At 42.7% G+C, this 144,179-nt stretch overlaps 4 protein-coding genes, 1 long non-coding RNA gene and 3 pseudogenes across 9 annotated transcripts; 3 read left to right on the forward strand and 5 right to left on the reverse strand.

The window, feature by feature from the left end:
• Positions 1–2,545: 2,545 nt before the first annotated feature.
• Positions 2,546–6,680, reverse strand: LOC307064139 (protein FAM170A-like; annotated as a pseudogene). Its single transcript has 2 exons — positions 6,611–6,680; positions 2,546–3,344 (listed from the first exon to the last, which is right to left on the reverse strand). The product of its transcript is annotated as a protein FAM170A-like (transcript).
• A 7,555-nt stretch (positions 6,681–14,235) lies between these two features.
• LOC307063997 lies at positions 14,236–75,997 on the forward strand. The gene is made up of 6 exons (XR_013811267.1): positions 14,236–14,281; positions 14,416–14,553; positions 51,576–51,692; positions 71,843–71,968; positions 74,069–74,138; positions 75,481–75,997. It is a non-coding gene; the product is annotated as an uncharacterized lncRNA (long non-coding RNA).
• LOC307064753 (protein FAM170A-like) lies at positions 52,242–57,067 on the reverse strand (the record flags this gene model as incomplete). The annotated part of the gene is made up of 5 exons (XM_079721457.1): positions 52,242–52,301; positions 52,901–52,953; positions 53,106–53,732; positions 54,512–54,652; positions 56,998–57,067. 5 exons carry the CDS (start codon positions 57,065–57,067, stop codon positions 52,242–52,244), a joined length of 951 nt encoding a protein of 316 aa, XP_079577583.1.
• On the forward strand, positions 66,564–67,943 carry LOC307063992 (lipoyl amidotransferase LIPT1, mitochondrial-like; the record flags this gene model as incomplete). Its single annotated transcript, XM_079720406.1, has 1 exon — positions 66,564–67,943. The coding sequence occupies exon 1, from the start codon at positions 66,822–66,824 to the stop codon at positions 67,941–67,943; it is 1,122 nt and encodes a 373-aa protein (XP_079576532.1). The 5' UTR covers positions 66,564–66,821.
• Positions 74,283–84,842, reverse strand: LOC307063993 (MIT domain-containing protein 1-like; the record flags this gene model as incomplete). Its single annotated transcript, XM_079720407.1, has 7 exons — positions 74,283–74,485; positions 74,586–74,646; positions 75,395–75,510; positions 76,348–76,434; positions 76,518–76,654; positions 78,275–78,376; positions 84,692–84,842. 7 exons carry the CDS (start codon positions 84,840–84,842, stop codon positions 74,390–74,392), a joined length of 750 nt encoding a protein of 249 aa, XP_079576533.1. The 3' UTR covers positions 74,283–74,389.
• A 135-nt stretch (positions 84,843–84,977) lies between these two features.
• Positions 84,978–102,490, forward strand: LOC307064293 (large ribosomal subunit protein uL30m). Of its 2 annotated transcripts, XR_013811287.1 has the most exons (7): positions 84,978–85,098; positions 90,095–90,172; positions 91,606–91,686; positions 99,516–99,662; positions 99,870–99,943; positions 100,022–100,205; positions 102,370–102,490. XR_013811287.1 is itself a non-coding variant. In XM_079720776.1 (6 exons), the coding sequence occupies exons 2-6, from the start codon at positions 90,122–90,124 to the stop codon at positions 100,152–100,154; spliced, it is 486 nt and encodes a 161-aa protein (XP_079576902.1). In that variant the 5' UTR covers positions 84,978–85,098; positions 90,095–90,121; the 3' UTR covers positions 100,155–100,244. The 2 variants fall into 2 exon arrangements, 1 of the variants encoding a protein (XP_079576902.1); XM_079720776.1 differs by lacking the exon at positions 102,370–102,490 and having other exon boundaries at positions 100,022–100,244.
• A 13,590-nt stretch (positions 102,491–116,080) lies between these two features.
• Positions 116,081–124,460, reverse strand: LOC307064140 (lysozyme g-like protein 2; annotated as a pseudogene). Its single transcript has 5 exons — positions 124,412–124,460; positions 119,792–119,932; positions 118,594–118,790; positions 117,571–117,710; positions 116,081–116,199 (listed from the first exon to the last, which is right to left on the reverse strand). The product of its transcript is annotated as a lysozyme g-like protein 2 (transcript).
• A 91-nt stretch (positions 124,461–124,551) lies between these two features.
• LOC307064141 (lysozyme g-like protein 1) lies at positions 124,552–133,125 on the reverse strand (annotated as a pseudogene). Its single transcript has 6 exons — positions 133,083–133,125; positions 127,938–128,102; positions 127,228–127,327; positions 126,629–126,820; positions 124,766–124,914; positions 124,552–124,590 (listed from the first exon to the last, which is right to left on the reverse strand). The product of its transcript is annotated as a lysozyme g-like protein 1 (transcript).
• Positions 133,126–144,179: the final 11,054 nt, after the last annotated feature.

Below are 144,179 nucleotides of genomic sequence, written 5' to 3' on the forward strand. Positions count from 1 at the left end.
CATTGGCCTTTGTAGGGCCTTCAGTTTCAACTCCCAGTTGATAGCTTGAGCTCGAAATCTATTTTTACCGTTGGGGATTTTCTGTCTTAGCTTTGAGCTTGGCTACATAGCAACACTTTGGGGGACTTGTTATAATCAGCATTTCTATCTTTCTTTCCTTCCTTTTTATTTCTTTATTTTTTTAAGGGGATCCAAAGTCAAATTCAGTCAGTGGCTGAATGACAACACATTGATTCACAACCTTGTAGATTCTCTTATGTCATAGGGCATCAGTGGGAAGGAGTAGAATCCTGGAAATTTGAGGTGGAAATATATGGGCAGATTGCAACAAAGCTGAGGCCTGTGACCTCTGACCTGTGACCTCTTAGTTGAGCCTGCTGTGCTATTAGAAGGAAGTCTGCCTCTACTCTGAGATAGTTTCCTTGCAGGGGACTGTGGATCCTCAAGACTTGCCTCCACTACCTCTCGTTATTCCAGACCTAGTAATCAGACTAGAGTCCTTGAAATGGGGACGGGAGCAGGGAAGGGGTGGGTACCCACCGGGTATAAAGGATGACCATGAGGAGACACTATCTGCTAAAATAAGGAATTTTATAATTTATGTCAATAGAAACCTGAGAAATAATGTGTGTGGCTTTTGTAGGTATTGAAGCAGGTGGGAGTAATGTAATATTGGGTTAGGCTGGATTTGTTGATACGAGTGCATTCAACACCCATTCCAGACTCAGCGTGTTAGCTTGGCTACCTGGGAATGCCTTCAACAGTTTGCTCAAATGACTGAAACCTGTACCCAAAGTTAGCGTCTGCTAAAGTCAAAATGCCAGAACTTTCTAAGTATGTTGTAGCAAAATTTCTTGACGTTGGCATGACTGACATTTTGAACTGGATAGCTCTTTGTTGTTGGGAGCTGTCCTGTGCAATGTAAGATGGGCCAGTGGCACATACTCTTCCCTGCCACCCTAGTTGTAACAATAAAAAGTGCCTTGAGGGCTTCCCTGGTGGCGCAGTGATTGAGAGTCCGCCTGCCGATGCAGGGGACACGGGTTTGTGCCCCGGTCCGGGAAGATCCCACATGCCGCGGGGCAGCTGGGCCCGTGAGCCACGGCTGCTGAGCCTGCGCGTCCGGAGCCTGTGCTCCGCAACGGGAGAGGCCACAACAGTGAGAGGCCCGCGTACCGCAACAACAAAAAAAAAAAAAGTGCCTTGATACATACACATGAATGTGCACCAGCCACGTGGGGCTCATTCATAACACAGCTCCTTAAAGAAAAAAGTCTCAAGACACTGCCACATATTTCCTGGGAGGGGGGACCAAAAGTGTCCCCAGCTGAGAACCACCGCTGTAGAAGGTTTACAAAGGCATAGGAATGCCAGACCACTGGAGTGGATTTATCACATAAGATCTGCTCACCCAAACCCCCTATGTGCCCTGGGAGGGCTCAGAGGACACGTATTGTTGAGGGGAGCGTTAGCAGTCTTGGAATGCTCTGTAGCTGCTCTTCTCTGCAGGCCAGGAATGAGAGGGAAATTATGTCATAATGGGCTCCGTAAATTCAGTGAGGCTAATGGGATCGTGGGGCATCATTGGTCAAGTGGAAACACTTCATTGGCAGAGATAAAGTGAGCGTGTTTTTCACAATGAACAGGAAAATGAAAGGGCTCATTAGAATGCTTTGATACACAGAGATTTTTTATATTTGCTCATGTGCTATCTCTAGGGCTGAAATAAATGGGAAGTCTACTAATACCCTACTTGATTTGAATCAGGAGAAAAGCTCTAGGTCTGATGAACATGTCTGACCGGAATCAACATGGGAGTTGTGCTCCCTCAGCCAATTCGATACCATGAGTCAGTTCCCATTTCCAGAGCATCTTGAATGAAGGGCAGGCCGGGTCCCCTTGAGGGAGGATATACCCTGGTTTACTACCAACTATCCCGAGGGTCGTTTCTTCTCCCTGGAAGGGATAAAACAACTAAGGTAGAACAGGAAGAGACAAGAAGCACTCCAAGCTCTGCTGGTCAGGATTACCCTCCAGCGTTGCCTTAATGCTCAGAGCCACACACACCACAGTGAGCTTGGCTCCAGATGAACTACCACGCAACGAAGGTTCTGGAACATTTCCATATCTCGGGGGACCTCATTTCCACGTGACTCTCTTTCATATTCCCCTTTGTCACAGAAGGCTAGGTCCAGTGGTCAGGGTGAGATCTCAGCTCAGGCCCAAGGCTCTCAGACCTCAAAGTTCTGGTCCTGCAAGGGCCCCTGTCCTCTCTTCAGACCACTCCTGGCTCTCTCTGCCGAGAAGGAGCTGCTGGCAGTACGTCCTCTAAGAGTTGAGGTCCATCGTGCAGACCCTGAGAAAACTCCTAGGAAAAGGCTCCACCTTCTTGTTGAAGTCAACAGAGCTCAATTCCTTTGGAAGTGCTGGGTGTGTCCCAAGTTGATGCAACTGCAGAGCCATTAGGTCAACCAGCACATGTGTGCGGCCCCTTCCCTTAGACTCCTCTGGGCCCTCGTGACATAGGCTCAGAAAACTGCCAGCCTCAAGCCTTACCTCTTCCAAGGACGGCCACACCGTCTTCCAGGATCTTCTGTCCCATGAATCTCAGTTGCTGTGTGGAACTCAAAAGAGAGGAAGGACCCTGCCTGCGGGGTCTCTTTGGGCTGGGGCCTTCTTGCTTCTCTTCCTCCTCCTCCTCCTCCTCCTCGTCCTCCTCGTCCTCCTCCTCGGGGTGATCTCGGATTCCACATTGCCCATCAGCTGGGCCATGGTGAGATGAAAGACACGGCAGCTGAAGCCCTCCAGGACGCCGCCCTTCACGTGCTGCTGGAGGATCTCCAAGGTGGGGAAGACCCGGCAGCAGGCCATGCACCTGAAGCCGGTCTCCATGGTCACCATCCAGTCCGGTGTCCTGGCGCTAGGTCTCTCCTCGACGGCAGGTGACCCTGATGGGCTGCCTGGCTCTGCCCTTTCCTCATCCTCTTTCTCCTCCCCAGTGGGCTCACTGTCAGACAGGAGGTTTTCGGTGGACACATCAGAGGGGTAAGTGCCTACTGTGCACGCATCCTCAGGAAGGGTCACTTCTTCTATCCTCAGCTGCTTTTCAGGCAACTCCAAGGGTTTCTTTGTCTTCCAGGAGACAGCGACACCCTTGTTCACTTGTACCTGCATGTAGTATATTTTCATGCCCCTTTCCTCTTTGTCTGGGTGCAGATCGTTCTTACAGGGTGAAGAGGGTGAGGAGGAGACACAGTGTGATGGGGGAGCGGTCTCTCCTTCTTCCTGAACCTGGGCTAGGGGTGCTGTAGGCTGGGCAGTGTCTCGATGTGATCTCCGGATTCCTGAAAAAGGAAATTAAAAACATAATAACATGCATGGGCCATGCCGGAACCTGAGGGAGCAGGTGTGGTAGACAAGAGAGGGACATTTGCATGACGTAGCTATGTCGTGAGCTTGGTGTCTGTTGGCCGTAGGACGCAGGGGTGTATCTGTTGTCATGTGTGGGCTTTTCATCTGCGTGTTGGGGGATACTGGAGCGGTGTCTGTATACACGAGTGTGGATGGAGTACAGTGGTGAGGGCTGTGGTATGTGAGGGATGCGGATGGATGCGTGTACGACGAGGAGTGTGAGTTTGGGAATATCGGTGGTGCATTCCTTGTGGAATGGGGCTGTGGTGCAGGAGGAGAGCACTGTGGATCTCGTGCTTGGGGTTCATGTGCACTGAGAAGGGCTGTGCCTGGAGGGCGCATGTGTGTGTGAGCTGTGTGGACCTGTGCTGGATGGTGCTGCTCTCAGGCTGGAGGTCTATGATGCAGAACTCTGTCCTTCTCTGCAAGCAAAGGCAAAGGGAAACCCTACATTTTCCTCTGAAGATGCTTAATCTGGTCCCTCTTCCCTCCACCTCAAGCCCAGACCTTTCCGGCCCCTGCTCCTTGACTTCCCCACCATGGTAGTACCAGGATTCTCACCTGCCCCCCACCCCCGACTCAGCTGGGATCCACGCCCTCGTAACAGCTCAGCCATCCTGCCCAGGCTCCTCCACAGAGCCCTCATCACGTCTGATGACCCTGGATTTCCTCTCAGCCTCCCTGGGATCTGTGTGCCTCCTGCCTCACAGCCAAGCACCCCCTCTCCTGAGGAGCCCCACGCGCTTACCAGCGTAGATGAGCTTGCGCTGAGAAGAAGCACACGAGAAGTGTTTAGGGGCAGAGGAGACCTCCCCTGCCCCTGGGCTGCAGCCTTGGGCCACCACAGTGGATCCAAGGTGAGGGGGATCCTCTTGTGACTTCGAGATTCCTGAGGGAGGAATGAAAGGCTCAGGCTGGGTTCATCAGTCCTCTGTCCAGAAGTATTTACCGAGTGTCTGGCATGTGTCAGGTGCAGTGAATACACACAGTTGAGAGTGTGGTTCCCAGTGGATACTCCAGGATTTAATTCCAATCAGTACTTACTCTGTCACTGTCTAGTTGGTAATGTAGGCCTCGGTGGTGACTGTGAGTGTGTGGGAAGAGTGAGTGATGTGTATCAGTTAAGTCTGTGGTAAGTGTGGGGTTGGCGTGGGGAGCACAGTGCAGATGTGTCTTATCTGTGTCTGTGGCCTTTGTGTGCATGGTTTCTGTTCACAAGGCAGGAATTCTGGGACATGTAACTTTTCCTCATTACATGGTGTGGCTTGTATTTATGGTGTGTGTTCATTCATTCATTCACCAAGATTCATTAAGCAGCTACTCCTGTGTATCTGGCACTCTTCCATTGTTCTAGTCTCTGGTAATGCTGCACATTCTAGTAGGGGAAGACACAGACTAAACAAAAATACAATAAATATATAATACCTGAGCTGGTGGTAAGTATATAAGGGTTGCCAGACTAAGCGAAGAAAAATACAGGGCACCCAGTTAAATTTCAGTTTCAGATAAACCCAGAATAATTTTTTAGTGTAAGTATTGCCATGCAGTATTTGGTCTTACTTACTTTTAGTGTATGTATGGCCCATACAATATTTGGGACATACTGATACTGAAAAATTACTTGTTGTTTATCTGGAATTCAAATTGAACTGGAGAGCCCATATTTTCTCTGGCAACCCTGACATGGGTTAGTGAGACTGTGGTTTACTGTGGTTTGTACAAAGCGGGTCTGGCATTACTCAAGAATGTGTTATAAGTGTGGTGTGTATGACACGTGACTGGTTCTTATAGAGGTATTTAGCGATGGCTAAGGTTAGCTGTGTTTGTGCGAGAGTTGAGGAGATACATATATATATATAGTGTGTGTGTATCCTATATATATAGTGTGTGTGTCTATATACATATCTCATCTCCAGCGTTTGGTGTTGGAGGACAGGATTGTGATACAGGTGGGTTGTATGAGAACGTAGTATAGGAGGGATGCGTGTATATACCTCCATGTGCTGTGTGTGGTTTAATACGGAAGTTATATGTGGGGTGTGTGATATTTTTGCTATATCAGAGTGTACATGGGTGTATGAGTTACTGTCTCATAAAACACCCCTAACAAGAATTCTGCATACACTCTTACATACGCTGAGTGTCACCCAGGTCCAGGCAGGGTGACAAGAACTTTACCACGCAGACTTTATATCTGATAAGCACTCTACCCCCATTCATCCTGCTCTTCTCAGCACTACCACACACACACACTCACACACACACACACAGGAACATAGAGAAAAATATTCTGAATGGTCAGGGGCAGTCATTGCCTTCCCCAACCTGTCCCAGCCACTGCCTGAAAATCTGCCTGCTGTCTAGACCTCCATTCCCAGGGCCCATCCTACAGTCTCCAGGGTCCTGGGCCTGGTAGGAGCTACTGGGCTCTAATCTGGGGCAGAGACGTCTAGCTGGAATTCTGGGGTGACCACCCCCGCAGAGGGCAAGCTACTCGCGTACATTTAATGCACGCAGGCACCACGTGGGCCGTAGCTCTCAGAGCTCCCCGCAGGACCCTGAGGCCATTTCTCACCCCTGCCCACGCAGTCTCAGTCTCTGGAAAACCCTTCCCTTGATCTCCTTTGGGAAATTCTTCTTGTTGAAGGAATAAAACCTCCTTGCTTTCAATATGACACCATCCCTAGACAAACAATCTTCTTTCGAAGTGCATTCCACTTGTCCAGATACTTTTCAACAGGGCCTTCAACTCATGGGGCTTCTCTTTCCACTTTGGTAAAAGAGGCCAAGCAACTCATGGGTCTCTCTCAGCATCCTTGCATCCTTCACATCCCCCACCTCATGACCCCAGGGAAAGATCCAAGAGAATAAGAGAGAAATCGGGGACTGAGAAAAGCTGCACCTCTAGGTCTGTGCAAGCAGGATGCAGCCTGCTGTGAGTCCGACAAAGCTCCAGGCCCGGCTGCCCCAGGAGAGAGTCCTCAGACCAGCGGAGCTGACCTCCCATCTCGCAGGGGGCATCTGGCCGTTCTGTGCCGTCTCACACCACAGGGACGCTCCAGATGGATACGGCAGCATCAGTGAGACAAGGTCTCTCGCTCCCTGCTTCACAGGTGACACGTTCTCAGTCCCCCGCTTCCTAGAGAAGGTTCAGTTTGGCAGAAACCCATGTGCCCCAGACAAGTTGCCCCCCACATACCTCCTCCGTTCTCGGCAGTTTCCTGGGACTCTTCATTTTCCAGATGTTTCCTCTTTTGTCGCCGTTTCATGGTACCAACTAGAAGTCTCACGTAGAAGATGCCTCAAGAGATGTCCAACTCCTCCTCTTCCCAACAGGTTGGCCCTTTTTGGCTCTTGGGCAATCCGTTGAAATGATTCAATACAAATAAAAATAGTCAAGTCTCCTAAATGGCTGAAAAACTTGTACCACTTAGTGAACCAGCAGTACTGCCTAGTGCTCACCAGGGCTGTTAAGTTTCCAAGGTTGCCAGGCTCACAGCAGGATTCTGTGACCTCAATGATGACATCAGAGCATTCTGTGGACCTAGGTTCAGCACAGTCTGTGCAATAGCACAGGCCCTTTTTTCAAGAACAATTCCTGTTTCCCAGCCGAAGCTTTCCCGTGAAAGGGAAAGGTTCATACCATATCTATTATAAATTGTATCATACCGTATCTATTATAAAAGGAACATTTTGATTGGAGATCTTTTAATGTCTTTTATATAGAGATTTAATATGAATATTTTAAATGGTCTCCAGTTTCCCTGTGGATTATTGACATTTTAAACTCTGCACTTCAATTTTCCCTCAATACGTGTAATTTTGTCACGGTTATTTCTGTACTTAAAGATGAGGAACTATATAATTGATTTCTTCATTTTTTTCCCATCTCTTTCCAAGGTACTGCATTTGATTGTGTCTTAGGGATGAGTGAAAAATGCTAGTCCTTGAGTCAGGACATTGGGCCCTTTACCAAGTAACTCAACCTATCTGGGCTTCAGCTTGTGTATGTGCGATCAAGAGGCTTGGACTAGCTGACTTTTCAAATGCTGTGTTTCTTTGATTCACTCTCACTTACTGATCTGCTACTTAAGAAGAGGGTCTGTTCTCATAAAGTAACAACAGTCTTTTCCTAACCTTGGGTTGGGCGGAGTTTAACTGTTCGTACTCAGTTTGTTCGTTATATTTCCTTCTACGTATGCTTAGGTCTAAATAATTTATATGGCTCTTGTGACAATTTTTAGATCTTATTTTTTTCTTATTTTCTTTTACAGTTTCTAATTTGTTATCGCCTGTGTAGAGGAGCCTGATTGATTTTTTAAATTTATTGATCTTGTATGTGTGTGCCTTGTTGAACCGTCTTATTAGTTCCTGCTAGTTTATCTGTGGGTTCTTTTGGGTCTCCTAGATAAATGAGCATATTAAATGTAAATAATGTGTTCTTTGGATAAAGTTTATTTTCTTGCATCTATATATATAGAAGCAATATGTTGAATTGATTTAAACATTTAAATACTTACATACCTGTTATCACAATCTAACGTTCTTGATCTTATTTTCTTTCAATCAATATTATGTTTTCAAGATTTATCCACGTGAATCCATATAGATCTAGGTCTTTGATTTTTGACTGTTTGCTATTATTTCAACACATGCGTATAGCATCATTTATTTTCCATTCAAGCATTATTGGACAATTGGATTGTTTCCCTCCCTTCTCTAGAATAAGCAATGTTTCCTAGATTATCCCTGAAGATGTGTGACAGTCGAGAAGGGCCAGTCTGCCCGAAGATTCCTACTTGCTTTTAGCCACCTTCCAACAGGCCATCTCCAGCCAGCAATTTGAAGCACAGATGAAATGTAAACTCCCCAAGTGTGGAGATCTTAGGAGCTTCCTAGAAGGTGGGAGGTTAATGATAGGCATCCTGCTGGGATCCCAGGGGAGTCTGAGCTGGCCTGAAGCTCATCTTCCTCCTCCACCTCTCAAGAGAAATGTGGAGGAAAGAACACTTCCAAAACTGTGAGTAGGCAGAGGGAGAGAGATTGGGGGCCGAAGCTGCAACTGAGGTCTTCGAGTGGGCTGTGAGGACGCAAATCCTCTAGAGAGCCAGGCTCTGCCTTCTGAGCACTTCTCTCCTAAGGCTGCTCATCATTCAGGTGATGGCAGGCATATACAGCCGACTTGGCCCACACTGTCACAGAAAGCCTTATCAGAATCTCTTCTTCTTCATACACTCGTGTGTCTGTTACTTGGTTATTGCCTTCGGTACTCCACTGATGTGAACCACAGTCGCCAGGGGATGGAGGACACTAGTGACCCATCTTGCTCTGTGGCATCAGTCCACAGCTTGAGGGTAAGGGACGAGGCCAAATGAAGGTCAAGAAGGAAGGATGGAGTTTGAAGAGAAGACCTGAGTTAAGGGTTTCTTCTCAAGTCTTGATGAATGAAATGTAGCTCCAGTACCTGAAGTCCTGCTTGTTCTCAAGGGTGACCACGGGGCTGGGTGCACTCAGTGAAGGAACCGTATACACTTAGTATTGCCTTGCTTGCTCACACTTGCCCTCCTCTGATGCACACTCTGCAAGACTGATCTTCCCATGAAACAACTTTCCTCCTGCCACTGTCATCTCATGAACATTTGCTTCCCCTTCCTAGTGTCCCCCTAGAATGCCATTGCAGCCAATTCATAATTTGATAATCATGCTTCTTACCATAGTCTCAGCAACTTCTGATAAATTTTATTCACTTTATTCCATAGTCTTCACACATCAATAATCTTCCTTAACTTCCTAGCTGTAGGTTAACCCATTCGGAATCATTTCCTTTTCTTTCTCTTCTTTGGCAAATCTTTTCTATCTTTTAAGGTCTTTTTTTTGTCTCTCTACCATCCTGCCTTCCTGAACTTCTTTTTTTTCCGTTTAAGTCACCTTTCAATCTCCTTCCCCAACTTCCTCATAAACATTTAGAGTTTATTCCTCACACGTTAGACAGCCGTTTATGAATGGCCAGGCATAATGGACTCAGAATGAGTTGGCACCCCCGAGGTACCTGTCTTGCTGGGGAGCCACAGGTGAAGGGCTGGCTGCTGGACACATGTTTGCATGGAGTCAGGCTGAGTGGCCCCGGGGTGTTTGCTCTGCACTTGTGTGTGTTCTCCCTAGCTGGTTTCCTTGTCCAGCCACCTGTGACCTCCCTCCATCCAGCCCAGGGAATCCTTCTCATCACAGGGGTAGGATGTTTGTCTCATTTTCCATCACATGCTTTCCGCAAAGTTTGGTTGTACGTTGTTCCCATTCCAAAGACCTTTCCTCTTTGAAGAGAAAAGAGAAAATCTTTTCTCTCCTTTTCTCTCACTGCATTTCTGCTCTATTATCTCCTCCGTCCAGAATGGCCCCCTGACTCAAATGGGTGTAGATCCGAAGATGGCAAGAAATGCCAGCAATTCTGAAATAATAATACGGATGTATCAGGAAAACTTGAAAACCTTTATCCCGCCACATGAAAAAAAATTGCACTTCCAGTGTATTCAGAGTCTCAGTGTAGAAACACAAATATTGTAGAAATTGAATTATACTCAAGTTTTCCTTTCCTCCTTTCCTGATTTATTCTAATCCTCAAAGTTAACATGATAAACTCTTTGTTGTGTAAAGTTTCAGACATTTTCTACCCATGCACACTTTTCTTTTTTTCACATAAGAGTGTGAACTAGGTCACTTTCAACATGCTGTGATTCTGTGATTCACTGTCTCCCACCGAGTCATCCACTGATAAAGTCATCTGTTTCATGGAGAAATATTTCCAATAGCTAATAGCCAATGTCTGTGGAGTGCTTACTCTGTGTCGGTTTCTTCTAACTACTTTACAGTTAATTTGTACAACATACCCATGGACTAGGTACAGTTATAAACCCCAAGGGACAGATAAGTGCAGATAAGTACAAATAAATACAGAGGCCAAGTGACTTGCCCAAGACACTGGAGCAAATCAAAATCCATGCCTCTGTAATCATTTTGCTCTATTGCCTCTGTCTGGGAAGCTTGATGATTTTGCAACTAAAACCTTAAATATCCTGTTCCATTTTTATATCTGTGACACAAGCGTGGGGCTGTGATACGGGGTAACTAACCTGACTACTTTTGAAAACCCTTATGCACCTGGATGAAAGCAAGCCAGGGACTGCAAGCTATAGATTTAAGGTTTCCTACCAACTTTTAAAAATAGCTTCTTGAATGCAATTTATGTAATGTCAAGTCTAGGATGTAGTCCAAATAGTAACAGAAAAATGGAGATATGTAGAAAAATACTTAAAGTTGACAAGTATTGGGAGTGTAGTATTTTTGGGGCCAGCGTGTATACCACAGGAAAACTTGCTGTTTCCATCCCAAAGGGAAGAGCCCTACGTTGCAACTGCCAAGGTCCCTGGGGCAGCAAGTGGGCTCACTGCTTAGTAAAGAAGCATCCTCAGTTTGATAGAATCATATGGGAGCCTTGCATTTGGTTAGCAGTTCTACATTCTTGAGGTACTAATATTTTCAGGGTGTGGGAGGGTATCAAGCTCTGAAAATACCCTTGGAGAGATTTGCTTATTAAGTTTGGCTTTTTCAATCTCCCTAATACTTCTTTACTAAACACCAGGTGGTTTCCTTCGCTTGTCAGAATCATGTTGTTTTTCCCTTGTCGAATGAACTTCCAAATACTTTTGGATGAGCTATTAAGTTTGGAAAAAAATATACATCTCTTTATAATAAGGAAGATAATTACAATGAGAAGTAGAAAAGACTCTAAAATGGAGAATATACGCCATTACAGGCAATTAATGGGAGTGCGAAGCTCGGGCTCACTGTCCAGGCCATAGAAATAAAAGCTGAGCATCCTCTGAGGCATCTCTTGGATCTCTATAAGCCTCCATCATTTCTGATGAGTAGGGTTGACAGATAAAATATAGGCTCTTCAGTTAAATGTGAAAGTCAGAAAAACAACGAGTACATTTTTAAGATAAGTATGCCCCAAATAGTACATAGGATCTACTTATACTAAAAGTGATGACTTACTATTCATGTGAAGTTCAAGTTTAACTGGGTATCCTGTATTTTTATTTATTAAACGTGACAGCCCTACTGATGATCCACAATGGAGGCAGTTCAGGAACGGTACGTGCTGGCTCTCGGACAGTCAGAAATGGCTCCAGCAGATCCAGGTACAGTATGAAATTCTTTTTGGATGTAGGTCAGATGCCATGGCTAGCCCTTGACTGCAAGTACTGCCTCGGGTTTCCCTGAGGTGGGGTAAACCGTCCTCTTAATGGCCTTTTGGTAAGTCTGGAAGACCATATCCAAGGGGAGCCCCAAAGTCAGTTTCATCCTCACAACCATGTCTCCAATTCCTGGAATTGGCTGCATGTGACTCACAAGAGCTGAGGAGGTTTGTGGAAATTGGGAGTGTCATAGCTTGAACCCTTTGTAGGTAAAGTTTTGCTGTTGTGAGAGTTTTAACAGGAGCAATGTGAAAGACTCCAGGTCCCCAGGTAGATAGAAATAATCCTGTTCTACTTCTGTGTATGTGACAAGTCTCGAATAGTTCAGAGAGCAAGTATCTGGTCTTAGAAAGACTGATCCAAGCTTGGATGTTTCTGGTGACAAGGCAAGGTCGTGAGTTTGAAGTTGACCTTTTATGGTTGAGGAGGCAATAAGGTGGTCAGAAGGGCAATCATGGAGGAGACGTTGGCTTCATCCATTGTGCAGGCTTGTATATTTGGTTCTATCTAGGTTGTGTTTCAAAGGTGGAGGTTGTTTACAATTATGAACATTCTCTGACATGCTTTTTGGACCTTCATACCCAGAGCGAGAGCAGTGCCGAGGCTCTAGAAATGCCATGGATATTCTGAGCTGTCAATGGCCTTTCCCAGGTACTGTTCCCTTGGTGCTTCTCCTTGAAATGTGCAAAGGGATTGTCATCTGTTTTGTGGCGGGTCCTAACATTGTGAAAGGAAGCTGCAACACCTGGCTCAGAGGATTTAGGATGTGGTTGGAGTAGATGGGCCAAATTTAGGTAACTGGTGTTACTATAGCCAAGGAGAACAAATTATTGGAAGTGGAGTTGTCTGGGATGGGAATGATGGTGCAATTTCACAAATGCTCCAGGACCAAGGAAGACAACCAGAAGTACTGGGATTATTTTAGGTTGCAGGTAAGAGACAGAGGGATGGAGTATAGATTGAGCTCATACAGCTGGTCAGTGTGTTGTTCATTCTTTCATTCATTCATTCATTCATCCAACACGTATTTACTGAGTTACTATCATGTGTCAGTTAGTCTGTTAGGTTTTGTGATACGATAGTGAAGGAAACAACTTCTCAGTCTTTAAGGAGTGTATAGTTCAGTCAGAGAGACTGATAAAGAAATAGGTAATTACAACATAGGAAATAAGTCATTTGATAGAGGAAGTAGGTGTTTGTGGGTGTAAACAGGAGGGTAAATGTAACTAAGTCCAGTTGTGGCGGTAGGGAATGGGAGACCCAGAGGGACTTCTTGAACGAAGTGATAGTGGAGATCAGCAGGGTGAGTAGCAATTTTCCAGGACCTTCCCAGGCAAAGATGGAAGGAAGGAAGAAAGTTTCAGGCAGAGGGACCACTCTGTACAAAATCCTTAAGATAAAGAGAATATTTTATGTTCTTCAGCATGGCTGGGGCATGAACTCTGAGAAAGGGGGTTGATAGGAGATATGGCTGTAAAGAGAGCCATGGCTCTGTCATTTAGACTTTGTTCTGTAAGCAATGGGGATTCATTGAAGGTGAAGGCAGAGGAGTGACTCCATCAGACTGTGTCCTAGATCACTTAGGTGACTGTGTATAGGGTGGGTTTAACTGAACATCAGTGTGGACAGTAAGCTCAAATTTTTCTGTGTGGGACCAGTGTCACACATGGGACTATGTAGGGCACCAGATTCAGTGGGGCAATGAATGTTTTTTGGTTTTTTCCTCCTTTTTTATATGAGGCTAGGCAGATGATGCCATGCCTTCGTTCCATTAAGAGCAATGTGAAATCAGTGAAATCTCCTAAGATTCTGCAAGGCAGATTTTTCTTTGTATTATTTTAAATTCCCTCAAGACCTGAAAGGGCCATTGCTGTAGGAAAGGGGTCTGGTACATGTAACACCTGGATGGAAATAACAGCTTATGGGAAAACATGGAATTTGAGGAATTCTGGGGCAGGATGCTGGAAGTAGATGACCGCAAAAGGCCTTTCCAAGTCACAACCTTATAGCTCCTGGTCCTCTTTACCTTCTCCTCTTCCTGACCCCAACCTCATGAGGATGAAAGTGTACTCTAGAGACCTTTGATCAAATCCTGCCCACAACAGTCTGTGGTTTGAAAGTTACAAAATTCCCTGAGAATTGGTAAGCTGTCTATCTTCCTCATTAGTCATTTAGTACCATTTATAATTTCCAAACAGCTACTGTTTATAGAGCCCTTGCTTTCCATTTCTGAGTGTGTTTTATCATTATTCTTTTTGATGTTGGAAATGTAATCTTTAACAAACCACCAATTAACCATGAAATGTCACTGCAGCAAAACATCAGTATTCTCCATGGGGTTTGTTGTACTTGGATTTGAGCTTCATTGTTCATTCTTGGACTGTCTTCCTAGTTTGTGGCTTATTTGGATTCGCATTTCTTCTTTTTGTTGATTACTTGAAAGCTTTTGTGTAGAAATTAAGCTGGTAAAATAACATAGAAGGCTTTTCCCTTATGATAGTCCCTTTCTTTTGATACCAGTAATTAAAAGTGTGCTGTGATAGCATTAGAGGACTTAAAGTTTGAAGGTTTTAAGAATGGCTTGGAGACTCAGGAGTGAAAAGGGACTAATACAAGTGAGTATGAATTATTATTTTGCTGAAAATACTATTTAAAAGAGATTAGAATTCAGGTTTATTGAAGAAAATGGTTATATTTGAGCTATTTGAAGTTCTAACAGTCAGATATTCTTTGAAAATCTATTTTAAAGTTCTAACTGGTGATCGTAGAATAAAATTGCCACTTGATGGAATGTGGAATGTGAAGAGGTGAAAGAAAAGTCAGACTGGAATGATGCTACAAAAAAAGAAACTTCCCATCATGACCAGGCGGAGCGAATGGAAATCAGGTGGGAAAGGACATAGAAGCAGAGATGGCTTTGTGATTCCTGGAGCCCGCAGCTCTTTGAAAGTGCTACCCACCATGGGGCAGGTGCAGGGCACCAAATGAGAGCCTCTCGTAAAAGTCCACGCGGCAGAGGTGGCCGGGGCACCAGGTGGGAAGTCTCTCCACGTGTGGTACACAGGCTGGAATTTCAAAGATATGACGACACAGGTCTTTCTCTGAAAGGGGCGGACTGTGACGTTTTTTAGATAGAATTTCCAGAGCTAATGATATACTCAAGCTAAAGAAAATACATCTGTCCATCTAGGGACACTGAAAACAGTGGGAGGCAGAAAGAGAAACTATTTTGGCAACTGAGAGACCTGGGCTGGTGTCTGTTACTTCAGTAAATTACTTAATGCCTCTGAGTCCAGCTTCCTCACCTATAAACTGGTGATGTACTAATAAGATTGTTGTGGGCATTAAATGAGATCATGGACGTTGGGCCATTGGTACAGTACCTGGCACATAAGAACTGTTTAATAAATGGAAACCAGCACTCATTATTCAAATGATAAGAATAGTGCATCTCAGGCTCTTGTTGAGAGAGGTTTCTTATTATCTATTCTAATTGCTAAGATGCCTTGTGAAGCCCTCTGAATTTGCATTTGCCAGTTGCCTGCTATTGGCAATTTGTTCAATGTCCCTCCTATATTTCTTAGCCCCTACCATTTTGTGCATGTGGCAAACTTTCAATTGCCATTATTTGGCATTTTCCAGCCCAGGAACTTCTGAAGCTGTTGAAGTCTGCGCTGCCTGTGTAGATGGCAGGAAGGAAGTGAGGGGAATTAATAGCTTCCCAGCAGCAGTCCTCAACCAAGGACTGATGGGAGTGGGTATCTAAATGCCCCAGCTCCCTGGCCCTTCAAGTTGGAAGCTTGTGTTTCCCAGAGTTTCTCTGTGGATTACCTCCACTTTTCCACACTATTACCTGGCTATAACACAGTATTTAATGCTTGCCTTCTCTTCCCTATCTCACTTTCCTATTGGAGTTTCTTCCATTTCTCATATTAACTATTTGAACTGGAATGTTTATGACTGGGTTTGATTCTGGGAGAACCCATAGGAAGTCATTTTCTTGAGAGAAAACAGTTGTCAAGTTGCCTTCTATGAAAAGATATTAAATAATAGAAAAACTTAAGCTTTCTTTATGCTTGATTCATTTTTCCCTATGCACATTAATTGGCTACAGTATTGTTTAAATAATGATATAATATAGAAGTGATACAAAAAGCAAAAGGACACTGCTGATTTTAGAATATTTGTTTTCATGTTAAGCATCTAAGACACATCAGTTATGTGAAATGAAAACATGATGACCCAAAACCTATGGGATGCAGCAACTGCAGTTCTAAGAGGGAAGTTTAGAGCAATACAGTCCTACCTCAAGAAACAGGAAAAATCTCAAATAAACAACCTAACCTTACACCTAAAGCAATTAGAGAAAGAAAAACAAAGAAGACCCAAAGTTAGCAAAAGGAAAGAAATCATTAAGATCACATCAGAAATAAACAAAAAAGAAATGACGGAAACAGTAGCAAAGATCAGTAAAACTAAAAGCTGGTTCTTTGAGAAGAGAAGCAAAATTGATAAACCATTAGTCAGACTCATCAGGAAAAAAAGGGAGAAGATGCAAATCAACAGTTAGAAATGAAGAAGGAGAAGTAACAACTGACACTGCAGAAATACAAAGGATCATGAGAGATGACTACAAGCAACTCTATGCCAATAAAATGGACAACCTGGAAGAAATGGACAAATTATTAGAAAAGCATAACCTTCCGAGACCGAACCAGGAAGGAATAGAAAATATAAACAGACCAATCACAAGTGCTGAAATTGAGACTGTGATTAAAAATCTTGCAAGAAACAAAAGCCCAGGACCAGATGGCTTCACAGGCAAATTCTATCCAACATTTAGAGAAGAGCTAACACGTCTCCTTCTCAAGCTCTTCCAAAATGTAGCAGAAGGAGCAACACTCCCAAACTCATTCTACAAGGCCACCATCACCCTGATACCAAAACCAGACAAATATGTCACATTGATAGAAAACTACAGGCCAATATCATTGATGAACAGAGATGAAAAAATCCTCAACAAAATACTAGCAAACAGAATCCAGCAGCACATTAAAAGGATCATACACCACGATCAAGTGGGGCTTATCCCAGGATGCAAGGATTCTTCAATATACGCAAATCAATCAATGTGATAAACCATATTAACAAATTGAAGGAGTAAAACAATATGATCATCTCAATAGATGCAGAAAAAGCTTTTGACAAAATTCAACACCCATTTATGATAAAAAGCATCCAGAAACTAGGCATAGAGGGAACTTACCTCAATATAATAAAGGCCATGTATGACAAACCCATAGCTAACATCGTTCTCAATGGTGAGAAACTGAAACCCTTTCCTCTAAGATCAGGAACAAGACAAGGTTGTCCACTCTCACCACTATTATTCAACATAGTTTTGGAAGTTTTAGCCGCAGCAATCAGAGGAGAAAAAGAAATAAAAGGAATCCAAATTGGAAAAGAAGAAGTAAAGCTGTCACTGTTTGCAGATGACATGCTACTTTACATAGAGAATCCTAAAGATGCTACCAGAAAACTACTAGAGCTAATCAATGAATTTGGTAAAGTAGCAGGATACAAAATGCGCAGAAACCTCTTGCATTCCTGGACACCAATGATGAAAAATCTGAAAGAGAAATGAAGGAAACACTCCCATTTACCATTGCAACAAAAAGAATAAAATACCTAGGAATAAACCTACCTAAGGAGACAAAAGACCTGTATGCAGAAAAGTGTAAGACACTGATGAAAGAAATGAAAGATGATTCAAATAGATGGAGAGGACTACCATGTTCTTGGATTGGAAGAATCAACATTGTGAAAATGACTATACGACCCAAAGCAATCTACAGATTCAGTGCAATTCCCATCAAACTAGCAATGGCATTTTTCACAGAACTAGAACAAAAATTTTCACAATTTGTACGGAAACACAAAAGACCCTGAATAGCCAAAGCAATGTTGAGAAAGAAAAACGAGCTGGAGGAATCAGGCTCCCAGACTTCATACTATACTACAAAGCTACAGTAATCAAGACAGTATGGTACTGGCACAAAAACAGAAATATAGATCAGTGGAACAGGACAGAAAGCGCGGAGATAAAGCCACGCACATATGGTCACCTTATTTTTGATAAAGGAGGCAAGAATACACAATGGAAAAAAGAGAGCCTCTTCTATAAGTGGTGCTGAGAAAACTGGACAGCTACATGTTAAAGAATGAAATGAGAACACTCCCTAACACCATACGAAAAATAAAGTCAAAATGGATTAATGACCTAAATATACAGCCAGACACTATAAAACTCTTCAAGGACAACATAGGCAGAACAGTCTATGACATAAATCACAGCAAGATCCTTTTTGACCCACCTCCTAGAGAAATGGAAATAAAAATAAACAAATGGGACCTAATGAAATGTAAAAGCTTTTGCACATCAAAAGAAAACCTAAACAAGATGAAAAGACCACCCTCAGAATGGGAGAAAATATTTGCAAACAAAGCAGCTGACAAAGGATCAATCTCCAAAATTCACAAACATCTCTTGCAACTCAATATCAAAAAAACAAAGAACCCAATCCACAAATGGGCAGAAGGCCTAAATAGACATTTCTCCAAAGAAGATATAGAGATTGCCAACAAACACATGAAAGAATGCTCAACATCACTAATCATTCGAGAAATGCAAATCAAAGCTACAATGAGGTATCACCTCATACCAGTCAGAATGGCCATCATCAAAAAATCTACAAACCGTAAATGCTGCAGAGGCTGTGGAGAAAAGGGAAGCCTCTTGCACTGTTGTTGGGAATGTAAATTGATACAGCCACTATGGAGGTCAGTATGGAGGTTCCTTAAAAAACTAAAAATAGAGCTACCATATGACTCAGCAATCCCACTACTGGGCATATACCCTGAGAAAACCATACTTCAAAAAGAGTCATGTGCCACAATGTTCATTGCAGCTCTATTTACAACAGCCAGGGTATGGAAGCAACCTATGTGTCCATCGATAGATGAATGGATAAAGAAGATGTGGCACATATATATAATGGAATATTACTCAGCCATAAAAAGAAACAAAATTGAGTTATTTGTAGTGAGGTGAATGGAGCTAGAGACTGCTATAGAGAGTGAAGTAAGTCTGAAAGAGAAAAATAAATACCCTATGCTAACACGTATATATGGTATCTAAAAAAAAAAAAATGTTCTGAAGAACCTAGGGGCAGGATAGGAATAAAGACACAGATGTAGAAAATGGACTTGAGGACACGGGGAGTGGGAAGGGTAAGCTGGGATGAAGTGAGAGAGTGGCATGGACGTATATACACTACGAAATGTGAAATAGATAGCTAGTGGGAAGCAGCCGCATAGCACAGGGAGATCAGCTCAGTGCTTTGTTACCACCTAGAGGGGTGGGATAGGGAGGGTGGGAGGGAGACACAAGAGGGAGGAGATATGGTGATATATGTATATATATAGCTGATTCACTTTTTAATAAAGCATGAACTAACACACCATTTTAAAGTAAGTATAACCGAATAAAGATGTTAAAAAAGAAAAGAAAAGAAAAGAAAAGATTGAATCTGACCAGAACCCATGTGTAATCACAGCTCGGCATTTAACAACTGGTTTAATTCCTTATCATAAATATACAACCAGGCCAGAGGCATCCAGTATTTATAATAAATATCAGTGACATGATAGTATCATCATGAGACCTCTGTGTATTCTTTCTGATTCAGATGAAACCCAAATTTTCTGTCTCCCCACAAAACTTACTTTTTCTATTTTCATGCATTGACTGCATAATTGATTTTGGAGAGCTGTTCCATCTGTGTTTTGAGTTGGGCTGAAGTAAGCAGTCTCCCTCTCAGTGGGTATGCCTACTCATAACTCGGACAAAATACAGCATGGAATACACATTGGATGTTTTGGTTTTATCTATCAGGTTGATTTACAAATGATGCCAGCGGTTGTATCGTCACAATAGCAGCTTTCAAACTTTTTTTCCCCCCAGTGATTGATTCCTTTTACAAATATAATTTTCTCTAGAACTCCAAAGTATAAAGTATATTATGAAAATACTGATTTGACAGGCAGGTAGCTGAAAATGGTAATGGACTGCTGTGTGCTCTCAGGACACTCTGCAGTTATTATTTACCCAGAAACCCATGGGAGGTATAGTAAGAAATCCCATTTCAAAATTGCATCACCAACAATGCCTAACTACTGCTTGTATTTTTTTTTTTTTTTTTTTTTTTTTTTTTTTTTTTTTTTTTGTGGTACGCGGGCCTCTCACTGTTGTGGCCTCTCCCGTTGCGGAGCACAGGCTCCGGATGCACAGGCTCAGCAGCCATGGCTCACGGGCCCAGCCGCTCCGCGGCATATGGGATCCTCCCAGACCGGGGCACGAACCCGTATCCCCTGCATCGGCAGGCGGACTCTCAACCACTGCGCCACCAGGGAGGCCCTGTATTTTTTTTTTAATTTTTATATTTTGCGGTACGCGGGCCTCTCACTGCTGTGGCCTCTCCCTTTGCGGAGCACAGGCTCCGGACGCGCAGGCTCAGCGGCCATGGCTCACGGGCCTAGCCGCTCTGCGGCATGTGGGATCTTCCCAGACCGGGGCACAAACGCGCATCCCCTGCATCGGCAGGCGGACTCTCAACCACTGCGCCACCAGGGAAGCCCTTGTATTTCTTATCATAAGCATCAAAGTCAGGGAAGAAGCACACAAAACTTCTAATAAGTACTAAAAGATGTATAACTAAGTAATATTAAAACATTATCTGTTAGAAATTAGTTATTGAGTAATTGACTATTATGTGATAAGACTGGGTTCCAGGTAGATGAGTCTGAATTTTACATGGTATAGAAATTGGAGGGGCATGTTATTGTAGAAGTGGGTTACTGATATGGGAAAACGGAATTCTCTTATTATATAAATCTTAGAGAAGGGACAGTTTACCGTGATAAACTTAAATGATATGTACTTAGCCAATTGTACCAATAGGCCAGTCTGTGCGATGTTCAAGGAACATGGATTTTCCATTCTCTGAGGTCCTATCCAGTTGCATGAAACCCAGAATGGTGTCTCATCTAACCCTTTATGATCCTGAAAACTGTTTGTCACCCTGAAAATCCAGCATGATTCCCCAACATGATTGCAAAATCTGCCATTAATCAAGCAGCCCTTGTAACCTGGCTCTAGCAGTTTCTCACTATACCACTAGCACCATCTTGCCTCATTGCCCAAAGGTTGCATGATAAGACTAGGTACTGCACATGCCCAATATGGACTGGTTTAGCATATAGGCTTTGACAAAGGCTTTCACAGACATGAGGACTTGATTACACATCTTTAGAAATGAGAGCAAACCAGGTACTGCTGTTTTTAAAAAAATGACCAGGGCCAATCTACACACTTACTAATAAATAACATATTTAAAGTAAGGTCATTTATATACACAAATTTGGTAGGAGTCTTAACACTGAGATTTGCAGACAAGAATGAGTTAACCAGACATGCCTTGCAAGGGGGTTCACCAAAATGTGTTAAAACCTAATATATATCACTTGTGAGTCAGTGACTCCTAGAATATTCCCACAGTGTTAAAATATACATTAAAAATAAAAAATTTGGACTAAATTATTTGTGACACCTGAAACAACTATGCAGAATTTTAGGGCTTCTAGAAACATAGCTTAAAAATAAATCCTAAAATGAGGTCCCTGGCTTGGAGAATTTGGATTATTGCCGTTTTACCAATGGAGAAAAAGCAAACAAATCAAAAAATGACTTAGGCATGATTACATAGTAACTCAATGGCAGGCCTGAAGAGTGGAACTCAGGGTTTCTGTGCTGAAATCCAGGAATCCAATGAGCTAAACTTCCAGTAAGTAGAGTATAGCACTGAAGTTCCAGACGACAGCTATATCATTGAGTTTGGTATAAAATAAAATTCATTTCATTCAAGTGAGAACTGTTAGTTGCTCAAAAATAATATTGGGATATAACTTCCTGTTACTTTGACTTTGCTCCTAATCCATGCCTGATGGCTTGGTAATGATAAAAAATCAAAGTGTAAAGTTATGTGCAGGAATACTCATTAGACTTGGAGGACAGAACCAGTAATGGGAAGGAATTGTAGGCTACTGTCTTAGGCTGTGAAGTCATTCATAATAAGTTTCTTACTAGCTTTTGGGCCACCATGTTGTCCTGAATATCAAGCGTTAATCAACTCAGCTTGTAGACTGTAAAGTGTCTATAGGAAACAGAGTGTCATTTGATTTTCCCTAAAGTGATGCTGAAGCACATTGGCAATAGATTAACATTTTAAAGGACCATCATTTAAAGAAATGCTTTTCCTCAAAGAGTGAAATTCAGAACAACCTATTCTAGCCTTAAAGTTCGGATGGCTCTTTGTTTGCATCCAACTTCATTCTGATGGGAAATTTTGGACAGTCCCCTTCCCTCATTGTGGAGAGTCAGGGGGAGCTCAGATAAGGTGCTTGCCTTGAAAATGCATGATGAAGTTTGAGTAGTGAAGGAAGATGTAGGGGTGAGTATTCACTAAAGGCATTTAGTTTTCTCATTCAGAAGATAAGTTCAGATTTTCCCAAAAGGTAGGAAAAGATCTAGAAATGGAAGACAAAGCTGAGAGTAGAAGTAGGACAATGTGAGATCAGGTGGGCATGGAGCATGGAAGGATCTCTTTTTCTCTTTGTTGATTTTCAACTGGTTTATTGGCTTTATTGGTGTATTAGTTTTGGAGAGAAGGTGTGAACGTAGGCTTTGTGTATGTACAATCTTCTCGTTTCCTTTTACTGAGAATCTCTGGTACAGGGTGGGATTAGGCTCAGTGATAGTGGGTATGAGTCAGCAAAGGAACAGATCTCAAGAAATAGTTCAATTGAAGAATTTTAATAACGAACTAATAATTTCATAAGAAGATAGGGCATGTTTCAGCCCACAAAGGGAATATTTTATTGAAAAATACACTCTCTCCATAGTATGTGCTTGTACCCACTGGGGTAATTCTGGGAGTTAGATAATGCTTTGAAGTTAGTTGGGTGGTTTGAAGGTTTCTACCACTCTGTTCCTGAAAAGGTGTTTTTCATCTTTCTTGTTGATAATAATGCTTACAGGCTTTGTAGAGTAGATACAGTGATGCAGAATAAACTCAATAGATAGAACAAATAGGTAGCTAAAATACCTCTCAATGGAAGGGGACCAAATGCATTGTGAATAACCAAGTGTTCATTTTATTCCAAGGAGGGGGTTGGGTAAATGACCCTGGTTCTGTGCCAGATGTTGTTTAACAACTGGAGCTAGTGGCGATGGAGTCTTGCTGTGTCACTTCAGAAAGGACGTGTTGACTACCATTGTCAGTCTATCTGGTGGCAGTCTTTGTCGTCATTCGCCACAGCCGAGAAGGCAGGCGTCTCACACAAAGTTGTTTAGTTGACAGATGTTTCTTGCGTGGAAGCTCCGAGTTAGCTACCTTTGTAGAGTTTCCTATCCAGCTCAAGCTGGGACTACAGGAACCATTCAGCAAATGAACACTGACTCTACCAGCTGTTGCATCTACAGCACACGGAGGCTTTTCAGCTTGTCTGAAGCCTGGTGCAATTTGTCTGCACAGGTGCTGCAGGTGGAAAGGTATTAGACTTTCATTAACGCTGGCATTTCACTAGAGGCATTCAAGCCTCCCAGAGCTGGAAAGGGTTGCACTCTTAAATGTTAGGATTCAAAGGACATTCAGATCTTAAGGAGAGAAGCAGGGACATGTAGGCAATGGCCCTCTTTGTTTATAATGTCTCCTTGGTTTCTGAAATCATTCAGTGTTTTGTCCTCCCCTGCCGCTCTGGATGCTGCCGTGCCAGATTCATTAACTGATTAACCCCCCTTTTCATTTTCATGTGAAATGATTCTAACGTTTAAGTAATGAACCCTGGTCTCACTGTTGTGCTGCTGACCTTGGGCTTGTTTTGAATTTGCTAGCTGGCTGCAGCTTACTCTTCAAGCCTTGCCTAAAGTTATCATTCTGTGATGAGATATGAAGAAAATTGGTTAGAAATGGTCCAAAAGACTGAACCAATACAGGAATGGATGATTTTTTTCACCCAAACAGAGATGGAAGAGAGGGAAGTAGGATAACTGCATCTTGGTGGGACATGGCATGTCTGAAGTGAGTGGGAAAGGGAGATGAATATGGAAATTCTTTAGCCCTTGCAGTAGAGAGTGGGGGTAGAGGGATAGCTTTAAGTTCCCTTTAGTTTATTTAAGAAATGATTTTATCCTCACATCTGAATGGTCTGAGTACAAATCCAAGTTAATTACAGTGGAACCCGTTGGACTCCTGATGTTATGGTGGGAGTCCTATACCTGCTTTATGAGTTGGCTGCATAAGATGGGTCTTTGATTCTAGTCTGTGTTTCTGTTAGAAAGGATGTTAGGATAGTGACGTATCTTAGGGGTATCAGTGCATTGTGCTGTGATACTCCTTCTTTTCTTTCCTTCTCTCCCCACCTTCTTCCTTCTCCTCAGAACATATAGAAGCCAGAAATTTCCTAACCTCTTTTTACCTTCAATTTTTAAAACATTGACCATGTCCCTGGCTCTGTGCCAGGTAATGTTGAGTCATTAGCCCATTTAATATCCTCAGCAAGCAGCAGAAGTAAGCATTATCAGCACCATGTTACAGACAGAAAATTGAGGCTCAGAGAGGTAACGACACTAATGTCAGGTCATGTAACTAATAAGTGATAAGGCTGAGATTCAGATCCATATCTCACTACAAAAGCCGCCTTTCCCCCACATGACTGATGTGCATTGACTTTCAATCCGTGTTTTCTTTAAAAAACTTTGGAGAGAGACCAAGTCCTTGACTTGGGTTAGAAAGGTGTTTCATAGACCTGAATCTCAAAATGCTTAAATTACTGAAATAACAAACAGTAAGAAGTCCAGACCTTCTCCACATTTGGAATCGTTGTTCTTCCCATAGTCTTGTGTCTGTTTCGTCAAATATGAGTTGATTATGTTTCAATAAAAAAGGCCACTGAAACATAAAGCTGGGTGATTTAAAGTCATCTTTCGAGGCTTGACAGTCGGTGAATGTTTTATTCTCCTCTGTTGCTATGTCACAAGGACAAACGTAGATCTGATTATAAAATGCAATTGTGTTCCTCTCCGTATTCTACACAGAAAGTGTTATTAAGCCGTGGTGACCTTTACTCACAAGAAACGTGGTTGGCGAGTCACAGAAAGTGTGAGCAATTGCTCTCCCATGAAGCCCTGCTCCTGTGAATGGAGAGATGTCTTTTGGTAAAATGTAGCCATCTGGGAGGATGTAGGAAGGTTGAATACTGAGAAGTAAAGTGATGTGGGTCTTATGGATGGTTGTTGTGAAGTAGATCATTTGTCTAAATCCCAAACCCTGAAATGGCTATCTCTATGAAATGGAACATAGCTTTTATGATATGAATATTCAGTGACCTGACATCAATAAAAAGAGGAATAAAAAGAAGAAAAGCACATAGGTCAATTACATTTTTCCCACCTGGAGAGGTCTTTGCCGCTGAAGCTTGGCATGTCTCTGGACGCAGAGCATCCTTCTGGTGTGTGCTTCAGGCATTGTGCGCAGGTGTCTGGTTGCCATTGTGCTGCCAGTGGGCTGGGGGGCCACTTGCTGATGGAGCTCATTGGCAGCTCTTTGTGTATCTTCCTGCTCCCACGAAGCATCATGTCTTTATCTTCTTCCTTCACTGCCTACCTCAGGCACAGCAGGGGGATTGGATCCTCTAGCACCACCATGAACTTGAGAGCTTTGCCTCTGCTCTTAAATCTTGCCAAAAGCTTAATTGACACGTTTTCTTGAAAATTCTTTTTTACGTTATAACTAAATCTTTTGGAGCTTTTTCCAGGTTACTTTGTTGGAGTTTTCTCTTACTTGCTGTGAATTTGCTCTTAGTTCTCAATTCGTGGAAGTATCAAATTTGGTCTGTCTTTTATTCATGGTTAATTTTACGTTATTCATTATCCATTGATATTTTAACTCCTTTAAGCATATTTAATGGTGGTACACGTCATGCCAAACACGTCTGAGTTTCTCAGATCCATCTGAAGCAGAGAGGATGAAAAAAAAATCAGAATCTTCACTTTTCCAGAGGAAGGGGGGCCAGACCTTCTAATATTGTAAAATGTGTGAAATCATTGCTGTCTCCAACCGCAAGATTGTTTCAGCATCCATGAGGCAATTTTATGTGTTTTTGGAATGAGATCCTTTAGTTTCTCTCTGTATTACATTTAGTGTCTGATAAACAATCCCTACTGCCTACACTTTTGTCCTGTTAGTAGTCTAAAGACTTCATTCTCACAAACTGTACCAGTTGACTTTTATCTCCCCTGTTATAATAAGTAGTTTGATGTCTGTTATAAGTAGCCTTGCCAGTAATGTTCGAGAATCATCAGGTTCACTAAAATCCCTTTGGGCTGAAATGTTTTCAGTATTCCTGCTCACCTCATTGTGTTCAACCAGCCCTTCTAAGCTTTCCTTAATGTTTCCATTGATTTCCTTCCTAAGTCACAGTCCCTATGACCAGTCCTGCCATTGCAGGTGCACTCAGAGTTCACCCTGGTGGATCACAGGTTCTCATGTCTATCAAATGAAGTGGGATGATATTGTAAAGAAGAAATACGTTAAGTCCGTATGGCTGGCATCTCATGAAACTCACTTGGCATGTGGGCTAACATGCTTTCATGATTTTATAGTCTTTGTTTTTAAAAAATGTTTGAAAACATTGTGGTAAAATATATATAACATGTAATTTACCATTTTAACCATTTTATAAAAAGGTATACACTTCAGTGGCATTCACACTGTTGTGCAACCATCACTACTATCCACTTCGAGGACTTTTTTCATCTCGTAAGATGGGAACCCGGTGCTCATTAAACAATAACTCCTCTTTCCTCTCTTCCCCCAGCCCCTGGCAACTATCATTCTACTTTCTGTCTCTATGAATTTGACTATTGTAGGTATCGTATATAGGTGAGGTAATATACAGTATTTGTCCTTTTGTGACTGGCTTATTTCACTTCACATACTATCTTCAAGGTTCATCCATGTTGTAGCGTGTGTCAGAATTTCTTTCCTTTTTAAGGTTGCATAATATTTCACTCTAGGTGTATACCACATTTTCTTTATCCATGCATGCGTTGATGCACAATTGGGTTGTTTCCTCCTTTTGGCTATTGTGAATACTACTGCTATGAATGTGGGTGGGCAAATATCTTTTCACATCCTTGCTTTCAATTCTTTTGGGTATATATCCAAAAGTGGAATTGTTGGATCAGATAGTAATCCTATTTTTAATTTTTTGAGGAACTGCCGTACTACTTTCCACAGTGTTGCACTGTTTTATATTCCCACCAGCAGCGCACAAGAGTTCCGATTTCTCCGCATCTTCACCAATAGTTATTTTCTGTTTTTTTGATAATAACCATTCTGACGAATGGGAAGTGGTGTCTCACTGTGGTTTTGATTTGTATTTCCCTAAATTAGAGATGTAAAGCCATCTCTTCATGCGCTTATTAGATATTTGTATATTTTCTTTGAAGAAATTCCTATTCAAGTCCTTTGCCCATTTTTAAATTGAGTTGTTTGTTTGTTTTGTTGTTGAGTTGTAGGAGTTCTGTTTATATACTTGATATTAACCCTTTGTCAGACATATAATTTGCAAATATTTTGTTTCATTCCAAGAGCTGCCTTTTCACTTTGTTGATAGTACAAAAGTTGGATGCATAAAAGTTTTAAATTTTGATATAGTCCAATTTACCTATTTTTTTCTTTTGCTGCTTCTGCAGCCTTTGTCTTTTTATATTCAATCTTTTATAGTGTTTTTATCTTGAAAGAATCATCTTGGTTATTTTACTCTTTCCTCAAGATTCATGTTCTAGACCTTTACTTAACCTCACTGCTAAGCATGCTTTTCACTCTCACAGACACTAAAATCTAGCCTGGAGTGTTGCTCCACGCGGAAGGTGAGTGGGCAGGCTGCAAGGGACCTTACATCCCCATGCTTTTACTTAGGCTTTCTCTAGGTTGAAGTTGTGTTATAAACAATAACGTATGATTTGGTTTGTTGGATAGCCTCAGAATTCCACTTTCTTTTCCATCCATGTATTCACTGTTCATTGGTGCTTGTATTTTCTATTTGTGCAGTTACTTTTCTATTAGTGTTATCTGAAAAATGAATGAGTATTCTAGATACCCTCATCTAGGTCAGGGTTTTTGTAACTTCTTTCTTTAAAGCACTTGAACCCCTTTTCTAACAAAAGCTTAAGTAGAAGCTCAGTACAGTGGGTAAGAGCAGTGGTTACTCAGGAGCAGGGAATGAAGATGTTCAGCTCACTGCTTTCCCTCCTCCAGCCCTTGAACCTTTCCCTTTGAACCTGGATGGAGGCTCTGTGGAGCCGAGTTTGCTCAGGACAGAAAAGCCTGTTGATAAGGCAGGAGATGAATTACAGTCATTCACTTCCCACTTCTCCAGTCCTACTTACATCAAAGCAATTCAACTTTTGTATGGTAAATGTATTTAGGAATCCATGTACTATTCAGCTTAAACTACAGGGTTCTCTCAAACTGGAAATCAAATAAACAAACATTCCCCCACCCCCTCAAAAAAACCAGGTTTCTCTGCCTGAAATTGTTGTTCAGAAACCTCCAATCGACTTTACTGACCAAAACGATAACCCACACATGCCAAGGACTTGTAACCATGATACATGATACACTTCTTGGGACACCCCATTGTGCATAGTGACCCATTTTATTGATGAGTATTTCACATAGGAAGATTCAAAAGCCAGAGGAGAGTCCCCTGGTAAGGAGGCCACCTACTGAGACACAGGAAACTTAATTTTGATCCACAGACATTTTTTTTTTTTTTTTGCGGTACACGGGCCTCTCACTGCTGTGGCCCCTCCCGCTGCGGAGCACAGGCTCCGGACGCACAAGCTCAGCAGCCATGGCCCACGGGCCCAGCCGCTCCACAGCATGTGGGACCCTCCCAGACCAGGGCACGAACCCATGTCCCCTGCATCGGCAGGCGGACTCTCAACCACTGCGCCACCAGGGAAGCCCCAGATCCACAGACATTTTAAACTAGAAAGGAACTTGGAGATCGGTAGCCCAAGAGGCAGCAAGAGTGGTGTGTTTGGTTTGCACAGAATTTAAAAAATTAGTTGCCAGCATTAAAAAAAAACCCAGCAGTGTTTATATAAACATTACAAATAAAGATAAAAATCTTGATTTTAGCCTCTCTTGGAAAAATCATAACATGTGACACTAGGCCCATGGTCCTGTATGGCACTGATGAATTACAGGAGGCCTTTAAAAACTCTCAGTGTTGGGCTTCCTTGGTGGCGCAGTGGTTGAGAGTCCGCCTGCCGATGCGGGGGACACGGGTTCGTGCCCCGGTCCGGGAAGATCCCACATGCCGCGGAGCGGCTGGGCCCGTGAGCCATGGCCGCTGAGCCTGCGCCTCTGGAGCCTGTGCTCTGCAACGGAAGAGGCCACGACAGCGAGAGGCCCGCGTACCGCAAAAAAAAATTAAAAAAAATAAAATAAAATCCCAGTGTCCAGTCTGCATCCCAGACAAATTAAATGATATTCTCTGTGGTTAGCACTCAGACGTCAGTATATATTTAAAAAATTGTACTAAAAACACATGACAGTGATTATCATCTAAGTCATTTTAAGCGTACAGTTTAGTGTTTTAAGTGTATTCACATTGTTGTGCAACAGACTTCTAGAACTTTTTCATCTTGCAGAACTGAAACTCGATACCCATTAAACACTAATTCCCCCACCCTCCTTCTTCCAGCCCTTCCTTGGCAACCACTTTTCTACTTTCTGTTTCTATGATTTTGAGTACTCTACATACTTCATATGAGAGGAATCGTACAGTATTTGTCCTTTTGTGACTGTCTTATTTTGCTTAGCATCATGTCCTCAGGTTTCATCCTTCTTTTTTTTTAAGGCTGTATAATATTTCATTGTTTGTATGTCCATTCATCTGTGAAGGAATATTTTGTTTGCTTCCACCTCCTGACTATTGTGAATAATGTTGCAGAGTGTGCAGATTTATTTCTGAGATCCTGCTTTGAATTATTTTGCATATAAACCCAGAAGTGGGATTGCTGGATCATATGGTAATTTTATTTTTAATTTTTTGAGGAACTTCTGTATTATTTTCTATAGTGGCCGCACCATTTCTCATTCCCAGCAAGAGGGCACAGGGTTCTAACCTCTCCATGTCCTCTCCAACACTTGTTATTTCTGTTCTTTTGACAGTGGCCATCCCAATGGGTGTGAGATAATGTCTCATTGTGGCCTTGATTTGCATTTCTCTTAAGTTTAGTGATGTTGAGCATCTTTTCATGTGCTTGTTGGCCATTTGTATATCTTCACTGGAGACTTGTCTATTCAAGTTCTTTGCACTTAAAAAATCAGTTATTTGTGGTTTTTTTTGTTGAGTTGTGGAAGTTCCTCAGATATTTTGGATATTAATCCCACATTAGATATAAGATTTTCAAATATTTTTCCCATTCCAATAGGTTGCCTTGTCATTCTGTTGATTGTTTCCTTACCTGCATGGAAGTTTGAAAATTTGATGTAGGCCTATTTGTCTACTTTTGCATTGTTGTATGTGCTTTTAGTATCATATCCCAGAAATTATTGCCAAATGTAATGTCCTAAAATTTTTACCCTATGCTTGCTTCTAGGAGTTTTATAGTTTTGGTCCTGTACTTCTTTCTTTCTTTTTTTTTTTTTTTTTTTTTTTTTTGCGGTACGCGGGCCTCTCATTGTTGTGGCCTGTCCTGTTGTGGAGCACAGACTCCGCACGCGCAAGCTCAGCGGCCATGGCTTACGGGCCTAGCCGCTCCGCGGCATGGGGGATCGTCCCGGACCAGGGGAACGAACCCATGTCCCCTGCATCGGCAGGCGGACTCTCAACCACTGCGCCACAGGGAACCCCTGTACTTCGTTCTTTAATTTATTCTTTTGCAAGTAGATATCCAGTTTTCCAATATCATTTGTTTAAGAGATTGTGTTTTCCCCATTGTGTATTTTTGGCACCTTTGTCAAAAATCGTTTGGCCATATAAGCAAGGGTTAATTTCTAGGCTCTCTACTCTGTTAAGTTGGTCTAAATGTTTTTCTACAAGTACCATACCACTTTGATTGCTGTTGCTTTGTACTGTGTTTTGAAATCAGGAAGTGTGAGGCTTCTAACTTTGTTCTTTTACAAGATTGTTATGGCTACTTGACGCTCCATAAGAATCATAAGATATTTTTCTGCTAGTGGGATTTTGATCGGAATTGCATTCAATTTGTAGATTTCTTTGGGTAGCGTGGCCATTTTAACGATATTCCAGTCCTTGAGCATGGGATGTCTTTCCATTTATATACAAATACAATCTTCCTTGATATCTTTAAGCAGTGTTTTGTAGTTTTCAATGTACAAGTTTTTCACCTTCTTGGCTAAGTTTATACCTAAGCATTTTCTCCTTCTTGATGCTGCTGTGAGATTATTTTCTTAATTCTCTTTCAGATTGATCATTGTTAATGTATAAAAATGCAACTGCATTGTGTTTGTTAATTTTGTATTCTGCAACTTTGCTAAAATTATTTCTTGGGTTCAGCAGGTTTGTTTGTGTGTGTGTGTGTGTGTGTAATCTTTAGGAATTTTTGTGCCTAATATGTCATCTGTAAACAGAGATCATTTTACTTCTTCCTTTCAAATTTGGATGCCTTTTATTTTATTTTTGTGTGTGTCTGATTTCTCTGGCTAGGACATTTAGTACTATGTCGAATAGTAGTGATGAGAGTGGGTATCTTTTCCGTCTTCCTGGTCTTAGAGGAAAAGCTTTAAGTCTTTCACTGCAGAGTATGATGTTAGCTGTCGGTTTTTCATATATGGCTTTTATTATGTTGAAGTACTTTCCTTCTATTAATAGTTTGCTGTGTTTTTATCAGGAAAGGGTATTAAACTTTTGTCAAATGTTTTTTCTACATCAGTTGATATAATCACGTGGTTTTGTCTTTCCTTCTGTTAATTTGCTGTATTACAATGATTGATTTTCATATGTTTAATCATCACTGCATTTCATTTGGGCATGGTGTATAGTACTTTTTTGTTGTTGTTGTTGTTGTGGCCTCTCCCGTTGTGGAGCACAGGCTCCGGACGCACAGGCCCAGCGTCCATGGCTCACGGGCCCAGCCGCTCCGCAGCACGTGGGATCCTCCCAGACCGGGGCACGAACCCGCCTCCCCTGCATCGGCAGGCGGACGCTCAACCACCGCGCCACCAGGGAAGCCCGTATAGTACTTTTAATGTGCTGTTAAATTCAGTTCTCAAACTTTTGGGGGTTGTGAATCCCATTGAGAATCTGTGAAAGACATAGACTCTCTCTCGGGTAAATGAATTTCAGCACATAGAATATTTTAGAAATAACTTTGAAGGCTTCGTAGAGTGCCCGGAAGTTCTTCTTGGGGTCCTCTAAGGACAACTAACCTTTGTTGTCTGATTACCATGCTAAGAACTATGTGATGCATGTTACCTGAGTCATCTCAATTAATTCCAGCAATGACCTGATGAGACAGGTTCTATGTTATACTCATTCTATAAGATGAGGAAATGGAGGAAGTAAGCAGAGGAGCTGAGATGAAAACCTAGACAGTCTGGTGCCAGAGCTGGAGACCCATGGAGTTCAGTTTGAGACCCCTTGGCTTGGAGAATTTGATTTGATTCTAGGCTGAATTCTAATCTGAAGGAGCATCAAGAGTATTGGACAATGACGGGGGTTCTGAGTCCCCAAGGGACTCAACGGTGTGATCCATAGATGAGCAGCTTTTGACATCACCTGAGTGCTTGTTACAAATGCAAGCACTCAGTTAACACCCCAGAACTCTAGAATTTTAACAAGATCCTTCAGGAGATTTGTGTGCACATTAAAGTTTGAGAAGCATTGGCTTAGGCCCTGTGGCATTAACAATTTTGACACCCTCTGAGACCATTTCGAACTTAAAATGAAATTTTTGGTAGCTTTGGGTGATATTGCTTATTGGTTCCTGGTGAACTGACTGATAGTGATGGTTGTGGGGAAGGTGATATTAGGAGAGGTGGAGTCAGCCCTAAATGAGTGTGTGTGACAGCAACATATTTGCACCCAGTATGTCCCCCTTCTCCGAGGTCACTGTAAGATGTCTTTCGAATATTCTTTTAAAATGATAGCATTCTAGAATTGAGAAACAAATGGATGAAAGTGCCATTCTCACTTGTTAGCTGCATGCCTTCCAGCAGCACAGGCTGATTCTGGGTAGTACTAGGCTATGGAGAGCCATGAAAGCTTCAAAAGGAAAAGCTTTCATCTCTCGTGAATATTTCCTGCCAGGCACCATTGCTGTGGTAGGTCTTTAAGGACCAGTGGGGGTGTGTCACTCCTGGGGAGCAGGTGTCCTCTGAGCTGATTGCCTGCGGCCCCCTCCTGATACCCTTACTCTATGACCCGATTTCTGACCTCCAATGTTGGCTATTGTCTTAGAGCCCTGCTCAGCTTTGGCGTCAGTGCCTCCCTTGGAATCAGTTGCCTCTTGGATTGTTACCATCTTCAGTTGGATTCTGCAAGTAATCCCTTTCTTGTTTTTGAACTATAATAAGTTGAACTTCCTATGGCTAAGTGATGGCATATCCCTAAGCCAGAGCTTTTACCAAGCAGTAGTTCTTACACTCAGATCTCTCCTCATGTGGGACCTTCTTTGTCATCGAGAGCAGTCATTATGATTAATTCAGAGGATCACAGGAAAGGACTTTTTTTTTAACCCTTTCAGGTACATTCTGGAATGTAGGAACATCCTGTAGAATAGTGAGGTTAAATGAGTACAATGTCCTCACAGACAGGTTTTTTTGATGAGAACTCGAGTCCAGCAAAGAGTTTGTAGTTAATTTAATAGGTTCTGGGATAGAGATTGGACTTTTGTGATGATGAGTGAAGAGATTATCATTTGGATACTAGGAGAGCTGTGTGTGCTTTTCTTTCTCTGAGCATGGAGCGTGAAATCTATTTAGAGGTGTAACCATGAGCCCCAAATGAGAAGTCTCTTAGAACAAGAAACAAAAAAGGCACTGCTAATAATTGTGATTCCTGTACCAAGAGTGCTCTGTGAAAGTGGTGCTAAGAATTCCCCTTTAAAAGCATCATATGTCATTAGATTTTAAAGTTCAGTACAACTTCCTCAACTGATAAAGCTGGAGGATGCACTGTTTCAGAATGTTTAATATGGGGTTCTATATTTGAGTTAACTAGACGGGGAACACAGAGAGAAAATGGAAATTATAGACATTTATATGATTACCACTGAAGTATATTGATATTTGGCATGGAAATATTATCCCCTAAAATGCAAGGAAATGCACATCCTGGACATTAGACAAACACAGATACCATTGAATATGTGGGTCCTGAGAATTTTGCTTTTCCTTTAATTACTCATTTGAAACAAGTGATGACTGAAAGAGTAAGCAATATGTAGTCAGCTCTTCAGCTGGGGGAATATTTCAGTGTGAGATGTGGATCCATTAAGGTCTTTTGATGTGTAGATTAATTTTTTTTATTAATTAACCATTGTGCAGAAGTCAGAGCAAATGGCTGTTTTCCACAGGAATAGAGGAACCAGTGCAAACCTTGGAAATGTCAATGTGCCGACCACCTTGAAAAGGTTGTTCAATGGAAGGTCTTTTTTAAAAGAAATTTCGGTATAGTTGATGTACAATAGTATATAAGTTATGATGTAGTGTTTCACGATTTTTAAAGGTTATACTCATTTACACTTATCATAAAATATTGGCTATATCAATGGGAGATCCTAAATTGCCAGTTTACTTACAGTGCCTGGGAATGTTTCTTCATTGGGAAACACCTAATATAATTAAACTAAATTAAATTAATTCATACTCGGCTTAGTTCCAAAGAAGAGTCAAGCTATTACAGATGTTGCTTTCCTAAAACATAGGATAATTCAAGGTTGCCTAAGGAGACAAAGTGCATCAGTTGTGGAATCATCTATGTGTCATCTGCTGATGTTTCACTAGTGATCATTGAATCATTCAGAATTCTATAAACAATATTCTTCCACCAGGGTAAAGAAGTCCGCACTGCAGTTCACTGTTTCTTGGCAGTTGTGAAAAATGCAATCGGAGAAGTTGTCAGGGACCTTAATTAAAGCTCCCGGAGTGACTCTTTTGCATATGCAAATTATCCTCACTGGAGAAGCCTCTGTTTACATACTGAAGGGTCTGACAAATACTGATTGCAACTGTCCGTGTATTTTGGGGTGTTTGTCTCAAGTACCACAAACACGTTTATTCTGGTGATATTCTGAAGGGAATGGTATGAAAATAAACTCTCTAATGTTTCACAAGCTGATGTGTCAGCAGCCTTGAAATTGAGAAAAATGAGCTTTGAAAGGAAGAAATGGGTGAAGTTGGAGCAGGTGATTGGGGACCAGGAACAAGGGAAAGATAAAACATCAGTGAGTCACAGTGGTGGAAGGGCACTGACATTTGAATGGAAGAGAGTCCAAGAAAAAAGGAAATTAGAGAAACAAAGATAAATGAACAGAGAAGAAGTATTTGTCAATTTTTTCATCAGGATTTAAACTTTTTAAAAAGTATTTTTCTTTCCTTTTTGCGTTAATGTTTATAAGCACTTGTTGATGCAACTGGCACTGTACTAGATGCTTTATTTTAAATTTTATTATTACAACCCTGTGAGGAGGCTAATAGTGTTTAAATGTGTTTAATAATGATTAAATGTGTGAGCCCTAGAGTTTGATCGTCTGGAGTTGGAATACCTGAGGTGTCACCTATTGGCTGTATGATCTTGGGCATAGTAAGCTTTTTGTACCCCAGTTTCTTCATCTGCAGAATAGTGGCAATAATAATAATATATAATAATAATTATTATTAATAATAGAATACCAACATTATCATATTATTATGATATACTATATAACTATATATTATTATTAACCTAATCTCTTAATATTATTATATTAGTAATACTATTATTATTATTAATATTATTATTACTATATCTCGCTTTCCGGGCGGCTGGGACGCAGGTGGGCCTGGCGGGTCCGCGCGGCCTCGGGGCCGGAACCCGGTGTCCCCGCCCACCCCAGCGTCCGCCGCGCGCCCGCCGCGCGCCGAGCCCCACGCCCCGCGCTTCCGTCCTGGGTCTCGGTGGCCGGAGGCGCATCCGGCTCCGCGGGACAGGCGGGCGCCGAGGTCGCTTGTGTTGGGGGTAGTGGTGCGGCGAGGATCCGGCGCCTCCGCGGAGCATGGCGGGTCAGGGGCTGGGGGCGCCGCGCCTTGCTATGCCCTCCGCACTTTCCCGGCTCTGAAGCCTTGAGAACACGGCCAGGCAGCGGTAGTTTAATGGGGAGTTTGCCTGCTGGGAACTAGGGGCCTGCTGGGGTCTCAGTTCTTGGCTGGCCCCGAACACGAGGTTGCCAAGCGTGTGACGGCAGCAGGTAGGAGTGAGCCGCTGGTGCAGTGATGAGCAGGGAAGGAAGGACACTGGCTGTTGGCCTGTGAACCTAGGCAAGAATGACCAGCCAACACAATCCAGACCAAGGTCCGTGGGCCCAGCTCGGTCCTGTGCGGCTGGTCAGTGGAATCGACCTGCAGGTGTGGCTCTTGTCACTCTAGGGCTGGCTTCAGGACAGATGAGGCCAGGGAACCGTCCTGGATTCTCCAGGAGGGTGCTCCGGAGTGGAGCCGGGGGGCTGTGCCCGGCTCAGCACGGTGGCCACGCACGTCCAGTCTGCCGGCCAGGGCAGTGGGGAGCCGGGGGAAGTCATGGCCTTGGGAGTCTCCTCCTGCTGTAAAAGAACCCGCAGGCTTATAAAATAACTTTTGTGTGGAATGTTGGTGGGTTGAAAAGCAGTTCTGTGTGCTTTTCCCCCTCAGTGTGGATCAGCAGTGCTGAGGCAGCAGGCGTCATACAGAAGTGTGAGCAGAGACCATCTGGAATCCCCGAACTCCAGGGAAACTAGAGGTGACAGCCAGCCTAGTGAAGAGGACAGGAGCTGGGGGCGGTGGCGCTGGCAGCAGCCCAGCAGGCACCCCTCGTCTCAGGGCCCTAGTCCTGGATCCAGCCGGGTGGTCAGGGGAGCTGCAAGGTCTTCTGGGTGAGCAGAGCCCACAGTCCTGAGCTGTTCTTCGCTGTGTTTGCGTCGTCTCCCCCCATCCAAGGGGAGAAATCTAGATGAGGTTTAAGAATCAGTGCTTTAAGAATGTGGATCTCATAGGTGAAACCTCGGAACACATGTTTTCAGCACAAGGTGTTAAAGTGAATGGAAGGATTCAATGCCTTTTCCAGGAGAGTGTCTCCATGTGGGCAGAATTAGAGAATAAATGGGTCTTGAATTTAAAAAAAAAAATATATATATATATATATATATATATATATATCATAAGGTTACGGTGAGAATTAGAAGGTTAATATATGCAAAGAGTGTACACATGGAAGCACTCAATAATGACTGGCCATTGTTATTACCATTTATATTAATATTCCAGTTAAGTGGTTGAGCATCAGAAAAATCAAGTCACATTCTTCAGGTACACCAGTTAGTTTCAGACCCAGTTGAATGTGACTTTAGTGCCTGTGCTTTTAATCACATCCCATAAGGAGACAGCAGAGCTATTTTCTAACTGCAACATTAACTGACTCTTTTTTAAGTTACTTAAACTCTCTGATTTTGTTTGGGTTCCCCCCTAAAGCAGATTCTATGACAAGGGCTTGATGAATGGTCCCTAGGGAATGTGATTTTTCTTGAAGTGTATATTAACGATTTATTAAATAACGACTGTAGCCAAATCTGATAAAGCAGGATAAGCACAGCAGATTGGGAAGAGTGCAACAGGGAAGAAAGGAAGCCAATCCAAGGATGCAGTTTTAAGAGGGTGGCCGGGTGCAGCTGGGGCTCAATGCTAGCAGGGCCGCACTGGAGTTATACAGAATATGCCTCAGAATGGTCCACCAGGGATGGGGAAAGGTGAGTGTTTATTTCCCAGTTCCTATCCTATGTTAATCAAGCGTTGCTCCAGGGGTGTTAATTTCCTTGTACTTACAGTTTTGCACATGACCCATCACAGCCCAGAATCTCAGTGGACAGAGAAGCTTGGGCCAGAAAGCAAGTGACGGGCAGTGCAGCAGAGGTGTGTCATTTTGTCAAAGGTTATATCTGCGGCACAGCTGGTTGCCACAGCCATTTGAGCAAAGCCGTGCGCCAAGGGGTTATAAAGGTGTTTAGCACCTTCTGCCTACTGGAATACACATATTGATTCCATGAGATATTTGCTTCACGTTTGCATAGGTAAATTTTCTGTCATTCACACTCAGTTATTGAGGTGATTCAATGAGATGTGTGTACAAGTGCTCTGAAAGCTATGTCATGTAGACTATTACACTACACATGTGATATTGAGATCTCCAAAGCTGAAGGTCAAGCAGTGGTTGAACAATTTTTTTAACCCATTAGTCTGTAGGTACTTTTGAACTCAACACCTCTCTCATTTCATGTAAGTAATAAACCTTTCATACCTTCTTGTTGTGTGTCATCAGTCTTGACTTTCCAACCAGATTTTGGGTGGGGGGTTTATTCTGTTTCTTCAGAGTGGTTACAACACAAAGAAATCTGGATTTCAGCCGAAAAAAATCACCTCAAGACCGCAACAGGGCATACTTCACTGAATTCCAAACTGATTGCTGATGTGATCCTTTGGATTGGAAAAGTCCAAACAGTTCATCTGCCCCATCCCTGGTCATTTGGCTAGTGGCTGTCTTGGATGCTGGACCCTAATATTCTAAGGTAAAAATAGAAGAGCAGAGAATAAAAGTTTATGCTGACTAGGTTAAAATCTGAGCCAGTCTGGCACTTTCTGTCTTGAGTGGAAATCAATCTGTGTTCTACTTTCAGAGCTAAAATACAGTTATGAAATGTTGAATTTTCTTTTTTAAAAAAATATCTATCTATCTATCTATCTGTCTATTTATTTGGCTGTGCCAGGTCTTAGTTGTGACCTGCAGGGTCTTTGTTGCAGCGTGTGGGATGTTTTAATTGCGGCATGCGGGATCTAGTTCCCTGACCAGGGATTGAACCTGGGGCCCCCGCACTGGGAGCATAGAATCTCAACCGCTGGACCACCAGGGAAGTCCCGAAATGTTGAATTTTCAATGTTATTTTTCTGCTTTGTGTTTGAATTCTCACTTCTTCACTTACCTGCTGTGGGATGTTGGTCACATTACTTCACCTCTTTGGGCTTCAATTTCCTCATTGCAAACTTGAGATAATATTAATAGTAAATCCAAAGAACTGTTACGAGGATGACTGTAATGTGTTTGGAACATAAAGACATTCAATTCATGTTAGCTGCTAATATTATTGTTATTATCATTATATGTTTTGACAAAGATCTGTAGGTTTATTTTTTGAGTGTTTAAATGTAATGGTTATTTCTATTAATTGAATTTAGTGATGAGCTGCTCTAATCTGACATTTATATGAAATATAGAGGCTCTTAGAATTATCTTGATGTCTTGACTGAGAGAGAAGTTTAAATGCTTTTGACCCTCTGGGGAGCCCTCTGACATCATGAAATCACATATCCTTTCTAAAGTTGATTTTCTAAACAGAAAATTGATAGCCCGGTCCATAACTGATTTAGAAACAATTGGAAAATGTCAGGTAACTTGCAAAGGAATAATGATTTTGCTGCTGCTACTGTGTATTAATAGAGGTTGTTTCCCACTTCAAGAGCTGCAAGTGCCTTGTGTTCTTATTCCAGGTACTTGACATGTACCCTGTGAAGGTGATTTGGGCACACATGGTACCTATGTAACAGATCTCTATCTCATAGACTTATGTAAAAGAATATAAGTGTAGCCCAGTGTAATAGTCTGACCGCATTTTTAAAGCATTTTAATTAATTTATTTTTATTTTTTAAAATTAAAAAAAACTTTTAAAAATTTAAAAATTTTTGTATCTTTAACGTTTTTTAAATTAAACAAATTTTAAAAATATTTTAGATTTTATTTACTTTAAATTTTGTCTGACCCCATTTATTTGATGTTTGCTGACATCTTAAACCTCATCCTTCCCTCCTCCCCTTGTGCCCCACTTCCGGGAAATCTGATAAGAAAGTCTGAGTGAGGGCTTCCCTGGTGGCGCCAGTGGTTGAGAGTCCGCCTGCCTATGCAGGGGACGCGGGCTCATGCCCCGGTCCGGGAAGATGCCACATGCCGCGGAGCGGCTGGGCCCATGAGCCATGGCCGCTGAGCCTGCGCGTCCGGAGCCTGTGCTCCGCGACGGGAGAGGCCACAACAGTCAGAGGCCCGCATACCACCAAAAAAAAAAAAAAAAAACAGAAAAAAAAAGAAAGTCTGAGTACTTCCACCTTTGGTGTTGATGGGAAGTTCAAGCCACACAAGCCCCTGCCTGTGCACAGAGGCCCTCATACCAGCCTCACCCTCTAACCACCATAAAAGCCCCCGCAGGTCTTCTTCCAGCTCTCACAAACCATTTTCAGTCCAGCTTATGAAGGCTACCCTGCTCTCCCCAGAAAGCCTCATTAAGTAAGTAATAAACCTTTCATACCCTCTTCCTGTGTGTCATCAGTCTTGACATTCCAACCAAATTTGGGGTGGGAGATCCATTCTGTTTCATCAGAGTGGTTACAACGCAGAGATATTGGCGTGTACTGAAAGGAACCAGGGTTTCTTGGAGAACTAAGTCCAGGTTTGGGGCAAGGACAATACAAGGTAAGTCTGGGATATCTTGTCATACTGTAAAGCAGGGAAGTGCTCCAAGACTAATGGGATCATGTCAAAAGAATAACAGAAGCCAGGATGAAGGGGCTTCCACTTGTCAAAATGGGACAATTTGAGCATTGAAAAGAAGAATGATGGTACGAGATTATATCACATTGAACATAAATCTAGAGTGATAGAAAGAAGAGGGGAAAGAGAGGGAGAGAGAAGAAATAAGTAGGAAAGCTCTTCTTTACAGAAGATTATAGTAAATGTAGAAAAAGGAGAGAATTTTTTTTAAAAATCACCATTTTGCACCTGAATGCAATTCAAGCAAAGATCATCAAAGAATACTAAAACTTTTGAGTAAAATGTTGTTGGAGGTGGCGAGAGGTATTATCCCATGGATTATGTGTTTCCATTGCCAAGGAAAATTAACCTTTAGAATAGATACCTGACACAATGGGAGGCATACAGTGTCCCCTGTATGCTATGTAGTACTTATGCCAAAATATTTAACCTGATTCTCGTAGTGAAGAACAATTACATATAGAATGTGGGGCATAATATAGGACAACTGTCCTGAATTTTTCAATGTTGTGAAAATAGAAACAGAAACAAAAAGAATGCTCTTCAGGAAAAGATGTAAGATACTAAAAGACAGGGCTTCCCTGGTGGCGCAGTGGTTGAGAGTCCGCCTGCCCATGCAGGGGACACGGGTTTGTGCCCCGGTCTGGGAAGATCCCACATGCCGCGGAGCGGCTGGGCCCGTGAGCCATGGCCGCTGAGCCTGCGCGTCCGGAGCCTGTGCTCCGCAACAGGAGAGGCCACAACAGTGAGAGGCCCGCGTAGAGCAAAAAAAAAAAAAAGATAAGATACTAAAAGACATAATCAAAGGCAATGTGTGAACCTTGATTTGACCCTAGATTGAAAAAGTAAAACAATTAAAAAAAACAATTTTGGTCAACTGGGGAAATTTGAATGTGGATATATGAAAGTGATACTCTGATTATATAGGAGAACACTCATTCTTAGCAAATGTGTGATATTTAGGGATGAACTGTCATGGTGTCTGGAACTTATTTTCAAATGGTAGAGCAAGAAAGTATATATATATATATACACATATATATATATGTATATATATATATATTTTTTTTTTTTTTTTTTTTTTGCGGTACACGGGCCTCTCACTGTTGTGGCCTCTCCCGTTGCGGAGCACAGTCTCCGCACGTGCAGGCTCAGCGGCCACGGCCCACGGGCCCAGCCCCTCTGCGGCATGTGGGATCTTCCCGGACCAGGGCATGAACCCGCATCTCCTGCATCGGCAGGCGGACTCTCAACCACTGCGCCACCAGGGAAGCCCTGAGTGTATAATTTTGAAAAGCTCCTCCCACCCAAGGAGTTTCTTCAGACCCCGAGGAAAAGTCTCTAGTTGGGAGGGGAGATGTTTTCCCGTACATGTATTGAGCACCTCATATGTAACAGGTGCAAGTCACCATTCAAAGCGTCCTTTATGTGTGTCATTTAATCCTTAATGATGATAACACACACTTGTATAGAACTTCCTCTGTGCCAGACTCTGTTCTAATTAGTTTACATACATTCACCCATTTAAATCCTCATCACGAAGTGTATGAAGTTGGTAATATAATGATCTTCCTTTTGCAGGTGACCACTGAACCTTAAAGGAGGAACAAACATAGTGCCCTAGGGCCTAGGGCTGATCTCAATATTCATAAACCAGGACAGGACAATCATCTTCTCTTGACAGATGAGGAAGATGGGGTTCTAACAGGCTAAGGAAAACTGCCCACAGTCACAGAACAAGTAAGTAGCACACTTGGAAATCAAACTCACGTCTGATTTGTTCCAGAGCCCCCATTCTTTCCATTTTGCTGCTTTGCCTCCCAGAGACGTTTTTGCTTTGTCATAAACCGCAGAGCAGAGCGTGGCACTTTTAACGAAGGAAGAGTTTGCCAAATGAAAAGCAGATTAATGAGATATTTGGGATGCTTTGCAGTAAATAAATCTCAGAATTCTCATGTTCTCCCACTCACATCGTTAAAGCCATAACAGTAACAATTACCTCAGCCTGGTTGAGGCCGTGTGGGAGTGTCTGTCGCCCTGGGAAGACACTGGGGACCCACAAAACTTTCCTTGAGCTGACTGAGCCATAGGTCAGAAATTGGATATATCAGAGGTTGGCTTTCCCCGTCAGAGCCTCGTCTTGCCCCTCCTGTTTCTGGCTGTGTCTTGAAACGCGGTTACCTGAGGAGAGGAATAGAGCTTAAAATTGGGTCAACATTAAGAATATTAGAAATGTCAATGTCAACCTGTTCTCCGAGACTTAGAGCACCATTTGAACACGATTGCCCGAGACTTGAGTAGAGTCTATCTTTTTTCTTTTTAATAATAGGTAATCTTAGCTATTCCCTGGGAATTAAAAAATACCCCTTTGAAACTGAGAGGCCAGAGCAGAAATGTAATTATTTCTATATGATACACAACTGAATTTAAAGCCAGATGCTCACATTTATATTCAAGAGGAATGTGTGTCTACTTAACGCTGGTGTTGAGGGTCTGGGGGATGTGAAGACAAGCAAGTCCCGGGCCCTTTGTCTAAGAGCTAGGAATCTACTAAGGGAAATGGGGTGTAAGCTGTAATAATCTGTGCTGCGAGGGGAAACATAGCATTTACTGCCCATCCGCCACAGGCCAGGCATTGTGTCCAGTACTTTATACAAGGCCATGGCAAGATGGATGTATTAGCCCCATTTCTAGGGGAGGAAAGCAAGACTCAGAATAAGTTGTCCTGGGCCAACAGCACTTTATGAATATGGCTGAGATTCAGACTCAGGTGACTCTAATGACAGACCTGCACTCTTTCCCCTAGGATTACTGTTAATTAGGCAGGATCCACTTAATGGTCTAACGTATTAGGTATCCTTCATGGGATTTAAAGATTCACGAAATTAGCTCACCGAGTTGCATAACGTTTTGAGATGACAATTTTTGACCTGGGGTATTTTTTTTTCTTTTTTTTTTTTTTTTTTTGTGGTATGCGGGCCTCTCACTGCTGTGGCCTCTCCCGTTGCGGAGCACAGGCTCCGGACGTGCAAGCTCAGTGGCCATGGCTCACGGGCCCAGCCGCTCCGCGGCATGTGGGATCTTCCCGGACCGGGGCACGAACCCGTGTCCCCTGCATCGGCAGGCGTACTCTCAACCACTGCGCCACCGGGGAAGCCCCTGACCTGGGGTATTTTGAGGAGTCTTGGGCGAATCAAATAATTTTCAGCTTTTTCCAAGGAATGTACAAAACAGAAAACTTTACCCATTTCTTGTGCTTTTATGTTGGTGGGGTGAGGCTTATGGATGGTCTTTGGGTGAGGGATAGAAGAGGTCTGGATAACCCAGATAGCTCCATTACTTGGTGAGAAATAATGGTTTTGAAGTCTGACTTGGCTACTTTAAAGTGGCTGTATCAGCTCAGTAGGAGTTAGCAGTTTGATGTGGCTACCAAAAAGCCAGTCTTAAGAGAAGTATCTCTGGTGGGGGAGGTAAGAACCCCACTCTGCTTTGCCTTGGTCAGACCTTAGTTGGAATACTGTGTTAAGTTCTGGGGACTGTAGACTAAGATAAATATAAAGCAACTAGGACACACATTCAGGAGAAAGTTTGGATCACAATGTGGAAATGAAATCTGGACGTTTAGGGAAATAGGGCTGTGCAGCTGAAGAAAAGACTTGAAGGGCTGAGATAACAGTCTTCAAATATTAGAAGGATTGTCTTGTGGAAGAGGAATGTTGATTTTTTTTTCTCTGTGGCCCTAAAAGATGCAACCAGAAGCCACAGGCTCTGGGGAAGTGGATTTGTCCTTACAAGGAAGAATTTTTTGTTCTATCTGCCTAAATCTGTTTTATCTGCCTAAATATGTTGAGTTTTTTTTGTTGTTGTTTTAGAAAGTGGTGGATTCCCAGTCCCTGAAGGTCCTAGGACAGGTGCCAAGTAATTACTTGGTGGAGCCATGGCAGAGGAAATTCAAAGGTACCGTGGATTGGATTTCACAAACATCAAAGTCCTTCCCAACCCTGAGCATCTCAGTACCTGTGGACTGTCCTTCCAGGCTTTGCCTCCACCTTTGTCACTAGGGTTGGGGTATGTTTTGGGGGGATGGATAGATGGATGGGTGACGGGGAATAGGACGAATGTACAATGGCAAAGCAGTTACTTGGTCCATTCAAATTTGGTCTGCCATTTTTAAATTTTGCCTTTCCTATATACTCATTTGCTTGCCCTAAACTCTGGGCACCTGGAGGCCTTTGCTGTAACTGCTTGTGATCCTCAACATCGTACCCCATCTCATGCAATTGGGTTCTTATAAATGTTATTTGACAGTGATTTTTATCAGGTATCAAGTATTGTCAGGCTCCAATAGTAAGCGAATCTAACTTCGCTGTATGTACAAACGCTAGGTTTGTAAAGCTTGTGGCTGCCTCCCCTCTCTGGGGAAAGACAGAAGCTGAATTCTTTTCCAAATTTCAGTGAGATGGAAATTTTGGGACACCCATGAGACAGAGAACCAGTCAAAGGGCTTCACACTTAAAAGTAGCCTTAAAAATTACCCATGTGCCAGTTGCACTACTCCCAGCTCCCTGTCAGGTAGCAATCTTCAACTGTTTTGAAAGATCTCTAGCTCTTTTTATCCAATTAAGGACTGCAAGTGATTGACAGAAGGTTTTTGCTCATAGTCTACAGCTGAACTCTTGTGTCAGCAGTAAATATTCCAGCAGAAGGAGTGGGGGTTTGATCATTTTACTGCTTTCTGCAGGGCAGACTCTGTGGGCTTATGGCAACATCTAATCTTCAGTGACCCCAGTTGTCACACCCAGGAGTAGGTTTCTCTCTAATCCTTTTCAGAGCTATGAACAGCAGGGAAACATGACTTATAGACCAAGAGGCATTTTCATCATGGGATTTGTGAGCATTTCATATCCCTTTCCTCATTATGGATACACTGCCCATCCTTTGGAAGAGACACTAAGGTGTTGGTCAGATCCTGTTAACCTCATTTACTTCCATGAATTCATGTCAAGTGTATTATGTTCATGGAGGAGATTTTCAAAACCCTACCAAATGGGTTTAGAGGAAGATGGGGCTAACTTCAGATGACTTCTTTAGGCCAGAGGTTTTCCTAGGCACCAGTAATCATCTGATTCTGCTTTCTAGGGCTGCTTCCCTTACTTACAATTCATACATAGAAGCTAAGTCCTTGATGCAAAGGTGTTCTTTACAGCTGTGGGTTTTACCTCAATCTCTGGGCTCCTTTAAAAATAAACTTTGAATATTCTTCTCAACCCTAGTTATTTGAACTCTCTGAGTCTCAGCTCAGTTTATTAACCTGATTAATTTGCAGTGGATCTCTATGTCTTATGTCCTTAATACATTGCTTCACACAGGGGCACCAGCTCAGGAAGATTTTGTCTGTTGCAAATTTATGAGGAAGTTGAATATTTATTTTTGGTACTTTTTCACCACCTCCCCAACATCTACCTCCTGATCAGATACCATTTCTTCTTCTTCTTCCTGTCTCTACATTTCCAATGCCATTAAAAAATGGCCCAATTCTCAGCCTGTTTTCCCCTAGTCCTTGCTAAAACAGTGGCTGATGATGGTTTAAGTTAAGGCACCACTTCTCATGAGGTTACTTGTATTTTAATAAAAATCTTTGAAGGGTAAACATTCAAAGTCCTGATTCTCTATGGTTAAATTTTAGGCAGTGTAAAAAATAGTTTTAGATGGAGACGAAGGGAGTTGGGTGGATTACACAGGACATGGGATGAACAGGGCTGTCACTTTTTTTGTTTTTTGCGGTACGCGGGCCTCTCACTGTTGTGGCCTCTCCCGTTGCGGAGCACAGGCTCCGGACGTGCAGGCCCAGCGGCCATGGCTCACGGGCCCAGCGGCTCCGCGGCATGTGGGATGCTCCCGGACCGGGGCACGAACCTGTGTCCCCTGCATCGGCAGGCGGACTCCCAACCACTGCGCCACCAGGGAAGCCCGAGGGCTGTCACTTTTGTTCAGTTACATGAACATGGTGACAGGCAAGCATAAATGCAGAGATGGCATTCCTGTGCTGGTATGGGGAAAAGGAAGAGAGGCCACTGGTCAGGACATTGTTTTGCCTAGGGAGGAAGAAGATCCAGTACTTTGGTAATTTATTTAAGCTTTTGGGTTTTTTTTTGTGGGATAGAGGAGCAAGTAGGGGAGCTCATACTTGAAGCCGAATCCGGCCTCCGTACCCTGACACTGAATTAAATCTCAAGACAGAGTTGTGGGTGAAGTAGAAAAGAATAGCTTTATTGCTTTGCCAGGCAAAGGGGGCTAGAGCAGGCGATTGCCCTCAAAACTCTGTGTCCCTGACCTGGAGAGGGTAGTGAGGAGTTTTATAGTAATCGTTCAAAGAGGAAGTCATGATCAGCTCATGGACATTTCTCTGATTGGTTGGTGGTGAGGTAAGTGGGTGTCAGCATCATCAACCTTAGGGTTCCAAGTGGTTCTGGGGTCTGTGTGTTTGTGGGTAGCACACCATTAACTTCTCCCACCTAGTGGGGGTTTCAGTATCTGCAAAACAGCTCAAAGATATTGTTACGTGTATCCCTTAAGGGGGAACCAAGACTCTGCCCCAAGGCTGCACTAGTGTTTCTTTTGACTATTCCTCCCTTGTCTCGCATCCCCTCCCTTCTCTAATTAGCAACTGTTTGAACCTGCTCCTTGGAACTCAGGGAAGGTCATGGAGGCTGAATGAAGCCTATTTCCTGTTATCACGAAATGGGGGACACCGATACAGGCTTTGTGCCCAGGAGCCCACAGGGTCCTGCTAGGGATCATACTCAGTGCAAGGAGATGTGGAAAATGCAGAGATAAGGAATCACGGCCTCTACTTTCCAAGGGCTCCTACTCTATGTTGTGGGGGAAATCAGACACATTCATTAAGAGTCTGCCCGATTGAAGGATGTGAAAAGAGTTATCACAGAGGTACAACTAACATGCTGGGAAAATGTGTGGTCCATTCTCACTGGGATATCTGGAAGGGCTTCCTGTAGAAAGTGGGATTTTAATTGAACTTAAAAACAATTTGTACTTTGAAAAATTATACTCTTGAAAGAAATGAGTTGAGCAAGCGCCTGTCCTCTGATGGAGGGAGGGAAGTCTGGCCTAGTTGAGGCGGGAAGGTGAGTGTTAGGCTTAGTCTGGAAAACTCGGCAGGGTCTTCAGCCCTACGGGGCTTTGAACGTTCGGTTGACTATTTTTGGTTTTATTCTTCTCGCATTGGGAAGCCATTTAAGATTTAAGCAGGGGAATAATATTCTTCAAGAAAATAACTATGACCAGGATGAATTGAAGGGAGGGAGAAACGACATACTCATTTATCTACAATTTGGGGAAGAGAGGAAGATTATCTCTAATTCATTAGATGTGCATTGTATCAGCAGGAGGGAAATAAGCAGCATATCTTGATACATAAATCCTCCTCCCATATATGCATTCTTTTTCACCAGGGAGCAAGTATTTGGCAGCCAAGTTATCTTTAAAGTAATAATAAGAAAGCTATTTGGAATAAATGTTTCAGAACCATTTGTTACTTTGCACAGACCTATGAGCAAATAGGATTGAGCTAAAGCATTTACAGTGGTATGTGGTTCTGCAGGGGCCGCCACCCTATTATATATACTTTTATCTTGGCTAAACTCCAGCTGTTGCCACTGCTATTAGTCAAAGAACTGAAGTGTCAATGAGCTAATCAAAATAGCAAAGTGGGAGTCGAGTTTTTCCGCCTGTTTCCTAAAGTCTTAGGAAGATTGTTTCCTTTTTATTCCTTATATTCAGAACATAAAAGCCTCCCAGACATCTAATCTTTACTAGGTCAAACATTTCAAAAGGCAGTGGGATTATTTTCCAGTTGCTTTTCAGTTTAAGGCAAGTGTTTTAGGGGCTTCCAAAGCCTCCCTCCTGAATCAATTTATGAAAAAAAAACCAAAAACAAAAAATGAAGGAAAGGCATTATTAACCCAACTACATTGTCTTGGTGTAAAAATCCTAACATATAGCATAGTGGGAAAAGGTTCTGAATCATGACCTAAGAGATGTGAGTTCTAGACCCAGTTTTGTGAGTGCATAGCTTGGTGGTTTTGTCAAGTCTCCTATTTGACAGGGAGGGATTAGAATTTTTCTGTATGGTTTCTGTACTATTCAGTAGTATTGTTCACAATTACTTTTGCCTAAGGAGTTTAGAAAATGGAGAGACACATGATAATGTTGCAGGAAGAGGGACCTCTTCCAGGGCCCAAGAGTGGGCTCTTGTCAGAATTTTCTGAGGAGACACACGTGCTGACAAAGCAACAGACTTTATTGGGAAGGGGTGTCCGGGTGCAGAGCAGCAGGGGAAGGGAACCCAGGAGAACTGCTCTGCCATGTGGCTCGCAGTCTCAGGTTTTATGGTAATGGGGTTAGTTTCTGGGTTGTCTCCGGCCAGTCATTCTGACTCAGGATCCTTTCTGGTGGTGCACACATTGCTCAGCTAAGATAGGTTCCAGCGAGAAGGATTCTGGGAGGTTGGTAGGACATATGGACAGGAGTCTCCTCTCTCCTTTTGACCTTTCCCTAATTCTTGCGGTTGGTGGTAGTTGGTTAGTTCCGCGTTCCTTACCAGGACCTCCTGTTTTAAGATAACTCGTGCAAGTGGTTACTATCGGGCCTGGTCAGGGCAGGCAGTTTTGGGCAGTGGTTTCCCTAAAAATAAGATTGTGGTCAACAATTTTGGGTGGAAGTGATGTGTGTTACTTTTGGGCCAGAACTCACACTGCCAGTGTGAGGCTCCAGAATTCTTTCTCTCTACAAAGATGACTGAGAGAGGTGGCTTTGTCAAGCTGGGGGCAGGAATAAGGAAAAGGAAGAGCAGAACTCCTAGGCAGCCCATGATGGGCATGTACAAGGAGCGGGAAATGAACCTTTGTTGTTTTAAACCACTGAGATTTGGAGGAATTATTCAAGCTTATTCCTTTTTCTTTGTTTGTTTGTTTCTTTTGCAATATGCGGGCCTCTCACTGATGTGAGAGGAAGATAATAACAATGACAAGTAGCAAAAGCTCTGAAATGGAGACTATACTCCATTATAGCCAATTAATGGGAGTGGGAAGCTCGGGCTCACTGTCCAGGACATAGAAATAAAAGGTGAGGATGTTCTGAGGGATCTCTTGGATCTCTATAAGCCTTCATCATTTCTGCTGAGTAGGGTTGACAGATAAAATATAGGCTGTTCAGTTAAATATGAATGTCAGAAAAACAACGAGTACATTTTTAAGATAAGTATGCCCCAAATAGTACATAGGATCTACTTATACTAAAAGTGATGACTTACTATTCATGTGAAGTTCAAGTTTAACTGGGTATCCTGTATTTTTATTTAGTAAAGGTGACAGCCCTACTGATGATCCACAATGGAGGCAGTTCAGGAACAGTACATGCTGGCTCTCGGACAGTCAGAAATGGCTTCAGCAGATCCAGGTACAGTATGAAATTCTTTTTGGATGTAGCTCAGAAGCCATGGCCAGCCCTTGACTGCAAGTACTGCCTCGGGTTTCCCTGAGGTGGGGTAAACCTTCCTCTTAATGGCCTTTGGGTAAGTCTAGAAGACCATATCCAAGGGGAGCCCCAAAGTCAGTTTCATCCTCACAACCATGTTTCCAATTCCTGGAATTGGCTGCATGTGACTCACAAGAGCTGAGGAGGTTTGTGAAAATTGGGAGTGTCATAGCTTGAACCCTTTGTAGGTAAAGTTTTGGTGTTCTGAGAGTTTTAACAGGAGCAATGTGAAAGACTCCAGGTCCCCAGGTAGATAGAAATAATCCTGTTCTACTTCTGTGTATGTGACAAGTCTCGAATAGTTCAGAGAGCAAGTATCTGGTCTTAGAAAGACTGATCCAAGCTTGGATGTTTCTGGTGACAAGGCAAGGTCGTGAGTTTGAAGTTGACCTTTTATGGTTGAGGAGACAATAAGGTGGTCAGAAGGGAAATCATGGAGGAGACCTTGGCTTCATCCATTGTGCAGGCTTGTATATGTGGTTCTATGTAGATTGTGTTTCAAAGGTGGAGCTTGTTTACAACTATGAACATTCTCCGATGTGCTTTTTGGACCTTCATACCCAGAGCGAGAGCAGTGCCGAGGCTCTAGAAATGCCCTGGATATTCTGAGCTGTCAGTGGCATTTCCCAGGTACTGTTCCCTTGGTGCCGCTCCTTGAAATGTCCAAAAGGATTATCATGTGTCTTGTGGCGGGTCCTAGCATTGTGAAAGGAAGCTGCTGCACCTGGCTCAGAGGATTTCGGATGTGGTGGGAGGAGTAGTAGTACTACGACTATAGATTGTATCACAGCATATCTATTCCATCTTGAGAGTGGGGTTGGGGGGTTATGAAGGGGGACTTTTATTGTACTTTTATACATTGTACCCTTGAAACTAATTCAATTTTTTAAAATTAATTTATTTATTTTGGGCTGCATTGGGTCTTTGTTGCTGCTAGCGGGCGTTCTCTAGTTGCAGGGAGTGGGGGCTACTCTTGGCTGTGGTGCACGGGCTTCTCATTGCAGTGGCTTCTCTTGTTGCGGAGCACGGGCTCTAGGCACGCAGGCTTCCGTAGTTGTGGCACGTGGGCTCGGTAGATGTGGCACACGGGCTCTAGAGCGCAGGCTCAGTAGTTGTGGCGCGCGGGCTTAGTTACTCCGTGGCACGTGGGATCTTCCCAGACCATGGCTCGAACCCATGTCCCCTGCATTCGCAGGCATATTCTTAACCACTGCTCCACCAGGGAAGCCCAATAATTCAGTTTTTTATAAAGAGAAGATTCCTAATATTATTCCAAAATTTTAAAAATATGTAGTTGGATAACACTATGAAAAATTAACTGATATATTCTTTTATTATTTCTCTTTGCTCCCTGGATTTTTCTCCCCATCCAGTCAGCTAGGCACTGTGAGTTCACTGCATTAGGAAGGTAAAGACTCAGCAGAAATGAGGGAGAAAAAAAGAAAATTCTCAGCTTTGGAATGTTCACAGCGGAGGCCACAGTAGAACAGGTGAGAATTCTGTGAACAAAAAATAAATGTCGTCTCAAATGTAAAAAAGTATTCTCTGCACTGGGAGGCAACAGAGGGAGGGAGGGAAGGACTGAAGGAGAGAGATCAGTGTGGCCAGGGACATGGAGACTGTGCTTGAGGACGATATGCCCAGGAAGAGAATCAGAATCTGGAGAAGATTCAGCCTGCACGTGATCATTGCCTCCAGCCAGCACCCTCATCTCAGACGTTGGGAAATTCAGAGAGAGAGTGGGAGTACGTCAGGAGGGCCACGCGCATAGTCTGTGTGGCAGGGGTTGTGGCCATTCCCTATTTGTGAGGAGTCCCCAGCAATTTGCAGGCCTCTTCTGGAAAATGCTGGCGGACGTCTCTCTAGTGCTTATGTGAAAGCTTGTTCACAAACCTTGAAAGATACAGATGTAGATGACAGATAGATGCATAGATAGAAAAATGTAATTAAATAAAAGCTCCAGGAAAGGTTTGGAAAATGCCCTTTATTGCATAAGACGTTTCTATTGTCATATGATGTTAGACTGAGTGCCGGTCCCTTCATCCTCCTTCAGACCACGGCATTCTGTCTGCTACTATCCCGAGGGTCCTTTCTTCTCCCTGGAAGGGATAAAACAAATGAGGTAGAACAGGAAGAGACAAGAAGCACTCCAAGCTCTGCTGGTCAGGGTTACCCTCCAGCGTTGCCTTAATGCTCAGAGCCACACACACCACAGTGAGCTTGGCTCCAGATCAACTACCACGCAACGAAGGTTCTGGAACATTTCCATATCTCGGGGGACCTCATTTCCACGTGACTCTCTTTTATATTCCCCTTTGTCACAGAAGGCTAGGTCCAGTGGTCAGGGTGAGATCTCGGCTCAGGCCCAAGGCTCTCAGACCTCAAAGTTCTGGTCCTGCAAGGGCCCCTGTCCTCTCTTCAGACCACTCCTGGCTCTCTCTGCCGAGAAGGAGCTGCTGGCAGTATGTCCTCTAAGAGTTGAGGTCCATCGTGCAGACCCTGAGAAAACTCCTAGGAAAAGGCTCCACCTTCTTGTTTAAGTCAACAGAGGTCAATGCCTTTATTAGTGCTGGGTGTGTCCCATTTGATGCAACTGCAGAGCCATTAGGTCAACCAGCACATGTGTGCGGCCCCTTCCCTTAGACTCCTCTGGGCCCTCGTGACATAGGCTCAGAAGACTGCCAGCCTCAAGCCTTACCTCTTCCAAGGCCACACCGTCTCCAGGATCTTCTGTCCCATGATACTTAGGTGCTGTGTGGAAATCAAAAGAGAGAAAAGACCCTGCCTGCGGGGTCTCTTTGGGCTGGGGCCTTCTAGCTTCTCTTCCTCGTCCTCCTCGTCCTCCTCGTCCTCCTCATCCTCCTCGTCCTCCTCGTCCTCAGAGGTGGTCTCGGGTTCCACACTGCCCTCCTCCTCAGGGGTGCTCTCGAATTCCACATTGCCCATCCACTGGGCCATGTTGAGATGAAAGACACGGCAGCTGAAGCCCTCCAGGACGCCGCCCTTCACGTGCTGCTGGAGGATCTCCAAGGTGGGGAAGACCCGGCAGCAGGCCATGCACCTGAAGCCGGTCTCCATGGTCACCATCCAGTCCGGTGTCTTGGCCCTGGGTGTCTCCTGGACTGCAGGTGACCCTGATGGGCTGCCTGGCTCTGCCCTTTCCTCATCCTCTTTCTCCTCCCCAGTGGGCTCACTGTCAGACAGGAGGCTTTCGGTGAACACATCAGAGGGGTAAGTGCCTACTGTGCACGCATCCTCAGGAAGGGTCACTTCTTCTATTGTCAGCTGCTTTTCAGGCAACTCCAAGGCTTTCTTTGTCTTCCAGGAGACAGCTACACCCTTGTTCACTTGGACCTGCATGTAGTATATTTTCATGCCCCTTTCCTCTTTGTCTGGGTGCAGATCGTTCTTACAGGGTGAAGAGGGTGAGGAGGAGACACAGTGTGATGGGGGAGCGGTCTCTCCTTCTTCCTGAACCTGGTCTAGGGGTGCTGTAGGCTGGGCAGTGTATCGATATGATCTCCGGATTCCTGAAAAAGGAAATTAAAAACATAATAACATGCATGGGCCATGCCGGAAGCTGAGGGAGTAGGTGTGGTAGACGAGAGAGGGACATTTGCATGATGTAGCTATGTCGTGAGCTTGGTGTCTGTTGGTCGTAGGACGGAGCGGTGTATCTGGTGTCATCTGTGGGCTTTTCATGTGCGTGGGGGGGAAACTGGAGCGGTGTCTGTATACAGGGGTGCGGAGTATGGTGTTGAGGGCTGTGGTATGTGAGCGATGCGGCTGGATGCGTGTACGACGAGGAGTGTGAGTTTGGGAATATCTGTGGTGCATTACTTGTGGAATGTGGCTGTGGTGCTTGGGGTTTCTGTGTGCACTGAGAAGGGCTGTGCCTGGAGGGCGGATGTATGTGTGAGCTGTGTGCACCTGAGCTGGATGGTCCTGCTCTCAGGCTGGAGGTCTATGATGCAGAACTCTGTCCTTCTCTGGAAGCCAAGGCAAAGACAAAGCCTGCATTTTCCTCTGAAGATGCTTAATCTGGTCCCTCTTCCCTCCACCTCAAGCCCAGACCTTTCCGGCCCCTGCTCCTTGACTTCCCCACCATGGTAGTACCAGGATTCACACACACCCCCAGACTCAGCTGGCATCCACGCCCTCGGAACAGCTCAGCCATCGTGCCCAGGCTCCTCCACAGAGCCCTCATCACGTCTGATGACCCTGGGTTTCCTCTCAGCCTCCCTGGGATCTGTGTGCCTCCTGCCTCACAGCCAAGCACCCCCTCACCTGAGGAGCCCCGCGCCCTTACCAGCGTAGATGAGCTTGCGCCGAGAAGAAGCCCAGGAGAAGTATGTAGAGGCAGAGGAGACCTCCCCTGCCCCTGGGCTGCAGCCTTGGGCGAGCACAGTGGATCCAAGGTGAGGGGGATCCTCTTGTGACTTCGAGATTCCTGAGGGAGGAATGAAAGGCTCAGGGTGGGTTCATCAGTCCTCTGTCCAGAGGTATTTACCGAGTGTCTGGCACGTGTCAGGTGCAGTGAATACACACAGTTGAGAGTGTGGTTCCCAGTGGATACTGCAGTATTTAATTCAAATCAGTACTTACTCTGTCACTGTCTTGTTGGTAATGTAGGCCTCGGTGGTGACTGTGAGTATGTGGGAAGAGTGAGTGATGTGTATCAGTTAAGTCTGTGGTAAGTGTAGGGTTGGCATGGGGAATACGGTGCAGATGTGTCTTATCTGTGTCTGTGGCCTTTGTGTGCATGGTTTCTGTTCACAAGTCAGGAATTCTGGGACATGTAACTTTTCCTCATTACATGGTGTGGCTTGTATTTATGGTGTGTGTTCATCCATTCATTCATTCACCAAGATTCATTAAGCAGCTACTCCTGTGTATCTGGCACTCTTCCATTGTTCTAGTCTCTGGTAATGCTGCACATTCTAGTAGGGGAAGACACAGACTAAACAAAAATACAATAAATATATAATACCGGAGCTGGTGGTAAGTATATAAGGGTTGCCAGACTAAGCAAAGAAAAATACAGGGCACCCAGTTAAATTTCAGTTTCAGATAAACCCAGAATAATTTTTTAGTGTAAGTATTCCCATGCAGTATTTGGTTTTACTTATTTTTAGTGTAAGTATGGCCCATACAATATTTGGGACATACTGATACTGAAAAATTACTTGTTGTTTATCTGGAATTCAAATTGAACTGGATAGCCCATATTTTATCTGGCAACCCTGACATGGGTTAGTGAGAATGTGGTTTACTGTGGTTTGTACAAAGCGGGTCTGGCATTACTCAAGAATGTGTTATAAGTGTGGTGTGTATGACACGTGACTGGTTCTTATAGAGGTTTTTAGAGATGGCTGAAGTTAGCTGTGTTTGTGCAAGAGTTGAGATACATATATATATAGTGTGTGTGTGTCATATATATATATAGTGTGTGTGTCTATATACATATCTCATCTCCAGCGTTTGGTGTTGGAGGAGAGGATTGTGATACAGGTGGGTTGTATGAGAACGTAGTACAGAAGGGATGCATGTATATACCTCCATGTGCTGTGTGTGGTTTAATAAGGAAGTTATATGTGGGGTGTGTGATATTTTTGCTGTATCAGAGTGTACATGGGTGTATGAGTTACTGTCTCATAAAACACCCCTAACAAGAATTCTGTATACACTCTTACATACACCGAGTGTCATCTAGGTCCAGGCAGGGTGACAAGAACTTTACCACGCAGACTTTATATCTGGTAAGCACTCTACCCCCATTCCTCCCGCTCTTCTCTGCACTACCACACACACACACACACACACACACACACACTCACACACACACACACACACACACAGAGGAACATAGAGCAAAATATTCTGAATGGTCAGGGGCAGTCATTGCCTTCCCCAGCCTGTCCCAGCCACTGCCTGAAAATCTGCCTGCTGTCTAGAGCTCCATTCCCAGGGCCCATCCTACAGTCTCCAGGGCCCTGGGCCTGGTAGGAGCTTCTGGGCTCTAATCTGGGGCAGAGGCCTCTAGCTGGAGCTCTGGGGTGACCACCCCTCTCCCAGGGCAAGCTACTCGCCTACATTTAATGCACGCAGGCACCACGTGGCCCGTGGCTCTCAGAGCTCCCCGCAGGACCCTGAGGCCATTTGTCACCCCCGCCCAAGCGGTCTCAGTCTCTGGAAAACCCTTCCCTTCCCTTGATCTCCTTTGGGAAATTCTTCCTGTTGAAGGAATAAAACCTCCTTGCTTTCAATATGACACCATCCCTAGACAAACTATCTTCTTTCGAAGTGCATTCCACTTGTCAAGATATTTTTCAACAGGGCCTTCAACTCATGGGGCTTCTCCTTCCACTTTGGTAAAAGAGGCCAAGCAACTCATGGGTCTCTCTCAGCATCCTTGCATCCTTCACATCCCCCAGCTCATGACCCCAGGGAAAGATCCAAGAGAATAAGAGAGAAATCGGGGACTGAGAAAAGCTGCACCTCTAGGTCTGTGCAAGCAGGATGCAGCCTGCTGTGAGTCCGACAAAGCTCCAGGCCCGGCTGCCCCAGGAGAGAGTCCTCAGACCAGCGGAGCTGACCTCCCATCTCGCAGGGGGCATCTGGCCGTTCTGTGCCGTCTCACACCACAGGGACCCTCCGGATGGATACGGCAGCATCAGTGAGACAAGGTCTCTCGCTCCCTGCTTCACAGGTGACACGTTCTCAGTCCCCCGCTTCCTAGAGAAGGTTCAGTTTGGCAGAAACCCATGTGCCCCAGACAAGTTGCCCCCCACATACCTCCTCCGTTCTCGGCAGTTTCCTGGGACTCTTCATTTTCCAGATGTTTCCTCTTTTGTCGCCGTTCCATCGTCCCAACTAGAAGTCTCCCTTAGAAGATGCCTCAAGAGATGTCCAACTCCTCCTCTTCCCTACAGTTTGGCCCTTCTTGGCTCTTGGGCAATCCGTTGCAATGATTCAATACAAATAAAAATAGTCAAGTCTCCTAAATGGCTGAAAAACTTGTACCACTTAGTGAACCAGCAGTACTGCCTAGTGCTCACCAGGGCTGTTATGTTTGCAAGGTTGCCAGGCGCACAGCGGAATTCTGTGACCTCAGTGATGACATCAGAGCATTCAGTGGACCTAGGTTGAGCACAGTGTCTGCAATAGCACAGGCCCCATTTTCAAGAACAATTCCTTTTTCCCAGCTGAACCTTTCCCGTGAAAGGGAAAGGTTCATACCATATCTATTATAAATTGTATCATACCATGTCTATTATAAAATTCACATTTTGATTGGAGATCTTTTAATGTCTTTTCTAGAGAGATTTAATATGAATATTTTAAATGGTCTCCAGTTTCCCTGTGGATTATTGACATTTTAAACTCTGCACTTCAATTTTCCCTCAATACGTGTAATTTGGTCACGGCTATTTCTGTACTTAAAGATGAGGAACTATATAATTGATTTCTTCATTTTTTTCCCATCTCTTTCCAAGCTACTGCATTTGATTGTGTCTTATGAATGAGTGAAAAATGCTAGTCCTTGAGTCAGGTCATTGGGCCCTTTACCAAGTAACTCAACCTATCTGGGCTTCAGCTTCTGTATGTGCGATCAAGAGGCTTGGACTGGCTGACTTTTCAAATGCTGTGTTTCTTTGATTCACTCTCACTTACTGATCTGCTACTTAAGAAGAGGGTCTGTTCTCATAAAGTAGCAACAGTCTTTTCCTAACCTTGGGTTGGGCGGAGTTTAACTGTTCGTACTCAGTTTGTTAGTTATATTTCCTTCTACGTATGCTTAGCTCTAAATAATTTATATGGCTCTTGTGACTATTTTTAGATCTTCTTTTTTTCTTATTTTCTTTTACAGTTTCTAATTTGTTATTGCCAGTGTTGAGGAGCCTGATTGATTTTTAAAATTTATTGATCTTGTATGTGTGTGCCTTGTTGAACCGTCTTATTAGTTCCTGCTAGTTTATCTGTGGGTTCTTTTGGTTTTCCTAGATAAATGAGCATATTAAATGTAAATAATGTGTTCTTTGGATAAAGTTTATTTTCTTTTCTTTTTTTTATTAGTTTCTGCTTTATAACAAAGTGAATCAGTTATACATATACATCTGTTCCCACATCCCTTCCCTCATCCATCTCCCTCCTTCCCACCCTCCCCATCCCACCCCTCCAGGCGGTCACAAAGAAACGATTTCTAGGAAAAAAAAAAAAAAACAGCTAGATTCATGGTGGTTCCCTGGGGGAAAGAGCTTGGGAGCATGGGTTTTGGGCATACCTGTTTCTAAGGCAGACAGTTCCATTTATGGAATGAAAAAATACAAATTTTGAAGTTATATACAGAAATGGTATCTGAAGCTATGGGAATGAAAGAGGTTGCTTATGGTGAATGTATAGTGTGAGACAAAGCAACTACAACACTTAGGAGCTGGGCAGCGCAGGGGGAGCTGGCTAAGGGGACTGAGGAGTTGGCAGAGTTGGTGGAAAAGCAAGACAGGATAATGTCAAGATTGCCCACAAAAGTCTTTAAGGTGGAGGCAGTCAGCTGAAAGTGTAGATGAGGACTTGAAAGGTCCAGTGGATCTAGCAACATGAATGGCACTAGTGACCTTAGCAAAACCACTTTTTTCTTTAATAGGGACTTGGCTCAAATATTTACAGACTGGTTTTTCACCTCCATGAATGTCCAACAGGACATTTGATAGTGTGTTGGACGCTGAATTTGGGATGTCCTTCATTGTATGTGATGCCCCATGCATTGCAGGATGTCAAATGTCATAGCACAATCCAGTCATTGAGATGATAACAAACGCAAACGTTAATTACTCTGATTGAGAACTACTGCTGCTAAGATATCAGAGAATTGGAATCCCAAAATCCAAGCCAAGCCATAGTTTTAGCAGCACACCTGGGAATGGAAATCCACAAAGACTTCCTGGAAGGGGTGGAATGGAACAAGTTTAATCAGGACAACAGCCTCACTTAGGTGTTTATTTGTTTCATGGAAGAATTCTACAAGCAGAATCCTAAAGTGAACATTTTGCAGAGTTCTGCCGTTGTTTCTGATGAGAAACTTTCCATATAAAAATAATACAGTTCCGGAGAAATAAGGACGTTAGGAGACCTTAGATTCAACATACCTATAAAATAAGACGTATAATACATGCATTGGTATTGCATCTAATGGTGTTGTCATTGATGCCAGTCACAATAGTTATCATTTACTGAGCTGTTGTGTAAGTGGCTTAGTTGTGATTCCCTAGAAGCTGCTTGAGACAAGGACCCAGATGCACATGATTTTTGAGAGTGTGCTCTTTAAGGTAAGCCTGTAAGGGAGTCAGGGAAGCAGAAGGAATCATCGAAGAATGAGCGCTCAGATAAATTCATGGCCTGACTCACAGGGTGCTCTGGAGGGATTATACTGCAGAGTTGTCCCACTGTCCCACTTTGAGGCAAGAGGTGGGACTATTGTAGCCCTAGGCCAGTCAGGCATTGGTTGCCGCCTCCAAGCCAAAGTCGGCAGGCTGGTGGGCAGGGAGGCAGGGTGAATCACTCTGGTGTGCCTGTGCCTGCTAGCTCCTTCATTCACACCAGCTGGAGAATGGATGATGAATTAAGGGTAAAGGGGACCTGGGTGGGGTGCTCACAGTCTTTATTACAATGCCAGACACCTAACATTATTTCCCTTTTATTTTGAAACAATCTCAAATTTACAGCAAAGTTGCAAGCATGGTACAAAGGGCTTTCCCTCTCCTCCCAACCATTTGAGAGTAAGTAGCTGACCTAATTCTCCATCATCCTTGAGTACTTTTTTAATGATTTACAGAATTTTATTATTTAAAAAAATTTTTTTAATTGAGATATAATTGACATATGACATTATATTAGTTCCAGGTGTGCAACATAATGATTTCATATATATTGCAAAGTGATCACTGTAAGAAGTTAACATCTATCAACACAGTTATTTTTTTTTCCTTGTGATGAGAACTTTTAAGATATATTCACTTAGCAACTTTCAGGTATACAGTACAGTATTTTTATAGTCACCATGCTGTCCATTTACATCCCCAGGACTTACTTATCTTATAACTGAAAGTTTGTACATTTTAATCATCTTCACCCATTTTGCTCACCCTGCAAAAAGCACTTTTGGTGGAATAACAGGACAGAATCCATGTTGGAGTAGGTTGGAAAACAAATGGGAAGTGAGGAAGTGGATACTGGATGTGTAGCAACTCCACAAAGAAGCTCAACTCTGAAGGGGAGTAGACAGCATGAGAGATGGAAGATGAGATGGAGGTCGTGTTTGAGTGTCAGCAGAAGGATCGAGTGGAGAAGCTGAAGAAGTAGGAGAGGGATTAAGGATGACCACAGGATGGAAGTCTAGGAGCAGGGAGGACGGATCCATTCTTGAAATACACTTCGGTAGGAAATTAGGGGGGGGAAAATTGTACCACCTCAGATTCCAGAGAAATGGAATTTAGAAAGATGTAATATAAGCAAAGGGCAACAGAATTGCGTGGCTCTTTTTAATGATAACTTGGAAAACTCCTACTGGGACTAACTGCACGGAATCCATTCCCACCTGCATAATCCAAGAAAGACTAATTACTGAGAGTGACTTCAATCAAGAGGGTAATAGTAAATAAATAAGGAGCCACTGTGTCTTTATTGTAGCTTTATATGGAGCCCTGGTCATCGTATCGGCATCACCAAATTGTGAACACTGGAGCTTCTTACTCCAAGATGCAAGCCTTGATGGTTTCTATTCTAAGCCAAAAGAGAGATTGATTTCTGTGGAAGACTGAACCAGATGAGCACAAATTCTTTGGGCTCCTTTCATCAAGAGGTGGGGTCCATTTCTCCACCCCTTGACTCTGGGCTGCCTTTGCTGGTGCTTTGGACAACAGAATGTGGCCAAAGTGCTCCTTCCAAGGCTAGCCCTGACGGGAGGTGCCCCATCAGCCAGCCAGCACCAGCCGCCAAGGGCGTGAATAAGGCCGTCCTGGACCACCCCGCTCAGCCAGCCTGTGCTGAGTGAAGGAAGCCACGTGAGCAAGCCTTGACCATATAAATGTTAGAATAAATCGTTGTGTTAAGCCACTGGCGTTTGAGGCAGTTTGTTACGCAGCTATAGTTACCTGGAACTTTGCCTGTCGGGGGAATTTCCCATCTGGCTAAGTCACAAGAATTTTATTGCCAGCTGCACCGAGGGACACCCCAAGTGGTAACGTTCATTGCCCTCAGTGTGTGTGTTCTCCAACCCACTTCTTCCTACCTGTTACCATCTCTGTATTGGGAATACCAGCGTTTATTCCTTTAAATGCCATTTAACTTTTAAAACCGATTTTAGTTTCGTCCCCTTCCAAGTGGAGTTGCCTGCCCTTTGGACTATGAGACGTGCAAAGCCCCGCGCAATGCCTGGATGTTCAGTAAAGAACATCCGACCCGACTGCTCTAGGTACCAAGCGGGCTCCTCTCCAGACTGAATCAACCCCGCTCCTACGTGTTCCCCGCTAACGCTCTGGGCTGTCACGCAGGGAACCTCCATCTGCCCTGGGGCTCTAGGACTTTCCATATTATTGATACTATTATTCGAACGTGGGCGGCGTCCCTGCCTCTCCTCTGGTTCGGCGCCAGCTCGGCCGGTCGGAAGGACCCTCCGGCACCCCCCGGCCCCGCCCCCAGGCAGCGCTTCCGGTGCCCCGCCCTCCGCGGGCCGGGGTGACGGGCGGGTCGGCTGCGTGCGCAGCAGGACGGGACTGTGGGTCGCACGCGTCCTTCCCCCAGGGGGCTGCGCGCTGCTTGGCCGCGACCGGAAGCCTCAGGTGCGTGAAACCGGAGGCGGGGCAAGGCGGGGCGGGGCAGGCAGCGTGGGCCCCGAGGACGGGCAGCGGGCGGGGAGCTGAGACCCTGGGGCGGTGCGCACGGCTGGCGCTGCAGGCCCTGAAGTGTCCGGTCAGAGCTTGGGAAGACCTAGCTCCACGGTTAGGAACGGATTATCCGGAACACTGGAGGGTCAAAAAATTAGACATGTTGGGTGCCAGCCCTGTGCGCGCCCACCGAGAACCAAAAAGGCGAAATCAAACAGGCACACGGCTGTCCTGAGACTGGCTAAGTTCTGTACTAAGAGGTGGCAAGATGGCAAGATAAAACTTGGGGAGGATTTTTTGAAGGAGCTGGGCCTGCCTAGGAGGGTAGGTGGGGTCCTGTTTTTTGCTTTCTGTTCGATGATGGAGAAGCAGGTTTGGTAAATGCAAAGTGGTGGTAGAAGTGTCCCCGCCACCCCTGAACATGGAAATATGATTGTCCTCTGATTAAAAAACGCTAAAAATGAATAATTAAAAGGTAAGAGTAGAGATATGCTAAGTTAAAGAGACAGAATTTTATCAGGCCTTCAGGACTTGACAGTATCCTGCCAACTAAAAAAAGACTGTACGTCATGCAGCTGGAGGTCTGATCTGTTTTTGAAGCATGGAGTAAAAGAGAGGTGCGCCTGACCGGATGAATCCAGGCCTCCTCTGGGAGAGACAGGGTGTCCTGGCGTTAACAGTGGGATCTCTCCGGAGCCCAGGAGCTGAGAGAGGCGCTTTCCTCAAGGCTCATTCCACCATACAGTGAAGTCGTATAACTCCATCCTTTTGTCCGGATTCAGTATTCACCAAGCAAACTTATGATGAGAGGGTAGTTGGACAGGCCGATCTGAATATCCGGTTGATAGCCTATAGTTCTCTTTGTAAATTAATAAATTGGCATTTAGGTTTTCTCAGACATCCCTGTGTTCCCACTTTCTCTCACTCTGTGTGTGATTCTTTCTCGTCCTACGAGGCTCAGTGGAAATGTTACATCCTCACAGGGTCCTATTTGTTTATGTGTTCAGGTGCCTAGAACAGTTTCTGGCACATAGTAGGCGCTCAGCCTAACTCCCTCGACGTTCAGTCTGCTTCTCTCTTTTTTTTTTAATTGGAGTATAGTTGCTTTACAATGTTGTGTTAGTCTGTGCTGTACAGAAAAGTGAACCCGCTATACGTATACATATATCCCCTCTTTTTTGGATTTCCTTCCCATTTAGGTCACCAAAGAGCACCGAGTAGCGTTCCCTGTGCTATACAGCCGGCTCTCATTAGCTGTCTGTGTTATACGTAGTCGTGTGTATATGTCAGTCCCAATCTATCCCACCCCCCCTTTACCCCTTGGTGTCCATAGGTTTGTTCTCTACGTCTCTGTTGATATTTCTGCTTTGCAGATAAGGTCATCTGTACCATTTTTCTAGATTCCACATATATACGTTAATATACGATATTTGTTTTTCTCTTTCTGACTTACTCTCAGTCTGCTTTTTTGGTCACTTTTTTGATGAAGCCTAGCCTGACAACCCTATATGAAATTGCAGCCTGGGGACTTCGCTGGCGGTTCAGTGGTTAAGGCTTGGTGCTTCCACTGCAGGGGGCATGGGTTCAATCCCTTGTAGGGGAACAAAGATCCCGCATGCCTCGTGGCCAAAATGAATGAATAAATAAATAAATAATAAATTAAATTAAATTAAATAGCAGCCCAGTTCCTCTCACATACACGTTTCCTACGTTCCCTTTCCTTTTTCATATGGTCCTCATCACCTTCCTGGATTTGGTTTACTGAGGAATCCCAAGTGCCAAGAACAATGTCTGTTGCGTAGTAGATGCAAGCTCTCTTGAATTAATATCTTTGCTGTGTTTCACTCACACCGTATCCACAATGCCTGGATGAATACAGATATTTTGAGCACTATTAATACATTAATTGGATCAATTCTGGAGCCCTTAGTTACCATCTCTTCAGCTCTGTGCCATTGGCTGCTGGTAGCCAAAGACTCTTAAGTTCAATGCAGTCAAAACGGACCAGGTATCTTCACCCCATATCTCCTCTTCCTATGAAATCTGTCCTAGGAAATGTCACCTCTTTCCACCCATTTCCCAGGCCAGAGGTCAAGGTATGCATAAAATTAATAAAAGAGGTAACATCCTGTGTACTTTCTATGTGCCAGGCACTCTCATAAGCACTTTACATGTATTAGTTCATTTAATCCTGATATGAGTCCTGTCATTACCCACATATTACAGATAAGGGATCTGCGGCACAGAAAAGTCAACTAATCTGCCTTAGCTGGGAAGAGACAGAGTTGGGATTTGAATGCTGGCTCGTAATCATACCATAAAGGACCCTTGACTTCCTTCTCTCACCCTCACTGAACCAATTACCAAATAGCAAGATTCTCCCTGCTTAAATCTCTAGGCAATGTCTCTGAAGTATACATCTGTAAAACTCTTCAGCACCTCCTCATCACCCTCAGGGTGAAGTTCAAGTATTTAACATGGATTTTTTTTTTTTTGGCCGGAGGCTTGTGGGATCTTAGTTCCCGGACCAGGGATCAAACCCATGCCCCCTGCAGTGAAAGCACAGAGTCCTAACCACTGGACCACCAGGGAAGTCCCTAACGTGTATTTTAAGTCTCTTCATAATCTGATCTCTACTTCTGCCTCCTTATCTCTTGCAGCTCCCCATTCCTGCACTCTTAAATACCAGCCAATTGAATTAAATTCTTCGAATTCTTTGAATGGGTCTTCTTTTCCTCCAAGCTATTGTACTTTGTTGGAATACTTTTCCTTACCCCTTCTATGTCTCAACTTCAATGTCACTTCCAATCATGAGAGGGTTAAATGGCCTTCTAATGTACTTACCCTGTCATAGCACTTATGACACCGTATTTGAATTATCACCTTCCTTGGATTTTAGTGTCTCCCACTAGATAGTGAGTTCCTTGAAGGCAAGGACCAGTCTGTGACCTTAATGTTCTTGTGTCCATCCCTTCTCAGTGTCTGCTACCCTCGTTCAGGCCCTCATTGTCTCTAACTGGGACAACTGCATGGGTCGGTTAAACCGTCTCCCTGCCCCTAGTCTATCTGTTTTTAATCCATGCTCAACACTGCCAGCAGAAGCAGTTTTGTATAATGGCTGACTTAACACTTTCCCACTTAAAACACCTCACTAGATCCAGCTGCTTTTAGAAAAAGGCCAAATGCTTTAGAATTACATGAATTTGTCTCCTCCCCTTCTTTATTCTACCTTGTGCCTAGTAGGCACTCCATAAACATTTGTTCCGTGAAGGAGGGACTGTATCAAATTGGGTCAAACAGAACCAAGAACAAAGAGTTTAACCAAAGAAACGGCATCTGGCTGCAGAGGCTTCCTAGGACAGCACAGCCAGAGATTTCAGCGGAGCTGGAAGACTGGTAGTGGAACTCCTTTGAGGAGGGAGTCCCCAAGACATGCCTTACTGTTGGAGGACTCTCTGTCTTTGCATTTGCCTGGAACATGCTACTCCCATCAACGTGGTAAAAACCATCAGATTTCGAGACTCAGTTCAAGTATCCCTTCCTCTGTTACACCTCTCCTGACCTTTCTAGATAGAGTGTAAATTGGTTCAGCTTTTCTGTAGCATTATTTATCAAGATATGTCAAGAGTGATGAAAATATGAAGACTTGTTACCCTAGGAATTGTGCATCTAGGATATAACTACAAAAGAATGTGGCCTAGTTCTGGGCTTTAATAACCCAGTCCTTCCCAGGTCTGTAACCTAAAGGAAAATTATGACCATTCTAAGAAATGAAATCGGAATAGAATGGTTTCTTTACAACCATAACTAGTCAAAATACTTCATTATTATAGCTAGTATTTTCAGCCTTTTCATCAGCACTGCTAACACAAATAATGTGTAAAGTGTCAAAACATAATAAAATTGTTCCTAGCCTTTCTATTTAACCTTGCTACTCTGACCACCTCTCCCCTGACTTCAGGGGGTCCATCCTAATTTAATATTGATCTAAATAAAACAGGCTGCCAGTAAACATGTATCTCAAAGTTAAATAGGAATTATTTTTAAAGTACTACAAGGACATAATTAAAGCTTTTCAGACAGATGTTCACGAATACATTGTTAATAACATAGAAAAACTAGAGACAATCTAAACTTACAAACTGAGAGATTGGTTGAGTAAACGGTGGTGTTATCTTGACAATGGAATGTAACACGACATTAAAACAGATGTAAAAATAGGTTTAACATTGAATGAAATGAGTATGGATCCACTTTTGGTGGGGAAAAGTGTGTGTGTGTATTTTACACATGCACATAAAAAAAATGGGTACACACTGAAGTGTTAATTGGGATTTTCTCCGGGTGGTCATGTTATGGTTTCTTTTATTTTGCTCTTTTTGCTTGTCTGTATTTTCTCATTTTTCTCAAATAATGTGTATTACCTGTGAATTCAAAATAATTTGTTTGTCTTTGAGATATATTACATAATATATTTTCAGCTTTATTATTTGAAAAATCTGTGCCCTTATTCCATTTCAACTAAAACAGTTTGAGGTTTGTATCATTTATTTCCTTTGAGTACTCTGTTGTACAATTTTTGCTAAAGACTAATGATAAGGCTAAAAGGCAAGAAAAGCAACCAGACTGGATACTTAAATAAGTTTGGATTAAATAACCAAGAACTGATAGCTACAAACTAGAATTTAATTTTCTTTTTCTCAATCATTAATTTGTTTGTCTTCCATTTTTAAAAGCATGCTGATCCCATTTTCAATGAAGAATTGCTTCCAGTTACTTTGTAACCTCAAGGTCCCAGCAGCTGGTTTTAAAGACACAGTTAAAAGTGGGCTCATTTTACAGTCAGTTTCCAATGATGTTTACCAAAACCTGGCTGTAGAAGACTGGATCCATGACCATATGAATCTAGAAGCCAAGCCGGTTCTTTTCTTTTGGAGGAATTCTCCCTCTGTTGTAATTGGTCGGCATCAGAACCCTTGGCAGGAATGTAACCTGAATCTGATGAGAGAAGAAGGTGTAAAACTAGCTCGGAGGAGAAGTGGAGGAGGAACAGTCTACCATGATATGGGTAACATCAACTTGACTTTTTTTACAACCAAAAAAAAGTACAATAGGATGGAAAATCTAAAATTAGTTGTGAAAGCTCTGAAGGCTGTCCAGCCGCAGCTGGATGTGCAGGCTACCAAAAGGTTTGACCTTTTACTTGATGGACAGTTTAAAATCTCAGGAACAGCTTCCAAGATTGGCCAGACCGCTGCTTATCACCACTGCACTTTGCTATGCAGTACCAATGGGACCTTCTTGTCATCTTTGCTGAAGAGCCCTTACCAAGGGATCAGGAGCACTGCCACTGCGAGCACACCTGCCTTAGTAAAAAATCTTATGGAAAAAGATCCCACTCTGACCTGTGAAGTAGTGATAAATGCTATTGCCACAGAGTATGCTGCATCTCATCAAATCGATAATCACATTCACCTAATAAACCCAACAGACGAGACACTGTGTCCTGGAATAAACAGCATAGCCCAAGAACTACAGGCCTGGGAGTGGATATATGGCAAAACTCCAAAGTTCAGTGTAAACACTTCCTTCAATGTGTTATATGAACATTCACACTTGGAAATTAAAGTATTCCTAGACATAAAGAACGGAAGAATTGAAATCTGTAATATTGAAGCACCTGACCATTGGTTGCCGCTGGAAATACGTGACAAGTTAAATTCAGGTTTTATTGGTAGTAAATTTTGCCCAATTGAAACGACTGTGCTTACAAGTATATTACATAGAACATGTCCAGAAGATGATGAACTACACAGTAAATGGAATATGCTCTGTGAAAATATTAAGGGAATAATGTGATTCCAAGTAAATTTCTTAATATTGACAGTTTCAATGAGAGAATTTAAAATGTTTACAGTACATTGTATGTCTCTTAAAAAAAAAAGATCTAGTCTCCTTCAGTAACTTCTCCCTATTTGAAATTGTCTATCACCTATCCTAGTCCATATCTTCCATTGACCTCTAAGATACTCTCTCTCTGTCTTTATTGATTTTAATAACCTGGCTGCATCTCTATTTCACCTCCTTTCTCTGTTACCATCTTGGGGTTGTATACCATATGGGACACTCTGACCTCAGAGTTAGTTCTCTTTCTTACCACTAGGGAATATAACCTCCGCTTCTTGCCACCTGATACCTTAAACTCTAAAATTCTCCCATTTCGTTGTTTCCTTATCCTTCCATCCTCTCCCATTAAATCAAGCTTATTGCACTTTTCTAAGCCGATAACTTTTCCTCAGTCTCTTGCTTCAACTCCATTTCTTACCAGCATTCTCATTTGTTTCTCTTGACCTATCATAGCCACCCTTTTTTTTTTTTTCCAACAATTGATTTCCACTCCTAATACCCAGATGGCAGGCAATGCTTGAAGAAAATTCACATCATCTATAGTTTTCAACTTGTATTTCTTTGTTCTGTTGGTGCCAGATTCGACTCACCTGTTGACTCCCCCTCATTCTTCAGAGGCCTTATTCATAAATGTTCCCACTCTTCCTAAGCTCAGAATTCCATTACTCTTAATCTGGTCACAAACCTTGATTTATAATTTGAGAGTGGAGGCTTTCAGAAATGAGCTCCTTCAGCGCCCCCATGTTCTCTACTTCAACTTTTCTCATTTCATTCAATCTCAAAGAATTGGCTTGAGAATTGGCTTGTGGCTTTTCTCTCCAGCCTGTTTGTGCTTTGTATGTACTGTCAGTTATTTATCTCCTTTATCTTGCCTAACTCTCTCTCGACTTTTACTGGATCTTTAGCCTTAGTGAATAGACACGCTCATGTCTCCCCTTTCCCGAAGACTCCTGCTCAAGGCTTTACTCTGTTTATCTCCTACTCTGTTTATCTCCATCACTTCATTGCCAAACTTCTTCAAAGGGTACCACCACTGCCAACCATTTCCTGTCTCTACAGTTCACTCACATACTCCTCTTATTTCTACAGTAGTTCCTACATGTTTATTGAGTGTCTACTCTGTGCCAGGTACTTTGCTAGTTGTTGGATGTTCATGGTGAGTGAAAGCGACATGCTCACTGAGCTTAAGAACTGACAGTTTATAGTAGTGGTTTCAAACTTTTTAGAAACTGGAGTAAAAAATGTATTTTGTACTGTGCACCAGCACACACATATGTTGCCTATACCTAACAAGTTTCACAATACGATGCTTATCCTTTACTACTTACTTATCTGATATTTTATATTCAATTTTATTTCTTTAAAAATTGACTTTATGACCCATTAATAGGTCAAGACTTGAGTTTTTTAAAACTAGGGAAAGAAATCAGTAAATGCTTACAAAGTGAGAAAAGTATGAAAGAAAAGTCCAGGCAGTTAGACAATACGGGCTCCCTAGCTAGAGCGATCAGGGACCTGACATTGAAGCTGAGCCCTGAGGAATGAGAAGTGGAGCAGGCAGGAGAGTAATACGGATTTACCGGTTATCTATTGCTACGTAACAAACCACTCCAACACTTGGTAGCTTAAAATAACAACAGTCATTTATTCAGTCCAAGATCAAGGTGACAGCAGGTTTGGTTTCTTCTTTTTTTAAAAAATTATTTTTTAATTTGGCCACACCTGGCAGCTTGTGGGATCGTAGCTCCCTGACCAGGAATTGAACCCGGGCCCCAACAGTGAAAGCGCCAAGTCCTAACCACTGGACCGACAGGGAATTCCCAGGTTTGACTTCTTCTGAGGCCTGTCTCCTTGGCTTACAGGTGGCACCTTCTTGCTGTGCCCTCACACAGTCTTTCCTCTGTGTGCGTATCTGTGTCCAGATGTCCATTTTTTATAAGGACACCAGTCATATTGAATTAGGGCCACCCTGAAGATATCATTTTAACTTATTTCTTTGAAGACCTTATTTCCAAATATGGTTACATTCTGAGGTACCAGGGGCTGGGATTTCAACGTGTGAATTTCTTGGGGGGGGGCTGCGGTTTGCACAATTCAACACATAACAGGGGTTTCAGGACTCAGAGACCTTCAGACATCTTCGCCTGAAACAACCAGTGTTTGGCTATCACATTAATTTCAGTCCTCTTAGGAGATCTCCTTTCATGTATCTCAGTGGATCCAGATCCCATCCTTGTTTCTGAGTGGCTGTGGGGAGCAGGGGTGGACATACAGGGTTTTGCTGCAGCTGGTTCTCTCAAAGTGGGAGCAGGGTAAGGGAAGGGGATTTTTCAAGTTGCTCCTGGGACAAACACAGGTGCCAGGCTAGCTGTTCTTCATCTGAGGCAGGTTTCATGGGCAGGCCCCATTGTTCTTTGCAATATTAAATACCAAGTAAACACAATTCTGAAGGGGTTGTTCATGGGCCCGTTTTTAAGCACTACATTTGTCACAACAACTGAAAATTATTTTCTAAGAAAGGTATAAAAACCCTGACATGATGTGCTTGGTGCCATAAAGCAGCCATGATTTTCTGATACCCTTTGTTTCTCGAGAGAGAGGATGACATCAGGTGAAGGCTGTTAAGGGCTTCAGGTTCCAAAAGGGAAATCTGACGGGCATTCCTGGAACACATGGATTAAAGGCATGTTTTGCAGGTCGATTCTGCAGAACTTTCTGTATGTCTGCATATGAGGATGAAGGGGAGGGAGGAATCAAGAATGACTCCTAGATTTCTTACTTGAGCAACTGGACGGATGGGGGTACATGGGAGCAGTGGGGGAGTGTGTATCCAAAGTTCAGTTGGGGCCTGTTATGTTTGAAATGCTTGTGTGTTTCTGAGATGCCAGGTGAAATGCCAAATAGGCAGCTGAATATGTGAGATTAGAATTCCAAGGAGGAGTCTTGGCTTAATAGGAGTTGACAGCATATAAATAGTATCATATATCATGAAAATGGATAATTGTGGACTTTTGTAATTCATCTAAAGTTTAAAGTGTTTAGCATCCAAATCCCCTATGTTTGGGGAATCCTCCAACTTACAAATCTTGGTGGGAGGTGGAGCCCACCTTTTGGAGGAGGCCATCAAGAGGATGTGACCGCCAGTTGTCCTTCAAACTGGACCCAGGCAATCAGAGGCTCCTAACCTCCTCCCCTGTCCTTGGAATGTATGTTCTGCCCACTGTACCTGTACCAGGAGCCCACCAGGTCTGGCTTAACTCAAGCTTTCCCCTGCTGCCATGCAAAGCAGGCTGCCACCGTAAGGGCATTAGAGAAGCTGAGTACCATTTATGGATACCCTTGTCCAATAGACAGTGACTGGGCAGTCACATTTTAAAGGTCATGATATGCAAGTGTAAAACAAAGAATGTTGCCCACCATCCAGCTCTACAAGGCTCAAGTCATTAGCCACTGCAGTTGCTGACTGATGGTGCACCCTGAGGAATTCAGGACAAAAAACAGGATGAGAACATTTATGCTTTGGAAAAACGGGCCCCTTAGATAGTTAGATATACCTCAGGAAGATTTTTAGAGAACCCAGATTCTTGCATCTTCGCATACATAGAAAAAGCACTAACATCAGTAACTAATATATCTGTTCCTCATGACCAGCACTAACCTTCTACTGAGATGTATACTTGACTGCACGGTTTCCCTGGCCAAAATTACATATATACTGGCTTCTTCCCCTGTGTCTTGGGGAGCAGTCCCCTCTGGGCTACCAAGAGGCTGTTTCCCAGGCTATAGTCCTCACTGAGTTTTCCGAATAAAACTGAAACTAACAACTCTTATGTTGTGCCTTTTTCTTTCAGTCAACATAAGATTGGGTGAAGGAACATGACACTGATGGAGGTTCTGTCTCTCCTACAAGCTACAACCAGCAGAGTCGGTAGAAAGGAAGAATGAAACATTAAAGCAGCAGATTGAATTACTAACAGGTAAAACCCACCTTGGCCAGATGGACTAAAGTACTATCCCAGGCTTTAAGACATTTGAGTGATCAAACAGTAGGGCCTGTTGCCCCACAGGCCAGATGGGAGACCCTTGCTTAGACACACGATACCCACATTAAGGTATGGAAATTGCAGGAGACAGCCATTTCCCTCTCACTGTGGATCTACAAGCTATGCTGCTGAGAACACCAAGCCCCATCACACCTGGGAAGGGAGTTTGCAATGGGATTTGTAAAGGAACGTCCCACCAAGATGGGTGAGTTACTTTGCATCCCTGTTTGAGGAGGAATGACTCATTCTCCACTGGGATGCTGATGTCCTGCTGCAAACCAGACCCATCCAGGTACTACACCTGGAACAGAACACACATCTTTGAAAAAGGGGAGAAGGTGGGAGTCCTGGTCTGGCAGTTCCTGCCCCGTCCATCTCCTCACACCTGATAGTGCTTCCTCCCCCAGCCAACATGGAAGGTACACACAACTAGGTCAAGTTTCTAAAGCTGCAGCCACATTAACATCTAATTATCAGGCCACAAGTGTAATTCTTTTTTACTTATTTATTAATTTTTTCCCCACAAGTGTAATTCTTATAGGGGAAGACCTCCCCATACAAGTTCCTACTAAAAAAAAGGTTACTATCTAGTACCTAGTTTAGGAGAACTCCAATATTTAAAAGGTAGGGTGGAGGAGAAGCAAAGTGTGTTCCATGGAAGTTGAGATTCAAGAAGGGAGCGGCCAGGGACTTCCCTGGTGGTGCAGTGGTCACCAATCCGCCTGCCAATGCAGGGGACTTGGGTTTGAGCCCTGGTCTGGGAAGATTCCACATGCTGTGGAATCCTAAACCCATGCGCCATAACTACTGAGCCTGTGCTCTAGAGCCCGCGAGCCACAACTACTGAAGCCCGTGCGCCTAGAGCCCGTGCTCCGCAACAAGAGAGCCACTGCAATGAGAAGCCTGCTCACCGCAACGAAGAGTAGCCCCCGCTTGCCGTAACTAGAGAAAGCCCGTGTGCAGCAACGAAGAGCCAATGCAGCCAAAAATAAATAAAATGAAATAAATTTTAAAATGGTGTGAATTCAGAACACAATGATAAAAAATTCCAAAAAAAAAAAAGGGAGTGGCCAGCTGGGTCTAATATACTCCTGAAACAAGTAACATGAGGGTTAAAAAGTGTCCATTGGATATGGTGGTATGGAGGTCACTGCTGACCTTGATAAGAGCAATTTCAGTGGAGTGACTGGGTAGCCGGATAGAAGTGAATTGAAGTGTGAATAGGTGGTGAGGAAAGGGGAAAAAACTGTATAGAGAACTCCAAGAAATTTGTTCATGAAGAACAAAGAAACAGGGTGTATCTGGATGGGAATGTATGTACCGCAGGAACAACCCAGTAGACATTGCTCAAAGGACCAAATCCTTGGTCAGGTCAAACTTGCTGAAAATGTGGCAATATTCCTTATACGTTAGGACTATTAACCCTTTTCCTATATGTTGTAAATTTGATCTCATATGTTTTTAACTTTTTTATGGTTCCCTTTATTCAAGTTTTAAATATTTATATGATCATTTGCTCTTTACTTTCCTTGATAATTCCTGGGTTTTGTGTTATGCTTAGTACATTCAGTGGAGTTAAAAAAAAAGTGTTTGGATATTTCATTGCATTAGCTCTTTAACCCATTTAGAATAATTTCTCTATGTGGCATAAGGTAGAGATCTAATGTTACCTTTTGCAAACTTTTATTGGCTAGTCTACTCGTTTCCCACTAATTTGAAAGACCTTTATTATCTATTATGTGCCCATACACACATCCACTTTCTCTCAGGTGTGTTTCTGGATTCCTTATTCTGTCCCAGTGACTTATCTGTCCATTCTTATGCCCAAACATTAAGATATATATATATATATGTATATGTATATATATATATATATATATATGTAAATGTAAATAGGTAAATGTCTGCTAAAGACACTTAATTGTAACAAAATTATCGGTGGTTATTTTTTTCTGGTTGTTAGGCTCACAAGCCCATCTGTCTCTTAAGAGTACTCTAATTCATGATTTTTCTTCCTGGACTCTACATTCTCAGGGACAAGATTATAGCATCCAATTCATCTTCTTAATAGGTGCTCATTACGTGTTGATTCACTCTCCAACAGGCAAGTAGAGAAAATCTGGTAAAATGTTTAAATTAACCATATGACTTGAAACACTATAACTCTACTGAGTAATATATTTATAAAAATACTTAGGATTGGTCACACAACTGAACAATGAATCCATAAATTAGTAGGAATGTAAAAGTTTATTGTTAAATTCATACATTATAGGAATGATCTGTCCAAAGTAAAAAAAAAATTGAATATTCATTTAAAATAGAAATATATTATGTAAATTAGGCTACTACCCATCATATTTTTTGTGTGTGCTTATTATGAAAAATGTCCACTGTTGTTTCATGACATGGTCTTAAATCAAAATCACAATATCCAAGGGAAAAACGACTCTAAGAAGAGAAGAAAAGAAATTCTTTAACAAAAAGGACCAAAGCCATTTTGTTAAAGTAAAAAGAGTGCTACACAGTCACTCATAAGACTATATCCTACCTGTGGTTTCTTAAAATAATCAAGTCCCCTTCCGATCTTAATCATCCAACCATTGTTGAACCTATTGAAATTAGTATATAGTATTACATTCCAGACATTTAAGTCAGACAATGACCAAAGCTATAATGTACTAAGTGTCAGCTAAATTTCCCCCTAACAAATAAAATCACTTCCTCCAGTGGCAAGAGTTGAACCAAACCTGGGTTTACCTATGGGCTGTGTCTACAGTGAAACAAAACATCCATTAGCTGATAAGGAGTTTAACAATTCAATTAAACCTTCCTCCTGAATTTCACCTTGCTGATAAAGCTTCCCAGTTCTGCTAAGAAGTGGCTTCCAAGTGTACTCAGGCAGACTGTGGTGATGTTTCAGGGGTTCCCCTGCCTAGAGGTGGGGGACATAAGCAGGGGGAGCCCTGGCAGGCATGACACAACGTCCTGTCATGCCTACTAGAATATTTAAAAGACCATGAGAAGTAAAACCACATTAAATAAATATTAGTATCACTAGAAAAGGAAATTATCCCAATGCCATAACACTGTGTATAGCTGAATGACAGAAAAGTACTTCCTCTTCTCACATGACACAGAACATGTAAATTTTATTCCATTAGGAAATAGGAAACTCACATACAGGACAAAATAAGCCAGATTTTTTTTTTCTTCAAAAGTGAAAAGATATGAAAATTGAGCTTTATTTAAATCTTTAATATTTAAATTGAATATTGTATGTAATTATATATAACTTATGAGAAATAAAAGTAAGTATTTTTCAACTGCATAAAAATTAAAATATTACTATACACTAACCTAATTTCCCGGTCGTGTATCAAAGAAGAGTATTCTAATTCCAACTGCACTCCATGATTCCTGAGTGACTCTCTTATTTCTTCCAGGCCACTACTTTGCTGTTCTTTCCCACTGCCCTGTTAATAGGAAAAATACAACTTTTTGCCTCAGTTATTAATATTTTAAATTATTCCTAAACAATGCAATGTGTATCATAGGTGAATTAAAATGAAAAGATTCTATACTAGTTTCATTGTCCATTATTGCAAACAAGCAACCGAAGAAGATGAAGTAGTTTAAGAGCAACTGTTTTTATCAAAATAATTGTTTTTTTCTCTAACGTGAACATAACACAACTCTGTCCTATCTCCTAAAATGTATTTTATTACATTAGCATTCTGTGGCTTGGCAAATCCGTAAATATTTTTTATAATTTCTAGAGATGCATGTTTTTTCATAGTAAATTTCTCAGCATGGCACAGGACTCGTTTACTAATAAACCCAGATATCTTTAGTTTTTCTGTAAAAGGAAGTGAAAGTGAATAAACCTATATTCAATTAAAGAATAAATAAAATATATTTTAATGGTGCTGTTTCGTTATTCAGATGGGGCTTCCTTCTTCTCAAATTAATCATAGAAATATGAATTCTTTAGAAGCATTCCTATTTAAATCAAAATCAAGATGACAGAAATTGTCAATAATGCAGACAGTGTGATTGCCTCATAGAATATCCAAGAAACTGAGAAACTACTTGAACAAGAGAGTTTAGCAAAGTGGCCAAATACAAGATATGACATACTGAAATCAACAGCATTTTTCCCAAGGTGTTTTATGCCGGTTGTTAGAGAATAAGTTCATTCCCAGTGAAACAGCTCTAACTGAAGCATGATGTCCAGGTTTGCCTTGAACTACACCCTGCAACTGAGTAAAGTTCATGACATTAAGAGACAGTAAATGCCTTCAGATACCTACTTCATCCAGAGAGGTGAGGAGATGAATAGTTTTTATCTTACATGTTCTTTTAACCAGCATCTCACAAAATCGAAGGAAGTTATACAGCTGAAAGACATTAGGAGGCGTTATTACTAACTCGTACATTTAAAACAATAACGTTTCATCGTACGGGAGTACATTTCACCTACCTGATGAGTGTGTCTAATGTAAGGATCTTCTATCCAAACTTCCGTAACTGTTTCATTCAGGTATTCTTGAAAAAGTGACTCATAACTGAAACCTGTTGCATTCTCTTCTATTTTAATTTGCTTGTGATATTTTCCAGCTACAAAACACAAGCTTCAATAATAAAATCAGGGACTACTTCCTTTCTTTTTAGACATACTATATTTACACCCAGTAATAAATCAGCATCAGATACAAGTTAATTTTTTTTTAACTCGTGCAGTCAGCAAACATTTTCGAATGCCTACTCCATGCCAGGCACATTGCAAGGTGTTACACATGCAAAGGTAAATTCCATGTGGGATTTTTTGCCTTCAAGGAGGCCGGGCAAGTGGGAAAGTCCAGAGATTTCTTGGAACAGGTTCTTGAACTAAATCCTACAGACCAGGCAGTTTATTCAAGAGGGAACCGTATGTATAAAGATACCTAATATTCCTGCCACCATGAGTAGAACCACAAGCTATGATTCAGTGGCCATCTGGTCCTTCTCTTCAGATTTAAGTCTTTCTATGACTTGCAACTGAATAGCTGAAGTATTAAATATATAAATGCAATATAATATGGAGTCTAGGAGTCTTTCTTAGAACTTGTAGAGACTGTGTTAAGCAGAAATTTATAGGACTTCTTAATAACCCAAGCCAAAGCCTAGAATGCCACAGCGTCAGCAGGGTAGTTCCATTGTTTTTGTTTATTCAAAATGGCTAATTATTGAATAAGTTATCGAAGACCTTTACGGTTTTTTTTAAACATATGACCCTTAATGATAGTTCCTAATTTATATGGTGGTTGCATTTTTAAACCTTGTTTGAAAACCGGTAGCTTGGATTCTGTTCCTAATATTTCCAAAGATAGAATGTTACCAACCGTGCATCGGTTTTCAAGCCAAGCTAGCCACACAGGTTAATTTAACCCACAGTATTCAAACCACAATGCTGATGGTACTATATTTCATCCAAGTTTTAGAGGGAAATTGCATTGTAGATTTCAATTTGGGGTGAAGGAAACAATTTTATTCCCACTCAACAGAGGACCTCAATGCGGGTAGTCAGGGTGTGCGCTAGTACAGAATACCAGGAAGAGGTGGGGAGAGGGCTGGAGTAAAGAGCAGCTGAGGGCCGGGGGCACTGGGTTTTTTGAGGGCAGTAGTTCCACTGACTGTAGAAAGCAGCAGCTGTGCCCTTCAGGTGGCAATGGCCATTTGTTTCTATATGTTTGTAAACTGGATCCTCATGAGTAGAGAACCAATTATAAATAGGGAACCATACCTCCTGCACCTCTAATCATTAGAAATACCTAACTCCTGAACTGTTTTGACTCACAATGAAAATCTCAAAGAAGTCCCAGGAGTTTCTTGAGCTACTTTAATATTTGGGTCATTTTATAAAGGGAAATACAAATAAAATACAGGATTTATATTCACTATTCCTCTGTAGTATTATTGAAACTGGAGTCTACACATAAGCTTCACGGGGATCTATGAACTCCTTAAAATGGCATGCCAAGTTCTGCAGTACGTCGAGCTGTCCTCAGATTCTCAGGAGGGTATCTGACCCCCACCTTCCCCCGACCAGGGAAGAAAAAGGTTAAGAACAGCTCGTGTGCAGACGAAAGGAAATGCAGAGTAGACCTGCAAGCTCCAAAGGGCACAGCCAGAAACACTGGGTGAAATGGGCTTTATCACAATAGCACATACACACACTCTCCAAAACAGCCTCTTTACCTTCTTTTTCTTGATCCAAGTATTTCTTTATGTTTTCTGCTCTATCCATGTAGTCAGAAATTCTTTTTCTGAGATTACATTTCTTTGTTACATCTTTGGTGCCTACAAATTTAAAAAATACACTTTCAAGTTTCAAAACAGGCTTCCCATTTGGTACAAGCAGTATTTCCCATTTCCCAAGTTTTCCACGGATTTCCTGTCCTTTGGCATGGTCTGTCTTGGTCCTAAAATGCACAAATAATAGGCCCAAATTTAGCTTGATCATGTAGGGCCTTCATTTTTTTCACTAAGCATTTGAAGCAGCTTTATTTAGGAGTGGGGACTCAGACACCGTGTCTCACTGCTGAGACTTCAAATCTGGTGAGGAAACAAAGGTGGCTTATTACATGTCACTGAGTCTGAGCACTATTTTGTCCTAATTACCCATAAGTTTGAAATCTAAGCATAATCAAAAGAGAGCAAACAATCAAAAGAGAGCAAATAATACCTATCTTTCTTCCAGAAAACCAGTTTCTGTTCTAGACTTCCCCTTTATGGTTTATGCTGAATCATTTTCCCAGCCACCCCAAAAATGGAAGGTATTTTTGAATATACATTATCAAATAAAGTCTTACTCCAAGCCCCACCCCCAATCAGTCACCAAATCAATTCTTGGCTCCTTCCTTCCTCTCTTTTAATATTGCTTTTATTTTCCATTATAATTTCATTTTTAAACCCTGAGTTTTAAAACATTTTATTTTGAATTAACTATGTATTTATGGAAAAGCTACAAAAATGGCACAGAATCCCTTCACCCAGATGCCCCTAGTATTAACATATCACACAACCATGGTACAGTTATCAGAGTAAGTAACTTAATATTGACATGACACTTATTAGCTCATCTACAAACCTAAAGAAAGTTAGTGGGAAAATTCGTTTTCTGGTCCAGGATCCCACATACCATGTAGTTGTTATGTCTCTTTAGCCTCCTACGATCTGTAACAGTTCCTTTAGTGTGTCTCTGCCTTTTATGACCTTGACATTTAGGAAGAGTACGTGTGGTCAGTTATTTTGTAGAATGTCTCTCATTTGGGGCTGTTGTGTTTTCTCATGATTAGACAGACTGAGGTTATGCATTTTTTTAGCAAGAAAATCACAGAAGTGTTGTGCCCTTCTCAGTGGGTACACGATGTTGATGTGTCTTATTCCTGGTGACACTGACTTTGATCACTTGGTTAAGGTGGAGTTCACAGATTTCTCCACTGGAAAAATCACTATTTTCTCTTTTGTATGGAATCACTATCTTGTGGGAAGATATCCTATCTCTCTCCACTCTTCATCCGCTAATTTTAGCATCCGTTGATGGTCTTTGCCTGCAACAATTATTACTGCAGTGTTTGCCAAATGGTGATTTTCTATTTCCATCATTCCTTTTTAATTTATTAATCGGAATTCCACTGTAAGGAAGAGCTGCCTCTGCTCTCCCATCTACTTACTTATTCAACTAATGATTTATATCAATATGGACTCATGGATATATCTTTTATTCTATGGGTTGTAATCCAATACTATCAATATTTTCTTGCTCACATTTTCTTGCTCAAATTTTAAGAGTTCCATCATGTTGGCTCTTTGTCCTTTTGACGTAACCCCTCATTTTTTGAGCACTTCCTTACTTTTTGGTGCAAAATGTTTTATTTTCCCTGCCCCAGCCCTGGAATCAACCATTTCTCCAAGGAGTGCTGGTTCCTTTTATTGGAGAATGGTATCAAGAAATCATATTTTGGGTACTAACTGCTACTCAGGGAGTCTTATCACTACCTCTAGACTCTTTCCGTCAATGCAGGTAGAAAGTACGTGGAGGTTTACTAACACACACATACAACTCTATTTCTATGTCTGTCCATCTGTATCTACATTAAAAACCATGAATTCATGCTGATAACTTTGATCCCACAGGGTTCATTCTAGCCTTCCTCCTTTCCTTACCTGTAACTTCTTTTATTATCCACAATATATTTACTGGCTTGTTCAAGCCTAGTATAGACATAAAATAGTTTGAGAATTCCTAACCCATACTGTTGTGAGAAAATAATTTACCAATTAAAATAATACAATGTTTGTATACTGTTCACTTTGTCTTTAACTTTACAGAATACAGCCAAAATACTATTTTCCAAAGATGCTTAGGTTACCTATTTCTTTCGCTCTCCTTTATGTGTAACAATTGAATAACTTAGAGAAGTTATTCACTCCCTCCTCATCCTGCTACCCTACTCCCATTTCCCCTTTCTTTCCACCTCTTTCCCACCCACCACATATTAAGTAATTAATTTCATTAGTTTCTGGTTTTATCCTTCCTGTGTTTCAACAAATGAGTAGACACATGAAAATCTTCTTATATCTTTGTCTTTACATGCAGGTTACCATACTATAGCTACTCTTTGTCCTTTGCAGTTTTCACTAAACAGTATATCCTGGGAATCACTCCATATCACTTGACAAAGATCTTGCTCAACCCTCTTTACAGCAGTATAGTACTCCACTGTTTGGCTGTACCATGGTTTATGCAACCACTCTCCTACCCAGGGGCATTTAAGTTGTTTCCAACACTTTGTTGATATCCATATAATTACTGAAATCTTTCCCTTTCAAGTTCTTCTACTGCCAAAATTAATATCATTTAGACCCCCACTTTCTCATGCCTATACTACAGTAGCATAAGAAAATCTTAATATACCCATATATCATCCATAAATATCTTGTGGAGAATCCTGTTTTTTTGTCCTAAGGTGATATGAGAACTCATACTCTTCCACTACGTTGATATATGTGCCTCTAAACTCAAAAACTTTGAACTTTTTGTCAGGATTCAGCATTTTACGGACTCTTTACAAAGAGGCAGTATGAAAAGTGGTTAACAGCAAAGCATCTGGAGTCAGGCTGTTCTAGTTCAAAACTTGCTTTGTCACTTTTGCCTATGTGACCTTGGCCAGTTATTCAACCTCTCTGCAACCTCATCTGTAGCACAGAAAGAGTAACAGTACCTTAGAGAGTTGTGGAGATGATTAATTATGAAAGAGACTTGCATGTAGGAAATACTCAATAAATGTTGTCAATATGATTATCATCTACATAATTTTTTCCATACACCTCCCTCTCAGCTTCCTTTAGAACATTTTATCTAACATCTCTTTTCTTAAGCTCTACTGTTACTGTGCTCCTGCCTATAAATATACTCTATTTTCCCTGTCCTCTACAAATATAGTACTCCTTTCTTAATCATCATCCTTGATCAGAGTTTGATACTATAGACCCATTCTTCAAACATGCCTTGGTTTTCCAGGCTTGAAATCATACAGCCATCTTCAATTCCCATTCCAACATCTAATCATGTGCCAGTGCCAGTAATTCAATGTCCAAACTGTCCCCTCCCTTTCCTAATACTGGTGTCACCCCCCTGGTTCATTCAGGCCCTTATCACCTCTCGTCTTGACTTCTGCAGGAGCTCCTTAATTGGTCTGCTTGACTTCAGTCTTCAGGTTAATGTCTCTCCTACGCTCTTGCCATATTCACTCATTTACTCAAGAAATATTTACTGAGAACTTACCACATGCCAGGCATTGTTCTAAGCACTGGAGACGTAGCAGTTAAGTCCTCCCCTATCATTCAAATGAGAGGAAAGACAACAATAAAAATAAATTGGTAGGACTTCCCTGGTGGCACAGTGGTTAAGAATCCGCCTGCCATGCACGGGACATGGGGTCAATCCCTGGCCCGGGAAGATCCCACATGCCACGGAGCAACTAAGCCCATGCGCCACAACTACCGAGCCTGCGCTCTAGAGCCCGCGAGTCACAACTACTGAGCCCGCGTGCCACAACTACTGAAGCCCACGTGCCTAGAGGCCATGATCCACAATAAGAGAAGCCACCGCAATGAGAAGCCCACACGCTGTAACAAAGAGTAGCCCCCGCTCGTCGCAAGCAGAGAAAGCCCACGCGCAGTAACAAAGACCCAACGCAGCCAAATAAATAAATAAATAAATAAGCAATGGGAAATTCACAATAGTCAAAAGGTAGAAGCAATCTCAGTGTTCACTGGCAGATGAATGGATTTAAAATAAATAAATAAATAAATTGGTAAAACACGTATGTTAGATTGTGCTAAGTGCTATTAAATAAAATAAAGCAAGGAAGAAGGATAAGGGAGTCCTGGCATGGGGGTTGTAATTTTACACTGGGGTCAGAGAATGTCCTCACAAATAAGGTGACATTTGTGTAAAGACCTGGAAGAGGAGCGGGAGTAGGTCATGCAAATATTTGGGAGAAAAGCATATTCCTAAGAGAGCCGAGCCCTGAAATGCAACTCTCATTACATCACTCCTTTGTAAAAACTTTAAATGGTTTCTCCTTGTCAATGGAATGAGTTAAAATCTCCTAGCAGGGCTTCCCTGGTGGCGCAGTGGTTGAGAGTCCGCCTGCCAATGCAGGGGACACGGGTTCGTGCCCCGGTCCGGGAATATCCCACATGCCGCGAAGCGGCTGGGCCCATGAGCCATGGCCGCTGAGCCTGCGCGTCCAGAGCCTGTGCTCCGCAACGGGAGAGGCCACAACAGGGAGAGGCCCGCGTACCGCAAAAAAAATAAATAAAAAATTTTAAAAATCTCCTGGAAGTCAAGGCCATCCGCAGTGTGCTCCAAGCCCCAGTCTACCTTTAATCTTTACTTCTCACTCTTTCTCCACAGACCTATGCCAAAGCGAACTGAACCACTTATTTGGTAAAACAGTACAGACAGAATTGGAACACTTTCAGCTGCATTTCTGAAATTCTACTCATCCCTCCAAAACCCCTATCAAAAACCACCCACACCTTTCCATCCCCCAATGACTGTTAACTGTTTAAATCCTCATTGCACTTGTCCATATGGCTCCTGGCACTTCTTCCCTGTGTTAGAGTTATTTGCACTTACATCTTAACCTGCAAGATCACGTCACTGTCTCTCTAAGCCCCACAGGATCAGTGGAGCACACAGGCGCAGAACTCCTGTGATGCTGCTGCTTCAGCGTCGAACAATGTACACCATCTCTCTTTCTGAGAGTCAGTATAGTAGAGTCTTTAAAGCCTTGGCTTTCAACTGTGACTCTACCAATTGTGGCAGAACTGGAAAGCGAACTTTATTTTTTATGCTGTAAAATGAGGATAACATCACCTCCTACTTCATAAGGCAATCGTAAGAATGAATTGAGATCATGCTTTTAACGTGCTCTGCACACTGCCTGGCACTCAGCACTTACAAATGATGTTACTCTCATTATCATCACCATCATCACCGTCATCATCATCATCATCATCATATGGTCCCTGCCCAAGGTAGAGTTTTACCATTCTGAGAAAAGTGCTGAACATTGAAAAGCAGCCTCTACTATCTCAAAGCTTCTGAAACAAATCAGAGACACTCAGGCTAAAAAGCACAGAGGGGAGATCTGAGGCCAGACTAAGAACCCCAGGGGCTGGGGAGCAGGGGCTGGTCTTAAGTCAATTTAATACATAATTACTAGGTGTTTACTACCTGCCAGGGATTGTATTGGGTGTTAAGGGTTATCTGTGTACCTCTCAACATTCAATAACCATGTAACACAAAGTCTTAACTGTCTCCTCTCACAATCCTATACATTTCTCACACCGAATTTCAGTATACCCATTTCTCATAAAAAAAAAAAATCTTGTTTTTAAACTTTTAATGAAGGGACTTCCCTGGCGGTCCAGTGGTTAAGACTCCGCGCTTCCATACAGGGAGCGCGGGTTCGACCCCTGGTCCGGGAACTAAGATCCCACATGCTGCGGGTCACGGCCAAAAAAAAAAAAAAATGTAATGAAAATGTTTAATGAGAAAAGTAAGGAAAAGGGTGTAACGAACACCCTTATTACCCAGCACCTAGATTTAAAAATTGTTAGCATTTTGCCATACTTGCTTCAACTTTCTTTTAAAGTAAAATCAAATTCAGACATCATGACAATTCTTCCCCAAACACTTCTTCAGGCTACATCTCTAAAGTTAAGAACAGATTTCGAAAAATACCAGACTGCCTAACAAAGTTAATTTTAATGCTACCCAATCCATAGTCAACCTTTCCAACTTGATCCCAAAATGTCTTTTACAGCTCATTCAAACCCAAATCCTTTCAAGGCTTATCTATTACATTTGGTTATGTCTCTTAAAATTCTAGGATAGTAACCCCTCTTTTATTGACGTCATCAATCTACTAAAGATATCAAAGAAATCAGTCCACCTGTCCTGTAGACTACCCTACGTTCTGTATTTTAAGGCTTTCTCGCTGTGCACAGTAAGCGTTTTAATCTTTCACTGCCGCCCAGACACAGCAGATTGCAGCTCCTTTTCCTCTAGTCCTCCCTCCGCGGCTCACTGCTCACCTTTCAGAACCTGCAGGAGCATATCAATCCCCTCCTGGTAACACACCAGAGCCTGCGGGTACCGGCACTCGGACTCTAGTTCCAACGCCCGCTTTATCACAGTGACTGCAGCTGTGCTTCCGGAGTCCTGGCCCAGGAGAGACCCCGCCATAATGCCAGAAACTCCCTTCCGCCACAACCTCCCCCTAGGCGGGCGGTTCTGCAGCGCTCCCGGGAGCGGTCACGTGACTCCAGTGCGCCTGCGCTCTCTTTTTATGGCGCCTGAGTGGGAGGGACTCGGCCGGAACTAAAATGCCAGGGTGTGTGCACTGTGAAGGCCGAGTTTGAGTGTGGCACTCTGTGTCCTTTCTCTGCTCCGGTTCCCCTGAGTGGTGAGCTTCAGGCTGAAAGACACTTAGGAATTGCTGGTGAGTGGGGAATGAGTGGCCGAAAGTAGTGCATTTTTGCCAGGAGTACATATCTGGGAACCCTGTGCAGATGCGGATTGATTTTCTCCATTCAATTCTGTGTTTACGGCTCACAGTAACCTGAATGGAACTACGTCCAGGTACTGTCCCTTGGGCTCCCGAAAAGCCACTGGCCGGCTGGATCCCGTTTCCCAGTTTGTGGAGTCCTGGGACGCGGCATGTGGAGCCCCGCCTCCTGGGGCTCGAGGGCAGAGCCGCCTCGGCTGGGCAGTCTGGCGGGAAAGGGAGTTCAAGTATGTTTTAACATTTAATGTGCTTCTGCTTTATGCATAACTTCGGCTTTCCTCTGGGGTCAGCCTAACTTGAATTGTTGATGGAGATACAAAATTGCCTAATTTAAAAATTGCCGCATTTTAGAACGTAAATCCTCTGAAGTTGGCAGTTAAAATATTTACCGTTTTACTAAAAGCCGTGATTTTGCAACCGCGTTTTGATCGCCACCTACCCAGAGCTGCTTTTTCCGCGGTTTTTTTGTTTAGTTCTGTTTATTCCAAGAGGCACTTCGGACGCCTACCTAGAAGGCATTAGGAGTTCAAAGAGACATTTCTTGCCTTCAGAGTTGTCGCTTTATTGAAAGGGAAATCCTATGTTCTGCATTTTCAGTAGTGCCCCCCCATTTACCATTATGTCTCTTTAGAAAAGGAATTAGTTTTTTTTAAAGAACAGTTACACGCATGGTCGTTGTAAAAGAGTAACAACAAACCTATCAGACATTACGGGGGTGTGGGACGTCGGGGAGGGGCGGAAATAGCCCTGGTAGCCAACCCTCCTCTCCCTGGGTATGCTAACGTTTCTCTGATAGCCTTCCAGAGTTCTTCTCTGTTCACACACACATTCACAGACATCTTTTTTTTTTTTAATTAATGGAAGTGGGATCATACTTCTCATATGGTGCGTTTATTTTCCTGCTTTTGTCTTTGCAAGAGAAACTTAATTGTACGGTGAAAGACAGTATAATTGCTTCAAGGTCCAAGAGTTATGTGCCTAATTATTAAGAATAACCTTTATTGAAACTTACAAGTTTTGACTGTCACACATTCTGAAGTATGTAAATGACACTTCATTCATTCAGCAAAAATTAATTGAGTGGCTGCTACGTGGCAGTGCTGCTTTAGGTAGATGCTTGGGATACATCTGTGAATAGACAGAGCAAGCCTAAAACAAAAGAAAATTTTAAAATCTTTGTGCTTGTGGAACCAACATGCTGTTGGGTGGGAAGAGACAGTAAACCACAAACCTAACAAAAAATTAAATTATGTTAGAAGATGTTAAATGCTATGGAAAGAAAATCAAGGAGAGTAAGAGAGATTGGGAGTGCTGACAATTGTAGTGTGGGTCAAAATGTTAAATAATGGAATCAGGGTAGAACTCATTGAGAAGATGAGACTTAGGCCAGAAATTGTAGGATGTAAGAGAGTTAACTATGCGGATAGCAGGGGCATTCCAGGAGAGGGAACAGTCAGTCAAGGGAGTATGCCTGCCTGGCAGGTTCCAGGACCTGCAACGGGGCCAGTGTGTGTAGCGATTGAGCAAGAGTATGGAGGTGAAATCCTCAAGGCGCGGGTTTAGCACTGGCTGTCACTCTGATTGAAATGGAGAGGCATTGGAGCTTTTTAGTCTTGTAATAAATAAACTTTTAATTTTGGAATAACTAGATTTATGGAAACGCTATGAAAATAGTATGGAGTTCCTACATACCCCCCACACCAAGTTTCCCCTTTTACTAACATCTTACATTAGTATGGTACATTCGTTATAATTGATGAGCCAGTATTGATACATTATCAACTAAAGGTCATACTTCATTCAGATTTTCTTAGTTTTTTTTTTTTTTTTTTAAAATACATGGACTCCCGAATTTTTTTTAAATTAATTAATTAATTTATTTTTGGCTGTGTTGGGTCTTCGTTTCTGTGTGAGGGCTTTCTCTAGTTGTGGCGAGCAGGGGCCACTCTTCATCGCGGTGCGCGGGCCTGTCACTATCGCGGCCTCTCCCGTTGTGGAGCACAGGCTCCGGATGCGCAGGCTCAGCGGCCATGGCTCATGGGCCCAGTTGCTCCGCGGCATGTGGGATCTTCCCAGAGCAGGGCTCAAACCCGTGTGCCCTGCATTGGCAGGCAGATTCTCAACCACTGCGCCACCAGGGAAGCCCAGATTTTCTTAGTTTTTACCTGATGTCCTTTTACTGTTCCAGAATCCCATCCAAGATACCACATTATGTTTAGTTGTCAAATGCTTCTCTTGACTATGACAGTTTGACTATGACTTTCCTTGGTTTTGATGACCTTGACAGTTTCGAGGCAGTCAGGGATTTGAGGAGGTCCTAGTCAAGTATTTTGTCCAATGTCCTTCAATTGGAGTTTGTCTGATATTATTCTGTTAGAGAAGTGTTAGGGGTTTTTGGAAGGAAGACATAGAGGTGAAGTGCCATTGTCATTCCATCATATCAAGGATACATGCTATCAACTTGACTTTTATCACAATTGATGTTAATCTTGATCACCCCCATGACATAGTGTTTGTTAAGTTCCTCTAATATAATGGTATTTTCCCCCCTTTCTATACTATATTCTGGTAACAAGTGTTTAAGTATAGCCCATGCCTCAGGGTTGATAGCTTTACTCCACCTCTTTGAGAGGGGAGTATCTACATAAATTATTTGAAATTCTTCTGTAAGGGAGATTTGTTTGTTCTCCCTCATTAATTAATTTATTCATCTATTGATATCAGTATGGACTCATGGTTAGTTTATGTTTTGCATTATAAACCAATACTTTGTTACTTATTTTGTTGCTCATATTATTTCAGCTGTAGCCACTGGGTAGCTCTTTTATTTGGCTTCTGGTCCCTTTGACATACCCCCATCATTTTGATTTTTTGAGTAGTTCCTTTCTAGCACTAGGTGCTCCAGACTCATCATTATATATTCCCTGCTACAGCCATATAATCAGCCATTTCTCCAAGGAGTCCTGGTTGTTTTTTTTAGAGAATGCCATTAGAAACTAAGATCTGGGCACTGGGCATGCTCATCGCTACTGGGATGCCTTTGCCTTTAGGTCCTCTCAGCTAACAGAGCTAACCCATGTGTGTATATGTATCTATAATTATTTCTATATCCAGCATATCTATATTAAGCTAAACATGAGTTCCAACACTAATCCTCTGTCATTGGATCACATGGATCATTGTAGTCTTCCTCTCTGGCCTGTGTGTAACCTCCTACTCTAATAATGAGAAACCTGGCTCATTGGAAGGTTTTGAGCTGAGGAGTTGACATTATCTGATTTCGGACTTAATGAGATGATTGCTGCTGTGGAGAAAAGACCTTGGGGAAGTTAGAATAGAAGCAGGAAGGCCAGTTAGGAGGCTCTTGTTGAAATCTAAGTGATAAGAGAAAGATTTAACAAAGAGTGAAGCTAAATAAGTTGGGTTAGTACCTAACGCTTAAGAGGAATGAGTATGGTAGAGAAAATGATTTAGCATTGTCTATTTGATTGGAGGGCGGGAGGATTAAGCGTCTCTTCTAAAGAAGCCTTGATACAAGGGATCTAAACAACCGGCCAAGCAAACTGGATGATTTGAACTAGAAATTGCTCTGCTGTATTGTAATGTTTGAGGTCTCAAGTCTGAATGGCAGCTCTGAAATTCTGATGTACTTCTGAATTCTGAGTTGAGCGGACCATGGATCTAACCCATTAACTGATTCAGACATTCATCAACAAACACTGGGTGCCTACTCTCCATCAGATGGTGTGCCAGATGCCGAGAGTAGAAGACGAACAAGACAAAATTCTTGTTTTCAGGGCGCTAAGGATATAGTAGTTAACTCTTCTCAAACTGATACGTAATTAGTTTTGAGGGACTGGTTCGGTTGCTGAGACTTTTTCTGAAGTCAGGCCCTTCTAATGGGACATCTCGCATTGATTCCAGTAGCTTCATTGCTTTGTCCACACCACAGGAAAGACCTGCAGAGCTTGAGTGAGCCAGAATCTGGTGGGCACTGAAATACAGCACTTGCCCTATTTTGGCATGTTAGTGTATTCTTATTATAGCTTTGTAATAATTTAATGATATTATAATAGTAAAAACTACCATTTATTGAGGGCTTCTTATGTGCCAAGTACTGTTTTAGGTGTTTTCAGAGTACTTCATTTGCAAGATAGGTATTATTTTCTTTCTGTTCTTTGGGGGAAAAAATTGAAACATACAAATTAAGTAACCTGTCCAAAATATACATGTAGTTCATGAACTTAATCTTTCTGCATTCAGTTTAAGTTTAAGTCAGTAGGCTATAATTGTTTTTTGTCTAAATAAACATGACTTTTAGTTTATAAATGCAATGCATGTTCGTTAAGAATAGTCTAAAAATATAAATAAGCAAAAGAGAACATTCTGCTTTATTTAACAGAAGGGTGTTATGATTTAGTGAAAATGTGCTGTATTAGGTATTAGGAGGTTTGGGTTCCAGACCATATACTCTCTTGAAAGCTGGATGCCCTTCGGTAAATGATTGAACTCTCTGGGATTCATTTTCCTCATAAATAAAGTAAGAGCGTTGTCAGTTCTAATTAGGAGTTTGGATTTCTTCAGTCTCTTCCAGCTTTTCAATTTTTTTTTGATTCTATAGCAAAGCATTCTTTATATCTGCCCTTGCTGTTGAAGATTTTTTAAATGATAGTAACTTCCATTGCCTATTTTTGTTGAATCAGCCTAGGGTGTAATTTAACTCTTTGGTGAAAATGGGATATGGTTAATGTATAATTACTTCCTATGGTTTTCTTGAACTCTCAATAAAACATCTATTGTAACTTAATTCTTGTCCTTTGTGTATTAAAACAATCAAGATTTTGCTGTTAAACTTCATCCAGTTTTTCAGTTTGAGCTATCCATTTCTAAGACATACCTGACCCACAGATCTGTTTTCTACTTCTCACAGCCCCTAAGGAGAACAGTCACCACACTCATGGCAGGGATTTTGCGCTCAATAGTTCAGAGGCCCCCAGGCAGACTACAAGTAAGTATTTCTTTTCAAGAATTATCTTTTTTTTTCCTATTCCTTAAGAACTTTTTCTCTCTTTTCTAATTAACAAAACATACAGGCAAGTTAAAAATTTAAGTTTCTTTATATATATATATATATATATATATATATATATATACTTTTTTAATGTCAAGGGTTAATTTTATTTGTGGTATATCTGCTGTTTTATCCCTAAAGATCTGAAATCACAAAAGACCTTTTCCTGGAGACAATGCTGGTAAAAAATGTCTAGTGTTGATTCCCCATGGCCCACCTTAATCTTTTGAAAGTTTTAGATGTTTTTTTCCCTTCAGTTATGAAAAGTCCATTTTCAGTAATAGAAAATTAGAAAAATGTAGAAAAGCAGAAAGAAGAGAAACAATTTCCCAGAGACCATTAATGTTTGTACTTTCATGTATTTCCTTCCAGTCTTTTAGAAATTTCAGTGGTGCAGCCTAATCTATTCATGAGGTCCAGAGTCTAGATAGGACCTGCTGCTGCCTTTAGATAATAATAATGCCAGGTGCTTTACGCACTTACCTTAACCTCAGATTAATCCTGGGTGGTAAGTATTATTTCCTTTTTATAGCCGAGGAAACCGACCTCCGAGAGGGTAAGTATCTCATATGTCACAGCTGGTACGTACAGAGCAGGATTAGAGGCCCAATGTTCCTGGTATGTCAAAGCCCATGTCCTTCACCAGTCTCCCCCTAACCCCCAATTCCCTCCTGCTTATTCTCCCATTGTTGATACCATCTCTGCAGTACAGGGAGGGCATGAAGGGAATGATTATTTCCCACCCAGAGGAGTTTCCTGGTATGAAGGATTAGCAGTGAATCCTTTTTCTTCAGCAGCCTGAGAGAAACACAACTGGAAGATTGTAGAAAGGGAACAAGAGATAGGAAATAGGAGTTGATGGCATTCTTGGGACTAGAAAGAAAACTGGAAACTCATTTTGGCTTTCTTTTACCCTGTATTGCTGAAGCTGAATTATTGTATGTTGTCTAGAGCACACTGACAAACTACAACCTACAAGCCAAATTCAGCCCACCACCTATTTTTGTAAAAGTTTTATTGAAACATAGCCACACCAATTTGTTTACATATTGTCGACAACTGCTTTCGCCCTCCTGTGGCAGAGCTGAGACTTGGCTGTGGAAACTGTGTAGCCCCAGAGCTGGAAATATTTACTGTCTGGTTCTTTACAGAAGAATATTGCCAACTGCTGGTCTAGAAGTTTATATTTAATGTGCTTTTTCTTTATGTTAGTGGTAAGATGAGATGTATTCATTCAGCTAGGGGGCTGAGATAAATGTTTACTAATTACAGGTTAGGTGAGAACAGATTTTGTCACCTAAAAATTGGTAGGTTATGATTTCTGCACTAGATAGAGTTCTAAAAATCAAATGTTTTATGGCATATTTTAGATGATGACAAAAGGTGTGGAGCCCCTTGTTTGTACAGATTGGATTCGTCACAAATTTACGAAGTCAAGAATTCCAGATAAAGTAAGTTTTTACGTTACTGTTTTTGAAAAACATGTTACTGTTACCGAGTCCAAGCTCACTCTGCTCACCGCAGGACAGGCCAATAAATTGGGAGATGAGGTGTTAGGGCAAGGAATAGCGACTCTTATTTGGAAAGCCGGCAGACCGAGAAGATGGCAGACTTTCTGAATCTATTTTTGAAACGTCATTTTGCTTCAAACCTCCAATAGCCTTATATCCATTCTGGAAATTTCTGTAGACTCAGCATAGTTAAGCTTAGTTTAACTTCTCCCCGTGCATTGCTTTTCCTATTTTTTTCTACCTTAGTCACACAGAACCACTTACTTTTCCTGAATATTTCATGCTCCTCACACTGTTTCTTTAATTCTTCTCTCCTTTTCTTTGGCACACCTACCCCATCAAAATCTCTAGAAAAATACCCTTCATCCTACCCACCTGGAGGCAAATACTGCTAACACCCTCCACATACTTTTCTGTTAAATATTTTTGAAGATGTGCATCATCTTGGCTATAATGCTTCTCCAGCTGCTTTCATCATTTAGCAGTGTAATGTGAACCCTCTGTGGATAAGTTAATGATTGAATAATATCTTTTTTGATTAAAGTACCATCTTTTTTTTTGGCCTTTCTCAGTCTGATTCCCCAGATGTATGACTCTTGACCTAATGTTTTTGACACCTTTATACATATAAGGATAAATATATATATATGTATACATATATATACACATACACACATACACACACATATATATATAATTGTTAGAATCATATTTAGAATTTAGGGGAGAGACCTTCAAGATGGCGGAGGAGTAACACGTGGAGATCACCTTCCTCCCGACAAATACATCAGAAATACATCTACATGTGGAACAACTCCTACGGAACACCTACTGCACGCTGGCAGAAGACCTCAGACTTCCCAAAAGGCAAGAAGCTCCCCACATAACTGGCTGTGTGGCTGACAGTGTCTTCGTGCTCCGGCCAGGTGTCAGGCCTGTACCTCTGAGTTGGGAGAGCCTAGTTCAGGACATTGGTCCACCAGAGACCTCCCGGCTCCACGTAATATCAAACGGCGAAAGCTCTCCCAGAGATCTCAATCTCAAACTGAACACCCAGCTCCACTCAACGACCAGCAAGCTACAGTGCTGGACACCCTATGCCAAACATCTAGCAAGACAGGAACACAACTGCACCCATTAGCAGAGAGGCTGCCTAAAATCATAATAAGGTCACAGACACCCCAAAACATACCAGCAGACATGGTCCTGCCCGCCAGAAAGACAAGATCCAGCCTCATCCACCAGAACACAGGCAACAGTCCCCTCCACCAGGAAGCCTACACAACCCACTGAACCAACCTTAGCCACTGGGGGCAGACACCAAAAACAACGGGAACTATGAACCTGCAGACTGCGAAAAGGAGACCCCAAACACAGTAAGTTAAGCAAAATGAGAAGACACAGAAACACACAGAAGATGAAGGAGCAAGGTGAAAACCCACCAGACCAAACAAATGAAGAGGAAATAGGCAGTCTGCCTGAAAAAGAATTCAGAGTAGTGATAGTAAAGATGATCCAAAATCTTGGAAGTAGAATAGAGAAAATACAAGAAACGTTTAACAAGGACCTAGAAGAACTAAAGAGCAAACAAACAAGATGAACAACACAATAAATGAAATTAAAAGTTCTCCAGAAGGAATCAATGGCAGAAAAACTGAGGCAGAAGAACAGATAAGTGACCTGGAAGATAAAATAGTGGAAATAACTACTGCAGAGCAGAATAAAGAAAAAAGACTGAAAAGAATTGAGGACAGTCTCAGAGACCTCTGGAACAACATTAAACTCACCAACATTCAAATTATAGGGGTCCCAGAAGAAGAAGAGAAAATGAAAGGGACTGAGAAAATATTTGAAGAGATTTTAGTTGAAAACTTCCCTAATATGGGAAAGGAAATAGTCAAGTCCAGGAAGCGCAGAGAGTCCCATACAGGATAAATCCAAGGAGAAACACGCCAAGACACAAATTAATCAAAATATCAAAAATTAAATACAAAGAAAAAAAAAGCAGCAAGGGAAGAACAACAAATAACATACAAGGGAATCCCCATAAGGTTAAGAGCTGATCTTTCAGCAGACACTCTGCAAGCCAGAAGGGAGTGGCAGGACACATTTAAAGTGATGAAAGGGAAAAACCTACAGCCAAGATTATTCTATCCAGCAAAGATTTCATTAAGATTCGACAGAGAAATTGAAGCCTTTACAGACAAGCAAAAGCTAAGAGAATTCAGCACCACCAAACCAGCTTTACAACAAATGCTAAAGGAACTTCTCTAGGCAGGAAACACAAGAAAAGAAAAAGACCTATAATAACAAACCCAAAACAATTAAGAAAATGGTAATAGGAACATACATATCGATAACTATCTTAAATGTAAATGGATTAAATGCTCCAACCAAAAGACACAGGCTGGCTGAATGGTTACAGAAACAAGACCCATATATATACTGTCTACAAGAGACCTACTTCAGACCTAGGGACACATACAGACTGAAAGTGAGGGGATGGAAAAAGATATTCCATCGCAATGGAAATCAAAAGAAAGCTGGAGTAGCAATTCTCATATCAGACAAAATAGACTTTAAAATAAAGACTATTGGGGGGCTTCCCTGGTGGCACAGTGGTTGAGAGTCCGCCTGCCAATGCAGGGGACACAGGTTCGTGCCCTGGTCTGGGAAGATCCCACATGCCGCGGAGCGGCTGGGCCCGTGAGCCATGGCCACTGAACCTGCGCATCCGGAGCCTGTGCTCCGCAACGGGAGAGGCCACAACAGTGAGAGGCCCGCGTAAAATTAATTAATTAATTAATTAAAAATAATAGTAAAATAAAATAAAGACTATTATAAGAGACAAAGAAGGACACTACATAATGATCAATGGATCAATCCAAGAAGAAGATAAAACAAGTGTAAATATTTATGCACCCACCATAGGAGCACCTCAATACATAAAGCAAATAGTAACATCCATAAAAGGGGAAATCGACAGTAACACAATCATAGTAGGGGACTTTAACACCCCACTTTCACCAATGGACAGATCATCCAAAATGAAAATAAATAAGGAAACACAAGCTTTAAATTATACATTAAACAAGATGGACTTAATTGATATTTATAGGACATTCCATCCAAAAACAACAGAATACACTTTCTTCTCAAGTGCTCATGGCACATCCTCCAGGATAGATCATATATTGGGTCACAAATCAAGCCTTGGTAAATTTAAGAAAATTGAAATTGTATCCGTATCTTTTCTGACCACAAAGCTATGAGATTAGATATCAATTACAAGAAGAAATCTAAAAAATACAAACACATGGAAGCTAAACATTACACTACTTAATAACCAAGAGATCACTGAACAAATTAAAGAGGAAATCAAAAAATACCTAGAAACAAATGATAATGAAAACACGACCCAAAACCTATGGGATGCAGCAAAAGCAGTTCTAAGAGGGAAGTTTATAACAACACAATCCTACCTCAAGAAACAAGAAACTTCTCAGATAAACAACCTAACCTTACACCTAAAGCAATTAGAGAAAGAAGAGCAAAAAAACCCCAAAGTTAGCAGAAGGAAAGAAATCATAAATATCAGATCAGAAATAAATGAAAAAGAAATAAAGGAAACAGTAGCAAATGCAGTAAAACTAAAAGCTGGTTCTTTGAGAAGATAAACAAAATTGATAAACCATTAGCCAGACTCATCAAGAAAAAAAGGGAAAAGACTCAAATCAACAGAATTAGGAATGAAAAAGAAGTAACAACTCACACTGCAGAAATACAAAGGATCATGAGAGATTGCTACAAGCAACTATATGCCAATAAAATGGACAACCTGGAAGAAATGGACAAATTCTTAGAAAGGTATAAGCTTCCAAGACTGAACCAGGAAGAAATAGAAAATATGAACAGGCCAACCACAAGTAATGAAATTGAAACTGTGATTAAAAACCTTACAACAAACAAAAGTCCAGGACCAGATGGCTTCACAGGTGAATTCTATCAAACATTTAGAGAAGAGCTAACACCTATCCTTCTCAAACTCTTCCAAAAATTGCGGAGGAAGGAACATTCCGAAATTCATTCCATGAGGCCGCCATCACCCTGATACCAAAACCAGACAAAGATACTACAAAAAAAGAAAATTAAAGACCAATATCACTGATGAACGTAGATGCAAAAATCCTCAACAAAGTACTAGCAAACAGAATCCAACAACACATTAAAAGGATTATACACCATGATCAAGTGGGATTATCCCAGGGATGCAAGGATTCTTCAGTATATGCAAATCAACCAGTGTGATACACCATATTAACTAATTGAAGGATAAAGACCATATGCTCATCTCAATAGATGCAGAAAAAGCTTTTGACAAAATTCAACACCCGTTTATGATAAAAATCCTCCAGTAAGTAGGCATAGAGGGAACCTACCTCAGCATAAGAAAGGCCATATATGACAAGCCCACAGCCAACATCATTCTCAGTGGTGAAAAACTGAAACCATTTCCTCTAAGATCAGGAACAAGACAAGGTTGTCCACTCTCACCACTATTATTCAACATAGTTTTGGAAGTTTTAGCTACAGCAATCAGAGAAGAAAAAGAAATAAAAGGAATCCAAATGTAAAAGAAGTAAAGCTGTCACTGTTTACAGATGACATGATACTATACATAGAGAATCCTAAAGATGATACCAGAAAACTACTAGAACTAATCAATGAATTTGGTAGAGTAGCAGGATACAAAATTAATGCACAGAAATTTCTGGCATTCCTGTACACTAATGATGAAAAATCTGAAAGAGAAATTAAGGAGACACTCCCATTTACCATTGCAACAAAAAGAATAAAATACCATGGAATAAACCTACCTAAGGAGACAAAAGACCTGTACGCAGAAAACTATAAGACACTGTTGAAAGAATTTAAAGATGATACAAACAGATGGAGAGATATACCATGTTCTTAGAATGGAAGAATCAGTATTGTGAAAATGACTGTACTACTCAAAGCAATCTACAGATTCAATGCAATCCCTATCAAACTACCAATGGCATTTTTCACAGAACTAGAACAAAAAATTTCACAATTTGTATGGAAACACAAAAGACCCCGAGTAGCCAAAGCAATCTTGAGAAAGAAAAATGGAGCTGGAGGAAACAGGCTCCTGGACCTCAGACTATACTACAAAGCTACAGTAATCAAGACAATATGGTACTGGCACAAAAACAGAAATATAGATCAATGGCACAGCATAGAAAGCCCAGAGATAAACCCACGCACATATGGTCACCTTATTTTTGATAAAGGAGGCAAGAGTATACAATGGAGAAAAGACAGCCTCTTCAATAAGTGGTGCTGGGAAAACTGGACAGGTACATGTGAAAGAATGAAATCAGAATACTCCCTAACACCATACACAAAAATAAACTCAAAATGGATTAAACGCCTAAATGTAAGGCCAGACACTATAAAACTCTTAGAAGAAAACATAGGCAGAACACTGTATGACATAAATCACAGCAAGATCCTTTTTGACCCACCTCGTAGAGAAATGGACATAAAAACAAAACTAAACAAATGGGACCTAATGAAACTTAAAAGCTTTTGCACAGCGATGGAAAATATAAACAAGATGAAAAGGCAACCCTCAGAACGGGAGAAAAGATTTGCAAACGAAGCAGCTGACAAAGGATTAATCTCCAAAATATACAAGCAGCTCATGCAGCGCAATATCAAAAAAACAAACAACCCAATCCAGAAATGGGCAGAAGACCTAAGTAGACATTTCTCCAAAGAAGATATACAGATTGCCAGCAAACACATGAAAGAATGCTCAACATCGCTAATCATTAGAGAAATGCAAATCAAAACTACAATGAGGTATCACCTCATACCAGTCATAATGGCCATCATCAAAAAAATCTACAAACAATAAATGCCGGAGAGGGTGTGGAGGAAAGGGAACCATCTTGTGCTGTTGGTGGGAATGTAAACTGATACAGTCACTATGGAGAACAGTATGGAGGTTCCTTAAAAAACTAAAAGTAGAACTACCATATGACCCACCAATCCCACTACTGGGCATATAACCTGAGAAAACCATAATTCAAAAAGAGTCATGTACCACATTGTTCATCGCAGCTCTATGTACAATAGCCAGGATATTGATGCAACCTAAGTGTCCATCAATAGGTGAATGGATAAAGAAGATGTGGCACATATATACAATGGAATATTACTCAGCCATAATGAGAAACGAAATTGAGTTATTTGTAATGAGGTGGATGGACCTAGAGTCTGTCATGCAGAGTGAAGTAAGTCAGAAAGAGAAAAACAAATACTATATGCTAACACATATATATGGAATCTAAAAAAAAAGGGGGTTTTGAAGAACCTAGGGGCAGGACAGGAATAACTGCGCAGACATAGGTAATGGACTTGAGGATGTGGGGAGTGGGAGGGGTAGGCTGAGATGAAGTGAGTGGCATGGACATATATACACTACCAAATGTAAAATAGATAGCTACTGGGAAGCAGCTGCATAGCACAGGGAGATCAGCTCGGTGGTTTGTGACCACCTAGATGGGTGGGATAGGGAGGATGGGAGGGAAATGCAAGAGGGAGGAGATATGGGGATATATGTGTATGTATAGCTGATTCACTTTCTTATAAAGCAGAAACTAACCATTGTAAAGCAATTATACTGCAATAAAGATGTTAAAAACAATAAAAAATAGAACTTAGGATCATATTCTTAGAATTAGTAGTTACAGAATATATCATATATACACACTCATCATGGTGTAGAAGAAAGAAATACAAGATCCTGTTACACAGTGGTGTGGAAATTTGGTTTTTTTGCTCAATATATTATGACCATCCTTCAATGTTAGTACTTACAAAGTTAGTAAACCTTATTTGTTTTAATGGTAGCATTATAGCCAGTAGGATTCATCATAATTTATTTGCATCGTATTTTATTTAGTTATATTATTTTTAGTTTTATTTAGAATGTATGCATCATAATGTATTTAGCTATTCTCTTGAGGAATATAGATCTGGCCTTTAAAATTTTCAGTATTGGGCTTCCCTGGTGGCGCAGTGGTTGAGAGTCCGCCTGCCAATGCAGGGGACACAGGTTCGTGCCCCGGTCCGGGAAGACCCCACATGCCGCGGAGCGGCTGGGCTCGTGAGCCAGGGCCGCTGAGCCTGTGCGTCCGGAGCCTGTGCTCCACAACGGGAGAGGCCACAACAGTGAGAGGCCTGCTTACCGCAAAAAAAAAAAAAAAAAAATTCAGTATTACAAATAATGTTATACATACATCCTTATTCGGGGTTGCAGTGAATACGTACTTTTTATAATACTCATGTGTTATTGTCATTGTAAGTTTTTGTTTGTCCCCCTACTTGAATGGGGGAGGGGATGCAGCCCAAGGCCCAGCTCATAGAATGCAATATATTCTCTTGACATTTGAACTCTTTAGTGTCATCTGGTTGCTCCTGCTTTTCTCTTCATAAAAGCAAAACATAACAAACCCTTGCCTGTGTGGTATTTTTCTTAGAGTATGAAATTCTTAGACTCCATCTATCTGAGTAATCAGCCTGGTAGAAATGTTCAATTTGAGGGTTAGGATTATAGAGCTATTAGGGATGAAATCATTATGTAGTTGTTTGAAGTTTTTTTAAGGAAAAAACAATAAAGGAGGTACATAGAAGCTGTGTAAATTGAAAATTCACCGTTTATAATTCTTCCTTTCCAGGTTTTTCAGCCTTCACCTGAAGATCATGAAAAATATGGTGGGGATCCACAGCAACCTCATAAACTGCATATTGTTACCAGAATAAAAAGTACAAAAAGACGTCCATATTGGGAGAAAGATATAATAAAGATGCTTGGGTTACAAAAAGTATGTAACTATTTTAGTCATCTTTAGTGTTGTTTAAATTTGCTTTAAATTTTCCACTTTTAAAACTTTCTTTAAATGTATTATTTCATGTAATATATTTGGAAGTTTGATTTAGACAGAATGAGCCTACACCTTAACCTTTTCCTGTAACATGGGACCATCTGTGCTTTTGAAATTGATCCATAACATTGTTTCCTTTGTTTGTAGGCACATACTCCTCAAGTTCACAAGAATATCCCTTCGGTGAATGCAAAACTGAAAGTGGTTAAACATTTGATAAGGTTTGTTGTTTGTTATTCCAGCAGTTTCTTAAGACGTGTTACCTAGTATAACTCTAAAAGCATTCCCTTATGTCACAGAATCAAGCCCCTGAAGCTGCCACAAGGTCTCCCAACAGAGGAGGACATGTCCAGCACGTGCCTCAAGAGCACTGGAGAGCTGGTGGTGGGGTGGCTTCAGAACCCCACGGACCAGGAAGTGAATAAGTCCTGATGGCCTCGCGGCTTCAGAGTAAAAAGTGCAAGTCATTTCTATTTAAAGATGGTGAGAAAGTGTTCTCATTAAAATATGTTTTAAATTCTAGTCATTTTCACTGGCTAGACATGGTGTGATTCGTCCTTAGGTAGGCTTGGAGGTTTTAGTGCTATTAATTGGTTTAATTCTTTCCCCTTTCCCTCCAGTAGTTTCACTGGAAAATGGGTAAGGATGGCAGTGTTTGAACATGTGGGTTCAGATGTCACCTTAGCAATCGTCGTTAACTTTTTTTAAAAAATTGTTTTCTCGTTTAATTGAATTCAACACATTCTATGAGTGGCCCTTTGAGTGAAGAGTGTGTTATGTGTTGGAGAAATCCAGAGCTGACCAGAATGCGGTCCCTGCCCTAAAGGAGCTTAGTCTGTTCCCCTGGAGAACAGAGATTCAGCCAGAAGCATTAGACACTGGGTGCAGCTGGACCAGCTGCTCTGTGCTGTGGTGTCTATAAATACGTATGTGGACTTGGCTTCATTTTATCCTTAAATTTAATACCCAAAACAGTATCTGTTTTCTAATTATAAATCTCATTTGGCCTAAACTTTATTGATGTTCCTTGAATTCCTAGAAACCTCTGCCAACAGTTGAGGTTGCTATTTAAAAGAAAGAGAAGGGAAAAATCATCTAGGGAAAGTTGTTTTATTTCCTTTTATTTCTATTTCAGATACCTGGAGGGGTGGGGAGAAGTAAGAATTTTAAGAGAGGTTCAGTACTGGGAAATTCTGTGGCAGCTAACTAAAGATGATGCTGAGGACTCAGGATTCTATTGCCCTTTGTTTTCCTTGTCTCGTAAAATTTGGCTCAGGCAGCAGTGACATTGGCATACTCACTGCTTGTGGTCCCAGCATCTGTCCTGTCATAGAGTTTTGGCATCAAGGAGAAGTGCTGTGTGAAGTGAAGCCAGATATCATTAATTAATAAGCTTCAAGGCAATCACACTTTCAATTCCACAATTATTGAATATCCAGTATATGTACGGCCTGGAGAGGATATAAAGCAGAAGGACACTAACTTCGAAGGGCTGGGTCTAACTGGAGAGAGACCTGTGTGCCTCAACAGAAGCTGTCCTTGCTGGAGTTGGATTGAGGCCAGCTGTATAAATATTGATAAAAGCAGCCCCTGCTAATGTTTTGCTGCCTCTTCTACTAGGCTAATATTAACGTTTAAAACGGGGAAAAGACAGTTGCTTAATTTTTACCCAAAGAGTCTAATAAAGTTTTGGTAAGTAATTTTAACCTCTGCTGCTCATGACTAGAGGAAAATACCTGAATGTTAGGTTGGATATTTAGAAATGAAATTGCCCAGAAGAGGAAAAGCCTGTAGGGAGATGAGCATAGGCTAGAGCATTTGTTTTCTGTTGTCACGTAACGTATTAACCACAGTCTCAGCCGCTTAAAACCACACGTGCTCATCACCCTGCTGTTTCTCTGGGTCAGGACTCTGGGCACAGCTTAGCTCGCTGATCTGCTTAGGGTCTCACAAGGCTTCAAGAAAGACCTCAGCCAAAGCTGGGTTCTCCTCAGATCCTTGACAGGGCAGGTATCTGCTTCCAAGTTCTCCCAGGTTGTTGGCAGAAGTCATTTCCTTGTGGTTATAAAATTCATGGCAAGTTGCTTCTTCAAAACCAACACTGGAGTGAGAGACTTTAATAAGATGGGTGCTACCCTCTTAGGTAATCATATAAATGCAGTGGCCTAGATTCTGTCTCCTTTGTTGCATTCCATTGGTTGGAAGCAAGTCACAGGTCCAGCCCACACTCAAGGAAGAGGGGAATTCCACAAAGGTGTGCCCACCAGGGGCCAGGATCAGGGAGGCCTTTGTAAAGTCAACCTGCCAAGCCCAGTCAGTCCATCCTTAAGTTGGATCCAGGGGATTCCCCAGAATGGTACTCCTTTGTCTCCCATCATTTCAAACCTTACAAGGACTTCTTCTGTCCTGTCTTTGTGTCTCAGAGAATTGCTTTATTTCAGAAGGTTTTTCTGGCCACTCCTAGGTGACCGTTGGCCTTTGGTCAGGCTCAGGGGAGACAAAAAGTTACCCAAGCACTATTTTTAAGGGCCATTCCAGTTCTCAAGGTCTTCTCAATCTAAATGGTGCCTCTTTCAGGCCAAACACGTGTTTTCTTCATCTTTTCTTGTTAACAATACTAACTAGTATGCTTATCATTCTGTCACAGTTTCACCAAGGACAATCTGGAATTGCGCTGGCCATTTTAGGGAGCTTTTGACACGAGCAACATTGTATGTTTGGGAGGTACTTTAGAACAAAAAAGAACAAAAAGTGAAGAAACCTCCATGAAGACATTGTTTGCTTTTCTTTAAAAAAAAAAGACCATTTTATTTAATGTAGAGGATATTTAATATCCTCTCCTTCCTTTCTATACTTTGAGGAGTATTAAATACTGGCTTTTTGATCACACAGCTTGATAAAAATATCAAGGGTCCAAGTTACTGTCTAAACCATCTGTTGCTCTCTTTTTATGTATTTGTGTCAAAATCTGTTTTATACATTTAAACTTTTCTCAGCTTTAAGACCTTGGTAAACAATTAATTAATTAAAACTGGAAGTCTGGACAGTTTCTAAATAAGAAACTGATATAAAACATTAGTCACTAAATAAAATTTTTACCCTTATTTCTCAGAATGGCAATCCATTAACAAACGGTGAAAATGCCTTTGAATAATATTATTTATGTTTCTTTTTCCCTCAAAATTATTAAAATGATATGAAATGAGTGCTCATGAAGAAAAAAATAGCCAAACAATTCATTTTCTGTTCTCTAATTTTCTTTATTTTCTGGAGAAAAGAAAAATAGTTGATCACTTCAGTTAAAGAGAATATAAACAGTTAATTATACCAGGCACAGTAATTACAGAGAAATACAAATATGTATTTAACATAATGGATATGATTTTCTGCTTATTAACATGGTAAATTTAGTGATATGTACATTTTTTATTTAATATACTGATAAATTATGTTTTAAATCTATAGGTATTCAATATAAGCTTTAAATGTCTTAAATATATTTACACATGCCTAAATACTTGCATATAAAGGTATATTAGTAATGACTACAATCTGTGCATGAATAATGTAAAATAAAAGTAAAACTAGAATTTGGGTAAACTAAGGTATTTTTCATCAAATTATTTCCTATTTTGGGGTACTTATCACATATCTTGTCTTCTATAAAAACTAGTCTTGATTTTGCTTTTCCCAAAGTCATATCTAGATTCAAAATAATAAAATTGTTAGGATGAATTTTATGCCTACACTATCTGTGGATTTTCTAAAGTGGCCATTAGATGGCATAAATAAAGATTTGCTGTTAACCACATAAAAGTAAGAGCAATAGGAATGATTAAGTTTGTCCAAAGTTTCTCCAATTCTATTTCTTCAATTCTATTGCAAGAATTTTTGTCTACCAAGCTTATTTTCTTTTAATTAATTAATTAATTTATACTTTGGCTGCGTTGGCTCTTCGTTGCTGCGCACGGGCTTTCTCTAGTTGTGGCGAGCAGGGGCTGCTCTTCGTTGTGGTGCGTGGGCTTCTCATTGCGGTGGCTTCTCTTGTTGCGGAGCACAGGCTGTAGTCGCACGGGCTTCAGTAGTTGTGGCACATGGGCTCAGTAGTTGTGGGTCGCGGGCTCTAGAGTGCAGGCTCAGTAGTTGTGGCACACGGGCTTGGTTGCTCCACGGCATGTGGGATTTTCCTGGACCAGGACTCGAACCGTCCCCTGCATTGGCAGGCAGATTCTTAACCACTGCGCCACCAGGGAAGTCCCTACCAAACTGAATATTAAAACAATCGTGACAAATTAAAAAAGGAGTTGATCTTCCTAGGTTAGTTATATATAAGTAAGGTCTATTAAATATCTTTCAATGAATATGTTTTTCAAGTTAAAAGAAACATAGTCCTAGGACACAAAGACTGGTACAATCAAACTATCTTCCAAAAGTTTCCTCCATTGTTCTGGATTCACAAATCCTCCTCTTGCCCCACCCCCTTTCCTTTTATTATAAATCTGAACAGGCACTAGGGAACTGCTTCAGTTAAATGGAAATCACCAGAGGCCCTTTGCTTATCTCAGTCTTTCTTTAGCTCCAGTAGCCAAAACATATATATATCCATCTTGTCTAAGAACCACAGCAGTGACAACAAAAGTGTGAAAACTTCAGCTGGTTTAGTTCTAGGGTCTCCACTCATCTTAATGGTTTCCCATGCTGTGCTGTATAGATTCTTCCATTGACAGTAAGCTCTCAGCATCTTTCAGCTAGTCACCTAACCTATGAAGTACTGGTGCTCTTCCGTCACGCATCACTGCCCCGCTCTAAACCCAGCCACCTCCTTCCCTCTCCCACAAAGGGACAGCCCATAATTGCTTGCCTCAGGGAACTATCTATACCCTGCACTGACCTTCTGAAGACTCCCTTGGATAACTCTGATTTAATTGTATATATAGATTATTCATACTTAGAAAGTAAAATTAAAAGTGTCATCAGGGGCTTCCCTGGTGGCGCAGTGGTTGAGAGCCCGCCTGCCGATGCAGGGGACACGGGTTCGTGTCCCGGTCCGGGAGGATCCCACATGACGCGGAGCGGCTGGGCCCGTGAGCCATGGCCGCCGAGCCTGTGCGTCTGGAGCCTGTGCTCCGCAACGGGAGAGGCCACAACAGTGAGAGGCCCGCGTACTGCAAAAAAAAAAAAAAAAAAAAAAAGTGTCATCACACTCAATTTACCCTTGAATTATAAGGTTTTCTCAAAAATTGTACCCATTCAATGCCCTCTCCCAGATCTGCCAAATAACAAAAGTAAATATACTGATAGGATACGTAGATGATTTGGAGATAGTCCATGACATTGAAATGCTTTAGAAACAAATGCCCAGGGCCTCCCTGGTGGCGCAATGGTTGAGAGTCCGCCTGCCGATGCAGGGGATACGGGTTTGTGCCCCAGTCTGGGAGGATCCCACATGCCGCAGAGCGGCTGGGCCCGTGAGCCATGGCTGCTGGGCCTGCGCGTCCGGAGCCTGTGCTCCGCAAAGGGAGAGGCCACAACAGTGAGAGGCCCGTGAACAGCAAAAAAAAAAAAAAAAAAGAAACAAATGCCCATCACACGAGCCCCTATAAAATTGACAGTGAATTAAAGAGCTTTGACATGCTTTTCTATATGTAAGGAGGTGACCATGATAAAAAGTGAAATTTAGCAAATATTGTGATATTAAAAATATCAAAAAGTAGTGATATTACCCATAAAGCAGAGAAAAATTGGCAACAGTATTGAACCAGCATTAGTAGGGTAATTTTAAAGATACCACTGAGGAGTTTTCCACTGCATATCCTACCTGCCAACAACACAATCCTGACAAGACTGGACAGGATGCTCATGTCCCCTTTGAACACCTTGATTTCCTCTAAGCTGGTGGAGGGTGGTTTGTACTTCTTGCTGCATTTATGAACTACAGGGCAAGCACAACTGTGGATATTAGGATAAACAAAAAATCCATCTGATTCTCTAAAAGACCCAGCTGGATTCTGGGACATGCTTTCATTGCCTGGGTTTTATAATCTGGGACCCTGGCTTTAAGTCTTGTCACAAGACTCATGATCCTTTTGCTTCTGGTCATTGCCTGTGTTACAGTTGGTCAGTGTATCCTGTCCAACAACTTAAATGCTGCCGTGCAGTCGTTGGCACATCAGATAACTCAACAACTCATCCTACAACTAGCCCTAGTCCAACAAAGACTATGCCCTCTGGACATCCTCCTGGTCTTAACTGACAAAATCTTGACCAGCGAAAATCTGGACGTCGTGGATTAATGCCTTGTGGTCTGACTTTGTCTGCCCTTGACTGAAGAGGGGCATTAGAGAAGAGCAGCTCTGACAGCCAGGAGCTGGCCTGGAAAGCCTCAGTATGTCTAGGAGACGGCTCAGCACTGACAGGTGTTTCCTACTGAACGTAAGCAATTTCACAGGTCACCAACATCAGATGAAGCTGCTCTGTGACTGATGGATCAAGGCGAAAACAAGGTCACTCCATAATCACATCCGAGTGCAGACAAAAACACAAGCAGTGTTCAAGCTGGAAAAATGAGGCACATCCCCTATTCCGGGTAATGTGGGGCCTGCTGCTGCTCGTCACACAGCTTTAGCCTCGCTTCATTCCTCTCACCTTCTAGATGAGATTCATGAAGACACCAATCATAGAGCCATCTCTCTTTTCCTGACAGCATCTACTCCAGAGCAAACCGTGCTTCTTTGAACACTCATCAAAATCATCTAATAAGAGCCCAGATCCTTTAAAGTCCATCCCAAAGAACTTTTCATGAGATGCAATAAAGGGAACTTATCCAGCTCCAGGTGTGTCTGGTGGTCTATGGCCAGCCTGCACTCCCGATACTAATTCTTGTGGCTCTCGGGTCTAAGCTGCTGAGGATCATTCTACTCAGCCTCGAACTCCTTAGAGTATCTCTTTGCTCCTTCCTTCACCACAGCTAACCCAGTCTGCTGGTTTCCCAGCCTGGAGAGCTTGCCAGAAAAAAAATTCAAGTGGATTTGTTATAAAGCAGAAACTAACACACCATTGTAAAGCAATTATACTCCAATAAAGATGTAAAAAAAAAAAAAAAAACCTCAGGTGGCACCAGTCCTGCTTTCTCTTCTGTGCAGGAGGTCATCATTTCCCTGCTTTCTGTGTTCCTTTTTCCCAGGAAGGCTGGTACAATTCCAGGGCCTCCGGACAGCTTGGCCTGACATGTCAAGGGAATCTCTAGGGAAGAGAATGTGGGATAAAGCCTTGGGGGTGAGAAATGGGGTGCAGGAAACAGGACAGGAGAAACCGTCAGGTGCCGCTACCCCTGCCAGGACACCTTGCCCCTGTTCCGCCCTAACTGAGGCTTGTACCCTGTCCCCTGCAGCCCCAGGGAGTCCTGGGCAAGCTCCTTGATAAGGGCAACTGTCAGCAACTGTGTGTCGTTATCCTAGCTGTGAGGTGTTTTCATATATGTACATGTAGGTCTTCCAAAGCTGGCATTCTGCTATTTGGGGAGCTTGGAGAAGATACTGCATCCTCTGTGCCCACTTCAGTGTTCACGGTCCTCTTTCTGAGCCCCCATAACCCCAGCCTCCACCTTCTCAGAGGGCACTACAAGGTCTCCCAGCCTCTGCTGGAGTGCCTTCCACAGGCCCGTTTCCCTTCACTGCAAACGTCCAGGCTCCCGGCAGTTCTCCCTCACTGTCTCCCTCCTCACCGGCGGGCCCTGCCCCCTACCACACTTTTCCACTGCATCACTGGCTCTTGTTCTGCCGCCAGGGCCCTCTCTGTCAAGGCCCCTCCATTCTCACTGGCATTCCCACCCCCAAGGCTGGCCTTACCACTTTGCTCGGGAGTCCCCTGGCCACTGTGTCCTCATAATCGTCACTTGTCCTCTTTCACTCCCACTCATCCCCACCGGCTTCTTCGTCTTGGCCACCAGGGTCTTCTCTGTCCTTAGACCCACCTCCTCCCCACTTCCCCCTTGTTCACCATCAACCTTGGGCTTCTTTCTGACAGCAGAGCCCTTCTGGCCCCTGGACCGCAGTCCTAGTGGACCATCTCCCCAGCTCCCACCAGAGCACGCTCTTGTTCCCCAACTAGATACCACTTTGTCTCTGGGGGTCTATTCTGTAACCCCACGTTCATAGCAGCATTATTTAACAATAGCCAAAACATGGAAACAAGCTAAGTGTCTATCAATGGGTGAATGGATAAACCAAATGTAGCATAGATATACATACATATATACATACATTATATATATATTCAATATATATATATATTATTCAGCCATAAAAAGAAGGAAATTCTGTCATTTCCAACAACATGAATGGACCTTGACAGCATTATGCTAAGTGAAATAAGTCAGACAAAGACTAATACTAGATGATCTCACTCATACGTGGAATCTAAAAAGAAACCTCATAGAAAAAGAGACCAGATTTGTTGTTACCATAGGCAAGAGGTGGGGGAGTGGGAATTGGATGAACGTGCTCAAAAGGCCTAAACTTCCAGTTGTAAGACAAATACTAGGGAAGTAATGTACAATGTGATGACTCTAGTTAACACTGCTCTGTGATGTATTTTGAAAATTGGTAAGAAAGTAGATCCTAAAAATTCTCATCACGTTAGATGCTTTTTTGTGTGTGTACATCCGTATGAGATGACGGATGTTAACTAAACTTTTTAATCATTCCACAATATGTGTAAGTCAAATCATTATGCTGTACACCTTAAACATACAGTGTTGTAGGTCAATTGTATCTTAATAAAACTGGAAAAAAACTGAACTAAAATGAATAAAAGAAAAAAAGAAATGCAGTCATTGAATTAAGGCCTTGAGTCTTCAGGAATACCCAGGGAAGGGTCAGCTGTTCAGAAAAGTTACCTCCAAGCCACGGTCTGCTCTCCTCAGGTCATCAATTCAGTCTGATGGGGGAAGCAAGTGGGAAAGTGATGGTTCTCAGGGAGCAGCAGCCTGTCTGGAGCACAGAGGGAGGTGGTGCCCCCAGGGAGGGAGCTGGGATTGGGTAGAAGAGGTGTAGGGCAGAGCCCCTGAAAGAGGGCACCTGGAAAGGCACATTTTGCCCACCTAAAACTTGCCACAGAGTATGCGTTGGGATCATTTTCGTGCTATAAAATAAAACAGTCCCTTAATCTCCTGTGATGTTTTATAGCCAAAATGCAACAGCCAACTGAACCAGCCTGCACGGCTTTGCTGTCCTACCTGCATCAGCCCGAATCCCAATCCGTTTCCTGTATCTCCCCAGGCATCTCTGAGGACCCGCCCAGCATGGCTCTCCCAGGAGATGATGGCTGCAATGCTCTTTGAGTCCACACAAAACCATTTCCCAGCTTCTTGGATGCTGGCTTTGTTGGCTAACATCCTTCGAAGATCCTTTGCTTCAGTCTTTCGGAGGCAGTGACCCCTGAGGACAGGAGAAGAGAGAGGGTGCTGTCTCCAAAATGGAGCTTGCATACCCAAGGGAGAGAGCGTGGTACACTGGGGTGAGGGAAATAAGTACTGGAAATTCTGTTTCCATTTGTTTTTTCATCGAATCCTTCAAATTTATATTTTTGTACTATTTCATAATGTATGTAAAAGATCAGAGTACAGGAAATTTGTAAAATGAACAAATATATTCGGGTATCCTTAAAAAATTCTTCACTAGTAGCGATGTGCAATTAAAGTTTTGATGTATGTGCTCTATGTAATCTGCTTTAAAGAGCCCATCTACATGAGGGCACTGAAGGAAACATACTGTCACCATTACTAGCAATAAAAACAATGATAGCTACTGTTTCTGGGCACTGAATCAGTTGCTTTATATTTATTTCCTCATTCAGTTCCCATGATAAAAGTTCAGTATGTTTTCTTCAGAGTCACCACCCTGGGAAGGATCCTACTTAGTCCACCAGGTTGGAAATTCTTCCTTTGGGCCGGTGTGGTGTCCATCTGAGTTAAATCAGGCTCATTAAACCTCTACATTTGAATGAAAACAACCTTGCCCGGGCTAATCACCTGGTTCTTTGCGTGTTAGCTTTTTGCAACATGTGACTCCAAAGACCTTTTGGGGGTTTCCAGATATCACCTCTACCTTCACAGGTAATCTGCCTTCATGGGTGATATTTTAAAATTGCTTCCTAGGCAATTCCAAAAGAAGAATGTTTTAAATTATGCTGGAAGTTTCCAGGGTAACTGATCGAAGGGGTTGGGGGAGGACAAGGTTTCTTTGGGTTTATATCGGTTGTATTTTACATTTCAGAATTAGCCACAACATTATACATGTCTGAAACCGAGTAGGCCTTTATTTTACATACAAAATGAAGGAGGCGAACGAGGGAAGAAAAGATTCAGAGAAAGAATTTCCAACCAACATTTGATTGATCCCTTGCATTACTGAAGACATTTAATCAGCCATGTACCTTATGGGGTCAACTAGAAATTGTGAGGGCAGAGGTGGGAATTGGTGAATCCATGATGCAGACAGAACACTGTTACTACACACATAGGACATCACGGGGATTAAGGGCACATGTTCCAGAGCCTGGCATCCCTGGGTTCAAACCCTAGTACTGGCTGTGGGAACTTGGCAAGTAATTTAACTTTGCTGTGTCTTATCCATTTTCTCATCCCTTAAATGAGGATGATAATAGAATTTTTATCATGGGAATTAAATGAGGAAATACATGTAAAGCAGCTGATTCAGTCCCCAGAGATAGTAGCTATCACTGTTTTTATTGCTAGTAATGGTGACAGTATGTTTCCTTCAGAAATGAACACAGTCACTTAACCTTTTTATACCATTTGACCTCTGCCCCTAGCATATTAAGGACCAGGCTATCCGTGAATCCAGGCTGCTGGGGAGAACCTTGGACTGGCCCCTACTTTTGCCAACGTGTTGAGGAAGGCAATTAATCTTAAGATTCCTTGACGTCCTAGCTTGGGAAGTAGGCCTCCTTACTCTCCCGACTATTAGCACCTGGGAGGCAGACGACACCTGCTAGCACTGGGCTTGCCCCCAGAGTAGGGCTCATTTCCTGAGCGATTATGCAATTGAATTAGATCCATAACCCTGCCATGTCCGTAAGAATTTGATCTCACGGGAAAGACTTGATTTGAAAGTTTTGCGAACTGGACTCATATCTGTGTGCTGATTTGGGGTGTCCGGTGCCTAAAATGTTTATGCCCCTGTGCAAACACGATAGTTACTATTCACACCTGAGATCATTTTTCCCTCTCTTTGGGAGGTTATCACTGATGCTCCCTTAATCTCGCACTTGTGTAGATCACCAAAACACCCATCCAGTTCCCTCCTTCTCAAACACCAGCTGAAAATTAGGCAGAGAAATGAGAGTGTGTGTTGGCCGGGGCAGAGTTGCTCTCCTCAGGGCCGAACTTGCCTACTGGGAATTCCGGCAAAGTGGTCACATGGAGGTTTCTGGACCCAGCTCCAGACCCCCACATTGCTCCAGAAGGGAACAGACCAAGACTTTGAGGCCAGGCCCAGAAAAGGGAAGAAGCTGCACACAGAACAAAGAACGTCTAAGCGAAATGGTCCATATCGTACCTACAGCAGCTATGGCTCAGTTTTCTTCATCATCATGAGTTTTAATAATTGAATGTACTTTGCCATTAAGGAGGTCCTCTATTGGTCTCTCCTGTTGTTTCAACAGCAGCTTTGTGTGCAAAGAGGTCTTATTAGTAAAGGTATGCAGATGGATTCACTCATTGAATATTGATCAATGCTGGTAAATTAATCTTATTCCCTAATGGATGTACTCCATACTCTGGTCTAATTCATGTCCTCTGACCACCCCCCCACCGCCGTGCTGAGCCACCTCCCACAGAGCACGCACTCTCGGGTGAACCTTCGGCTCTTGGCTCTTCTTTGAGCAGAAGGCTTCTCTCTTTTCAGAATGAATCTTCCATACTCTGAAGATACCTGTGGCTCTCACAACTTCCCCCTCCAACTCTGCTCTCACTGTGGGTACTGGACCTCAGGACCTTTCAGAGGTCTTCACTGGTGATGACAGTCAAGACGTCCTGAGATCTCCACAGAGTGGACACTCTCCCCAGATCCCCCAAGAAGACCCCAAGACCCAGAACCATCCACAGACTCCACAGCCTCATGCTCCTCACCTGTTTTCAAAGTATGCTGAGAAGGAGACAAAATGAGAACAGACCCTATCTCTTAGCACTACTCTGTAAATAAGAGCATAGATAGATAGACAGATAAAAACTAAAACAACCCATGCACTGCACCTAGGGGAAAGTCTTTGTAAGCACCATGGTGTTGAGCAGCTGTGAGGAAAGCTGTGTTTTCTTCACCCATAAACCCCACAACAATACCTTCAGAACTGTATTGTGTTTAAGTTGTATCTTCTTCCCCTAAGATACTCTGACAAAACATTCTAGAATCCAGGACAACCCCAAGATCAGTTCATTATATTGTTGCAAGAAAATCAAAGTAAAAATGTGTGTACATAATCAAATTTAACCTAATTATTATGCTTTTATAACTTTCATAAAGTATAAGGACACATATTGGAACACATTGTTCTATCTGATCACTTTTATTTTAGATCCGTGGACACAAAGCTCAAAGGACACCTGAGCAGGGGACTCTTTTCTTTAGAGAGAACTTCAAACAATTCTCAAAGATGTAAGTGATAAGGAATTTTTGTTCTTTACTTGTGAAAATGCTAATCCAGATTCTCTGGCTCCAATTCCTTAAGTTGGAAATAACACATAATAACAATAACTTAACTAAGAGTTCACTTTGTAAAACATCTTCGTCTTCATTTTAGAATGCAGTGTGGGAAAGAGACAGGAAGTAGTGAAAGAAGGCTGGGAAATGGAGGCAGCGGGAGGGGATGCCAAGCCCATGGCAGAGCCTTAGCAATGGAGAGGTTGGTGTAGACCCAAGAATTCAGAAGGGGCCGACGACCTGGGCAACAGGTGGGGGAGCATAGATCCTGCAGAAGGAAGGACCAGGATGTGAGAGACGGAGTGAAGGACATGGTTGGAGAGAAATTTAGGCAGGAGAGAAGAGGATGTGGTTAGGAATGGAGCCATGTAGAGCCACGAAGAGAAGCCAAACCCATAGCTTTTCATGGCGTCGACTTGGTGTGATCAAACAGGTGAGACGACATGCTCACAGCCATGGCTCCTAGAGCGCTCCATATAGTTTGGCCAGTTTCAGATTACAGCGAACAGCCCACAGCGACTTACTTCATTTTTTAAAAATGAGAAAAGCTATTTTTCCTACATTCAAAATGGATTTGGCAAAGCCAAGCCCTGGAGTGGGGTTGCTACTCTTTGCTGCTCTTAAATTAGAGCTTGTCAATCAAGTAGGAATCACCCCCAGACAACCAGCAAAGAAAGACAAGCAGGTAGAACAGAAATGAGCAGCAAACCCTCCGTACCCAGACTCCGCTCGCTCCCTGTGTGCAGCTCATCTCAGGATGCCAGAGCCTGCGGGTCAGGCAGGCGCTTCAAGCTCAAAGGCACAATCAGAAACCACGCCTCTCCCATCCCTTTCTGCCCTTCATATTTTCAAAGCTTCATCCAAGTTTTAACTTTTCATCTTACTAAAAGTAAACAGCATAGCTTTTTTGAGGAAACTATTGAGTGAACCCAAGCAGCAGGAATGTCCACATGGCATGATAATTCCTTTGAGACTTTAATTTGTGTTTTGTTTTTTGTGTTTTCTCTCCCTCATTGGCCAGGCCTTTCTTTGTGTTCCTTTGACTGAGGTCAGCCTCTGTTCCAGGTATTTGTTTTTAAAAGCGTGAAGTTATTAAGGGGTATTAAGCTAGAGGGAGGGAAGAGAAGTGTTTTAAAGAGTGGAGAAAAGAGAGGCTCTGCACCGCACACCCAAGCAGGTGCCTTCCTACATCCCTAGACATTTCAGGATGCTCAGCTGATTTCCATCTGCCAGGATCTCCATCTCAGTGTCAACGGTCTCATTCCCTTGGAAGTTCAGAAAAGTGTGCCACCTATTTGCATGGCAGACCAAAGGAGCAAAGAATTAAACTGCTCTCCTCCCAACAGGCAGATACCCCAGTCAATGGCTCTTAGAAGTTGATGTATAAATACCCCAGCTTCTTGGCCCTTGTGTATAATAATTCTGCAGTGTGTTTTGCACAATCCCTCAACGTTTGCTTGGAGGATTGAGCTCCAGTGCCCACTGTGGTAGCCGGCTTGATGACACACATTTTATTGGCTTTCTTCCCTTCCCTGTATCCCCCAGCCACTTCATATCAGCATTCCGTGAACCTCTCAAATGAACCACCTGCACCTGAACTTGTTTCAGGGTCTGCTTCTACGGGAACCAAACTAAACCACCTGCACCTGAACTTGTTTCAGGGTCTGCTTCTATGGGAACCAAACTAAGACACCTTAAATATTGACTCTCCTCTAGAACATCTGGTATCTCAGTCATAAAAAGAATACTGGGGGAATAGATTCAGAGTATGAGTCATCATACTATTTCTTCTTTTTCAAATTATTTGGAAATTATCTCACCTGGGTGTACTTTTTTGCTTTAGTAGTGACATTGAAGGAGTTGGCAATTAGATGGAGTACATGCTGTGGTTTCTCCCACAGAAGAAATCATTCTTGAGCAAAGTGAACATCTAAAGAATGTCCTGGATTGCCCACATGCAGAGATAATAATCAAAATATTTAACCGGTTCAGCATGGTCCTCAACCATTCATAAAAGATGCTGGTCTACATGCTGCAGGGCTGCCTCACCAGCTGACCATAGGCTCTGCCCAGTGAAACACAGGGGTCCCAGTTCTGCCTGGGTCAAATCTGCAGGTAGAGTTGAGAGGTCACTGAACAGAGAAGGGTTTACTTGGCTTTCTCCAAGGGGGCTCAGAAGTAGGTGGGTATGATTTTGATTCCTCCTCAGAAAAAGAAGTGATGTGTAGAAACATTTATTGAACATCTCTGAAGGGAGCTAAAGGCCCAGCAGGGGCCACATCGGCAGGGACTTTGAGAGTTTTACATTCCAACATATTATTTGTGTTTTCTTCTGAGTATGGAAGTAAAGCCACAAACTGCATCAGGTTTCCTTCTGGAAGAATGTCTCTTCTCCATTGTGGTGGTCTGGGCAAGACTAAAAAGCAAAGCAGCCAGCCTGTAGGTGTGTATATGATCCAAGGTAAGTCCATCAGTCTCTCCTGGAACTATAAAAGTGAAGCAGAATGATGAAAGGATGGGAGAAAACGTCGTTGGTTTTCATTTACGCAGTGCGAGTGCTCATTCATTCATGCAGTAGGGATGCTATAAAGTATGGTCAACTGCTTCCTGCTACCCAGACCCCAGAGTTGCCTGGTTACTCTTCTTGTCCTTGACCCTCTCATTGGCTCTGTGAGCCTTTTGATAGCCTTTCAATAGCCTTTCGGTAATTTCCTTTTACTGCTTAAAATTTCCAGAGCTGGTTAATTTTACTTACACCTAAAGAACCATAACAAAATTGGCTCCTATATGCTTATCTTCAGCCATGTTTGGTGGAGAATGGACCTCTTGAAAGATTGTGTGGCAGCAACTACTGAAAAGGGAAGAAAAGAAGCCAGTCCCTGGATCTTCAGCAAACAAGAGGAAGAAGACACAAGAGGTAGGTGTGGGCCTGAGGGACACAGTGTATGTCCCTTGAGGAAGATCGGTTTCACCACAGTTGGCTCTCAGGTACTCAGGGAGCTAGAATTCCACCCTGGGTTCTCCATGGCCTCCCAGGTTGACTGGCTTGGGAGTCAGGCATTCCTCACAAGCAAAGCCCTAGTAGCTTGAGCAGATACTAGGAAAAGGACAAAGGCTCAGATCAGGCTCTCTTCTTGTTAGCAATTCTGGTAAGACAGGGAGTAGGTGGGCATTGAAATCATGGGCTAGGAGTTCCCTGGAAGTCCAATGGTTAAGGCTCCACGCTTCCACTGCAGGGGGGTATGGGTTTGATCCCTGGTTGGGGAACTAAGATCCCACATGCCGTGTGGTATAACCAAGAAAAAAAAAAAAGTAAAGAAAAGAAATCATGGACTAAAATGAGGCCTTGCTGCAATATGTAGACTTACTCTTAAGAATATGCTAAGAATATGTCACTTACTATGATATTTACTGCACAATAATTATGCATATGTTTATGCATATTTCATGGGAACCATAATGTGAACTGGGTGGATTTTCCTTTTTTATGCTTATTTGCATGAAGAAAAGTGAGAAATGAATTTTCTGTCATAAGTGCAACCATTCCTTTGCCAGTGTTGGGTACAACACAACCATATCAAACCCTCAAAGAAGGGCCATCTGAGCACCTGCCAACCTGGCCCACCCACAGAGCTTTGCCTAGAAGCCGTGTCTCTTATAGAATTTAGCTCGAGTTATAATATCACCGATGAAGTCACTGTCTATGTCCACGGGGGTGCCAATGGCTTCAGTTCCTGACTTGAAGGCTGAGAGACCACCTGAAATGAAACCAGAGGTTCAGATTAAAAGATTAACTTTCAGCAGAAATAAGCTATGAGCATTCCCGGGATGTCAGCCCTCCAGGGAAATCTTCCAAAGCAGACAGTCCCAGCTCCTCTTTCCCCCTTTCCTCTCCTCCTGAAAGGATCCATTTCCTCAAGAATCACTGAAAACATTCCAGATTGGTTTCCTTCTCTTTCTCTTTTTCTGAAGACTTTTGTTTTTCTTGCTGCAAAAGTCAGATTTGTTTCTTATTTAGTGCAGGCCTGGCAAAACTAGATCCCCAGTAAACCTTCAGTCTAAAACTGCTTGTAACATTCTCTCAGTCATTCAAGAACTCACTCATTTATTCATTCATTCATTCATTCAATAAAATTTTTTAAGCACCTACTATGGACCAGGATGTGTGCCACACTGAGTGCATGGTGCACAATGATGCTCAAGACATACTCATTCCTTTGTAGGTGTATGTGTGCAATATGCATGTTTGTTCATACGTGTATTATCCCCTAGAAGGTTAATCTTCAGTAGTAACTCATGTGTTTACCATAATTGTACTCTGCTCGGATGTCTAGAGATAAAGACCCCTGGTCCTGATCCCTGCCTTCAAGGACTTTGAAGTAGAAAATAGAAACTGTTTATTTGAAATTAAGGCCATAAAATGTAAAACTGTTTATTTGAAATTAAGGCCATAAAAGGAGAGAGGCATATACATACCATGGGCCTATAGGAGGCAGACTTAATAAGAATTGGTATGGCTGGATGTGAAGGGAGAAGGAACCAGAGAACCTAAGAAAAAAATGTTTTTTCTGGCTGGGATGACTGGGTATATTATAGTGCCTTCCTTTCACAGAGATAGAAAATACAGAAGAAAAAGCAGATTTATAGTGGGAGGCTATTGAGTTAGTTCAGTCTGGGAGATGCTGAACCTGAGGGGGTCTGTGATCAGCCGAGCAGGGATTTCCACCTGGACACATCATGGTACCTAAAGCCCTGGTGTCACTGAGGATGCTCAGAGAGTGAAAACTTGTTCAAAAAATTCAGAAAGTGGGTAACAGCTTCTTGCACCAGGGGGAAAATAACCCATCAGAGGAAGGCAAACATATTCTTTGAAACAATCGCACTAACTCTCAAGGTATCACTCAATGGCTCAATAACCAATGAGATGTAATAAGAACACCCAACGTCTGGCAGAAGGGGAATGGAAATTGGGAATGAAGAACACTCTAAGGAACTCAGTGCTTCAGAGAACACTAGGGGTCCTCCCAGGCCCACTGCTGACCCTATGGACACAGGCCCAGGGAGGCCCAAGGTACACCCGGCCTTCTGGGCTCTCACTCACTGTTCTTCTAAACAAAGCACTGGTCTACCTTTAAGGTATTGAGCCACACTCCACGTGGGGAATTTTTTCTGGATTGCCTTAATTCTGTCTGTGAGAATCCCAACAGCCTGCAAAAGGTGTTCTTTGCTGTCCCAGGTACCAACAGATTGATGGAGTTTTTTTATCAAGCTAGAAAATTCAGATAAGAATGTCAACATCTGGATGGAGCAACACATTTTTCTGCTGTCCTGATTTCTCCTCTTTATGTTCAAGGTCATAGACACTGGCCTTATCCCTTTTCTTTATTCCCACAGAATCAATTCTAAAAGTCCTTTCACAGAAAAGAGAATCAGAGAAACACAGTAAGAGTTGGGAGAAGTGTATGTGGCATAGTTTTAGTTAAGCACTCAAATATAGAAAAAAAAAGAAAAAGTTGTTTCAAAACAAATAATGAGCACCCAAAGTCTAGATATTTGCAGTCAAAAATAACTGGAAGGCTAGAAGTCTGGGTTTCTCAGACAATTTAAAATAAAGCCTGGGGGAGTTCCCTGGCGGTCCAGTGGTTGGGACTCAGTGCTTTCACTGCCGGGGCCTGGGTTCAATCCCTAGTGGGGGAACTAAGATCCCTCAAGCCGTGTGGAATGGAATAGAATAGAATAGGGGAAAACCTGGAAGCAAATATCCTGATAATTTGGGTCCCCTTCCTCCAATTTGCCTAAAGGACAAGTTGGTTCAAGTAGGGTTTCATTATAATGTTTTGATCTACATGGATGAAATTTACTATTGCATGAACCTCAAAGGGATACCTGTAATAGTACCCTTTATAAAATTTTCTCAATTTAAGTACATTGCATAATATTAATTACAAATTGTAATTACAAAACTCATAAGATACTTTAAAAAAAAGATATCCAATAACTGGTATATCTTGACACGTTACAGAAATCCCAGTGGCAATTATGCAAATACCAGTGTTTTGAAGCCTAGGATAAATGCAGATAGATTTCCAGTTTGGGTTAGCTTCTGTGAGGAAGCATGAAGTGGGGCTGATTGAAAGTTTCTAGCTGAGTACCTGCATCAAGCCAAATTTAAGTCCTTTGTGGTCCCAGGCATCTTGCCAGACGGTTCCACCATGGCTTTCTCTGGAACTGATGGCTGCAATGAGAGCAGAGTCCATGCAGTGCCTCAGCCCAACTTCTTTGATTAGAATTTGGTAAGACTTGAAGACCTTCAAATCCATCTCAGCAAACATTTCAGAACCACGGATGCCTACACCAATAGAAAATAAACTGTTTCCTCCACTCCAGAAGAGACCCCTTTTTCAAAGTTTAATAAGTTAGCCACAGGTCCTGACTGTGGCCCACAGGCTTGGGACAACCATTTTAGGACATTTTTTGATCTCTGATTGCATAAACCCAGAAAGGTCCTCAGCCCCAGATGGATACCACTTCTGCTTTCTTTCTTGTTCTCTTTTCTGCCACATCTGGTGCATTGGGAAAAGTCTTGGACTAGAAGTCAGCCAACCTATGTTTGAGTTTGGTTCTGACACTACCTAGCCCTGGGCCCTTGGGAAGTCTCTCCTCCTTGCTGAGCCTCGGTTGTCTGATCTGTCAACTGGGAAGGTAGGATTAGATTGACCTTGTAGTTGCTTCCAGCTCTGACATGCTAATACTGAGACAACATGAAGAAGACTTCGGATCAGAATTACACAAGAGAGGACATACAGAGAGCGTTGCTTAAAATGCTCATGCTGTAACCTGAAGTAGACACAACAACAAATGAGAAAACAAAGCCAGAATTTGATACTTTATTTAAGCAATCATTTCAATATGTAGAAATAAACACATCTCGACCAGGTTTGGAAAGGATGAAGCGAAAATGAAAAGAAGCAGCTTGATAGGGGAGTCAGGGTTCTGTTTTTCTCTCTCTCTCTTTTTTTTTTTTTTTTTTTTCGATATGCGGGCCTCTCTCTGTTGTGGCCTCTCCCGCCGCGGAGCACAGGCTCCGGACACGCAGGCCCAGCAGCCATGGCTCACGGGCCCAGCCACTCCGCAGCATGCGGGATCCTCCCGGACCGGGGCACGAACCCATGTCCCCTGCATCGGCAGGCGGACTCTCAACCACTGTGCCACCAGGAAAGCCCTCTCTCATTTTTAATTTTGATATTACTGCTATAATAATGAACTTCTCAAAATTAAGCTACTTCCTAAGAAAGAATCTGAAAATGATGAAAGGGGGCTAGCCAAAGGCTTGCCTGGCTTTACACTCACTGCAGGCAATCAACCTGGTGATATCACAGGTAGCACCAGAGGTCTCCATGGTCATGATGTCACTGTAGCAACCATGGTACAGGCGGGAATGCAGGCGAGGGTTCATTGAATGGGTGAAGGAGCGTGAGCCCCTGGAAGTGCCTGCGGGGCACAATGATCATTCACATGAAGCCTGCGAGAAAATACTGCTCGGAGTTGCTCTCATGAACATCACTCAACCAACAGCAAAGCCATAGGCTTAATCCTCCCCAAGCCCCTCGCCAAGCCCCTCCCCCAAGACCCCCAGAATGGCTCACCAGACAAAACAGAAGATTCCCCCTTCCCACTCCAACCTTAAAAAGTTTAATACAGCACTTAATTCTAAATGTTGTGTAAAGTATTATGACAGTCAGTTCTTATAGGTCTCAAAAACATTTGCTGCAATCTTGATCAGGGTGAAAATTGCCAGTAGAGCTTTTGTTTCTTGTTTTTTGGGTTTTTTTATAATTGTATACACACACATACATACATATACATGAAATATTTTATTGTTGTTAGCTTTACAAAAACAGGGTCATATTATTCACACTTTTCTTTTTTTTTGAATTTTATTTTATTTATTTTTTTATACAGCAAGTTCTTATTAGTCATCCATTTTATACACATCAGTGTATACATGTCAATCCCAATCGCCCAGTTCATCCCACCCCCACCCCCACACCCCGCTGCTTTCCTGCCTTTGTGTCCATACGTTTGTTCCCTACATCTGTGTCTCAATTTCTGCCCTGCAAGCCGGTTCATCAGTACCATTTTTCTAGGTTCACATATATGCATTAATATACAATATTTGTTTTTCTCTTTCTGACTTACTTCACTCTGTATGACAGTCTCTAGATTCATCCACATCTCTACAAATGACCCAATTTCATTCCTTTTTATGGCTGAGTAATATTCCAATGTATATATGTACCACATCTTCTTTATCCATTCATCTGTCAATGGGCATTTAGGTTGCTTCCATGACCTGGCTCTTGTAAATAGTGCAGCAATGAACATTCGGGTGCATGTGTCTTTTTGAATTATGGTTTCCTCTGGGTATATGCCCAGTAGTGGGATTGCTGGGTCATATGATAATTCTATTTGTAGTTTTTTAAGGAACCTCCATACTGTTCTCCATAGTGGTTGTATCAATTTACATCCCACCAACAGTGCAAGAGGGTTCCCTTTTCTCCACACCCTCTCCAGCATTTGTTGTTTGTAGATTTTCTGATGATGCCCATTCTAACTGGTGTGAGGTGATACCTCATTGTAGTTTTTTTTTTTTTACATCTTTATTGGAGTATAATTGCTTTACAATGGTGTGTTAGTTTCTGCTTTATAACAAAGTGAATCAGTTATACATACACATATGTTCCCATATCTCTTCCCTCTTGCATCTCCCTCCCTCCCACTCTCCCTATCCCACCCCTCTAGGTGGACACAAAGCACCGAGCTGATCTCCCTGTGCTATGCAGCTGCTTCCCACTAGCTATCTACCTTACGTTTGGTAGTGTATATATGTCCATGCCTCTCTCTCGCTTTGTCACAGCTTACCCTTCCCCCTCCCCATATCCTCAAGTCCATTCTCTAGTAGGTCTGTGTTTTTATTCCTGTCTTACCCCTAGGTTCGTCATGGCATCTTTTTTCTTAAATTCCATATATATGTGTTAGCATACGGTATTTGTCTTTCTCTTTCTGACTTACTTCACTCTGTATGACAGACTCTAGGTCTATCCACCTCATTACAAATAGCTCAATTTCATTTCTTTTTATGGCTGAGTAATATTCCATTGTATATATATGCCACATCTTCTTTATCCATTCATCCAATGACGGACACTTAGGTTGTTTCCATCTCCGGGCTATTGTAAATAGAGCTGCAATGAATATTTTGGTACATGACTCTTTTTGAATTATGGTTTTCTCAGGGTATATGCCCAGTAGTGGGATTGCTGGGTCATATGGTATTTCTATTTGTAGTTTTTTAAGGAACCTCCATACTGTTCTCCATAGTGGCTGTACCAATTCACATTCCCACCAGCAGTGCAAGAGTGTTCCCTTTTCTCCACACGCTCTCCAGCATTTATTGTTTCTAGATTTTTTGTTGATGGCCATTCTGACCGATGTGAGATGATATCTCATTGTAGTTTTGATTTGCATTTCTCTAATGATTAATGATGTTGAGCATTCTTTCATGTGTTTGTTGGCAGTCTGTATATCTTCTTTGGAGGAATGCCTATTTAAGTCTTCTGCCCATTTTTGGATTGGGTTGTTTGTTTTTTTGTTATTGAGCTGCATGAGCTGCTTATAAATTTTGGAGATTAATCCTTTGTCAGTTGCTTCATTTGCAAATATCTTCTCCCGTTCTGAGGGTTGTCTTTTGGTCTTGTTTATGGTTTCCTTTGCTGTGCAAAAGCTTTGAAGTTTCATTAGGTCCCATTTGTTTATTTTTGTTTTTATTTCCATTTCTCTAGGAGGTGGGTCCAAAAGGATCTTGCTGTGATTTATGTCATAGAGTGTTCTGCCTATGTTTTCCTCTAAGAGTTTGATAGTTTCCGGCCTTACATTTAGGTTTTTAATCCATTTTGAGTTTATTTTTGTGTATGGTGTTAGGGAGTGATCTAATCTCATACTTTTACATGTACCTGTCCAGTTTTCCCAGCACCACTTATTGAAGAGGATGTCTTTTCTCCACTGTACATTCCTGCCTCCTTTATCAAAGATAAGGTGACCATGTATGCGTGGGTTTATCTCTGGGCTTTCTATCCTGTTCCATTGATCTATCTTTCTGTTTTTGTGCCAGTACCATACTGTCTTGATTACTGTAGCTTTGTAGTATAGTCTGAAGTCAAGGAGCCTGATTCCTCCAGATCCGTTTTTCGTTCTCAAGATTGCTTTTGCTATTTGGGGTCTTTTGTGTTTCCATACAAATTGTGAAATTTTTTGTTCTAGTTCTGTGAAAAATGCCATGGATTGCATTGAATCTGTAGATTGCTTTGGGTAGTAGAGTCATTTTCACAATGTTGATTCTTCCAATCCAAGAACATGGTATATCTCTCCATCTATTTGTATCATCTTTAATTTCTTTCATCAGTGTCTTATAATTTTCTGCATACAGGTCTTTTGTCTCCTTACGTAGGTTTATTCCTAGATATTTTATTCTTTTTGTTGCAGTGGTAAATGGGAGTGTTTTCTTGATTTCACTTTCAGATTTTTCATCATTAATGTATAGGAATGCCAGAGATTTCTGTGCATTAATTTTGTATCCTGCAACCTTATCAGATTCATTGATTAGTTCTAGTAGTTTTCTGGTGGCATCTTTAGGATTTTCTGTGTATAGTATCATGTCATCTGCAAACAGTGACACTTTTATTTCTTCTTTTCCAATTTGTATTCCTTTTATTTCTTTTTCTTCTCTGATTGCTGTCTAGGACTTCCAAAACTATGTTGAATAAGAGTGGTGAGAGTGGACATCCTTGTCTTGTTCCTGATCTTAGTGGAAATGCTTTCAGTTTTTCACCATCCCACTGACTTTTAGAGATCACACACCTGGTCTCAGGACTTAATGAAGCTCAGGTTCTTTATGTCTCATTGCAGAAAGAATTCAGTGAGAGGCAAAGTGATAGGTTATAATTAGATTTATTTAGAGAGGTACACATTCCATAGACAGAATGTGGTCCATCTCAAAAGGTGAGAATGGCCACAGGGCATGGGGTCATCTCAGTAAGTGAGAGCAGCCCTGGGAGAAACACACTCCACAGAGTGTGGGCCATCTTAGAAGATGAGAGGCCCCAAAATATGGGGTGGTTAGTTTTTACGGGCTGGGTAATTTCATAGGCTAATGAGTGAGAAGATTATTCCAATTATTTTGGAGAAAAGGCAGAGATTTCCAGGAATTGGGCCACTGTCCACTTTTTGACCTTTTATGGTTGGCCTCAGAACAGTCATGGCACCCCTGGGTATGTCATTTAGCTAATGTATTACAATGAACATATAATGAGGCTCAAAGTCTGCTGAAAGTCGAACCTTCTGCCATCTTGGACCTCGTTGGTTCTAACCAGTTTTTGTCGTGTCCTCAGTGGCTATGTCATTTTTATAAAGGTTGTGCCCTTCCCTCTTTTTGCAAAACTATTCCCCCCAGCAGGTGGGACTGGCTACCCTCTTACCCTTTTTCTCATCAAAAGTTTTCAATTAAAATTTGAAACTATGATTTTTATCAAAGAAATCAGTGATAGAGTTGCCACATAAAATAACCACATGCCCAGTTATATCTGAATTTCAAATAGACAATGCATAATATTTTACTATAAATGTCTTCTAAATATTGCATGGGACTTACACTAAAAAAAATCATTTTTTATCTGGAATTCAAATTTAACTGGGATTCCGATATTTTTATTTGCTAAGTCTGACAATGCAAGCCAGTGAGACACAGGATTCATTTCACAGAAGTCCACATTACAGCTCACATCCGTGGAAATACCTTTAAAGAGACACAGCCTTTTATTTGCACACACCAGACCGCAAAATGCAGATAATAATTCTTTAATGTGATTCATGATATTTTGATGACATTTGGGTCAAACTCAGATTCAGAATTACTGGCCTCATTGGCTAATTTTATCTGTGTAACAGCTGAAGCTGCCTGCATGATAATGATCTTGGGTCTGAGCTGAAGCGCTGGAAGCCCTGTCTTTTGAAGTATTTGGCTCGTGCAAGGACATCATTGCAGAAGCCACAGCTCAGGTCCTGGCTGCTTCAGGTGTAGTCACAGAGTCCACCTGGAATTTGTGAGATGGGTTAATGCCAAGCCCACAGCCCCTCGCTGTGGCAGGGTGCTCAGCAGTTAACTCAGATTCTCTTTCCTAGTTGCTTTCTAGGAGGCAACTGAGGTTTGGGAGAATCTGGTGCAATGAATTATGTTTGTACCTATTAACTCCATGCTGGGAAACCAACCCATGGGTTACACAAAGCTCTCAGGTGCTGGTCAGGGGTCCAGGTTGGAAACCTTCTCTGGATTTCTTTGATTCTAACAGTCAAGACCTCAGTCATCTGGGAAACCTGGGCCTTGCTGATCCAGGAGGTGGGGCATGAAGGCCAGGGTCCTGTGAGGAGAGAGGCAGAGGGTAATGCAGCTTCCTGGGATCAGGGCTACTTTTTCATTTCCCTTTTTCTCTCCTCCCCTTTGGCAGAACCATTGCCACCTTCAATCTCCCTGAGGATAAATAGTAAAGCTACAAGTTTAGGCAAAGGACGGGACGAGCAGACATTTCACAGCTGTTTTCAGGGTAATGGTGAGAGACAGAGTTGGAAACCAGAGGTGACAGATGTAGCGTAGGGACCAGTCTGATGCCCTCTTTCAGTGCTGTAAGCATAAACCTTCTAAACAGATCAGAAAGGGGATTTTCTATCTGGACTTGTAACTCTCCTTTCAGATAATCTGAATGTCTAAAGGTAACTTTTCTACACTTTCTTGTACACCATGTGGGTTTCACCATATGTAGGAGAAATGTCTGACTCTGGGGAGTTCTTTCTTCATCATCAAAGGAGATGGACTCATCCTTTACAAAGGAAGCAGAACAGGGCAGGAGAAATGATGCCTGCCCTGACATCACCAATGATGTCCTCGGTCCCAGTACTGCATTTTCCAGCTGCTGGGTGACTTTGTGGCAATGACTTTGTCCTCGCAAATCCACTTCCTCACTTGTAAAGGGCAGATGACTTGCCTCCCCCACCGACTTCATCTCATCAGTTTATTGGATGGGTCCCCACATCAAAATAAGGTAAAGTATTTGAAAGTACTTTTAAATTGTCAAGCGTCATGTACTTTGGGAAGCCAATTTAAAGATCATTGAGGAGTACATTTTCCTAAAAGCTTAAAGTATGAGTGCAATACTTATAAGTTTCTCAACGGCGACAACAATGTGAAATGCATAGGAAAAACATGTCCTCGGGCTTCCCTGGTGGCGCAGTGGTTGAGAGTCTGCCTGTCGATGCAGGGGATGTGGGTTCGTGCCCCGGTCCGGGAAGATCCCACATGCCGCGGAGCGGCTGGGCCCGTGAGCCATGGCTGCTGAGCCTGCGCGTGCGGAGCCTGTGCTCTGCAACGGGAGAGGCCACAACAGTAAGAGGCCCGCGTGCCGCAAAAAAAAAAAAAAAAAAAAAAAAAAAACCATGTCCTCGTTACGTCCCTTGCATCACCAATTCAGCCAGCACAGAGTTTATTCGGCAGTGGGGTTAATGAACAACCCGTTCCCTGGAAGTTTCTATCAGGCAGCAAGTGATACCAGGCAGAATTAGTGCAAATCCTCATAACTAAGAATTGTGTAGAAATAAGACAAGGGAAAGGGAATTCAGTATTTGTTGAGAATCTACCAGATACCAAGTGCTTCTTCACGTTATTTCATTGAATCTTCATAACAATTCTCTGAGATGGCATTTTTCAGATGAGGAAACTGAGACCTAGGGAGAGTGAATGATTTATCCAAGGTCACATGGTTACAAAGTAACAGAGCAAGGATTCAATCTGTGATCTCTCTCCTGCACAATCACCTTACTGGAAATCCAGAATAGGGTTTGGTTGCTGACAGCCTGGAAACACAGCATAATTTACTTTGAAAAGAAATTGTGGCTCTAAACGAAGCAGGAATGTTGCTGTTCACATCTCCCAGGTGGAGCTGTGGTTCTCACAACTCCAGGGAGCATCTTTTACTCCGTATTCTGTGGAGCGGTGCTCCAGCGATGCCATCAGCAATAACGAATGTGAAGGAGTCCCTTGGGGTTGTGACAAGCCACACGTCATGATTGGTGGCAGGTTACCTGCACCACCCTGGCTCCATCGCCCATACTGTCCGCATTGACCAGGACGTTACCACCATGAGACTCCTGGACAAGACACCAGCGATCACGGCAGGGTCCATGCAGTACTTTAGGCCAACTGTACACATGGTGGGTTGATATCACAGGAGGTATGGCATGTCTATTTCATCCAGCCTTTCAGAAGCATGAACTCTTTTTTGTTGTCTGTTTCTTTTTGTTTGTTTGTTTGTTTTTTGCGGTACGCGGGCCTCTCACTGTTGTGGCCTCTCCCGTTGCGGAGCACAGGCTCTGGATGTGCAGGCCCAGTGGCCATGGCTCACGGGCCCAGCCGCTCCACAGCATGTGGGTTCCTCCTGGACCGGGGCATGAACCCGTGTCCCCTGCATCGGCAGGCGGACTCTCAACCACTGCGCCACCAGGGAAGCCCCAGAAGCACGAACTCTTAAAGCAAACACAGAAGGAAGGAGGCAGCTTGGTGTGACTCATGCTGAGACAGGAGTTCAAGAAGAGAGAGAAAATACACTCCAGGGACCTGGTCAGTGGTCTAGGACTGAGAAGCCCAAGTTTTGGTCTGAAATCCCTTGTGGCCATCCCTAGACCTGAGATTATGAGTCTCCTCCTTTGAGCTTGCGTCCACATCCCCTGAGGAGTGTCCTTTGTGCTCCTCAGCTGGGCTCTCAGGGGCTGCTCTGGCCCACCCTGGAAAATTCCATGGGCACAGACACCATCAGCCCCATCATAAGCATCCCAGAGTGACCCAATAAAATGTACCTGTCCATCAGCTACCATGTGACAGAATAGGAGAGAAAAGTTCTCCCAACTCTTCAAGGAGTCCTTGGAGAGTTTCCCTGGCAGGTTTCCTCATGCCTGCCCACCTTTCTGCCCTAAAGTGACACCCAGAATCATGTGAGCTTAAACCTTTATGAAATAACGAGAAATGGCAAAATGAAGACCAGTACTAATTTACCTGGCTAGCCCACTTTCCTGGTTTCACAAGCACTCTCATCCACCTTACATCAAACCAAGCTGTCAACACTGTAAAGTAAGTGCTATTCTCACCCTTCCAGTGGATGCTCAGGAGACCTGAGTGACTTGTTGAAGCCCCAGAGCTAACACTCAGACAAGCTCTGTGGACCCCACGTCCAGTGCTCTCGCCATCACTCCGCTGCGTGGGGCTGTGGGAAGTAGTGGGAACCTAAAGGATATGCTGAGAGGATCAAAACTGTGGGGAAGGACAGGAAGGCTTGGGGTGGCATCTCAAGGGAAGGGACAAAATCCTGTGGAAGCCACGCTTGCCAAAAGGAGTCACCTTCTGAGAGAAAGAGGAAGAAGAGGAGGAGGGCAAGGTGGACAGTGAGATGATCAATACCACAGAATTTCAGGCCTCGACATCTTCCAATCCCGCAAGAAGCCCCAGAGGTGTAGAGGGTCTGGAGGTCTCCATAGCGTCCCCAACTGCTGCTTTCAGATGAGCCTACAAATGGAGAAAATGTCAGCCTAAGACATTGAACTAGTAGTTCTGATCCTGCTTCTATCCATCATGAAGTGATGTTAATAAAAATAACTGGGGCTTCCCTGGTGGCGCAGTGGTTGAGAGTCCGCCTGCCAATGCAGGTGATACGGGTTCGTGCCCCAGTCCAGGAAGATCCCACATGCTGCGGAGTGGCTGGGCCCGTGAGCCATGGCCGCTGAGCCTGCGCGTCCGGAGGCTGCACGTCCAGAGCCTGCGCATCCAGAGCCTGTGCTCCGCAACGGGAAAGGCCGCAACAGTGAGAGGCCCACGTACCGCAAAAAATATATAATAATAATAATAATAATAATAATAACTGTACTAAAATCAATGACAACAAGAACTCAATTTGCCATGGAAACACTTTTGAAATTTACAGTATGGCAACTAAGTGATCACAGATACTAACTTCTTACCTCCTCTTCCATGGACTCGAGAACAGTTGGAGCAGTTATACTACTTGCAAAGCTCTGGGGCTGAACAGTGCTGTTGGGTGGGTGTCTTAGAATCAAAGCAGAGATTCTGTGTTCCCTGTAAACTAGTCCTCATCTTGTGTCTTAGGTGAGCTCGGCACTTCTCCCTCAAATACTCCTAACTCATTGGTCTGGTGAGATACTTGTGTTTGCTCTGGAGAGACATGTAGTATGAAACCTGGTCCTCCCTGGGACCTCAACCCAGACCCAAAGTAAAGGCACAGCTGGTAAACTGGGACTTGGAGTTGGCTTCCCCTGCTCTTGTGTGCACTTCTAGGTGGGAGCCTAAGACGACAAAGGGGGGAGGATACGTTGTGAGGTCCAGGACCAGGTCTCTATGCCGGGGCTCCCTCTTTCCCCTTCTTCCCTTTCTCTCTTTGCCCTTCCATCTCTCTCCCTAACTTTCACTGTCATTCTAGTCACTGAAGGGGAGGGCATTGTCTAGAATTTATAATTCACACCACAAGGAGGGCACATGAGCCAGCAACAAGTTACCTACAGGGGGCAGGAAGCTGCCCCTTGACAGAATCATCTCACTATAATCAGCCTGTAATGACTTCTCATTAGATTACTCTTTTAGATTAATTTAATCTTTGACTAAATTAGATTATATCCTCAAATCTTAATGATATGCAGATCTTTGGAAATATACCTGTTGCACATCATCATCTGTGTACTGTAGGTTTATGTAAATGCATTCTAAAGTTCTGTTTTCTTACTAAGAGCTTCATGGGATTGACATCTGAAAATACTGGTATTTTGGAGTAAATACTTCTATTTTAAAATCTTGTGATGAGTAATCTAAGAGAAATGAGGAAATGAAATGACTTGGTCTTTTATGAGTGTACTAAAAATTAAATGAGCCAACAGTTCCTTGTTTATTTTTTAATCAGTGCACTTTTTATCTTTATAATTGGTGACAAATACCCTTAATAGTAGTTGGTTGTGTCACTCATTACTCCTTGCCCTGTAGTCTCTCCCTAATCACATTATAGGCTCCCCAAAGTTTCTTTTTCTTTTCTCTTGTAACAGTCTTTATTTTAAAGTCCATTTTGTCTGATATGAGTATTGCTACTCCAGATTTCTTTTGATTTCTATTTGCATGGAATACCTTTTTCCATCCCCTCACTTTCAGTCTGTATGTGTCCCTAGATCTGAAGTGGGTCTCTTGTAGATAGCAAATATTATGGGTCTTGTTTTTGTATCCATTCACCCAATCTATGTCTTTTGGTTGGAGCATTTAATCCATTTATGTTTAAGGTAATTATTGATAATGTATGTTCTTATTGCCATTTTGTTAATTGTTTGGATTTGTTTTTGTAAGTCCTTTTTCTTCCCTTCCTCTTTTGTTCTCTTGTGATTGTTGACTAACTTCAGTGTTGTGTTTGGATTCCTTTTTCTTTTTTTGTGTGTATCTATTATAGATTTTCGGTTTGCAGTTACCATGAGGATTTGATATAGCAGTCTGTATATAAGCAAGATTGTGTTAAGTTGCTGGTCTTTTAATTTCAGATGCATTTCCAATATCCTGCATTTGTGCTGTCTTCACAATTGCTGATTTTTTTTTTTTTTTTTTTTTTTTTTTTTTTGGTACGCAGGCCTCTCACTGTTGCGGCCTCTCCTGTTGCGGAGCACAGGCTCCGGACGCGCAGGATCAGCGGCCATGGCTCACGGGCCTAGCCGCTCTGCGGCATGTGGGCTCTTCCTGGACCAGGGCATGAACCCATGTCCCCTGCATCGGCAGGCGGACTCTCAACCACTGCGCCACCAGGGAAGCCCAACAATTGCTGATTCTGATATCAAATTTGTGTGCAGATGATTTCCTACCTTTACTGTATGTTTACCTTTACCGGTGAGCTTTTCCATTTGTAATTTTTGGTTTCTAGTTGTGGCCTTTTATTTTCCACCTAGAGAAGTTCCTTCAGCCTTTGTTGCAAAGCTGGTCTGGTGGTGCTGAATTCTGTTAGCTTTTGCTTGTCTGTAAAGCTTTTGGTTTCTCTGTTGAATCTAAATGAGAGCCTTGCTGGGTAGAGTATTCTTGGTTGTAGGTTCTTCCCTTTGATCACTTGAAATATATCGTGTCACTCCCTTCTGGCCTGCAGAGGTTCTGCTGAGAAATCAGCTGAAAACCTTATGGGAGTTCCCTTGTACATTATTTGTTGCTTTTCCTTTGTTGCTTTTAATATTCTTTCTTTGTCTTTAATTTTTGTCAGTTTGATTACTGTGTGTCTTGGCATGTTCCTCCTTGGGCTTATCTTGCCTGGGACTCTCTGCGCTTCCTGGACTTGGGTGACTATTTCCTTTTCCATGTTAGGGAAGTTTTCAGCTATTATCTCTTCGAATATTTTCTCAGGTCCTTTCTCTCTCCTCCTTCTGGGACCCCTATAATGTGAATGTTGGTGCACTAGATGTTGTCCCAGAGATCTCTCAGACTGTCCTCATTTACTTTCATTCTTTTTTCTTTATTCTATTCCACCACAGTGATTTCCACCATTCTGTCTTCCAGCTCACTTATCTGTTCTTCTGCCTCAGTTATTCTGCTACTGATTCCTTCTAGTGTATTTTTCATTTCAGTTATTGTATTGTTCATCTGTTGCTTGTTCTTTAGTTCTTCTAGGTCTTTGATAAACATTTCTTGTATCTTCTTGATCTGTGCCTCCATTCTTTTTCCAAGATTGTGGATCATCTTTATTACCACTACTGTGAATTCTTTTTCAGGTAGATTGGCTATCTCCACTTCCCTTAGTCGTTCTTCTGGAGTTTTATCTTGTTCCTTCATCTGGAACATATTCCTCTACCATCTCATTTTGTCTACCTGTCTGTGATTGCAGTTTCCTCCACAGGCTGCAGGGCTGCAGCGTTTCTTGCTTCTGTGGTCTGCCCCCTGGTGGATGAGGCTGTCTGAGAGGCTTGTGCAGGCTTCCTGGTGGGAGAGACTGGTGCTTGCCCACTGGTGGGTGGAGCTTGGTCTTGTCCCTCTGGCGGGCAGGGATGTGTCAGGGGGTGTGGTTTATTGGACAGCTGTGTGTTCAGGAAGACTTTGAGCAGCCTGTCTGCTGTTGGGTGGGCCTGTGTTCCCACCCTGTTGGTTGTTTGGCCTGAAGCATCCCAGCACTGGAGCCTACAGGCTGTAGAGTGGAGCCAGGTGTTGGTGAGAAAATGGTGGCCTCCCAGAGGGCTCACACCAATGAGTACTCCCCAGAACTGCTACTGCCAGTGTCCTTGTCCCTGCAGTGAGCCAGAGCTGCCCCCCACACCTCCACAGGACACCCTCCAATACTAGTAAGTAAGTCTGGTCCAGTCTCTTATGAGGTCACTGCTTTTTCTTCTGGGTCCTGGTGTGCACAAGACCATGTGTGCACCCTCCAAGAGTGGAGTTTCTGTTTCCCCCAGTCTTGTGGAATTCCTGTGATCAAACCCTGTTGGCCTTCAAAGCCAGATTCACTGGGGGCTCCTCCTCCCATTACCAGACCCCAAGCTGGAGAGCCTCATGTGGGGCTCAGAACTTTCACTCCTGTGGGAGAACTTCTATGGTATAATTATTTTCCAGTTTGTGGGTCGCCCACCTGGAGTGTATGGGACTTGATTTTATCATGATTGCACCCCTCCTACTGTCTCATTGTGGCTTCTTCTTTGTCTTTGGATGTAGGGTATCTTTAGCACTTTTTTGTTGATGGTTGTTCAGCAGTTAGTTGTGATTTTGGTGTTTCCATAAGGCGAGGTGAGCTCATGTCTTTCTACTCTGCCATCTTGTCTCCTTCACCCAAAGTTCTTTATAGTCCCAAAATTCCTTGTAAAATTTTAAAAAATATTTGTTGAATGGATGGTTCAAGAAAGAAAGGAATGAATGCAAGGCTGGCCCTATCTGAGAAGTTTTTAAAATTCAGAGCCAGGAAAAAATTTGCTTCTCTTGAGGAACTATGCTTCCTACTTTTCTTTGTCCAAAAAAAAAAAAAAATTACCTTTTCCTCTTTGCCCCAGTTGCAACGAACCTTAGGACCAAATCTGAAATTCAAGCATGGCAACGATGTCAGCCTCAGTGGTTAGCTGAGTCCCATCTCCTTGATCCCAGTGTTGTTAGTTTTTTATTGAATTACATTAGTTTTACAATGGTAAATCACGTCAATGCTTCTGTAGAATTATATGGTCTGTTAATAAATTCAATAAATACTTCTGGTGAAAGAATTTTTATAGAGAAACAGTGAGCATTTTTCAATGATATGGATTTAAAGTCTGGCCCAAGCAATGCTGCTGTAAGTCCACCCCACATTCTGGAGAACCCCCTCCTTTTGTGAGGCACCTGGCAAGAGGCTGCTTGTCAGTGGCTGTTAGCAACTCCAGGATTTGTTGAACAGCTTGGTGGGAAAAAGAACATTTTCCACTGCAGTTTTAAGTATCAGAAGTACCACTATGTTCCCATGCTTATCTTTCCCATCTCCAAGGTCATTTGGGAAAAATACAACACACTCACCAGTAAAGGCAAGAAGGCCCAGAAGTAGCCACAGCACAGACATATTGAGGACTTGGCACTATGGATCCTAAAATGATTTTAAAATAGAAATTAGCTCAAAGATATGAAGATATCAATTGTTGTCATAACATTATGTAGTGTTTCTATGGAAAGATGTGAAAAGAATGAATGTGTGTCCCCCTGTCTGAACTAAGAAAATTAATTATTTGAATCCTAATGAAATAAGCCAGAGTGGGACATGTACTCCATCCATCCTTTTAATTAGCTTAAAAATGATGAGACTCCTGCTCAGCCCACAGGGACTCAACATACTGTCGAGTTACCAAATACAGGTTCTTTTAGGAAACCAAGATACTTTGATTCTCAACACTGAGAAATATGGTGATCTGACTGCAGATCTTGAAAAGCCAATTTCTGATGCATGTACCTTATCCCAATAGCCTCTTCATTATCAAAAGATAATACCAAAAGTAGAATTTCTTATCAGTGCTTCTCTTACTTTGGGTTCTTTTTCCTTCAGTTAAGAGGAAAGGTTACACTTTCCTTGGTGCCTTGCCATAGTCTTTGTTTGGTTAGAAGGAGTTGGAAGACATTCCCCACTGCTCTAAGCCCCCAGCCTGGGAATCTCAGACCCCTTTTGTCACCTTGAGCCATGTTTCCCGTTCTCCCTCTGTAGGACTCCTAGGCAGGAACAAACCTGGGCCAGAGCCTGGGGAGACCAATAAACAAGCTATGTCCACCAGCAAAGTCAAATCCTCATGAAGTCAGGTCATGATAGGGGTCCAGGATTGAACTCATATGGGGGTCAGCAGACAAGAGATCGGACAACTGGTCACCATCAAGCGCTTGCTCTCAAATACTTTCTCATCCCAGCCATTCCTCTAATCACCTTCCTCGTGTACAAAGAGCCCTGGTTCCCCCACTAGCTACCAAATGAATATACAAATGCCACCCAGAATAGCTTGCCGCTGACCCCAGGGGATGCCTGAGGAGCCAGCCACCTGCCCCCAAAGCCTCCACCTTCCATGAGCCCCTTCTACTGCTGGCTGCTCCCATCATCTCCCTAGGTCAGCTGAGCTTGGCTACGATCCTTTTGAGTTATTACTATCATTACAAGTGGGGTGTGTATATTGGCACTTTCATAATGCTTTTCTCATCTCTTTTGTTTGAAGGTTAGTATTATGGCTGGTTCCTTCCAAACACCCAGGAAGAGAATATGTCAAGATGAAGAAGAGGTATTAAGGAAGTCATTTGAATTAACAAAAGCCATGCTTTTTGTTTTTCTTCCCTACAACATTGAGATGGTCTATCTGATTTCCCTTAGTTGAGTAGAAAATCTCGTGCCCAGTCCAGAACACCAGAAAGATACAGGAACTTTGAATTTTAGCTGTGTTTACAGGAACTCTCAGATTCAGTCACCTAACAGGAATCACCCACTGAGCCCCCAGCACTGAATGAGAGAGGACACTCCATCCCAGGAAAAAGAGCAGAGAAAGAGCCATGTAGGTACAGGAAAAGCTCATAGTTTCATCAAAGTGTATGTTTACAGAGGCTTCTCACTGGCTTTATGGAAAGGACCCATCAGAAAAAAGGACTGCTTGCATCCAGATGCAAAACCCAGAGCATTTTACTCTTTATACTGCTTTTCCCGGGAAAAAAATACTTCTTGGAAACACAAGTGGAAAAACTTAGCTTTTATTGCATGCAACATGAAAGCTCGTTTCATTTTCCAAGCATGGAACTAAATGTCTGTGTTGCGTAAGCACTTGAATGAAAAGAGTCTGTGTAAATACATGTGCCAATGACTTAGGAGCACAGGGTTACTTTGGTTTTTTTTTTTCAGTTACATCAAGAAAGAGCAAGAAGTGACAATAAGACATCAACATAGCATATCGAAGGAACCCAAACTCTGTGACCCAACTTTCCAGGTGCCAAAAAGGAGTCTATGTTCAGAAGGGAGCGTTGAGGCGTCACTGGAGTGTGTGTGGGGAGTGTCCATTGGTCACCCAGGACTGATCCAGTCAAACCCCTGTGGCTCCAGACACTTGGAACCATTATCAAAACGTCAGGTCAGTCCAGCACTGTGTTCATGATGCCAAGCACAGCATCCACTGCAGCATCCCTCTTCTCCCTTTCTGGAGAGCAAAACTGTGACAGACAGCATGGGGGTGTCAAGGTGTAGGGCTTGTTGGAAGCTGACAATCTGAATACCATTTGGGGCCAGTCCAGGTTCCTGGTGGCCTCCACTCACCCTTCCTCCACTGAGCACTTTTAATTCTCAAAGCAGTGTTTAGATTTGTAAGGTGTCATGGACCATTTCCTCGTCAGTTAAACAATGTTTCTGGAAAGATGGAAATAAAGGTCTTTGGTCTTTGTAGTTCTCTCACAAGACAACCCCCGTTCCTTTTCCATGAATGTTCTCCCAGATTTTCTCCACCAACCTTGAACCATAGGCATCCCAGGTCCTTAGGGTCCTCCAACCAACCTGGAAAAGGTGCTGTGTTAACAGCCTAAGGTGCTGGGAGATGGAGGTGGCCCTGCCCCGTCGTGCCCCACCCCACGTGGTCCTGGAAGGACTGAGAACTGCTCTCTACACACACACCAGGCCGGTCTCCTCTGCTTCACGTTGTACTGTCACCCTGACTCCGTTTTTATTGCTAACTCACCTTTCTTGCTTGCTCCTTATGGACTGAAAGGCCTTTCCAGTAGCATCACATCTTAGCCATATTCCCTCTCGCTCTCCCTCCTCACACACACCCTAGCATTGCCCCGCAGACTGCTGTGCACCAACAGGCCTTAAATGAAAATAACAGCAATGACAGTCACATACATAAAATGTTTCTGCCACTAGGACCACATTTTCTTGAGAAAAATCTAACTTTCTAGAGTCAGATATAAGGCTCCTTTTAAACTCACTTTTTGCAGAGTTGCATTTTCACATGGTCCATGAAAATACATATTTACTGAATTTGGATTGTGAGCAAGGATCGCCAGCCTGGAAGGTTTGATCACTTCTCTTCACTCTCTGAAGGCAAATCCTTTCCTGGTTGAGAGAAACCTGGGAAGGAGTTCCTTCTCTCCCTTCGGCCTCTGTGCCTGCTTTCCTCACTTTGCCCATCTGGGATTCCCAGAGTTGGGAACTCCAGGAAGGCTCCTCCCCCAGTGTGAAGGACTGTCCCAGGAATATCCCATTCTGAACAAAGATCAAATCTAAGAGTCCATGGTCTCTCTTCCATCCAAGACTCTTGAATCCTGTCTAGCCTTTGACTCTGCCAAGTTTAAGCTGTTAGACTTGTTGGCCTTAGATCTTTCACAGCCTCCAGAGAAGATAGGAGTTTGTTATCAAAGCGTCACTTAAGGTGGGTGGGGTTAATGAAATAGGAGGGAGCCTGAGGGTGGGGGAGAGGTTACATCTGGAAAAACACAAACACCTCTGTCCTTTGGCTTTGAATCCACAAAAAACACATCTCATATGGCCTATAACAGTCCCCATTAAATGCACACATGTTTCTGTTCTCCCATTCTTTCTTTCGCCCATGCTCACAAATCCAAAAGTAACTATATACTTAAATTAAAAGAAATCTAAACATGTATAAGTATTGTAAAAAAAATCATTCTATCATCTACATAATCTTTTATAACTTGCGTTTTCCTTGCAAAGTTCTTGAGTTTTCTCTGACTCCAACTTCTCTTATTTACTTAGCAGCAGAGACACAGTCATTATCAGTTGATCACCATACCCTGGATTTTTCATGCTAAATAGACCTGAGCAGAGTTCCACCGCTCACCTGTTTTCAGTGAGCTCTTGTCCTTAGAGACCATCAGCACATCACCCCTTATATAGAGTCCCTGGCCTGCTGCCTCTTTCAAAAAGTGTTGACTTCACCCTCTTACTAAGAGATTTATGGCTAAGTCTTACAAATTATAGTAATCATCAAATAATTATAAAGACCTTGAACTTATATAGGGCCTTTTATTCAAGGACGTCCTGACATTTTGCAAACATTAAGCAATATTATTTCCTGCCACACCTCAGAGGGCAGATCCTAGTTCTATTCATTTTGACATTTCTGGTCCTACACTTGTTTTTATTTGCACCAGTTTCTGGGAATGGGGCCAGGTAGGAAGGAAGGAAGGGAGGAAGGGAGGGAGGGCGGAAGGAACTGAATCTGGAGTGTTAGAAACTCTTATTCTTGGTGTGTATTTCAGGCAAGCAGAGCCACACCTTAGGCTGAATGATGCTCTTCTATACACATCTAATACCTACAGTTTGTTCCTAAATGTCTACCCCAATAGATACTTCAAGAGGGTTTATATGAAATTTCCAGGAAGGACTCCTTGCCCCAGATTGCCCAAGGGATGAGTTCCATAACTAAAAGAAGGAGCCTCCTCCACCACCATGCCCTATGCCGCAGCTCTACTGAATGGCTTGATCTCCCCCAAGCAGCCCCATCATTTGCTCTCTGCCTATGGACAGGCTCCTCCCTCTGGCAGAAATGCCCTCGGGGACAGGACTGTGTGTCATTTGTCTTTACAACCCTAGCACCTAACACCCTGCCCAACACATATGAGATACTCAATAAAACCCATGGAATAAATGGGTTGCGCATTGGCTGACTTGTTGCTAATCTGTCTCCTCTGCATCCCCTGCCTTCTCCTGGGTCCCCTGCCCTGCCACTCCTGGAATGTGTGAGAGCAGTGAACTTGGAGGCTTCATTCATGACTGAGTCCTCAGAGACCAGACCAGAGTCTAGCACATTGTGTGTGTTCGGTAAATATTTGTTGAATCAGTCAATGCATGAAGAATCTTCAATCTCACCCAGCAAGGTTCCGATTGGGCCTCCAACCTCGCATTCCAGGTTGGTTTCCATGCTGCCTGGTAGGTATTTCAGCCTGAGAACAACTTGCGAGCAAGAACTGGGCCTTTTTTCCTGTATCCCCTAAATGGCACATAAGAGGTATTCGGTAGATGTTGATAGAATGAATAAATGAACCAAAGGATATTTATGACTTGGGGAAGTCACTGACTCCATATTTGCAGCTCAGACTTTGGGGACTGGGATTTCCTAGTTCACTCCCCATGGCGGAGATGGTGAGGCTACGAGAAGACAGGGCACTCTGAGCAAGGATCCAGACCCAGAGACCAGGAGTTCCCGAACTTTACATTTGGGGCGAGGGTGTGAGAATGCTGGTCTCCTCTCTGTTGTTGGCAGAGTTGGGATAAAAAGCAGATAAATAATGTACCCCACTAGAAGCCATATCCCTACCAAACAATGGAATCCTTTCTCTTTATTTTGTCTACCAAGGTCTAGCACACACCAATGACAACTCAAATTTATTAGAGTGTGTGAAAATTCGGGAAGGCCCTGGCCCCATCTGCAAAAACACCACGTCACCAGGGCCAATCAAACCCAGTGCCGAGGATGCACATCAGCATCCTGGAAGTTTCTCCTCTGGCTGGCAGCCAGCATGTTGCCTGGCAACAGCTCCACGGAAATGATGCACACCAATGCCCTCAGGCTCATTCAGTCCTCAGCTACTCTGTATGGACAACCTCCCTTTCACAGACCTGGCGGACACTCAGTGGGGAAGCTGGGGCGGAGTGCGGGTAAGGACAGGTATTGAAAAGAAAGCTTGTTGCGCCTGTTCTTAAGTGAGACTAAATATTAGAAACAGCTGAAGATATTCCCTGCCATGCCCCATACAATTCTGACACCAGTTCTGAGGTGTGTGTTTTTTTTCCATCCCAAGCAGTTCTGTGACACCAGCTGAGTCCTATAATTTAACTCAATTCTGACACTATTTACCTGGAAATCGTATCAGATCCCAAACATTAAGGTCTCAGTCCTATAAGACTGCCCTCCACCCCCATCTCCAACTTCAGAAGCCAATTTTTGTGTGTGTGTGTGGTACGCGGGCCTCTCACTGTTGTGGCCTCTCCCGTTGCGGAGCACAGGCTCCGGACGCGCAGGCTCAGCGGCCATGGCTCACGGGCCCAGCCGCTCCGCGACATGTGGGATCTTCCCAGACCGGGGCACGAACCCATGTCCCCTGCATCGGCAGGCGGTTTCTCAACCACTGCACCACCAGGGAAGCCCAGAAGCCAATTTTAAGTCCAGGTTGCACCTGGTCTTCTGACCTACCGGCTGTAGATCAGAAGTTCCAACGACCTCTCCTTGGGTTCCATTAATTTGCTAGAATGGGTCACAGAACTCAAGAGAACCTTATACTTACTAGATTACCTATTTATTTCAAAGGCTATAACTCAGGAACAGCCAGATGGAAGAGAGGCTGTAGGGCAAGGGATGGGGAAGGGGTACAGAGCTCCCATGACCTCTCTGGGACCACTCTCCCCACATCCCCACATGTTCACCAACTCAGAAGCTCTCTGAACCCTCTCCTTTTGGGTTTTATGGAGGCTTCATTGCAGAGGCAGGATTGATTAAATCATTGGTTATTGGTGACTGAACTCAAGCTTCAGCCCCTCTCCCCTCCCAAGTAGAGGGGTGGGATTGAAAGTTCCAGCCCTAAAATCACCAGATTGGCAACCAGCCCCCATCCTTAGGGGCTTTCATTAAAATAGCAAAAGACAACTTTATGGTTCTCATCACTTAGGAAATTCTGAGGGTTTTAGAAGCTCCGTGCCAGGAAGGGGACAAATGGAGGGACCAAGCTAGGAACCCAGGCTTAGGCTAAGAGCCAAACATGTTTCCCCCTAGATGCGGCTCCAGGTGGCATTTGGTCCTGAAGTTATGGACAGTCTCTTTTAGGCAGGGGCTTCCTGGACTCTTCTATTCAGTCGCTGCCCTACTCAGTGTTTGACCTTTCCACCACTGTCAGTCCTGAGTGGAGCTCCTGTCTTTGGTTGCTATTCATGTCTCTGGGAAATGGCTTCTCACGGACCCTGCTGATTCTTCGATGACTTCTAATTCCTCCCACCCTAAGAATCCTCGTGACCTAAGAGGGCATTTTCCAAAAAGCCTCCAGGACACTGCAGAAAAAATGACAGATATGTACTATTGTACACGTCAGAGTCCAGGAATGCTCCTTGTGGCATTTTATAAGAGGTGGCTGGCTGGATAGGGCAGGTGCTGTGTTGTGCTCTGCTAATATTACCCGGGGGAAAACTTGGCAGCTCTTCTTGCCCTCCCCTGAGGAAGGACACACAGGCTGGTCCCAGACACAGGCTTGAGGTGCAGTCTAACAGAAAGTACCCCATAGATACCGGGTGTGGCCTACACTCACTTGGTGGGCAAGCTGAAGAGGGCTTTCCTGTTTCCACATCCTGGAAAGCTCTTGTTAGTGTTTTTCTAAGAACAAAGGAAGGAACTGATCTGATCTGATGTGCACCTATAGAACCTTTATACTCATTTCAAGAGACCCTACAGTCATATAAGCCTTATCACTGCTCTTTATCATAGATTATTCAAAACACCAGGAACAATAAAATCTATGCGATTTTTTTCATACATTGAACACAGAATTTGTGGATGATTTTTTTCTATTTCTTTTCACAGTCTATGATGCCATCCTCAGAAACAGAAGTCTACATGTAGTCGAGCATTCTCATTGCAAAAGGCCATATCTTCTAGTTTTCAATAAGGTCAATGTGACAGTGGAAAGATACGATTGAATTTTCAGCATGGTAAAAGTTTGACTACCTAAAACTATCAGATGGAAAAAGGTGCCATGTCTAAATATACTGCTGGTTGCTGAAAGGAAAACTCAAAACCTTGCTGCTTTTCTTAGTGATCGCCAGAAGAAGAGGAGTATTTTGATCAATCTTGCTCACAAGACACCTCCTGCCAGCTCTGGGGTTCAGAAAGAATTGACTTATTCTTTTTTTTTTTTTAATTTTATTTATTTATTTATTGATGTATTTATTTATGGCCGTGTTGGGTCCTCGCCTCCGCGCGTGGGCCCCCTCCAGCTGCGGCGAGCGGGGCCACTCTTCATCGTGGTGCGCAGGCCTCTCACTGTCACGGCCTCTCTTGTGGTGGAGCACAAGCTCCAGACACGCAGGCTCAGCAGTTGTGGCTCACGGGCCTAGTTGCTCCGCAGCGTGTGGGATCCTCCCAGACCAGGGCTCGAACCCGTGTCCCCTGCATTGGCAGGCAGATTCACAACCACTGCGCCACCAGGGAAGCCCTGACTTATTCTTAATAGTCAAACCCCAGTTCATTGAGAGGTTCTACCATGTTTGCTTTTTTGGGGGCGAAAAATCTTCTATTTTGCATTCCTCCTTTTTAATCTTTGGCTTGGCACATCCCTAAATTGTGAACTCTCCTTGTGTGTTAAGAACAGTGTTTTAATACCAATTTATAAACATGCGAGTACTCATATAAATTTAGACATGTAAATGCATGTCTTTTATTGGCTTTCCTCTTACACCTAATAAAATCTCCAAGAGAAATACTTTTCAATTGTCAAAAACTTCTATTACATGGACCTGAAACTACTTTTGCCTGAAAGTATTAGGGAGATGATCTATGAATGAAGGCTGGATCTTTAATTTGTTTCAGATTACTTCTAGTTTACATGAAGAAAAAGAATGATTGGGGATTTGAATTATGAACCAGACGTAGGTACTTTTGTACATTTTCTATTTATATTCATATGATGCCTTTTCTCCAATAAGTGTGAAATAAAATATGACCCCGTGTAACAAATACAATACAAAAACAAGGCAAATAATAAATGCCTAGGCTGACTATGGAGAAAAGCAATTCCAGGAAGCAAGTAACAACTGTATTCCTTTTAAAATATTTCTGTCCATCCATTAAATAAGTATTTACTTAGGTTAGTACCCACATTGTGCCAACCACTGGGTTTATGCCAGGAATAAAGAGTTGAATAAGACACAATCTCTGCCCTCAAGAAGCTTACTGCCAGGTGTTTACTGATATTTTTCTGACTTCTGTTGAGCCAAGGGGCTAAATTGCTGGTTCCCCCGGAGCAAACATCCAACCTCTCATGTACAGACCATAAAACTCCATAGGCTCCATTAGCCACCCTGAAACAAACTGATGAAGTAAATCTAAGTAAAGTTCTTTATTGTCCACAGGCATAGAAGTGTGAGACCAATAAAACTGTCTTATTCAGAAACCAATAAAATTCTTTTTGTGACTCATGCAGTTTGTCTCAAATATCCCAAATGTGGAAACCTGCCCAAGGGATCACCCGGTCAGACCTCACAGTGGTGGATCACCTCCCAGGGTATCAGATACTTTCACACATGCTATAGTAGCACCCTTATGATGTATAAAGCAGGTATAATCATTACCCATATTTTACAGTTGAGGAAACTGTGATCCTCAATAATAAAATGACTTAGATGACCAAATCATCAAGGAGCCAAAGGTCAGGTTAGGTAGACTTGTTTGCCTACAATTTTATGTCCTGTAACTCCCCAGAGAGGATAGAGTTCCTCTCTTTAATGGGACCTCTGGGAGTACCGTGATTTGGGAATCAGCATCAGTCAAGGCCACAGAAGTTTGCCTGTTATGTGGGGAACAATGGCCCACCATGATTGTATAGAGGTGATTGTCCTCTGGTGGTGGCTGGGATCCCAGGGGCATGATGCTTCCCTAGCAAGGCTGAGGAGACTGCCATTGGTCAGGGAATGCCATTGGTCAGGTGAGGGAATGAAGCACTGTGTTCTGTGCCTTGGGGATTTGCATTCAGGAATGGAGGATATTGGATGTTCTGTACAGTCTCTATAGAAGAGCATGGAGCTCCCAGGGGTTATTACCCAAAATCAGATCATGGGGGAAGCCCAGGTCATGGAGTCACCAATATCAGGTCCGAGGTGACCCTGGAAACTCTGAGATGGAGGCTTCTCTAAGTAGTAGGATTTGTTGACTTGAGAAATGAAGACCTGAGTCTTGGGCCCTCCTCATTAGCAGCCAATAATTCCAAGCCATCTAGGGCTTCTGTAATAGTGGCCACATGAGTAACCAGAGGGAATAAGAAGGTCCTATGGTCTGCAGATAATCCCTTGAGAATAACTGCCTTGTGTCTGCATCAAAAGGAGTGTGCTCAAAGCTGGCTAGGGCTTCCCATCCACTGGTTCTGAATTAACTTTAACTTAGGCTGAGATGCACGAATTGGCTGTTCTATCTTGTGATTCCCCCAAATAATATATAATGGGATCCACTAGACTTGTGGAAATGAGTGTGTAATTGTGTTCAATTCTACAATTTCTATTTGATTCTTGGTATCTTTAAAAAAATTTTTCTTTTGCTGAGACTTTCTATTTATCTGCTGAGACTCTAATTTTTTGTTTGTTTCAAGTGTGTTTGTAATTGTTTGTTGAAGGATTTAGAAATCTTTGTCAGATAAATCTAACATCTCTGTCTTCTGGGTATGGGCATCTACTGATTGTCTTCTTTCATTCAGTTGGAGATCTTACTGGTTTTTGGTATGAGTGATTTTTAGTTGAAACCTGGACATTTGAGGTATTATGTTATGAGACTCTAGATCTTATTTAAACCTTCTATTTTAGCTAGCTCCCTCTGACACTGGTCCAACAGGGGAAGAGAGAGGTGCCATGTCCTTTTTTTCTTTTTTCTTTTTGGCCATGCCGTGGCATGCGGGATCTTAGTTCCCCTGACCAGGGATTGAACCCGTGCCAACTGCAGTGGAAGCTCGGAGTCTTAACCACTGGACTGCCAGGGAAGTCCCAGAGAGGTGCCATGTCTTTCCTGCTAGGTGGGAATGAAAGTTCAGGCTCTCTACTCAGTTCCATTGACACCTGGTGGGTGTTACTACTGCTGTGCAGGGGTGGAGGGTTGGTTCCCAACCAGGCCTCCGTTGACATCTCCCCAGCTGGGCAAATTAAGAGTGCCCTGCTGCTCCCCTGGCATTGGGTGTGCGTGGCCTCATTACCTCTGGATAGTAAAGTCCTGATTCTCCATTAGACCTGCTCAGAATCACCTCTATTGGAGAGAGGTGCTCATTACTGCCAGGTGGTAGTGGAAGTCCAGGTTCCTCACTTGGTCCCCAGTGACACTGCGGTGAGAGCAGGACATTCATTAGCTGCATTGGGATGAAAGTACCAGCTCCCTTCCTGACACCACAGCATAGGGAGGAATTGGG

Source organism: Hyperoodon ampullatus (genome assembly GCF_949752795.1).
Source record: "Hyperoodon ampullatus genome assembly, chromosome: 15".
Taxonomy (NCBI): domain Eukaryota; kingdom Metazoa; phylum Chordata; class Mammalia; order Artiodactyla; family Ziphiidae; genus Hyperoodon; species Hyperoodon ampullatus.

Bases quoted from the DNA above. Each gene is read 5' to 3' on its own strand.
- LOC307064293 (XM_079720776.1), top strand. From the start codon at position 90,122: ATGGCAGGGATTTTGCGCTCAATAGTTCAGAGGCCCCCAGGCAGACTA. The intron at 90,173-91,605 runs GTAAGTATTTCT...GGCATATTTTAG, and splicing joins GGCCCCCAGGCAGACTACAA to ATGATGACAAAAGGTGTGGA. The intron at 91,687-99,515 runs GTAAGTTTTTAC...CTTCCTTTCCAG, and splicing joins AGTCAAGAATTCCAGATAAA to GTTTTTCAGCCTTCACCTGA.